This window comes from Ambystoma mexicanum, chromosome 10 (assembly GCF_040938575.1).
Source record: "Ambystoma mexicanum isolate Mex_15411 chromosome 10, UKY_AmexF1_1, whole genome shotgun sequence".
In the NCBI taxonomy this organism is placed as follows: Eukaryota; Metazoa; Chordata; class Amphibia; order Caudata; family Ambystomatidae; genus Ambystoma; species Ambystoma mexicanum.
Window position 1 is genome coordinate 1,061,572,249 of NC_090932.1, and position 144,179 is coordinate 1,061,716,427.

A 144,179-nucleotide genomic window follows, 5' to 3' on the forward strand; every position below is an offset into this window, starting at 1 on the left:
GGGGGTGGTGGGAGACATGGGTGGGGGCCTGGTGGAGGCTGCCCCTGGTGACTGGGGGGGTGGGGGTGGTGGGAGACATGGGTGGGGGCCTGGTGGTTGGTGCCCCTGGTGGCTGGGGGTGCAGGGGGACATGCGTTGGTGGGCAGTAGTGCAAGTTGACATGTGGGTTGGCTGGGGGGCATGACCATGGTGGATGGGGTGCCTGCAGGACATGTGCAGGGTGGGCCCCTGTGGTGTGAGCCACCTGCAGGTGCCGTGGAGGGTGTAGAGGGAACACCTGGGAGGGCCCACACGTGCAATTCACGTGTGGTGCTCCCCGCGCACCCCTGAAATACACGTACCCTGATGGAATCGCGTGTGGAACTTCCCGCGCACCCCTGGAATACACGTACCCTGCTGATTTCGCGTGTGTAACTTCTCCCGCACCCCGAAATACACGTACCCTGCTGATATCGCGTGTGGAACTTCACGCGCACCCCTGAAATAAACATACCCTGCAGAAATCGCGTGTGTGACTTCCCCTGCACCCTGAAATACACGTACCCTGCTGATATCGCGTGTGGAACTTCACGCGCAACCCGAAATACACGTACCCTGATGGAATCGCGTGTGGAACTTCACGCGCACCCCGAAATACACGTACCCTGATGGAATCGCGTGTGGAACTTCCCGCGCACCCCTGAGATATGCGTACCCTGCTCACATGGGCCCAATATCGTGTGGAAATTCCCGCGCACCCCTGAAATACACGTACCCTGCTGGAATCGCGTGTGTAACTTCCCCTGCACCCTGAAATACACGTACCCTGCTGATATCGCTTGTGGAACTTCACGCGCACCCCGAAATACACGTACCCTGATGGAATCGCGTGTGGAACTTCCCGCGCACCCCTGAGATACGCGTACCCTGCTCGCACGGGCCCAATCGCATGTGGAAATTCCCGCGCACCCCTGAAATACACGTACCATGATGAAATCGCGTGTGTAACTCCACCTGCACCCTGAAATACACGTACCCTGATGGAATCGCGTGTGGTACTTCCCGCGCACCCCTGGTATACACGTACCCTGCTGATATCGCGTGTGGAACTTCACGCGCACCCCGAAATACACGTACCCTGATGGAATCGCGTGTGAAACTTCACGCACACCCCGAAATACACGTACCCTGAAGGAATCGCGTGTGGAACTTCCCGCGCACCCCTGAGATACGTGTACCCTGCTTGCACGGGCCCAATTGCGTGTGGAAATTCCCGCGCACCCCTGAAATACACGTACCCTGCTGGAATCGCGTGTGTAACTTCCCCTGCACCCTGTAATACACGTACCCTGCTGATATCGCGTGTGGAACTTCACGCGCACCCCGAAATACACGTACCCTGATGGAATCGCATGTGGAACTTCACGCGCACCCCGAAATACATGTACCCTGATGGAATCGCGTGTGGAACTTACCGCGCACCCCTGAGATACGCGTACCCTGCTCGCACGGGCCCAATCGCGTGTGGAAATTCCCGCGCACCCCTGAAATACACGTACCATGATGAAATCACGTGTGGAACTTCCCGCGCACCCCTGAAATACGCGCACCCCTGCTCACACGGGGCCAATCGCGTGAGGTACTTCCCGCGCACCCCAGTGATACACGTAGCCCGCTTGCTGTGCTGGTACAGGGTTAGCGCAGCCCTTTACCCTGGATTGGGTATATTGATGGCTTTTTCCTGCGCGAGAGGCGTTCTTGGGGCGTAACTGGCGCTGCTGCAGGGTCGCTGCGCCACTGTGCGCCACGGCTGGTTTTGGTGGCTGGAATCCATGAATACGCTGTGCGCGGAAATGGATTCTTGCGCACGCGGCTGGCGCAGGGATTCGCACGCGCACACTGTGCACCAGCCGCGTTCGCCACTTGTGCGCTGAATTCTATGAATTACCCCCACAGTGTCTCTCAGGACTGGAAGAACTAGAAGACGCTGGGAGAGAAGCATTTTCAAGAGATAACCTTTACATTTCTAGTTCATGATTCAACTCCATTTCTCTGAGCTTAAGTTCTTGGTGTTTTTGTTCAGTTTGAGCATTTAAACATTTGAATTCCAATCCAAGCCTAATCTTTTCTAGAGCAATGCATTCAGGATTGAGTGTAGGACCTGGTGGGGTCCCAATGGACACAGGTTGAGGTTGTTGAGCAGGTAAAGGAGCAGTGAGGCCTATATTATGAGACACATCTACTTCCTCTAAGTCATCAATAATAGACACATTATCATTGTCATTATTTTCCACATTTGCTGAGGGATCAGGTATTTCAGACCCACTCTCCAGACTTTGTTTCTCTAACAAACTTTCAATCAATTCTGACTTTTTGCCTTTAACAGAGAGATTCCTTTCTCTACACAGATTTTCAGATAATCCACAGTGTAACTAAGGAGGGTCTCCTGACTGTAGCTTTCCATGTCAGACATAATTAATATTGCTTTTTAGTGATGTTTAGCCTTGTGGTTAGTTGATCCAAGGTAATAGCAGCACTCTAAGTGTAATTACTGTACTTGATCCTCACCGCTGTACACCAGTGTTAGGCAGAATTATATGCAGTACCCTTTGGGGACATCACACACAATTAAGACTACAAGTGGCAGTACAAATTCACCTTTGGTACAAGCCTGTACTACACAGTAAAGTGGTAGTGATGGCCGAGCAGCCAGACTTATCTCAAGAGCAAGTGAGCAGTATCAATAGTTACACAAAGGAAAACAATTATATGGTTCAAACACTGACTCAAGATTTCTGAGTAAACAAATCTTCATTTATTTACACATCAGTTGTAAAAGATTTCACCGAAAGTAAAGCAGTTGAAAAATCACACTCTTAATACACCACACCACTCCCAATAGATTCTGGACAAGTTAGGCTCAAAATTAAGTGTGAGCAAAATAGCACTCCAGTAATTTAAAATGGAGAGAATGACAAAGTTAGAAAGAAATTGAGTAACACCAACAATTAAGTAAGCAGGGCAATCTAGAAAAAGGAACCACAGTGAGGAAATCAGATTCAGAAAGGCTTAGGGCCGAAGTCAATAGGACAAACGTCTTTTGCTCAAGATCACACAGTTCAGGGTAGTTCACGGTTAAATCTTTGCTAAGAGTTCTAGACGAAGTTGGTCGGCAGAAAAGTTCATTTAAAGAAAGGAGAAGGACGAGCCCTCAGTTGGCAAAAGGTTTCACCCACCTTCACCACAGCTGAACGAAAAGAACAACCGAATTTACACAGTACCTTTAAATGGAGAAGAATCTGTAGCTGAGGCGGACGTTCCTGGCAGGTCCTGCAGGCTCACGGCTCCTAAAGCGACTGTCGGACTGACATGAAGTAGGAAGACTGGAGGGTACTGCACTGCCCAGGGAAGAAACCAGAAGCAGAGCAAAGCAACAAAATAAAAGGTGTGCTCCTTAAAACCCAAGCAGGCTCCAACCTTCCTGGCTATCCGGTTCACTGTAGCTCTGTACAGCAAATTCGGGCAGAGGAGGATGTCCTGTTTTGCAGTTTGGGCGAACTGGTTGGTCCCACCAGCTCAGGGGAAGAAGATTCTTGGTAGATCTTTTGTGTCATTGGAGTCTGAAGATTCGGACCTGCAGCAGGGCTTCACCGGGCAGTTCAATCGCTGTAGGGGTCCTCTTCTGTCAGCTCCTCGTCGGTTCTTTCGTTCCAGTGGCAACTCTGCCTTTCGCCCCAGAGACTTGCTTTTTATGCAGTTTTCTCTCATTCACACAGCCTGGTTGTCAATCACACAGCAGGGTGGCTGTCCCGCCGGGACAGTCACCAGAGACAATCATATCCGAGGGCGACATTGGTCTCCGAGGAGACCCTGCGTAGGGAATCCTAAACCCCTCCCTCACATCCTGCTCCCCCAGACATACAGGCGCCTAAGGAGGGCTTCTGTGTAGAAGCCCACGAAAGGACGGCGAACAAAGGAACCAAACCTGGTTTGGTGCGCAGAGTAAAACACGAGAAAGACATTTTCAAAAAGAAATGACGAATAAACCCAGCCGGAACCGTATAAAAAAGTATATGGTCCAGCGGGTTTAAGTTTGAGGCTACCAAGATAGCCTAAAACAATACCAAGGTTATTTAAGATAACCGCGGTAGGAACATTAGAGTAGTTACCACTGCCACCAGCCAAGTCTTGATGAAAAGTGAGCGAAACAATGCTCCAAGAGAAACAAACAAAAAGGGATAAGTATTAACCCTTTCCAGTACTATATGTAAGATATTTTGTACTGGGTCTGTGGATTTTTAAGAGACTAATAAAGTAAATGGCAACTTTACATGTTCTGGGAGAACCAGTCCCTGAGCCATTCCCAGAAAATGGAGTCTGCCCAGAAAATGGAGTCTGAGTTGGGAAGTCTAAAAGACAACCCTGTGTCATTGCACTGAAGGTTCTGTGTAACACACAGTAAAAAGATGATGCCTGTGGAGTAGGTGAGGCTCCACAGTCTATGTTAGACACGCACAGCAAAACACATGTAAGAGTGGGAAAAAAGGCTCACCCTCTTACCAAGTGAAAAAAATAAATCCTAGAAATCCAGCAAAGCTGCTGAGGGACTCAGTAGGTAAGGGAAATTAGCCATTCTAGAGAATTGTCCATAAAATAGACCCTATCCCGAGTTGGCTTCCTTTATCAATTTTATACAGGCCTTCATCAGGTCAAAAACATTGGTGGTTACACAATCGTTGGTCTTCTAACCCCAAGCTTCATTCATACCAATCTACAAAATGAAGGAACGCATACATTTAGGACCCATGATTATGTGTAAGCTCAATTCAACAAGTCTGTTCATTGGTGCTTTACTGATCTTATAAGTTAGAAAAACAGAAAAAAAGCATTTTCTCCCAGACTGTAACCTCCTGCGAATCTCGCTCCCTGTTGGTTTAATCGCATCACAGGGTGCTCATTGACTATGGGCCAATAGTTTCCCAAATACGGATACAATTTTGAATCCAACGAGATCAGGAATAGGGAAATGTACAGTACTTTACTTACTCCTATTCCTCAATGTAAAGGTGAATAGAATATTCCTTTTCCCGTCTCACTCATAACAAAGGGGCATTAATCCCCTGTGAGGTAGAACGCCAACGTGGTCTCATGTGTACCTCTCACCCTGTCAAATCCAAAATGTACATCTCTTACTATGGATTCTAGTATTACCACAGAAATCATGAGGCACTCTAATGCATTAATCGCGAGAAGAACCATACCAGGATATCCCTTAGTTATATATTGATACTCTCACGTTATGAACATACATGTGCCCATTATGGCACAGATTAAAATTATCATTGGCAAAGAGTTTGTATATGCTTTACCAGTCTCAGTTCACAGGTGAAGACCAGTGACAGAATTCTGTGTTCTGCTCTCAAACTTCAACACGGAGAGCTGTGTCTTGATTCTCGGAAGGTGCCGATATGTTCCTCATATGCAACTCTCCCTATTTTGTTAGATATAGCATATCTGAGTATTGTTTTCATAGTGTCACAGATTTTGCAATGTCATTTCTAATAGTTCTTGTGTTAGAACCCCTATGACTTGGGCGTTTCAATCTTACACTTGTGATTTTTTGCTCCCATGGGACCTAGCCCCCGGGAACCAAAGTGTCTATACAGGGCTCGCAGTTCACTAGATCTCCGAGTAAGATTTGGAACGCCCCTATAATCCATCTACTGTCATTAAATGGGCTGAACCACCCTCTGCCGTTATCAATACGGCTGCTGAGCTTCTCGCGTATGCTCTATAAATGTAGATTCCATACCTTTTGTGTTCACTTCTTTGGCATCAGTTTAAATAGTGCGTAATGGAAATGGATCTCCCGCATGAAGCACAACCCTCTCGTTTAGGTTGGAGTGCATGATTCGAATGCACCCGTGTTCATACTAATTAATTGGGTAATTCCACTCTGCAAGGTAGGTTACCTCTATCAACATAGATGAAGGACTAAATGCACCAGGTCCTCGATAGTGGCTATTGATTCCCACTCTTGAATTGTGGACTTTGTAGTTGAGTAAATCACATTGTTATCTGAGTGTGTATACTACACCTTACCGCATTATTAGGAGTGTAATTGTATTACTTGAAAGCATAATTAGTAGAAACATATATGTGCTATACATACATCTAAGTACAGTATTATGATGATTGTTCCCATGTGTCATGATTCCCTTCTTTCTGAGGTCTTTTAATGAACATGACATTAGTGTTTTCTTTTTTCCCATCAAAGTGCCTAGTGGTGTAATTACTATCAAATCTACTTTACATTTAAACACATTGTATTGAGAAACACTTATATCATGTGAACATTGCTACAGATTGACAATCTAGATCAACATCAGGACTAACAAAGAGCACTAGCGTAGTTAGCACATCTCGAGTATTCTAACAAATAAGCTTAATCCATTGATTTATGTTCATTCTCCAAATGTACTCAGTGCTCATATTTCACATAACAATTATTAGTTTAGGGTCTAATTTTCCTTTCCCGATTGTCTCACTGGGTATAGCAACATATATTCTGCATTATATTACTAGAGAGTGCATGCAGAGAAGCAAAACGTCGAGTTTTTTAGTTGTTTATTTGTTGAGCCAGAAGTAATCATGTCTCATATTTACAACTGGCGATGCTGTTGTAGAACTTCAAACGCTCAAACGCACCTTCGCTATATAACCTGTTGTGTTGGCCTGCACCGGTCTTGGCAGTGTCTAATATCATGCAATTCACAGGGACCTTTCATGTTCTTCACAGACATGAGTTTTATGCATTAGTCTTTCTTCACCACCCAGAGTGACTGAACTAGGGCTATACAGAGCATTATCTGTGTTATGACTGTATTTCTTTCTAAAAACAAGTTCCATTCTATACTCGTGTTCAAACCTTCTTTGACACTATCCAATTTTTTGATACATTTTTGTTCCAAATTCCTTAGAGCTAGATCTCTGTTGCCTCCTCTTATGGTAGATTGTACCCTTTAAATAACAGACCATTGAAATTCAGTGTGGACATTACTTTTTTTAACAAATTGTTCCACTAATGGCTTGTCTGCCACTTTGTTTTTCAAACATGACTGATATTTACATATGCATTGACGCACTTCTCGTCTTTCCTATATATAGGAAATTGCACAGGCACTTAATCCTGTTGATAGCCCAGGTGGTCTTGCAGTTGGTATGTTCTTTTATTGTCCACTGTATGTGTTTTAGGGCAATGATTTTCATACGGTCTGTCAAAGGGCAGAAAGAGCACTGTCCACATTTAAAGTGTACCACGAGAGTAGTCAGTCCCCATAAGGTTGTTTGTTTTTTCTTTTTTTCTGTTGGCTCTCAGAAAGTGTGTACAAGCATCTGTATTAGATGTTTTGTTTTTGTTAAAGCAAAATGTGTTTTTGGTGGATTAAAGTCTGGTCTATTACCTAAATACCAGTGTTTAAGGATAGTTTTCTTGATTGCATTGATCACAGGGTTATACGTTTTGTGACAAATGTTATTTGGTCTTCCGTATCTTTATTCCATTTTGTCAGGCAGACTTCTCGTGGGGTGTTTCTTGCCTACTTCTCCACATATTATTGACCTTCATTCTGACAGACCTGCCACATGGATTTTGGAACTCTTCTATGGTGGAACAATTCATTCTTATCCACAAAAACTGGCCATATGGTAAGTTTTTTTTTTTAATTCACCGTATGGTAACTGCCAAAGTAAAGTAGTGTGTTTTTATCTGTGGTTTACAAAAGAGTGTGGTTTCTAAGTTACTTTCTGCATTTTTTTTATTTTCAAGTCCAAAAAGGGAGGGACTTTTTCTCAGCTTTCATAGTGAATTTCAAAAAGGGACCTTGATTATTAAGCCAGATTTTAAAGCTATACAGTTCTGCTACGTAGCCTGTCCAAATAGTGAAAATGTCATTGTAAAGTAGTAGACTGTAGTCGGAATGCAGGGTTCACAAGGTATGATTTATTGCTGAGTTAAATTTTCACAAAGCCTCTCGTTATAAACAACAAAACATGCTTAAATGTGATTCAGCAGGCTTGCTCGGAAAAAAGGTGGATCAATTCAGAGTTCGCATGAATGTCCTCTTAAGCTTGGCTCCTCTTTGAAAGAAAATTAATCAGGTCACATAAATTCCTTTCCCCAGACACTAGCTTTCCATTCCTTCGCCAGCTGTCCCAATTGGGTTTTGAAAAAAAGGAAAACAAACAGAGAGGGTAAACCTACGGAAACACTGTCCTTTGAAAATGGTTTACAGCCAGACTTTCCTTGTCAGTGAATCCGCTTCAGTAGTGCCCCCGCGCTGCCGCTCTTTGAGCCTCTCCTGGCGGAGGCTTTGCCTCTTGATAAGGATCTCCGCGGTGCCGAACCTTCAGCCTCCTAGTTCGCCCAATGTACATCACCTGGGGATTCCTCCCACTCCTCTGTGGTCTCTGGCCAGGGCTGCTGCTGATGAGTTTCCCGGGGCTTCTTTTAACTCATACTTTGCTCCTCCCCTTCTCTCAGCTTCCACCCGCCTTTCCTGCCCACTTCCCACACCTGCAGCCAGGTTGCCTTCACTCCTCCACCCTGCTCCATGCACTGTTTGTCCCACACCTGCAGCCAGCTTGCCTTCATATCTCCCACCTGCTCCATGCACTGTTTGTCCATCCCAACCTGTACTGTTATGTGGGTATCTGTCACTGTACCGCATGACAGGGCTGCATCTATATCGCTTCCCTTTGTTCATTTGATATTTTCCCCCACCTGGTCTCCATTTCCTGTGGTGGTTTATGGGACATGTAGTTTTGTTCTGTCCTGCTGATGTAACATTTTGGGTGCTGGGTCTGAAAGTTAGAATGGGGCTGTCTTTTATCTCTATTGCCTCAGCGATGCCAATTTTTGATCCATTGCTTAAATGGATTACTTTCATTGAAAATGAACAGATTTTCGAAGTTGTCCATGCATAGGTTGGCAGTGTCAGGTGTGAATGTTGCCCCCATGCTAGTTCCATGAATTTGTTTGAAGAGTTGGTTTTCAAAAATAAAGAAGTTCTTTCTTAATGCCAAATGTATGCATTTGAGTATGAATGCAGTAGGCACTCTGCCTTCAGGGTCATGTCTTTTGTCCAAGAAGTATTTTATTACCTCAATGCTCACTGCTTGCGGTATAGTTGTATTAAGAGCTTCTACATCGAAACTGTCATCTTCTCTGGTCTCCAAATTCATCAACAGACTGATCATCTCTGTGGTATCACGTATGTATGACTTCATTTTGTTTACAAAAGGATGTAAGAAGAAGTCTGCATACTGAGAGAGAGGTTCAAGTACCGATTCTATGGCCAAGACGATTGGTCTTCCTGGGGGTTTCATGCCGTTCTTATGTAACTTAGGTAAGATGTAAAATGCTGCTAACCTCGGGTATGGTTTATTCAAGAACATTCTGTTATCTTCATCTATCCAGCCTTCTCTGGCTGTATGGGCTGTGAGGATCTTTATTTCCTCTTGGAGTCTGATAGTTGGATCTACCTCCAGTGGTCTATAATGGTTCAGATTACCCAGTAGTTTCAGAGATTCTGTGCAGTATCCATTGATGTCCCACAGGACTATACCACAACCCTTTTCTGCTGGTTTAATCAAAAAATTGTGGTGGGAATCTAGATATTGAATCGCTGTTCTTTCATCCTTGCTCAGGTTATCCCTGGTATAATTAGATGTTTTTAGAATGTTTTTTACTTATTTTTTTTCTTTTTTTTATTGTTTTAGCTGAAACAAGTCAACTTTACAATTTTGTGTACAATACTTATATAATATACAATAAGAAAGAAAAGAAAAGAAAAGAAAAGAGAACTCATAAACGTAAAACAATTGCAAAAATAAAACTGACCAAATTAATCACCATCAGAATAAAATTATTACATATGAATATACTTATTCACAGTACCCATTAAATTGAAAAGGGAGTAAAAAAAAGGAGGGAATATAAATATGTATACAGCAAGAGAAGCTTCATTACAATTCATCCATCTTACTGTTTAACTCTGGGATACTTTTCAGAAAACGGATAGTGCCAATTGTCAGAGATAAGAATAGACCCAACATAATCATTAGCCACAAGGTATCCATATTTACATCACTGTCTTCTTTTAACTGAGGTTTTAGGTGAAGTAATCTTCCATTACAAACAACATTACATTCTACCAATATATGTTTTAGAGTTTCGACTTGTCTAACATTTTTACATAATTGGCAAAATTGTTCTTCCAATGGAATAATTTTATGCTTTTCTCGTACCTCTTGTGTTGGCCAAAGGTTCAATCTTATTCTTAAAAAGTCAAATCTATGTTGCATAGAGGGAGATTTAATCATGTAAGTTTCTGCAAAACTGTATTTTTATGTATAAAAACGTTGCCATCAAAGTCTTGATGCCTAAGACAAGTGGATCTATTTATTGACCAATCCCAGTGGAATAACTTTGGGGTCGATTCATGGAATTAATGTGCGCCGAGCGCGAGAAAAACATTGGATGTGCGCTAAAAATGTGCGCCGCGCACGCCGGCGCACAGGTCATCCAGCAGCATGCGCCACGGCCACTGCGAAATCGCACATAGCGCGGCGCACATCACAAAAGTAGGCGGAGCAGGGGGCGTAACACTCGGAATGGGGAACAACGCGTGAAAATATGGGCGTCACGGGGGAAGTACAGGAGGCAAGTGCACGGAAACGCCCACACGCTCGCCTACAACCCGTATTCATGGAATCGAATAGGGCAAACCAGCGCACGGTCAAAGACGCGCACAGGGCCAAACAAGTACGCCACAAGAAAGCAGGCGGTAGCGCCCCTGCGACTGAAAAAAATGTGCGCCAAAATGTACGCTAACAAAAAGCACCCATATACAGCCAGGATGAATGGGCCATGCAGTGGCCCTCTAGGACAAATGAGGTGCAAAGGGGCACTGACAAACACGGACAACCGCTGTGTGAAAAATAGCGTGTGCGCGTGTTCCTGGGTGCGCGGGAAGTTCCACACGCGATTAGCCTGGGTACGTGTACTTCGGGGTCCGCGGGAAGTTCCACACGCGATTAGCCTGGGTACGTGTACTACGGGGTGCACGGGAAGTTCCACACGCGATTGGCCTGGGTAGGTGGGGGTGCGTGTGAAGTTCCACACGCGATTGGCCTGGGTACGTGTACTACGGGGTGCGTGGGAAGTTCCACACGCGATTGGCCTGGGTACGTGTACTTCGGGGTGCGCGGGAAGTTCCATATGCGATTGGCCTTGGTACATGTATTCCGAGGTGCGTGGAAGATTCACACGCGATTTCTGCAGGGTACGTGTATTTCGGTGGTGCCGGAGAATGCTACACGTGATTTGGCCATGTGGGTCCTCCCAGGTGTTCCCTCTACACCCTCCACGGCCTCTGCAGGCAGCCCACACCACAGGGGACTACCCTGCACCCCTGCTCATGTCCCACAGGCAACCCATCCACCATGGCCATGCCCACCAGCCAACCCACATGTCACCTTGCACTACTGATCACCAACACATGTCTCCCACCACCCCCACCCCCCAGCCACCAGGGGCAGCCTCCACCAGGCCCCCACTCATGTCTCCCTGCACCCCCACCCCCCAGCAGTGCATGGGCAGCCTCCACCAGGCCCCCACTCATGTCTCCCATCACCCCCACCCCCCAGCCACCAGGGGCAGCCTCCACCAGTCCCCCACTCATGTCCCCTATTACCCCCACCCCCCAGCAGTGCAGGGGCAGCCTCCACCAGGCCCCCACTCATGTCCAACTCATGTCTCCCACCACCCCCACCCCCCAGCCACAAGGGGCAGCCTCCACCAGGTCCCCACTCATGTCTCCCTGCACCCCCACCCCCCAGCAGTGCAGGGGCAGCCTCCACCAGGCCCCCACTCATGTCTAACTCATGTCTCCCACCACCTCCACCCCCCAGCCACCAGGGGCAGCCTCCACCAGGCCCCCACTCATGTCTCCCTGCACCCCCACCCCCCAGCAGTGCAGGGGCAGCCTCCACCAGGCCCCCACTCATGTCTCCCACCACCCCTACCCCCCAGCCACCAGGGGCAGCCTCCACCAGGCCCCCACTCATGTCTCCCACCACCCCCACCCCCCAGCCACCAGGGGCAGCCTCCACCAGGCCCCCACTCATGTCTCCCACCACCCTCACCCCCAACCACCAGGGGCAGCCTCCACCAGGCCCCCACAAATGTCTCCCACCACCCCCACCCCCCAGCAACCAGGGGCAGCCTCCACCAGGCCCCCACCCATGTCTCCCACCACCCCCACCCCCCAGCCACCAGGGGCAGCCTCCACCAGGCCCCCACTCATGTCTCCCACCACCCCCACCCCCCAGCAGTGCAGGGGCAGCCTCCACCAGGCCCCCACTCATGTCTCCCATCACCCCCACCCCCCAGCCACCAGGGGCAGCCTCCACCAGGCCCCCACTCATGTCTCCCTGCACCCCCACCCCCAGCAGTGCAGTGGCAGCCTCCACCAGGCCCCCACTCATGTCTACCACCACCCCCACCCCCCAGCCACCAGGGGCAGCCTCCACCAGGCCCCCACCCATGTCTCCCACCACCCCCACCCCCCAGCCACCAGGGGCAGCCTCCACCAGGCCCCCACTCATGTCTCCCACCACCCCCATCCCCCAGCAGTGCAGGGGCAGCCTCCACCAGGCCCCCACTCATGTCCCCTATTACCCCCACCCCCCAGAAGTGCAGGGGCAGCCTCCACCAGCCCCCACTCATGTCCCCATGCACCCCCACCCCCAAGCAGTGCAGGGGCAGCCTCCACCAGGCCCCCACTCATGTCTCCCATCACCCCCACCCCCCAGCCACCAGGGACAGCCTCCACCAGGCCCCCACTTACGTCCCCTATTACCCCAACCCCCAGCAGTGCAGGGGCAGCCTCCACCAGGCCCCCACTTATGTCTCCCACCACCCCCACCCCCCAGCAGTGCAGGTGCAGCCTCCACCAGGCCCCCACTCATGTCTCCCATCACCCCCACCCCCAGCCACCAGGGGCAGCCTCCACCAGGCCCCCACTCATGTCTCCCTGCACCCCCACCCCCCAGCAGTGCAGGGGCAGCCTCCACCAGGCCCCCACTCATGTCTACCACCACCCCCACCCCCCAGCCACCAGGGGCAGCCTCCACCAGGCCCCCACTCATGTCTCCCACCACCCCCACCCCCCAGCAGTGCAGGGGCAGCCTCCACCAGGCCCCCATCCATGTCTACCAACACCCCCACCCCCCAGCAGTGCAGGGGCAGCCTCCACCAGGTCCCCACCCATGTCTACCACCACCCCCCAGCAGTGCAGGGGCAGCCTCCACCAGGCCCCCACTCATGTCTCCCATCACCCCCAGCCACCAGGGGCAGCCTCCACCAGGCCCCCACTCATGTCCCCTATTACCCACACCCCCCAGCAGTGCAGGTGCAGCCTCCACCAGGTCCTCACTCATGTCCAACTCATGTCTCCCACCCCCTCACCCCCCAGCCACGAGGGGCAGCCTCCACCAGGCCCCCACTCATGTCTCCCACCACCCCCACCCCCCAGCAGTGCAGGGGCAGCCTCCACCAGGCCCCCACCCATGTCTACCACCACCCCACCCCCCGGCAGTGCAGGGGCAGCCTCCACCAGGCCCCCACCCATGTCCCCAACACCCCCACCCCCCAGCAGTGCAGGGGCAGCCTCCACCAGGCCCCCACCCATGTCTACCACCACCCCACCCCCCAGCAGTGCAGGGGCAGCCTCCACCAGCCCCCACTCATGTCACCATGCAATCCCACCCCCCAGCAGTGCAGGGGCAGCCTCCACCAGGCCCCCACTCATGTCTCCCATCACCCCCACCCCCCAGCCACCAGGGGCAGCCTCCACCAAGCCCCAACTCATGTCCCCTATTACCCCAACCCCCAGCAGTGCAGGGGCAGCCTCCACCAGGCCCCCACTCATGTCTACCACCACCCCCACCCCCCAGCCACCAGGGGCAGCCTCCACCAGGCCCCCACTCATGTCTCCCACCACCCCCACCCCCCAGCAGTGCAGGGGCAGCCTCCACCAGGCCCCCACTCATGTCTCCCACCACCCCCACCCCCCAGCAGTGCAGGGGCAGCCTCCACCAGGCCCCCACTCATGTCTCCCACCACCCCCACCCCCAGCCACCAGGGGGACCCTCCACCAGGCCCCCACTCATGTCTCCTATTACCCCCACCCCCCAGCAGTGCAGGGGCAGCCTCCACCAGGCCCCCACACATGTCCAACTCATGTCTCCCACCACCCCCATGCCCCAGCCACCAGGGGCAGCCTCCACCAGGCCCCCACTCATGTCCCCTATTACCCCCACCCCCCAGCAGTGCAGGGGCAGCCTCCACCGAGCCCCCACTCATGTCCAACTCATGTCTACCACCACCCCCACCCCCCGGCCACCAGGGGCAGCCTCCACCAGGCCCGCACTCATGTCTCCCTGCACCCCCACCCCCCAACAGTGCAGGGGCAGCCTCCACCAGGCCCCCACTCATGTCTACCACCACCCCCACCCCCCAGCAGTGCAGGGGCAGCCTCCACAAGGCCCCCACTCATGTCTTCCACCACCCCCACCCCCCAGCCACCAGGGGGAGCCTCCAACATCTATGACCACACGTCAGGGTAAGAAAAGAATGACTGACCATTGGAACTGTCTACGGACAGGGAAACTTTTGGCACCCCTAGTACCCCATTTTTTGTTAGATGTCCGTGACTCTGACGAATTCAATTGGACAGTAATTGAGAAGATACAGTTGCTTAGGCGAGGTGGCAACTTCAACAACATCATACCGCGAAGAGAACAAAACTGGATCTACAGATTGGACACCTGTAATCAGGGCTTAATGAGCCGGTCAACTGGCACGACTTAGCAGTGTTGCCACGTTGAATATCTTCGATCCCAGCCATTTCTTGATAGATACATCTATCATTATAATACTGTTCAGCTATGGACTGAATGACTTTGCTTTTACCGTTCTTTGCATTTACTTGAAAACACATTGGCTTTGTAAATCTAATGCCACTTTACACCCTCGACCTAAAACACAAACATCAGTGGGGCCTAATGAGCAGCCTGCCTGCTGCCTTTTTGTGAGCCATTCTATGAGTAAGTTGCAATCAACTCACTTGGCAGCGCCACAGCCCTATGCAAGGTGCCGAGATACACGGCTCTGACACACCGGCTGTAGCCGATGATTGAAGAATGGGACAAACATGAGGTTCTCGCCCCGTAATGTTTAAAAAAGCCCCTGATGACGTATGCGGACCCAACATGGACTCGCTGCATGGTACACAGCCGTCTCTTGCAAGTAACACACGTAGACTCCAGTGAGGCAACACGGCTATCCACAGAGGTAAGCAGGCGGGGAGGGGAGGTGTTAGCAAATGCTGGCCCAATTGCAACAGCAGCCCCCATTGCAAATCTATTATGAGATCAACAATACAGCCAGATACAAGGCATAAATGTCAGTGATTTCTTCTGCCATTTCAGACTAATACACGTGATGCACAAATCTTAGGTGCAGCCTCAACCAGCATTTATCACCAGCCTTCAGGCAGCAACCAGTGTCTGGCTAGGTAGGTTCATTCACCAAAAACCCAATGGTGAACAAGTACACCAATGTTGAACTCAGTAACTGGTAGCTGGACGACTCACCCCCTCCCTCTCACAACCTTATTTTTTCCCCCTCACAACAAAACCCCCTCCCTATATCCTGCTCTGAAGTATGGCTCTCTGTATTGCTGAAGGCACCATATGATCCTGTTGTAAAGACACATGCATATATTTGCATATCACACAAGCACTTCAAATACCATGACGAAAATGCTTAAGGTATTAGAGTACAGTATTTGGGAGTAACCCATTGCTTTCCCATTCTGTCTCTTTTTAGGAGACGGAGGTGACCGCTGTATCTGCACATGCAGATATTTCTTGGAGTAACACCATATATCCAGAAGTATTCGTTCCTGACAAAGATGACAGTATTCTCAAGTTGTTATTGAAACCGGTCGACCATATAGATCGTGAGCTTGTCTCACGATCATTACGATGCCCACAGAATAGGTCAGGGACATGTTATTAATCAGATATACTCACTGGTTGTGAGAATTCCTTTAAGGTTATCCCTACACAGAGGGATATTTTAATACCAAAAAGTACCATTTGATATTCTCTGAAGCCTCCAGGCTAGATGGCGAATAAAATCAAAAATCCCCTGTCAGTGGTGTTCCCACAGACAAATTAGAGACATGTTCTAATCACAAGTCTAGTCTCAACTTTTCTTTGGCACACTTTTGGGGTTTTACTTGAAAGCACGATTTAATGAATGTGTTAAGAGGCACTGAGGGACAGCTTCTCTCCTGCTATCCCTATTAGATAGGCGGCGCACCACCAGCCGTCTAGGGAGAGAACGCCCAACAGGGTCAGGGTGTTCTTCTTTCAGGGACAGCTTGAATGTTGATTTGGTTTGCCTGCGTGTACAGGATTGCTATGTTGATGTAAAATAATTGCTCCCATAACAATGTTGTTGTTATACAAACAGTCGTTAATAACGGCAGGAGAGAAAATTAGGCTCTTTGATCATTGAATCATTTTCCCTAGTGTTTTTCCAATGACTAAATTACCACCTATGAGAGTCCTTACTGACTTGGCAGAGGGATATATAAGGTATTGAGGAAGTCCTGCTTTAGGAATATTAGTATATGCAACCCTAGGCATACTTACTGTGGAGTCCTTATAAAGAAGATGGAGGATTAATGAACAGAATTTCCAGTAATTATCTGTGTGGTAATGGCTCAATAGCACCTTGGTTGCCAAATGACTCCACAAGACAATTTAGTCTGCTTTGTGTCAACAGCTGTAAAGGGTTATTCAGTTTCTGTTTTTTTATGGCCAAAACGTTTACAACTAAAGGAAACGATTTCATTAGTTATATTTGAGAAATTTTAATATTGGACATTGCTATTTTATACTTATCTGCCTGATATGGGGTAATTAAAAACAGTTTTTTGGTGCAGTACATGTGTTTGTAAAAGAGCCTTGATCTTGAGACATAATCACTCAAGCAGGGTGTAGTGATCTTTAGCTGACGTATTACATATTGAAATGTGAAATTTATATTAAGGATCTGTTCACACAATCATATGATTTTATGTTGGATCACTAAGTAATGACACGCCAAACACATGCTCCCATCTATACAATGCCACCCCCACAATTCAGGGCAAAGAACAGACACTGAGGTAGTCAAAAATTGAAATGTATTTAAAAGATAAAGAATTTTCATACGCCTGGGTCTCCAGATTTGACATGGAAATCACTACAATATAGTATGTATTCAAAATAAATACTGAAACAAAATGATATTATATTTTCCTATATGAATCTCACTACTATAAGTCCACAAAGGCATCCACTTTCATTCAGGCAGTCTTCCTCTAAATATTATGATAATCTAAAAGACACTCGACATTCTAATATTTCTGCTTAATATTGGCATTTTTATAGACATCTCTAATTTCACAATAGAACCATTTCACATAATGGGCGAATGGTTAAAACATTTGATTTTCTCCAGCATCAAGACCAGAATGGAACAGGATAAAATTAAAGAAAATATTGCAATCAGAATACTTTTACATTACACCATCCCCCATGCAGGTTTGAGATAGTGAATGTATTAACTATGTAAAGCGCCACTTCACATATAGACAATGAGCGGCTTGCATGGGACTATTTGTTAAACCAAGTACATGCAAAAGGTTACTTGTTTGCATTGGCTCATGCAAGTTTGAGTTCACAGGTTATGTTCTCAGGAATCTATATGCTGTGTTCTGAACACACATGCATACTTGAGTCTCTGAATATGTGGGTACATTCTCTATAAGCATGTGTTTGCAGCTTTCATTAAACCTGGACTGCTTTTTTTTATTTATCGGTGGGTGAGTGGATTTCCTTGAATATGAATGTATTCTATTCAATCTTGATGCATGCACAGTTTTAAAAGAGCCTGAATTAAAAGCTGTCAGTCGGCCTCATTATGAGTGTGCCAGTATGGAAACAACGGTGCCGGTAAACCTACCGGCACCGTTGTTTCTGGTCTGGCACACTACGGTTCTGTGTGCGGGTGCCATCATGCCCAGCGAGTCAGACCTGGTGGATGGACCGGCAGCTGCCCACAGAGTTTCACACAAGCACAGACACCGTTATTAACAGTGCTGGTGCTTCCATGTTCCCCATTCCCATTGAGTCCTCTAGGACTCATTACTGATGCCTGACTTCCCGGCCGCTGGACTCGGAAAGGCCTGGCGGCACCGGGTAATCAGGTGCCGGTAATTCATTAAGGGTTCGGCGGCACCTGCCGGTTTTGACCGGCACGGTTACCGCCAGACCCGTAATGAGGCCCATTTCTTGGCTAGAGATGTACCATTCTACAGTGACTGATACTTAGTGGATCTTGCCTCCTAAATCACACCTGGCTGCTCATGCATTGAAACACAAGGCCGTGCAGTGAATTTGCACTTTGAATAGTACTTAATAGGATGAGGCAAAATAATTATTTTAGCATGCATTTTGTTGCACAAACATCCAGTCTCTAAATATGGTATATAATATAGTAAGTTCTTGCACACAAATTGTATGAGATTCAGATTAAACTTTCTACCGACAATTGAAATTGTAACTATACATAAATTACTGACAATGGAACTGTCTTATTGCCACTACAGTGAGGATATAAATGAGGAAAAGACACAGAAACAGTTAGTTATGCACTGCCCTGTTTGAATTAATGTAGGGTTTTTCAATAGATTTTATTTTATTGATGTAGACAATTTACGGCAATGGGTACTAAGTGGAAACTTTATGTCTCCGATTGTAGCGGTAATTAGATTTTTTGACACAATTGAATTTTGTAAATGTGTATTTATTGAGGATCATTTTAACATGAATTATTGTTATTTTATTGCTAGAATGTTTTAATGTGTATTTGTTTTGTAATGGCTTATGTTTATTAACCAAATACAAATAAGAAAAATAAAAACAAATAACTATGGTGTACACTGGCAGCATTATCTGCAGAAAATCTATTAAACAATAGTGATTCATCACTGAACTAGGATCTAACTGTTGCAGAACCTGCTTCAACCAGTGACTACATTCACAAATAATACTTAACTTTAAAAAGGTTATTCCAACTACAAGACATTGGGATATTAACACCTGTGTCCCTGTTTTCAAATTGCACAACCCTGCATTCCCTGTCCTATCTATCTTCCCAGATTAGACTTTGATCAAATTTGACAATGTTGGTATTAGTAGGGGTTTCTATCAATTTACCTTTTATGATGTAACTTCTGATTTTGAAAGTACCAACAAGGACCCCAATCAGCCAAACACCATTCTATCAGCAAAGCTTTGGTTCATTTGGCTAATTAGGAAATCAATCTCCATGGACTGGTCACTGTCTCCTCCCTGGACTGTCCTCCTTCTAGCAACGGACTGGCCTGCCCTGTAGCTAGAGTTAGTCCTTCTGCTATCCAATCTTCAGTTTGTTGCCCTTCTTAAACTTCATCACCCAAATCCATAATCCTCTCTTTTGGTGTGTTTGCCTTTCTTATAGCTCTTTTCTCCCCATCCCTGCCATGTCATAAAGGTGTGTTTTCAGATCCAGGAAAAGTGGAAGGTAAAACTGTTTTTTTTCTGTAAACATAGCAATTTTGTTTTAATATACATTTTGACCCATTAGTGCATCTTGATAAAACCTATATTTTAAAAATCTGCAAGCCGGGGCAAATATTTAGAGACAATAATGAATATTATGCAATGCAATTTTACAATTTTACAGGGCCTTTTTTCCATTTTTGGGCAATTGAAAATGTGTTTACCCCATTGTTTTTTATTTTTTACATAATCGGAAAGGTACTTCCTCAAGTTACAACACATTACAATGTCATGTCAGTTGGAAGTTGCAAGGAAATGCACCCACACATTTGTGATCAGACATTTTAATGTTAGGTTTCCTCATGCACATAATTAGATGTTCTATTGTGCAATTACAGCTGTGCTCCAACAGAGGGCAGTGGCAGTACCAGAGTACTTATTCCTTCTACATGTTATCACTATCTCAAGCAAAATTTGGAGGCTCTGCATATTTTCCATAATCTTTCACATTGATGTATTCAAATCTGATGTCTGTGTGTTGGACATCTGAATGTCAATTACCTTTCCCCTGACCTTTGAAGCTTCATGAGCCTATATGAACTGATTTATGTGACAGATTTTCTTTGAATCTGAAGCATTGTGCCAATTAGTGCATGCCTGGAGTTCATTTTATAGGGCTATCCAGACTTCAATTCCATAGATCACCAGGCCCGGTGGGACAAACACATCTGTATCTCATCCTTGTCAACAGGGAGGTAATCCCAAGGACGAGATACCTCATCCTTTGCACTTAAGGGATTCATGGATTTGTTTAAATGATCTTTGGAGCCAGCACAAACTTCTTTCAAAACCCTTTTGTGTATGCTCGAGAAGCACAGGCTCAGAGAGTTTAATTTCTCAATGTTTGCAATTCTGACCTTCCTATTCTATATTCATGGCACAGCAAAGCTAAACTCAACAGCATGTTCAGTCCTATTCTAAAGTTTTAACACAATATAGTTTGAATGGATTACTAACATGGCACAATAAAGGAGCACACTGCATATTAATAAATCACATTGAGGCTGGGAATACAACTTTGTTGTAAGGAAATCATCTTTACACATGATATCCATAGTATAAGGACATGTGTAGAAATGTAGTTCTTGAAGACTTTTATTCCATGGCTTGCTGTATTTTCTGACAAATAAACACTTCAGTTCTGGGCATATCTTTCAAATGTAGCATGGTTCATTCTTTCAAATAAAGCAAGTCCAAAAGACGCTTTCCATCATATTTACAAGATTTTGGCATGCTATGCAGTTTCGCAGGCATCCTTTTAAACTGTTACTGAAAGCAGAGTATGTGCATATTGTTTCTCTTGCTATGCCTGAAAGACATTTCCTATGGTATTTTTTTTGGGGGGGGCCTCTGCTTGATAATTCTGCATATCTAAAGATCTGGCTTAACCACGCTTCATTGCCAAAAAGCCATCAGCATTAATATGTGCTAATATGATGTACTGAGATCCTGATTAATACAATTCCCAGCATTTCCTTCAGCTCAACCGAGCCAGTCTTTAGTTAATGTTGAAAAAGAAAGTACAATTTAGATTTACACACTTAGTTCAGTCTTGAATTTGTTGTGCAAATATTTACAGGTCACTGATGCTTTTTTGTTAAACTATAATTGAGAAAAGTGAATTTTGTTATAACAGTTCTTGGACATTCTGCCATATTCTGATGTGAGTGGATTAGTTTAAATTGATTTTTTGAATTGGTGGAGTGTTATATTTTGTATAAGGCCTGTTCTGTGCCCTGGACCCCCACTCCGACACCCACACCATGGGAAGAGGACAGGAGCCCTCTCCCCCTCCTAGAAGCTGCAATCAAGCTTCAGTACTTCGCCGCAGCATCAGATCCACAGTGGCCTGCCTGACCTTGTCTTACTACCGTGCCTGAACCCTGCATGCCGGGTGCATTGCAGCGCCACAATGAGGCTGAGCCTGGCTAACCTGCATTATTTGAATCTCTACATCCGCTGGCGGCCAACATGAAGGCCATGCAGAGGCCTGTTCTGCGCCTGTTACGCGCATGGCGCGCGGCATGTCCTAATCTGCAATGTCTCATTCTCCGCCCACACATCTGTACCCATCTGTACCCAGGAAGAGCCTAAGTCGCATCTGAGACAACACGTGAAGCGGCAGCAGCACCGCATCATCCATCACCCTATTGGCCTTCAAGGTAAGCCTAAGGGCATACTCACAAATATCATCCCGCCAACAACCTTCTCGTCCGCTTTCATTTACTGCTTACAAGTATTGCAGAGTGCCCAACACTGCTGAGTTGTGAGCTCTGCGCTATACGTGCTCGCCCATGAGGTACATCTTTCCAAAATGGCTGACCTCGCGTGGGTGTGCGCCGCCCCCTTTAAGTAGGCACTGAAACATAGCAGCTAGCCGTGCTGCATGTTATTCCAGCCCATTTAGCCCTCAGTGCCTCATCGAGCCTCGCTGTTGCACTCTCTCGCCAGCCTGTAGGATTATCTGCCCAGCCTCGACCCCTGGCTTTCCAAAAACACTCCTACCACATCAGGTACGATAATATTGGCTAACCAACCAACTCTGCACCCTTCTGCCAACTGCCTAGGGCCATTCACCCTGAACCTACATTGCCACCCAGTTGACTCATACTAATTCTGCCCTGAGCTGCATATGTGCACTAGCCCATTTGGCCTGATGTGCCCACTGTGTACTATGGATTTATGGGCCCTGCCACTTGATAGCTGCATTTAGCCCATATGTGCCCTACCATTTGATAGCTGCATTTAGCCCATATGTGCCTTGCCATTTGGCAGCTGCATTTAACTCACATGTTGCAGCTGGTCAATCTGTTGCCTTTGTTAAATGATACGTTCTAAGACGGCCCCTTGCTCCTGTTAACTATGTGTAGTGATTCTGCCGGCTAATCTTTTAATTATATGCTTAGATTCTGCTCGCTGATCTTGCCGACTGTTGTGATTGATAATTAGCCTATCGTGCTGCTGAATCAGCCCTCTGCATATTGCGTATGTACCCTTGACTTAGCCCGACTCACTCATCGCTCCGGCCTAATTCAGCCTGCCACAAACCTAGTAATACTCATGATATACTCTAGGCTTAGCATGTATACCACACTCCACTACTATAGTATGTTATGTACACTGCTCATTTCCACCCTGGCTTCCTTGAGCCCCTCAACCAAGACAACCCCTTCAGCCTCAACAACACTACCATGACCAACAGCCTCGAGCCCAACAGTCCTATGCACTACACCACTTCCTCCCTCACGCATTCGCCTAATTGCCATTCTAGATTCCTCAGACTTAGATCTCGCACCCCTACCGTGCTCATCAACTCTTGCCCAATGCACGTATCTTGGAGGAACCTCAGACTAGGATCTTGCTCCAATGGCAAACGATACCTTGTTCATTCAAATGCACACAACACCACTCGCAGTACCAGGCCACACCTTAACCCTAAAACCAAACGTCATCTCAGCAAACCGCAGAAGTCCACGCCTAAAACCAAAAAACACTCCCAATTTAACAAAAATAACGATACCACACATTATAAATATGCCCTGCTTAATGTCCACTCTCTCACTGCTCACACCACTGAAGTTAACAACCTCATCCTAAGCCAGGATCTGGATATATTGGCCATTACTGAAACCTGGCTTCATGAGGCTTCTGGCCCAACTATAGCATTAGCCTTACCTCCCGGATACACCATACTCAGACAGGATAGACTCGCCAAAGTAGGAGGCGGGGTCGCCTTGATTTTCAAAGAGGCACTTGCCTTTATGATCATACTCCACAATTGGGAGGGTAATGCTGACATACTATCAGCTAAACTATGCCTTTCACCTAAAAGTACCATAAATATGCATGTTATCTATAGACCACCTTGCCCTATGGCCGATTTCCAAGGACACATCATGCACCTACACAGTGAAAATATTAAGAAATCCACAAAAACCTTACTCATAGGAGACCTCAACCTAGGATATAGTGACCCTCTTAATAAATCTGCCACCTCTGTGGCCAAAGCCTTGATAGATTTAGGCTTCTCCCAGAAAATCACTGCCCCCACCCACATCAAAGGCCGGACCCTTGACTGGGTAGTTGACCACACCTGTGGCTCTACTATTATTTCCAACAAGCCCTTCCCTGGACAGACCACACCTGTATAGAATTTACCTTAACCACAGATCCAAACACCAAAATCATCACTCCTGCCTCTGCCACTCTAGCTAGAAGTACTAAAAAGTTCACTGCAGACAACCTCCGCCCCCATCTCAACATCCCCTGCCTTGCACCTCCCTTCTCGCAAGATCCAAATGTCTTAGCTGATATATTGAAGGACACTATCACCCAAGCAGTCAATTTGGTCACCCCTCTAGTAGAGAAGAAGGAAAAAAATCTCTACACTCAAACTCCTGGTTCACGGAAGAGCTTAAACACCTACGTAACGTCAAACGCCAGGCCTTAAAAAACTGGCAGGCAAACTCCTGTGTAAGAAAGCTTCAAAAATAATGCTAAGAAGTACAAAGAAGCCATCTTTATAGCCAAATTAGAAGTCTACAATAGCCAAATAGCCCAAGCCAACTCCCAATCTAAAGAACTCTTCACTATCTTTAAGGAACTCATAGACCCTTCGATCTCTACGGACACAATTATTAAGGATGAAGCATGGTGCAACAGTATACAAACTGCTGTGCTAAAAAAAAATTGAAACGCTACAGAAAAAAATTCTATCACATTACCAGACCCTTCTCAATCAGAATAAAGGCCAGCCAGTTCTGTCCCCACACAGCAGCAAAAATACCAGTTTTCCCAAATTCGCATTTAAAGACATCATGGAAACAGAAGTCATTGACATTCTTAAACATCTCAAACCATCGCAATGTAAGGGCGATGTATGCCCCCCCAATATTATCAAGGATTGTGCCGAGCCACTGGCCCCTCTCCTTACCACTTTCATTAATGCCTCATTTAAATCAGGCATCATCCCTAACAGCCTTAAGGAGGCATGGGTGCGCCCCCTCTTAAAAAAACCTACACTTGACCCCTCCCAACCTAACAATTACCGGCCTACAACAACCGTTCCATTTCTACTCAAACTACTAGACAAAACTCTCACATCACATCTCACCCATGATGCTCACTTCTTCGAGCATGCTGCTACCTGGATAACTCCTTCCTAGAGGGGAGAGCGATGAAAGTCTTTTCCAACATTGCTCATGCTATGCCCACCATCATCCATTGTGGCGTACCGCAGGGATCATGTACTGCCCCTATGCTGTACAATCTCTTCACTAAGCCTCTCTTTGACAGACTGGATGCACTTCGGATTGCATACACTAACTATGCTGATGACACCCAAGTGCTCCTTCCCCTAACTGGTTTATACACCCAAGATGCCAACACCCTTCAACAAATCTACACCTCCATGTAAGCATGGATGGCCACCAATGGCCTCTGCCTCAATAGTGATAAGACCGAGATCCTCATCCTTGGCAAAAAATCCACCCTAGCCAACCTAGACTGTCTCTACACTAATTTCACCATCGACAACTGTACCATTCCAGCTGTTAAGCAGAAACCTGTGCAGTTCCCTCTGGGACCACTGCAAAAGATTTAGGCTTACAGGTGTTTGGCAGTAAACCCACTTGGTAGCAGTCTGTACCACACAGGTTCACCTTGTAGCTGTGGCTGAGCAGTCAGACTTCCCTCAAGAAGAGTTAGGCAGTATGTGGAGTATACCAGATAGGGCAATTTACACAGTAGAACAAGCAGACACAGAACAGAGCTTGGGTGTAAAGATATATAGTTATTTATTTTAAGGACACATATATGAAAACACACTGGCACTAATACCGCAAACAACTTCAATTACAATTACTATAAGTATATCAATCCCCTAACAATTTCGACAAGTCTAGGTTCAACGGCACCACTTATTTGCAGACAGAGGTGAATGCTTTAACCTAGATGGCACTCTAATATTTGTTAGAAAGGGAGAGAAAAGGCAGGGTATGAAACCAACTCGGTACCAACACTTTTACAAAGCAAATGCAAGGCCCGCAAGGCAGGGTCTACTGTGGATCACAAAGTTCAGAGGCCAGGCCCACTCGGAGAGAGGCAAGGCGATATGTCCCAACAAGTATCACAGTGGAAACGCACTTCGAGTCTTTGTAGCAAATTGTCACAGGAAGGTTGGACCAGTTTAATTTATTTATTTATTTATTTATTAATGTGATATAGTTTAGTACATACGTACAAACTTTACACATATTCCACATAAAAAAGCGTAAAACAGTAAAAGAAATAAATAGGTGATAATTAGGTATTCATCCTCATAGAATCCTATAATCATATGATATTTCAAAATGTACATGATTTACAGCTATATAGCCTCCCATAAATACCTAAATAAAATACATAAACATCTTTGTTTAACTATGTTTCTTGAACAGGTGTAGATAAGAGAAGGGATAGACAAGCATGCATGTGCATTTCCCATTACATAATTAATACTCCATGGCTCCCTCTGTGGGTTTGTAGTGCACAAGCAAAAGCGTCCCGCCATACCTGGTATAGTGCCATATGTAGTTTTGGGTTAAGGGTATTGATACATTGTATCCAGAATTCTGCTTGCTCTATGAATTCAGGGTTATGCACAAATCTACCAAGGTGTTTGATATAGCTAGCTCTCATCCCAGTACACGAAGTTAGAACATGTTGAGCAGTTTCAAGTTCATTGGGCAGATCACAGATTCTACAATACCTCTCTGTTTTTGCTAGACCCATCTCCTGACCCCTGGCCGCCAATATTGGGAGATGGTTAATACGAAGGAGTAGAAGAAAGCGCCTCAATTGATCCGACGGACAGAGGTTTAAATACGGCTGCGCCTTCATAAAAATGTAGAGAACGTGTGAGACAAAGCTGTAACTTTTCAGTCCTTCAAGGTGAATATAATTACACTGCCAGTCCCATAGCTTGAGACGGTACGCAAAATTGTTGAACAAGCAATTGTTTTCTCGACCCCACTCCGGCTGCCAGCAGGTTTCCTCACTTAATTTTTCCATCTGGGTTTCAAAGTTTTTCAATTTGCCTGCCTCCATCTCCCTGCTGATACTAATTAGAAGGCCATTTCCAGGGTCGTTCTTAAGACGGATATATAATTCCATTCGTTTTTTCAAAACCATGGCTCTGAGGGAACCAATTCCTAGTTCCAATCTAATCAGGGCCATGGGTATACATTGGGGGAGGCCGAGGATTTTCCTCCAGAAATTACCCTCAACCAGCTGTAGCCATCCCAAGTTCATATTGTAGAGGGGATCAAGCCCATAGGTGACCATCGGGGCCAGACATTGGATATACAGCTGTCGTGCCGCCCATATAGAGAAACCACTCCGTTCTCGCGTGAATTTGTATATGAGTGCTGTAAGTTGAGTTGCTTTTGTTCTGCGTAATTGAATACAAGTAAGATAATTTCCCTTGTGATCAAATTCAACACCTAGATATTTATAGCTGGGGGTATAGTTAATTTCAGTCACTCCTATCATCATACGGGGTCTGGCTACATTTCCAGCTGAGAACAATAATAGATTTGTTTTGCTGATGTTGATCTCAAGTTCGTTGGCCTCCGCATAATCCCATAGCTGTTTAGCAGATCTTAGGATCCCATTAAAGGTATGGTCGAGGATCACTAAATCATCTGCATATGCAAGCATGGGACAATGACTAGGGCCAATCTTTGGTGGGCAGTTGTTGATTCCCTGTAAGCATTCTGGCGCATCAGATACGAATAAGTTGTACAGAGTGGGGGCTGTGACACAACCCTGCTTCACTCCTCTGGTCTGGGGGACGGGTTTAGTCACTGCCCCAGCGTTATCTAATCGAACCTGTACCGTATTATTTGTGTGTAGGAGTTCTAAATAATAAAGTAAGGTTTCAGGGCATCCCAATCTACTGAGTTTCTTCCATAGGAGAGAACGATTCACCGAATCAAAAGCAGCCCTAAAATCTATAAAAAGTGCATACAATGGTGGATTAGAATGTGTTAAGGCCTTAATTCTCAATGTATTCATTATGAATAGATTATGTGTGGTCGAGTATCCAGCCCTAAAGCCACATTGAAATTTATCCAAAATGCCCGCACTCTCAACCCATTTTAGGAGTTCACTAAGTATAAGAGCAGCAAATATCTTGCCAGTGCAATCCAACATGGACAATAGCCTATAGTTTTCAGGTTCGGTTCTATTGCCTTTTTTAAATACAGGTATGAGGATTGCTGTCTGCCAAGATGGAGGTATTTGGCCCTCACGTAGGATCTTCCCAAAAAGTATTTTAAGTAGGCAGGCCCAGAAAAGGGGATTTCGCTTCAGCACCGCATTGGAGAGTCCATTAGGCCCCGGGGCACGGGACGAATTTAACTCCTCAATTCGGCTTTGAAGCTCTTTAATAGTTATCACAAAAGGGTGAGCTTTAGGTTTCATATGCACCGGGTTGTTAGTAATATTACTAATCCCACCATTACGCTTTTCCAGATAAGCGATCCATTCAGTGTTACCTATAGGGTTGACCATATAAGTGGATTTCTGTCCTCTGACTTCACCTAGCATAGACCAGATCTTCCGAGTGTTTCTACTACACAGTGTGCTGACCATGTGCTGCCAATTTGCCAATTTTCTAGACCTTTTGTGTGTTTTTAGCCACCACCGATAATCATTTTTCACTTTCCTCAGCTTAATGGCAGTTTCCATTCTAGTTAGAGGGCCATTTCTAATCCGTCGGATATCACTTCTAAGCTTTCGCTTTCTATCTCTAATGTCCCTATCATAAACAACCTCTTTCATGGAATTTCCCACCATCTTTCTCATTTTACAGGAGCCGTGTTTACCCGAGAAATCACTAATCCATTTCTCAATTTGCACTGGTGACATATGATAGAATTGCTTGATCAAATCAGGGCCCCATTCTTCCATAGCCATAGTGGCCTTTAATATATTTTTATCCGACCAGGAAATACGATTATGAGAGTGGTTGCTCAACAAGTGCCCCAGATTGACTTCCTCCCTTTTGTCGGCCGAAACTCCCATAGTTAGAATCAGGGGGTCATGGTCACTCCATTCACATTCTTTTACCACCATATCACAAACTATCAGGGCCACCTCCCAGCTAGTGAAGATGTTGTCAAGAGTACTTCCCGATCTACTGTTTCTCCAAGTATTCCTGCCCGGCCTGTCACTTTGTGTGCGCCCATTCATTATTTCGAGTTCCCAACAGCCAAAAAAACCAAGCCAACCCTCCCCCTCCTTATCCGTAGACGGGAGGTCCCATAAGCTATTCTTGGATAACAGAGGGTTATTACCAGTGCCTCCACCATTGTTGATATGACAATTTAAGTCCCCAGCAACAATAACAAGGAACTTCTCATTGTTTGATCTCCATTCAGCAAAAAGTTCATGCATGGTTTCTTGGATAAGTTCTCTTAGTCTTGCACCTGGGGGATTGTAAATATTGACTAATAGTATTCTTTCACTTAGTCCTTTTATATTGAGAGTCACTTCAACGGCACATATATAATCACAATTAACCGCTGGTATCTTTTTACTCAGGATCTTGTTAGTCACTCCAATAGATAGACCCCCGTAGGGGCGCCCCCGCTCTCCTTTTTTCGCCAGCGTGTGATATGTCATATACCCGTCGATATCCATGGGAGATGTCCACCAAGTTTCTTGCAATAATATAATAGGGTAGTTGTTGATGAATGCCAGAGAGCCCTTATCCGAGAGAAGATGCTGATGTCCATGGGTGTTCCAGCTCAATGGTAAGCAATCTCATGGTTGCCGAAGCACCATCGGTAACGAGTCTGCTATCCATTTCAGAGTACTCTGAATATCAGTTAATTGGACCTTCTCCTTAGGTGGTTGCGGGGGTCTGCCCATCTTATTCTCAGATGTCCCATAATCCTTGCTGGGCAAGCATGGATCTTCCTTATCTTTATTCGCATCAACTTCCACACCAATCTGCATTAGAGATTTCTTATGTGTTCGAATCAGCTGTGCCGATGCTAGCACACTACAATGAAGAGCAGAAACATTTGGATTGCGCACCTCCAGTGGTTCGACAAACAGGAAGTCTTCCGAGCGTATAACACGCAACTGTGGTATCATGTGTAGTTTAGCTAGTACTTCCGTCCTTGTCAGCCATACGTCTCTTTTTTTCTGGTGCAGATTTTTGATTATGCAGATTTTACTTGCACCGGTGTCTTCCACTTCCTCCGATTCCTCTCCCCCCACGGATGCACGGACCTCTTCACCATCCGTTTTTTCAATTCGACCTGGTGTCGAGCATTTAGTCGATTCACCGATGATACTGATCGATAATTCAGAGTCCACGACTTCATGGGCCATGCTTTTAGCTTCATGCAATGGGTCTGGAATTATCCAGCCTGATAGAGATCCCATCCCCTTTCTTGCACGTTTCTTTGCCTTCCGACCCCTTCTCTTGCTTTTTTTTGATCGAGCAGCCGTGGGAATGGTAGCCGGTAGGGGGGAGGCGATTTCTACCACTGCGTTCTTTGCAGCATCTCGTTTCTGTTGTCTGCGTTGCTTTTTGGTTAAAGGTACTGCCGTATTAACCTCCTCGGTCTCCTCCGGGTTTGTTATGTCCGGCTGATCCGTAAATATTGGAGCTTCATCCATTGCAGGGGGTATTAATGATGTTGGATCCATGCTCCCAGTCAGATTCGTTGTCCTCAATTGCATGATGGTGTTAGTGTGAATCCTCCCACACAACTGTAATAAAATTTTCAGCGCAAATTGGAGAGATGCCATGGAAGCCTGCAACTCTGCTATGGCTAAGCCATTGGAGTCTTTCGGCATCCCATTGCACAGCTCGCCCGTGTGGTCCAATTCTTCAGGATACATGAAGAGACTGGGGGATGCAGACAGTCGTCCCATCGTTGGTTGTACTGATGGGATGGGTGTGGAATGAATGGAAAGTATACCTGATAGATCAGAGATTGAGTTGCCTGTGCAGTTATCCGTGCATTTAGGACTGGGGATCTCTATGTCCTTTTGTTGCTCCTTATGCGCCGGATTCAGGATCTGCGCTTCCACCACAATTGTAGGTCTTTCAACTGAGGTTACTGGTCTGCCTGAAGTTGCCATTGATTTTTGGATAGATAAGCAAAGCTCCAGTAATGAATTATTGTCGATGTCTAGATAATTGGTAGAGTCTAAAACGTCACTGCCATTATGAGTGGGCGAAAGAGTCTCCTTTTCTGGTGCGGCAATATCCGCCCCCGTATTAACTTTGGGCTTACCCTTCCCAAACATGGCAGGAATAGTACCTTTTTCAGGTATAACACTGTCCCCATTTACTGTTGCCTTATTTGCGATCTTAGGGGGTAGTTTCTCCACTTTTTCATTATTGCCTTTCCGTAGGTTGTACCTAGTGTTCCCTGCTTTTGTTTTAGTCATTCTCTTTACGGAGCACACCACCGCACGTCTGACTGGGGGGTATGCCGTAAATTGCGATAGAACTGAGATCGTGCTATGCAGGTTATATATCGGTCACCGATATGTGTCGTAGCCCACTGTGACAGATTGAGCGATGATAGGGATCAAAGAGGTAGAATCGCCCTCCACAGGCTCCCGGCCCAACTGCCGTCTGTGTGGGTGTATCAGGTTCCTTACCGCTCTTCCGGTGCCCCTTATGTAGATCCTGGAGGGGTTTAGGGTTCTCGTCCCCCGCCGTCCACCGCTGTCCACAAGTGACCACAAAGGACCACTTGTCCTCCCACTTGTCCGCGCGCGCTCCGCGCTGGAAATTATGTTAAGTAGAGTTGGTAGCTGCTCACTGCTGCAAAGCTCCGCCTCCAAGTAGTGTTCAGGGAAAAAATACTCAGCGCACCACAAAGGACCACTTGTCCTCCCACTTGTCCGCGCGCGCTCCGCGCTGGAAATGATGTTAAGTAGAGTTGGTAGCTGCTCACTGCTGCAAAGCTCCGCCTCCAAGTAGTGTTCAGGGAAAAAATACTCAGCGCACCACAAAGGACCACTTGTCCTCCCACTTCTCCACCAGTTTAGAACAAAAAGTTAAGAAGGTCTGGAGGCGACCCAATGGAAAGGTAAGGATTTAAGACACCTCACACTAACCGTCACAAGGGAAGCCAGGCGGACACGGTACCTTGTAAGTGAAGAGACAGCTCCGGCGGGGGCAGTTGTTCCTGGTGGTGGATGCAAGTCGGGCTTTGCCAAGAGATGAGATGATCTCGTCGTCGAAGGAAAGTTGAAGATCGTTGCACCACCAGGGAAGAGACCAGACGCAGAGTGCTCCGTCACAAGGCACCACCTTTTGGTCGCGGTATGGGCTAGTGGCTATCCGGTTGCCGGGGTGCTCAGCACGGGCAATTCGACCACTACGCCCTATGAGCGAAGAAAAAGCAAAGGGACTGGTTGTTCCCACCAGTCAGGGGGAGAAGACTCTCCAACAGGGAGATCTCCTCTGTCGTTGGGAAGTGGTGAGTCGGTTCAGCAGGGCTCCACCAGAGGTGTCGTCGTTGCAGGTCGGCTCAGCTTTACCCTCGTCGGATTCTTAGGTCCTGTGGCGACTTCTGAAGATCCAGTCCCAAAAGCCCTGCTTTTATGCAGCAAACCCCCATTCATTCAGCCTAGCTGTCAATCAAAACACGCTAAGTGGTGAGGGGGTGGCTCACCACTTGGGCCAATCACACCAGAGTGCGACTTGAGTTGGCAAGGCAACTCAGTCCAGGGTGCCTAAACCCCCTCCCACACCCCCTGTGGTACCCAGACAGAATGGCACCACTCTGGAGGGCTTCTGCGTAGAAGCCCGCCAAAAGTGGAACAAAAGGCTCAACCTTTGGTTCGGAGTTACAGAGGTGAACACAGACGCCATTTTAAAAACCGAGTTCTGGCAGAAAGTACCGACCGGTAGATTTATTTAAGACAAATAAACCGGCGGTATGTTAGAGACTAACGGGAAAAAGTATTAGCCTCCAACAATGGGAAGAATCCCATAGAGTTATATTCGGGGTCGAATATAACAAGTAGTTTTCACTGCAACCAGCCAAAACTCGACGAGGGGGGACGGGACAGTGCCCCCTCTAAATAACAGACCCAGGGGTAATCAAATTACCCCTACTAGTACGTCCACAATTGGATGGTTTGTACTAGTTCTGTCAGTAAATTTAGGTCTAGTAAAGCCAATGGTGACTTTACATGCCCGGGGAGACAGTAGTCAGTTCCAGGGTATGGAGTCTATGGTGGGGATCCTCTAGGACGCCCCAGTGTTACGGCACGGAGGGTTCGGTGTAACACACATAGTAAAACACATGAGACCCTATGGAGTTAAAGACCCCATAGCCCATAGAACACAATGACATTCCCAGGAATCAACCACATTCATGTCCAAGAGTGGGAGAAAAGAGTCTCACTCTTGGCAGGATGGACAAAAACAAACTCCAGAAATCCAGCAAATCTGCTGGGGGACTCACTAGGTTAGGACATTCAGCTTAAACAGAGAATTCTCCCTAACACTTGCCCCCCCCAGACTAAGGGACAGGAGGATTTAATCCACTCCTGGATGAATCTCATACCACTAGTCGATGACATACATCCTAGAGAGACCATCAGCATTTTGGTGGTGACACCCTGACCTGTTCTCAATGGTGAAATCAAACCCTTGCAGGCAGATTGACCATCTCAGTAGTTTTGGGTTTTCCCCTTTCATTTGCATTAACCATCTCAAGGGTTGGTGGTCAGTCTGAATGACAAAAGTAGAACCATACAAGTATGGCCTAAACTTCTTCAGAGCCCACACGATAGCAAAGCACTCTCTTTCAATTGTTGCCCACCTTGATTCAGGATCCTTCAGCTTGCGGCTGATGAAGCAAACGGGGTGCTCCCTACCTTTCCCATCCAGTTGACTGAGTACGGCACCTATTCCTACATTAGAAGCAACTGTCTGCACAATGAAAGTTTGGTGGTAATCAGGAGCTCTGAGTACTGGGGCTTGGCAAAGAGCCTTTTTCAGGTTTTCAAAAGCCTGATTGCACTCCTCGTTCCATCTAACCTTTTTTGGAAATTTTGGAGAGGAGATGACATTCAGAGGAGAAGCAATGGTCCCATAGTTCTCAATGAAATTCCTGTAATACCCAGTGAGACCTAAGAAGGCTCTCACCTGGGTCTGAGTAGTAGGTGTTGTCCAATTTTGCACAGCTTCAATCTTACTGAGCAAAGGCCTTATTTCTCCACCTCCTACCTCATGTCCAAGATAGACTACCTTACTCTGTCCAATTTGGCATTTACTCGCCTTTATGGTCAGATTGGCTCGTCCAAGAGCCTACAAAACATCTCTTAGGTGGGTTACATGTTCTTCCCAGGAATTGCTGAACACTGCTATGTCATCCAAGTATGCCATGCAGAAGTCCTCCATCCCATTCAGAATCTGGTTTACCATCCGTTGAAATGTAGCAGGTGCATTTTTCAATCCGAAAGGCATCACCTTAAACTGGTATAAGCCAACGGGGGTGGAAAATGCAGTTTTCTCCTTGGCATGGTCTGTCAGGGCTATTTGCCAATAGTCTGACGTCAAGTCAAATGTGCTGAGGAACTTGGCTGAACCAAGTTTATCCACCAACTCATCTGTTCTTGGCAAAGGGTGGGCATCAGTCTTGGTGACTGCATTAAGAGCTCTATAATCCACGCAGAATCTAAGTTCTTTAGATCCTGCCTTTGGTACTAACACAACTGGGCTAGACCATGGACTAGTAGAGGGCTCTATTACCCTGAGATTACAAAGGTGAACACAGGCGCCATTTTAAAAACCGAGTTCTGGCAGAAAGTACCGACCGGTAGATTTATTTAAGACAAATAAACCGGCGGTATGTTAGAGACTAACGGGAAAAAGTATTAGCCTCCAACAATGGGAAGAATCCCATAGAGTTATATTCGGGGTCGAATATAACAAGTAGTTTCCACTGCCACCAGCCAAAACTCGACGAGGGGGGACGGGACAGTGCCCCCTCGGATAACAGACCCAGGGGTAATCGAATTACCCCTACTAGTACGTCCACAATAGGGTGGTTTGTACTAGTTCTGTTAGTAAATTTAGGTCTAGTAAAGCCAATGGTGACTTTACATGCCCGTGGAGACAGTAGTCAGTCCCAGGGTATGGAGTCTATGGTGGGGATCCTCTAGGACGCCCCAGTGTTACGGCACAGAGGGTGCGGTGTAACACACATAGTAAAACACATGAGACCCTATGGAGTAAAAGACCCCATAGCCCATAGAACACATTGACATTCCCAGGAATCAACCACATTCGTGTCCAAGAGTGGGAGAAAAGAGTCTCACTCTTGGCAGGGTGGACAAAAACAAACTCCAGAAATCCAGCAAAGCTGCTGGGGGACTCACTAGGTTAGGAAATTCAGCCGAAACAGAGAATTCTCCCTAACACTCGCCCCCCCCCCCCAGACTAAGGGACAGGAGGATTTAATCCACTCCTGGATGAATCTCATACCTCTAGTCGATGACATACATCCTAGAGAGACCATCAGCATTTTGGTGGTGACACCCTGACCTGTGCTCAATCGTGAAATCAAACCCTTGCAGGCAGATTGACCATCTCAGTAGTTTTGGGTTTTCACCTTTCATTTGCATTAACCATCTCAAGGGTTGGTGGTCAGTCTGAATGCCAAAAGTAGAACCATACAAGTATGGCCTAAACTTCTTCAGAGCCCACACGATAGCAAAGCACTCTCTTTCACTTGTTGCCCACCTTGTTTCAGGATCCTTCAGCTTGCGGCTGCTGAAGCAAACGGGGTGCTCCCTACCTTTCCCATCCAGTTGACTGAGTATGGCACCTATTCCTACATTAGAAGCATCTGTCTGCACAATGAAAGTTTGGTGGTAATCAGGAGCTCTGAGTACTGTGGTTTGGCAAAGAGCCTTTTTCAGGTTTTCAAAAGCCTGATTGCACTCCTCGTTCCATCTAACCTTTTTTGGAAATTTTGGAGAGGAGATGACATTCAGAGGAGAAGCAATGATCCCATAGTTCTCAATGAAATTCCTGTAATACCCAGTGAGACCTAAGAAGGCTCTCATCTGGGTCTGAGTAGAGGGTGTTGTCCAATTTTGCACAGCTTGAATCTTACTGAGCAAAGGCCTTATTTCTCCACCTCCTACCTCATGTCCAAGATAGACTACCTTACTCTGTCCAATTTGGCATTTACTCGCCTTTATGGTCAGATTGGCTCGTCCAAGAGCCTGCAAAACATCTCTTAGGTGGGTTACATGTTCTTCCCAGGAATTGCTGAACACTGCTATGTCATCCAAGTATTGTAACGCTCACCTGATTCCGTAGAGGCGCCGGTCTTGACTGGGCGTATACCGTATCTTCAAAGGTGATGTGTAACACACGGCTGGCTCTTTGGGCTGGACCTCTGTGCACTGTATGTCTGACTCGAAGGGTAAGATGTCTGCAGATAGAAAATATGGGATTAAGGAACTGGGTTATTGAATGTCTCTCTCTTCTTCCCTTTCTCTTCTCCTGTAGAACCCCAAAGGTTAACGCTCTCACCTTAGGTAAGTGAACGCTGTGCTCTCCATCTGCCTCGGGGCAGGGTGCTGTAACCAGTTTCTTCACTGGATAAGGGGAGCAGGCCTCTTGACTTCAGAGGACTGCTGTCCGTCGTTTACTGCACGAACGGTAAGTTTCGAGTAATTCTAATGTCTTTAAAGTCTTTAGTAATGATGTCTCTTGTTTTGCAGGGTTCCGGCGATGGCGGATGACGGGCTGAAGTGAGTTGAAGATGGAGCCCGTGTGATGAATAGAAGCGCCTGGAAGCACGTAAGTAAGCGCTTGTTGCCTGCTTCACGATGCGCTTTAACTGTCTTTTTATTTTGCAGGTACAAGTTCGGAGCGGCTGCAGGGTGCCGGAATACCCACTGGGTTAGATGTGGAAAGGAGTAATGGCACGTGAGTATTAAAGTTCCCCAATGTCTTTAAACGCACCTTGTTTTGTCTTTCAGATGCGGGATGCAGCGCCGAAGGCCTCCGGAGCGTGCGAAGAGTTGGTAAGCTTTTGTCTTTCAGATGCCGGAATGCAGTGTGAAGACCTCCGGAGCGCACGAAGAGTAGGTAAGCCTTTGTCTTTCAGATGCCGGAATGCAGCGCGAGGCGTTGGTGACAGCCGATGGACCAGGTAAGTGAAGAGCTGTCACTGAAGACCGTAATGCTAACCTGTTCTTTCTTGTCTTTATAGGTGTTGCTGAAGACTGGATTCAGGATGGTAAGCCTTTTTCCTTAGGCCCAGGATCAGATGCAGAAGACACGATGAGCGTTCTGCTGCAGAGGATGCAGAATAACGCAAAGCAAGATTCATCCATCGGGTGTGGTTTAAATAGCCTCCTGTAGTGCTTAGGTGTCTCCTTCCACAGCCACGCCTAGGTAAGAAAAGAGTTCCTGCTTTCCAGAAGAGTTCCAGTGTTCTGAATCTAGGGAGTGGCTCCTGCCCCACCCAACAGGAAAAGTAGTTCCAAACAGAAGAGGATCAGAGGCTCAACTGGCAGGCAAGTAAGCAGCATGGTCTGCTGCAGGTAAGTCCACCCAAGCATTATGAGCCCGGCGCTTCCAGCGCTGGGACTGGGCATATTTATGAGCCTGGTGCCACTGCGCCAGGACTGGGTCCAAAAGGTCCCAATTGGGACTGGTTGGCACTCGGAACCTGGGTTATGGATCTGCTTCCAAGGGAGTTGGGAAAACCCTGACCTTTTGGAAGCAGAGATCATGACAAGTATGCCATGCAGAAGTCCTCCATCCCATTCAGAACCTGGTTTACCATCCGTTGAAATGCAGCAGGTGCATTTTTCAATCTGAAAGGCATCACCTTAAACTGGTATATGCCAACGGGGTGGAAAATGCAGTTTTCTCCTTGGCATGGTCTGTCAGGGCTATTTGCCAATAGCCTGACGTCAAGTCAAATGTGCTGAGGAACTTGGCTGAACCAAGTTTATCCACCAACTCATCTGTTCTTGGCAAATTGTGGGCATCAGTCTTCGTGACTGCATTAAGAGCTCTATAATCCACGCAGAATCTAAGTTCTTTAGATCCTGCCTTTGGTACTAACACAACTGGGCTAGACCATGGACTACTAGAGGGCTCTATTACCCCGAGATCAAGTATCTTGCTGACCTCACCATTGATGTGGGTTCGTACATTTTCTGACATTCTGTATCCTCTGCTTTTGACTGGCAGACAGTCACCAGTGAGTATGTCATGCTGGCCCCAAGAGGTCAAGCCTAGTGAAAGTGAGAACAGAGAGGCAAACTGATTCAACATAGATTTGCACTCTTCCTGTTGCTCAGGTGTCAGATTTGAAGAGAGATTCACTCCTTTAATTTTTTCGTCTAAAGGTAAGCCTCAGGTCTCGAGACATATGCTTTGAGTAGGTTGGTGTGGAAGACTGTCGGAGCCTCCTTGGGATTGCCCAAGTCCACCAGATAGTTGACCTATCCGAGTTTACCCACAACTCTGAAGGGTCCCATCCATTTGTCTTGCAAGGCCCTCTGCCTTGTTGGGATCATAACGAGAACGAGCTGGTCTTGAGCGAACTCAACCATGTTAGCCTTTTGATCATGCCAGTGCTTGACCAATGCTTGTCCAGCTTTCAAGTTATTACGTGCTTCCATCATCATGTGCGACATTCTCCTCCGGAGACCTATCACGTAGTCAGTCACTCTGACTGGCTTGGGGGAAGGAGCACTCTCAACCCCTCCTTAATCAGGGCCAATGGACCTCTGACGGGATGACCATTGAGAAGCTCAAAGGGAGAATAACCTACTCCCTCCTGAGGGACTTCTCTTTAAGCAAAGAGAAGGCATGGCAGTAGAAGGTCCCACCTTCATTTAAGGGGTTCTTCTAAAGCACCTATCATGCTCTTCATGGTTCGGTTGAACCTTTCTACCAACCCATTGGTTTGTGGGTGATAAGCTGTTGAGAACTTGTAAGTAACTCCACAGGTTTTCCACATGGCTTTCATGTAGTGGGACATAAAGTTTGACCCCCTGTCAGAGATTACTTCCTTAGGAAACCCGACCCTGGTAAAAATACCAAGGAGGGCCTTAGCCACAGCCGAGCTGTAACAGTCCTCATAGGAATTGCCTCAGGATACCTAGTAGCATGGTCTACTACAACAAGTATAAACCTGTTGCCTGAGGAGGTTGGAGGATCAAAGGGACCAACAATGTCAATCCCTACTCTCTCAAATGGGACTCCCACAACTGGGAGAGGCACTAAAGGTGCCACATTCTTGGAGCCAACCTTACCAGAGGTCAGGCAGGTGTGGCAGCTCCTGCAGTGTTTTTCTACTTCAGCCCCCATCTTCGGGCCAATAAAAGTAGAGAGAGAGCCTTTCCTTAGTCTTCTTGAAACTCAAGTGACCAGCCAAAGGAATCTCGTGGGCTAACTGCAAGAACTGTTGTCTGTTCTCTTGTTGTACTACAAGTCGTTTGTAGTCTCCAGGTGCAGACTCGGTCGGTTCACTGTAGAAGAGGCCACCTTCCCAGTGCAACCTGTATTTCCCAGGCTCTTGCCCTTCAGCGTGGGCTTCTGCCCGGTGGCAAAGACCTTCCAGAGTTGGACATTCCCTCTGTCCCTTACTGAAGTCTGCCCTGTTGAGTACACCTTCTGCCAGTAAAGACTGCAGCTCAGGATGGTCAACAGGATCCAGATCTCCAAGTAGTTCCTGGCCTTCTATTAGCTCTTCCTCGGAGTTAATTCTACCACACAGGGTTGTACCACCCTCTCAGCCTCAGCTGGAGGGGGAGTTACGGGTGTAACTTTGGACAACCGCGGGGAAGTCCTTGTTGGCTGCTCTGAAATGCTGGCTGCTGGTTTTGGGATAGAAGTCTTAGGTTTCCCTTTCGCTTATGATTTCTTTGAGACAGCAGCTGACAATTCCAGTGGAGTAGGAGTGATATCTTTCTTCATCATCTCCTGGGGAGTACCTCTCATGGTTCTCTCCCTTGCAAGTCTGGTTAGCTCCTGTAACCATTTACTAAGAGGTCTGGGGGTATGAGACACAACTCTGAGAGTTTTTAAATCGTTACCCAACAGAACTCGTCCTGGGACCTCACTCTGTATGCTGACAGGTATCTTTACAGTCATGTCGTTACACTGGATGAGAACTGGTAATTGGGGAAGCATCTGCACAGGCCCTCCAGCTAACTTGGTGAGGCGTTTGGGTGCCTTAGCAACATCCGTAGCCTGAAAAAAAGATTTATCCACCACAGTTATGCTGGCCCCAGGGTCCCTAATGGCAGGAGTCTCCTGACCATTCACCTGGACACTGTCCTTATAATACTCTTTAGTATTATCTGGGATAGAATTATAGACATCTAAATTCTGTTGTTCCCACAACCCCAGAGACACTAAAGAAACACTGGCTGAGACTCCAGTGGGTTCATCAGCCAGTAGTAGAAAGTTTCCACTTGCCATTTGGACTTCCTCCTCTGGAGCGAAGGCTAAGGAGACAAGCTGGACCCCTGAAGGTTTACCCTTGCATCTGGTATCTCCTTTGACATGGTCAGTCGAGCCACAAACAAAGCATTTACCGAATGCTTTCTGGAATGGTGGCTTGTTCTGGCCTCCCTCCGGTTTGGCACCAGAAGGTACACTATTCTGCTGTGGTTTTCCTTGTGGCTTACCCTTATGGTTTTGTTTGGGGCCCTCTTTGGAATTTGAGTTATTAGAATTCTCTTTTGAGTCTTTTTTAGGCTGTCTTCCCTCATCCTTCTTCTGAGTTGCCCCAGAATCCTTATGAGTAGCCCTGTTGGCAACCCACAAGTCAGCAGCCTTAGCTAGATTCCTGGAATCCAATTCCTTCGAGTCAGCCAAGTGCTGTCTGAGCTCAGGAGAACAGGCATTCACTTTGTAACCCTTAATCCAACCCTCTACATTTTTCAACCCTTCACTCACCCAGGTAGCCCAAGGGGTACCATCATGCTTTTTGAGGGTTCTAAACCTCTTAAGATACTGGGAAGGGGTCTTCCCGAATCTACCTATCAAAGCTAGTTTCACACTTTCATAATCCTTCTTATCCACCTCCCCCAACTCCATTACCACATCAGTTGCAACAGGGGGAAGCCTAGAGAACAACCAGGCAAGTAACTCATTCCCTGTGATGTCCTGGAGCCCATGATTATATTCAAACATTTTCAATCAATCCAACACATCCAATCTCGGTTCATACATACCCACTAATTCCTTAGGCATCCATGGTCTTTTGGGACTGGAACTTCTAGAAGAACCAGAGGAGAGAGAAGCATTTTCCACAGACAACTTTTTCATCTCTAACTCATGATTAAGTTCTATTTCTCTGAGTCTTAACTCAGCTTGCTTCTGCTCAGCTTGGGCATTCATTCGTCTGAACTCTAGCTCTTGGTTTCTTTCATATTGGGCTAAAAAACACTTGTACTCTTATTCGAGCTTCATTTTTTCAAGTTCAAAATAAGTAGGGTTACATGTGGGACCTGGTATGGGCCCCGTAGGTACAGTAGGTAAGGCAGACAGAGGCTCAGAGTGGCTAACTCCATTAGGTTCACTTTCCTCTTCTGACTCATTATCAAGACTTTGATTCAGATCAATACCATCACTGTTGTCTACATTCGCTGGAAAAGTTGGTTCCTCTGAACCAGTACCCAGACTTTGGTTTTCCAGCAATCTCGCTATCAGTTCTACTTTCTTGCCTCTTACAGAAAGATTCCTTTATCTACAGAGAGCTCTCAAACTCTCAGTATTTTCACCTGACAAGGACTCTTGACTGTAAACTTCCATAGTAGACATGTTTTTTGAAAGTTGCTTTTTAGTGCTAAGCTTTGTGGTTAGTTATCCTAAAGTGTTGAAAAGCACTCTAAACTGTATACTCGATACAAATCCCACCCCTGCCACCAGTGTTAAGCAGAAACCTGTGCAGTTCCCTCTGGGACCACTGCAAAAGATTTATGCTTACAGGTGTTTGGCAGTAACCCCACTTGGTAGCAGTCTGTACCACTCAGGTTCACCTGGTAGCTGTGGCTGAGCAGTCAGACTTCCCTCAAGAAGAGTTATGCAGTATGTGGAGTATACAAGATAGGGCAATTTACACAGTAGAATAAGCAGACACGGAACAGAGGTTGGGTGTAAAGATATATAGTTATTTATTTTAAGGACACATCTATGAAAACACACTGGCGCTAATACGGCAAAAAACTTCAATTAGAATTACTATAAGTATATTAATCCCCTAACAATTTTGACAAGTCTAGGTTCAACGGCACCACTTATTTGCAGACAGAGGTCAATGCTTTAACCTAGATGGCACTCTAATATTTGTTAGAACGGGAGAGAAAAGGCAGGGTATGAAACCAACTCGGTACCAACACTTTTACAAAGCAAATGCAAGGCCCGCAAGGCTGGGTCTACTGTGGATCATAAAGTTCAGAGGCCAGGCCCACTCGGAGAGAGGCAAGGCGATATGTCCCAACAAGTATCACAGTGGAAACGCACTTCGAGTCTTTGTAGCAAATTGTCACAAGAAGGTTGGACCAGTTTAGAACAAAAAGTTAAGAAGGTCTTGAGGCGACCCAATGGAAAGGTAAGGATTTAAGACACCTCACACTAACCGTCACAAGGGAAGCCAGGCTGACACGGTACCTTGTAAGTGAAGAGACAGCTCCGGCGGGGGCAGTTGTTCCTGGTGGTGGATGCAAGTCAGGGCTTTGCCAAGAGATGAGATGATCTCGTCATCAAAGGAAAGTTGAAGATCGTTGCACCACCATCGTTGTGCTCCGTCACAAGGCACCACCTTTTGCTCGCGGTATGGGCTAGTGGCTATCCGGTTGCCGGGGTGCTCAGCACAGGCAATTCAACCACTACGCCCTGGGAGCAAAGAAAAAGCAAAGGGACTGGTTGTTCCCACCAGTCAGGGGGAGAAGACTCTCCAACAGGGAGATCTCCTCTGTCATTGGGAAGTGGTGAGTCGGTTCAGCAGGGCTCCACCGGAGATGTCGTCATTGCAGGTCAGCTCAGCTTTACCCTCATCGGATTCTTAGGTCCTGTGGCGACTTCTGAAGATCCAGTCCCAAAAGCCCTGCTTGTATGCAGCAAATCCCCATTCATTCAGCCTAGCTGTCAATCAAAACACGCTAAGTGGTGAGCGGGGTGGCTCACCACTTGGGCCAATCACATCAGAGTGCGACTTGAGTTGGCAAGGCAACTCAGTCCAGGGTGCCTAAACCCCCTCCCACACCCCCTGTGGTTCCCAGACAGAATGACACCACTCTGGAGGGCTTCTGCGTAGAAGCCCGCCAAAAGTGGAACAAAGGGCTCAACCTTTGGTTCGGAGTTACAGAGGTGAACACAGACGCCATTTTAAAAACCGAGTTCTGGCAGAAAGTACCGACCGGTAGATTTATTTAAGACAAATAAACCAGCGGTATGTTAGAGACTAACGGGAAAAAGTATTAGTCTCCAACAATGGGAAGAATCCCATAGAGTTATATTCGGGGTCGAATATAACAAGTAGTTTCCACTGCCACCAGCCAAAACTCGACGAGGGGGGACGGGACAGTGCCCCCTCAAATAACAGACCCAGGGGTAATCGAATTACCCCTACTAGTACGTCCACAATAGGATGGTTTGTACTAGTTCTGTTAGTAAATTTAGGTCTAGTAAAGCCAATGGTGACTTTACATGCCCGGGGAGACAGTAGTCAGTCCCAGGGTATGGAGTCTATGGTGGGGATCCTCTAGGACGCCCCAGTGTTACGGCATGGAGGGTGCGGTGTAACACACATAGTAAAACACATGAGACCCTATGGAGTAAAAGACCCCATAGCCCATAGAACACATTGACATTCCCAGGAATCAACCACATTCATGTCCAAGAGTGGGAGAAAAGAGTCTCACTCTTGGCAGGATGGACAAAAACAAACTCCAGAAATCCAGCAAAGCTGCTGGGGGACTCACTAGGTTAGGAAATTCAGCCTAAACAGAGAATTCTCCCTAACACCAGTGCTAACATCTGTTAAGACATTAGGGTGCATCTACTTGCCATGCTGTCCATGAACAAGCAAGTCAGCGCTATAGTTTCTGCCTCCGCCTTCAGCACCAAACTCAACGCCATCAAACCCTTCCTAAACGAGGTCAACTGTCTCTCTATAGCAGGAGCTAATATAGGAGCCAAGCCTGACTACTGCAATGCTCTACTCACTGGCTCATCCACAAAAAACATAAACAGGCTCCAAACCACTCAAAATAACGCACTAAGAGCAACCCTAAGCATACCAAAAAGAGATCACATCTTGCAAGCAAGAAAAGCTGCACACTGGCTCCCAGTCAAAGACTGCATCACATTCAAAATTCTCACCACTGCACACAAATGCATCAACCTCACTGCACCATCCTACCTCTCAGACACACTATCTAGACCCACCTCAACCAGGCCCACTAGAACCTACTACACGAACCAACATACCATCCCACGCATCCACAGAGCCAAAGCTGGAGGAATAGGCTTCCCATATCTAGCCCCCAAGTCATGGAATGTGCTCCCTTCTGAACTTAGGGCAGAAACGTCCCTCTTTGCTTTTGCAAAAAGCTCAAAACTGCTCTCTTTAACTAAATCTATCCACTAGCTTCGCTATGAACTGTCTGTTCCTCCATGAGTACTCTTTGCTGCTTGTGACCAATGTAACTCAGTTTTGTTTTTGCTGTTCTTTGTAACTAAGTTGTGACCTCTTTTTACTGCTACCTATGTAACTAGTAACTAAGTTGTTCACCTCCATATGTAACCAGCGCCACGATGCTCCAGAGCTGTTGCGCCCTTTACAAATCTGAATAAATAAATGAATAAATAAGATCACACATCACATAACATCTCATTGTACATTCCTTATGCTTATTAGTTTCCCCATGTATTGTTTTAGGAATTATGCCAGCAATGTCATCCTCTCTAAGAGCCCGTTCCTTAAAAAAGATAATCCCTAACCACCTAGCTGAATGCCTCTATTGTATAGGTTTATGTCAATGTACTTCAAATGCAGTGTCTGTTCACCATGGTTTGCAAGGCAGTAGTTACAGTCCCATCACGACATATGTTCTGAGAACCAAAAGCAAACTGCAAATTGTGTATTTTGTGATTATATATTAGGGGAAAATCGAAAACCTAAGTGACCACAATTCACGTAGCTAGTGTATTTTAACCATACAGTTTATTTCACACTTAAGACTAGGGTTGGGCAACCTCCACCCAGCCTTTTCATGGTTCCATCAGAATATGCACTCGACAGTTCAAGTTCCTGTGAGATCCCACATGAGACGTCTGAAGACACAAATGGTGCCCAAACGTGCATTATAATCAAGGCGGATGTGGTTCCAAGTCGAGTTACAAAATCACAGGGCAATATTTTATGTGCCCCGGGATAATTGGAAGACCTACATGACCTATCAGAGACAGAGAGCTCACACAATCATTTTTGAAGTAGCAAAAACAGAGACATCTTTATTGTTTCACAAGAGAATCTACATAATTACAAGTTCACTGCACCAGAACAATTCTGCAACAATCTGCTCCACCCACCAGACCTCCACCCTTGGCGGTCACAATCCTATAACCAAAACTACAAACTACAAACTACCAAATAGCCTTTGAGAACAGAAACTCACTTGGTGGTCCCTTAGAGGAGATCTCCTTCTTCATTTCTCCAGGTAATTCAGAAAAATTCACACGTTTGTTGGCAACAAAGATGTCTCCTCAAAGCTGATTGCATGACCTGGATCCTTCTGAACGGTACCCATCTGAACGACAACCAGGATCACCATTTTTCACCTAATATTTGGCTATAACATTCTATTTATATCTGTTCCATTCTTCAGTCTGCATCGTTGATGCCACGTGACACGTCTTATGCCTTACACAGAAATGCATCCTCACCAGATCCCATGATTCACTCAAATCTAATCCACTCTTCTTAGCTGGAAAGCAAAGGGCATTTACAGAGTGTAATTTAAACACTTACGCATGCATGAAATACACGAATGACAAAGAAAAGATCAACTGAGAAATATTATAGAAAACCTTGAAAGAAAATCGACATGCACAGACCAAATCAAGTTCACGAACTCTTAGTGGGATTTACAAAGCTGTAGGAGCTTGGTTTTAGAAATTGTTTGTTTTTCTGGAGGAGTTTGGTGATTAATCTTGATGGTGGATTACATTTACATTTAAATTATGTTTTACCCTTCATTGTTCTCTGTGTATTTTTTAGGTCCCCTTTGTTGGCTTTTTTACCCTTATATTCCTTCACACAAAGTAGTTGTCTCTTCTTTTCTGATGTTACTTTTCTCCTTAGTCTCACACTAACAATAAAAAAGAGACCATACCCACTTTTTATCCCTAAGCCTTTTGGGCTGTGTGTGTCTTATTACCCCCTCACCATGGCTTCAAAACAAACAAAACACACAATAAAACCACATTTCTTTTCATTTTCACTTGTTTGAGTAAATTATAACATCTTCCCATTTGTGTATAGAACACCAGAAAATTGTTTATGTTTGAGTCAAATTCCAATGCCTTTCTGAAAACCCTCTGTGAATATTTAGATTTTCCATAATCAGTCACTTGTATTTGTTGGAATATAAATGTTTATCCTTCATAAGGATAAGGGAATTTAAATGATGAATCTGGACAGTGATTTGGTGGAAGGAGAGTTGGTAGAGAAAGAGGTGGTAATTGCAGGTGAAGCTTTTGTACAAGAATGTGTTCATTTTTAGTTTTGCATCCTGCCAATGCCAGGCAAACATAGCCAGAGGAGGCGTTGCCAGAAGTAGGTGAGTCTTTCGGGGGACGGCTAAGTCAGAAACACATGTTATAATATTGCAGAGTGGCCTGATCACAGTCTGATTCTGCTGCAAGGGTATGTTCTGATCTAATGAATGAATGCTGTAATGTGATCAGTGTTCTGTGATGAACCAGAAGAAGGAGTCAGACAACTTAGTGACATGTTCAAAAAGGGTTTTATTTAAATTAACAGAAAATTCCTAACTTGCCCTATAGCAATGGGGGAAGTTCCCTACCTAACAAAAATGGAATTAAGGATCTGTGTCAACAACAACCAGAAAGTCCTCTATCCAAAACCTAAGTACCTATCTGGCCTACCACTTTAGAAAAATACCTGACTGAAAAGAAAAGTGGAGGCTTGTATAAGAGTCTTGGTATGGACGTCTGCCTGGCCCACTTGTATTTCACTTGTTCTTACTCTCACAGTTCTTGCAGATTGCCTTCACAGCAACTCGATTATTAAAAGCTTTTGGAAAACGAACAAATGTTTTTGGTCTGGATTTTCCTCTCCCTTTGATAAGGAAACAGTTTCTGATTTTTAAATGTTCCAATCTCTCCAGAATGACTTGAACATACACCTCTTTCTTTTCCAGCTTCGTAGCATTGGGACAGCTCTACGGTCGGTGAGTTCTGTGGTAAAAAGTATTATCTTTCAATATACACATTTTCTTAGGGTTCTTGCCCAGTGGAATAACACTGCTCCCCATGATTTACTCTGTCTTAACACATGAATTTTGACTCTGCTTTCCTTGAGACTCATTGTGGTTTACTTCCACCTAGATATATATCTTCAGTATCTTTTTACACTCTTATTTAGTGAGCACTGTGTCGTGTGCACATTTCATTCTCTTATCTTGACATACTTTCCTGGCTATGCCAGCCTCAGTTTACATTGATCCTATCCCTTTTGTCTATGGCTCAGAACAGCTGAGTGTCAGTTACGTTCACTTGACTGCTATTAGTATTGGCAGCTATTTCAGCCTTTCAGCACAATGTTCATATTGTTCTCTGACTAAATGTGGCTGTGGGCCTGTTACATTTGCTCTGGCTTTCGTACCTGCATATGTTTCTGTGTTCCTGGAAACCTGCAAGCCAAACTCTCTCTGAAGCATTTCTCTCCTGCTGGTGCCTTTCACGGCAGGGAAGATTCGAGTTGATGGAAGCTTGGGATATAAGCTCTTCTTTTGCCTCAGACTCGGCGTTGGTTGCTGGGTGCCAAGCCCACCACTGCTCTTCAGTGGTCATGCCACCCAGGAAGATGGTTGTCTTTCCATCCTCTGTCTTGCCTTCACCTGAGCCTTTTTCTCAGACAATGCACCCTCTGTCTAGCCTGCAGCAAGTGGGTTGTTCATTTTCCTGATCACTGCTGGCTCCCTGGCTCAATGTAGCTCCAACCCTCCAGAATGTAGGTGCTCCAGGGGCTTCACTCTGAGTGCCACTTGCTCTCCTCCCTTCGTGGGAGTTTGCTCACCATTCACAAAATTCTTGCTTCTCATACACGTCATCGGAATGAATGAAGTGATTTCCATGACTATGGCCCTCAGGCGAGGTTCAACATTACCTGAAGCCAACAGGGTCACAGAAGGATTCTTGGGTTGGGTTCCATGTCATTTAATCACAGGATTAACCCTCGCTGGATTTTTCTCTGCAGAAGTTTTATCGAGAAAACTCAATTTTTTAATTGTTTAATTTATTGGGGGGTTCTCCCCCAAGTCCACCATCCCTTTTATTTATTTTTTATTCCCGAACACCTACACCCCATATATAGATACATTTGTAGCACTCCCCCCCCAAAATTTGATGAGTTTCTTTTTCAATAAAATGTCCATGGAGAAAAACCCAGTGAGGGTTAATCCCATTATGAAAGGACGTCATACCCTTGTGATCTATATTTGCAACAGTTTTTGTGGCATCCATATATGCAGAGAAAATATAGTTCCGATTTCGAGTACCATGCTGGAATGGAATTCCTTGTTCCCATGAAGGGAATCACTTCCAGTAAGGTCACACTTGCCCAGAACCCTAGGGAGGGTCTTGCATAGCCGGCTCAACTTCCTAGCCTCAAAAGTGGTGGCTTCCGTTACAAGTCATGTGGAGTGTTCACCATTCTGTTCTGAATATATTTATTGTATGCAATAACCACATGTGTAGTGGATATTATTAATACTGATTTGCACTATGGTTGAGAGGATCTCTCAGTGTGTTGGGAACTAGCTCAAGAGACCTATGACCATATGCTAATTCACAGTACCAAAGTCCAACAAGGCTAGCTCATCTTGTCCTGTGAGATTGATACACTTGAAGGCATACATGGTTGGTCATAGTAATACCTACTCTGATACAAAACAATGGACATGCACCAGATAGAGATAGTTACGAGATCTAACATAATGCTGGTATGGTGCAGGTCTATATCTGTGTTCTTACAAATGAGCATTATAAAAACTGGCAGCCAATGAAGAACATGAAGTGTTAGGTGGGAGAGGTGATTATGTTGTTAAATTGAACACTCTGGAACCAATGTTTTGAGGTTCATTTCCTTGCTGATTCAATGATCCTGGAAACATCATTTCATCTCACTGTTTAGTACTGTGCTGCCTTCTGTGAAAAGGTGTGCCTAGTCATATTTTGGTGTGTTGTCTAGACCTGTACCTTTGCTTTCTTTTAATGTAGGTTATTTGAGTTGAAGGGGTTGCATACTGATGAGAGCTCACCAAATGTCACTGTACTTGGTTTGCTTGTTTCCAGGGCTGCTTATTTGACCCACAAATAGTTTGTATTTTGTATAATTTCAATGTTCTTCTGCACATCATGAATATCAAGCCTCAAGTCTGTGTGGTAGGTGTATTTAAGGCTTTAAATTACAATCTAAAACCTTGACAAGGTTTGTTTAGGAACACATCAATTAATATTCTGATACTTTTTTCCTTGATGATATAGAAAATGAATTTAGATCAATCTTATTTTGTACAACATGTTTATGTAAAGATATCTCTCCAAGATGATGGAATCTTCTTTGTGGTTCCAATGGAGGTGAACAAAACATGTAGTGCCCTTGTCCATGGATCCACTGCAGCTTTTATAAGAGAGAACTACATCTGCCGTCTGGGCCTACTGCCCCTGGGGCCTGAATAGCTTTAATAATACTGACAAGTTCTATTGGGTTAAGGTGGTAGGACCAGATGGAAATGAGGAGTGGCATAGTCATTTCCATCTCTGTGGACGCCAGGGATTTTTGATATGATCCTTCCAAACCAGTTCAGGTACTTCATTTATGAAGATGTCCTTGTTCTTCAGAGTCCCATCCCCAATAATCTGCCAGAACTTAATGAAATTGTTAGTTTCAGGTGCAACCATCATTATCACTCTTGCAATAACTTCATGAATATTTAAATAAGGGATGAAAGGCATGCTAAGGCTGTTATGTCATCACGCTATTACACGCATGTGCTTGTGCGTGATGGTGTCATGAGCTCACTTATTGTTGTGATAGTGAAATGTCAAAAACCAAGATGGTGGCAACATGTGGAGGTCAGATGGCCACAAATGTAGTGTTATACTTTACTCTCACTTTGGTAAACAACAAATCATCTGATTCCAATAATGTATTGCATAACGTTTGTACTGCAAGATAAAGTAATGTACATCAGTGCATAACACACATTTAGACCAAATTTTAGTATACTTTCAGAGCTCTTAAGAAAGAAAGAAAGAAAGAAAGAAAGAAAGAAAGAAAGAAAGAAAGAAAGAAAGAAAGAAAGAAAGAAAGAAAGAAAGAAAGAAAGAAAGAAAGAAATGTCTTTGAACTCTGGTCCCGAACAAGACACATAAACGTGTATATAGAAGTGTGTGGCTTTTTGAACATGTGCTCTCAGGTTCTAATAGCACACACATCACAAATATTTATAATCTCATTACACTTTTACATATAAATGATCATTGACCAAGAACTCCTTGGATAAATCAGGCAGTTTTGTGGGCTCACCAAAAGTCCAGGTTAGCCTTTTGAAACGTGTGTTATTTGTTCTTGTTGCCCTTCTTTATATGTACATATAGACATGATTTGTGAATAGAATTCAGTCTGAATCATGAAGGAACTGTCTCAAGAAAACCAGTTTGATGCATATGTTGAATTTACAACAATGTAAATCCACATAAAAATGATTCTGTTGACTTAATTGATAAATGAAACCTACCAATAGATGCTAGTCTTTATTTTTTGTAATTCTATAGGAATAATGTGATCCAAGATATCGGGTGCTGTGGCAGAAGAATAACGTTGTTGTATAAAAAGAGTGTGAAAGACATTATCACCTAAAACCCATGATAAATTGTTGAAAATAATATGACTAAACTGTAATGTGAATTTCAAATTCTGCTGTTAGGTATGGTTGAATATCATATGTATAAAATCAAGTTATACAAACAGTTATTGTGTTTCCTGTGCAAGTGTTTTTATGAATTAATTTTCAATGTGATATGGATGAGATATTTGTTGAAGTTTATGCTGTTTTTATTAAATCATCATTTTTGTTATAAGAACATACAATAAATAGATAAGATGATCTATTTATTTTCAATTTTAGTGTTAAATCTGCTGTACTTCATTATATTGTGTTTCTGTGCTTACAAAATGTTAAGTGGCAAAATAGCCCTTTAATTAAAAAAAAAGTTGGGATAAAACCTTTCCTTTATTAAAGAGAATTCTGTGACCATACACACTAACAAGTGGTATATCCCTGACATACCATAAAGATAGTGGTCTTCCACCAACATGGTAGGGGCCATGGATTGTAAACACTTGGCCGTTATGCCACAAAGGGCAAGAGAGTAAGGGCCTCATTACACGGATGGCGGTGGACCAAGGTGCTATTAGCACCTTGGTCCATTTCGGTAAAATACCGGCACCGCCTTGGTGGAAAGGGGAATTACCGCCCTATTCCAAGGTTGATGGGGCGGTAATTCCCCCTTCCCCCATTGCCCTTCCCCATTCCCATTTTTTCCCCATAGGGCTCTATGGGAATGGGGAAGGCGCTAATTACGGTGCCGCAAATTGCGGTACCGTAGTTAGCTCCCTGGTCCCTTTGCGGGTTGGTTTTTAACGCCTGCAAAAAGCAGGCGTTAAATTCCCCAACCCGCAAAGGGACCTCGTAGTAAGGCGGTAAGGATTTACCGGTACCGGTAAAATGCCGGTACTGGTAAACCCTTACCGCCTACCGTGTAATGAGGCCCTAAGTGTTTAGGAACGGGTGCATGCACATCTCCATTAAAGGGCTGGGATGTCGACCTCCTCTTTTCAAACTTGTGTGCCTGATTCCCTGGCTCCACCCTTGACTCTGTGTCACTAAGCAAGTTACTCAGAGCAATTTACCGACCCTCATAGAGGGTTTACTCCTTCACCAGACCTGGGTAAGAACATGACACTACACCACCTCTACAATTAATCCAACTACACCACCAACTCTGCATGTGATTCACCCTTCACCGTGGGTGCACATCCAGCCAACAAAATACAGAGATGATGGGACTCACCTTGCTGTTAAGACTGCAACACAAAGGGGGCACATTGAGCAGAACCCCCACTCTGTTTGTGTGACTGGCTGCCCAGCTCTTAACAGAACACATACCTATGGACATTGCTGGCTATTGGACTGGATATTTCCAGATCCGAAAACTGACATAAAATGTCTCCTCATATCTCGGAAATCCATTTGCACCCCTGATTTATTTCTCTGCATTTGGATTTCTTTTAAAGGTGACACACTATGCTACCGAAGCTGGGATTTGTAAGAGATGCAAGTGGTGCAAATTTCAACTATGCCATGAATTTCATTAACACCTGAGAATCCTATAGAAGGGTTATTTCTGTGGTTAACATATTGCACGCAGCCTGTGTGCGGCTGAGACTGATGTGAGACAGTGTTGTGAATTCATACAAACCTAGGAAAGAGTGGTTCAGTTTTAGCATTACATAGCATGGGGTAGCTTTAAGTGGTTGAATAGGATAGTATAGCATTAATTACCTCAGCATTGCAATGTAGGGATTGCAGTATAGGGACTAATAATCTAATCCCACTAATCCCAAACATACTAATCAATCATTAAACCTTAACCCCTAAACCATAAACATAAATAGTGATTAGAATTGGACAGCTTAGACCATGCCAAATGGTGCAACCCAATGGTGCAAGCCCAGGGTGCAAACATAGGGTGCAAATAGGGGCTGTACGTGGGGCTGCAAACAAAGACTATGAGGTGCTGTTTAGAAATAAAATGCAAGAATTAAAACTTCTTTTGCATTGAGGATGAGGAATTTGAAGAATCACTCTTTCACTAACAGTGTTATGTGTTTGAGTTGCTAGCAGAGGAAGGAAAATGGACGAATAAAATGTTTCAATAGCGACTCCAGGCCCATTGAGCCACAATGTATAAAGGTAACAAGGCTGGAGCATGTGTTAACTGCTGGAAAATTACATCGAGTTCACTCTGGGTACAAATTTGATTGATGTATGGTGTCACTGACTGGGGCTGGGAGATCATGTACCTTCTGTATGAAGATTTAGCTTGAATGGGTTTGCAGAGAGACGAGGATTTATAAAGGTGGAGAGTGAGAAAGGAGGGGCTTTTGTTGCCGAGAGAGAGTGGAAGAGGGGGTAATTGTAAAAAAAAGAAAAAGAAGAACTTTGAGCCTAGCTGAGATGGTGTGTGCTGGAAGCTGCAGTGCCGATAGCTGAGCCAGAGAGTGGAGGGGTGAGAGAGAGGCTGCTCCAGTGAGGCGGACACAGATAGAGAGACTGCTGAAGTGGGCACAGCTACTCTCATACAAGCTGATTTTCTTAAGTGGATGAGGTGACCATGACTTATCGGTAATGATAATATTGAACTAAATGAAGGACTCTGGGCCTGGCTTGGGGAGGAGTAGAAGTTGGATAAATAAGCAGACGATTTAAACATAGTTAGCTATTTTGAATGTGTTTCCTTCCATGTGCAAAGGGCAAATTTCATATGCAAACTGAAAGCTTGCAACCCTGCCACAATAGATGATACTTTTTAAGACTAGAGATAGTGGTGTATTTCCTGTCAAATGTTAACGTGTAAGTAACATTTGCAGACAGAGAAATAACTTTATCGAGGGTTGAGTAGTGGCTATGAAGTATACTTGCATCCCTGTTGTAGTCTGAAAAATAGAGAATGTGCTCACTCCAATGACAAATGTGAGATTACAATTTGTGGTTTTCATTTTTATATCATTGCAAATGTCATGCTCAGTTTGGTACATTACATTTGTTATTTTCATTGCTGAGCTGAGAGTCTCAACTGCATATAAAGTACATGAAAGAATTAGCTCAGTGCTGGTCTAGTTCGTTTGTGCTCTGTTTATTTGTTTCTGAATAGACAGATACAAAGCTGGAGAGCATTTAATGCTGTATGTGGTAAAAGCAGTATGCACCACAACACAAAGCCTGGTGCTGTCCTTTAGTCAGTGCCACAAATAAAAGATACATTTTTGCAGTAAGCCAATCACCACAGTAGAACAAAAAATACATGAGACTGTGCATGAGACTGTAGTCCTCCACGATATAAAATATATGCCAAATTTGAACAGGATCAGGGGTGAGACATTGGTCCACTAGACCACTTCAATCGCTGACCAAGAGCTTTGTGAAATCATGTGCCAAGATTGTACTTGCCAGGAAACAATTAAGTGCAGCTTTTTCATTTTAAAAGGTGCATCACCTTTCATACTTTCTTTGCAACATTATAAGAAATGTTCCTCCATTGAATTATCTTCTGTAAGGCTGATGTTTAGGTAGGGCAGGAGGTAAGGGGTGAAAACAATCCCCTCCCGCTTTGCCTACCCTCCCCCCAAACCCATTCCCTCAATGCTGCTTCAAGTGGTGGGATCCCAGGGTAAAACAAAAATCCCATTTCTAATACTGCCTACAGCCAAGATTTGGCATTGATGCCAGTGGACCCATAAATCAAGCATAAATGGTCCCATGCAACAATCCCAACTCAAATACTTAACACTCTGATCCCACTCAGTGTCTAATTAAATGCTATATTTGGATTAGTTGCATTCACCTCTCCACATTCAACTTGCAACCAGGTGCATACATCTGTCTGACAGGTCCTCTTTGGACAGCACAGGATAAATGGTGTTTTCAGCTTGTAGGTTCACAACCACATTTTAGCTAGAGAACCCTCTTTTTTTTATTTCCAGGAGCCTATGTCATGAGGGGCTATGCTAGATGTATACATGAATGGGACACATGCTACCCCTCCCTTCTACACATGCAGACTTGTGTGATGCACTCCACTATGACAGATCACTAAATTGGTCGGTATGTTTTCATATAGCAGATCATCACTTCTTGTTAATGAACAAAAACAAAAAAAAATATTTGTCATCATATACTGTTAAAAATGACCTGTTCTCAGGCTCTAAATTGTAACACAAACACATGTGTAATATACAATACATTTTTTGAGCACCTGTCAGCACCATATTTACATTCATATAGTGCTATTATAGGGTACTCTTGAACATGCAGTGAAAGGAGGTTAGTATACAGTGACTCAGTGTGTTGCTATTATTTCAATACACATTTCAAGTCGACATTGTTGGTGTTACCAGCATGAGTGAAGTCTATACAGAAGTTGCATTAGCTCCTCTCATGCTTTCCTCAGGACTGGTGAATAGGGGACTTTGGTATTTTCTTCATATCCAAGAACCCACTAAGTTTGGTTCTATAAAAATAATTAAAAAAATGGCATTGAGGCTGGGCGTATCTGCTAGTATTTGCTAATAAACTGTGGTAAGTGGGTGCTGGACATATCTGCACTTGTACTATCGGTGTATTGGGCTGAATTCCTTTTCTACGTGTCTTGCGTACACCAAAGATGTCTCATTGACTATCTCTTGTCTTCTAGAATGATTCTTCTATCTTGATGCCGGCGCTTTCTCACGTCATCAAAAAGATTCTGGAATGTGAACAGCATGGGCTAATTACCATTTATCTACTTGTGTTGACATATCTTTTACATAAATACGCTATGCGCTTGCTTTTCTTCACTATCTCACATTTTGGTCATGAATAGTGTGTCAGTAATTATTAATTTTACAAGATGTATGCATTGTCGACCACACAATTTGTCTATGAAACCATCGTTTTAGCCACGGATGCTATGAACTTTATTTAGCACCCTGGCGAGTGTTGATCATTCGAGTGACCCGAATGATATCTGGCATCTTCAGATTGAGTTTTCAGATTACCTCTAAAAGAAATCAGATTTTGGTGTTAATACGGGAGTCCTTGAGACAGTGTTCTCTGATTTTATCATTTGATATCATTTTGCTTCCTTACGTGCTAGTTGTCTTTATTTAGTCAGTAGTGGTGTCTGTTTCGTCATTGTGTGTTTTGTATTTTGTTCACATATATCTTGTTTGCAAAATATAGATACAATTGTGGGGAGCTGAAATTCTGGACACAGAACTACGATTGGACTAGGAAAGAGATTTATTGTAGAGCACCCTCTTGTTCTATTCACTGTCATATATAGGTGGCTCACCACCGTTAGCTAAGGAAAGTAGGTGGTCATGGCAGGGAAAGTTAGTTTTCTCTGTCTCATTTTGAAAACGGTACCGGGTGGTATGCCCCTAGCACCATGTACACGTGAGGACTGTGAGAATTGTATCTGTTAAGTGCCCTGTCTATTCTTCTCTGAGATAGTCTAGCAGGATCAGTCTACCTTGCTATGCAGCCCCCTTGTGTGTTTTGGTTTTCTCATAAACCACCACAGGAGTGTCCCCAGGTCTCAATTGCTGGATGTTTCATTGGGACATGGCGAAGTTTTCAGTCCTTGTGTCAGATGTAGTGTCCGCCTGATGACAGTGAGTGGCTAGCTGGCTACCTGTGCTGGTTGAGGGAAGGGCTGCAATGGTGTTGCCAGCAGTTCGCCTGTGTCCTCTAGGGCTCCAATGTGGTCTCAAACACCTAGGCCAGCATCACAGTGATTGTTACTATCACCATCGCCATTGTCTCCATCATTACCAGTGTTGCCATGGTTCCCTTTGAATGAGCGCTCACAGTGAATAGGCACTAAATGAGACTGTTTGCACATACCATTTATGTACATTACAGAGGTCTGCATCACAGTGCCTGGCAAGGGTATTGTTTTTGAGCAGCAGCAACATCCAGGAATGGAGATGGATGTGTGAGGGCTGGGCAATGGGTGAAGGCATAGATGTCGAGAACACATTTCTGTTGAGCATGCCTCACATGTCAACACTAGAAGGGCAGAAGCCGCAGATATGTGCAATTCTGAGTAGATAAAAGGAGGGGTTGTTCACATGACAGGCTCAATACATTTGGGGTGTTTAGGGACTTGTTTGCCATTCCTATGTCTACCATTGCTCCGACACATACATCTATTTTTTATTATTTTTCTTTTATTGTTTAAAGCAAGGACCTAGCTCGAGAGCATTACAATGAGGTACAGGGTGTCTATAGCCAGCATATGGCTGGCATCTTTTAACATGATTGCAGTCTGTGAGTTACGATTGATTTGTGCATTGGTGTGTACATCCTTTGGGATTTATCCTCAGTCAGGTGTTGTTGAAAAAGCCCTGTTTTTAGAGATTTGCAAAGTGGGAGAATTGTGGGGGCATATTGAGCTGATGCCGAGATTGGGCTCCAAGGGGTGTTTGTGTTACCAGAGAGGGATTGTTTGCAGGCCCTCTCTTTTCAGGCGAGTTGTCATTCGAGACAATTGGTCAATTTGCTGCGCTAGAAACGTGTGCCACCAGATATGTGGAGCTTATCCACCTGGATCGCTGGTGTGTTACATGTGACTGCTTAACAGATGATACATGCAGTCTGGAGAGGAAGGCCATGTAGCTTACGCAGCATGGGGGTGATTCAGTCAAATTTCTGAGCAGCTGTAATGTCGATTGATACAGCATGCTTGACAGCTTTAAGGGGAGCCATGTGAGTGGTTGTGATCCCCATCAGGAGAGCATTTTCCAAATGGATGTGCAAGACCACAAAGTCCATATGTCCTGCGGCAGGATGAAGTGTTTGATTTTGCGAAGCGTGGAGATTTGGATCCATGTCATTTGGGCCGTCATGGTTATGTTTTTTCTGAAAGGACAGGTTGCTATCAATGGAGATATATAATAATTTTGCTGATTCTGAGATTTGCAAATCAAATCATTCTAGGTTCATATCATTGAGCCACTGTTGGACATTTTTTTGTTTAGTAGGAGAACCGATTTGGATGAATTTGGTCTTGGATGGGCTAAGTTTGAGGTATGCAGTCGACATTCAGGACTGGATGATGACTAGTTAATTATGGAGGTAGCTGATGTGCTGTGGGATTTTTACTCTTATGTACAAATTAGTGTTGCCTGTCCATCGATGGGTGGCTATATTGGGATCTTTTTGGAGTGTCCTCAGAGGCACCATGTACAGGTTAAGAAGGATTGGTGAGAGGACTGAGAGTCTGTTAGAATGCATCATGTTCATTTTCACAGCCTGGTTTAATCCTGGGAGGTAGGAGGTAAACACATTTAGGACAGTATCAGAGAATACCATCCTGTTGGTGAAGAGGTAGAGGAGGATGTGGTGGTCAATGCTGTCAAAAGCTGCAGAGAGGTTAAATAGGACGGGGAGGCATGACTCACCCGTATCCATGAATTGGAGGGCATCATCTGCCACCTGGATGGTGACTGTCTTGATGATACAATTGGGGCAGAACCTTGACTGATTTACAGGGTTATGTGACAAAAGTCTTGAGGTGTCCAGGACTGATCCATCTGTGAGGCAGGTAGTAATGAGGCTGAGAAGTGCGTTGAGTGTTGGAAGCATCAGTTGTTTAATGATTGAGTCTGGGATGATATCATCAGAGCAGCACATCAACTTGGACAAAACTATTGTTTTTTAGAGGTCCGTGGGAGTGAGGGTTGACCATTTGTACCAGTGGAGCACTGTGCATACTTCAGTGCAGGGGGCGCTAATGCTGTGTGAGGTTAATTTGTTGGATTTTGTCTATTTCTTCAATAAAAAAGTTGTTGCTTGTGTGCCATTTTTCCAAAGTTGCTAGCACCTCGGTTTCGGGTGAGGATTTGGTACAATGCTCTACTAATTCAAAGAGGGCTTTGGTCCTGTCAGAGGCTACTGTGATGGTGTTGTAGTAGTAAGCAGCTTTGGCCTTGTTAATTAGAATCCTATGGGCTTCAGAGAGATTTGAGGGTGGTGAGATCTCCAGGATTAGGGGTTTTGCACAAGCAATTCTCTGGGGCTTTGATTGAGAGTTTGCAGGAAGAGAACTTTGGGGTGTAACTGGGGGAGATGGTTTGGTCTTAGCAGGGCAGGTTTTAGGGGGCATGAGCGTCAACCAGTTTCATAGCAGAACTATTGAAAAATCATAGGGGACAGAGATCTTCCCTGTGGTGGGTAAGTCTGTGAGGTTTGCTTCTAGTTTATTGACTGGAAGGGTATGGAATGAGCTGTGCTGATTGGGGTGGGGGGGAGTTTTGACTGACCTTTGTGGGATGTGATCGAGTGAGTGATTAATGGGTGAATGCACCCATGCTAGAATTCCCAACAATATAGACAGCTTACAACTCCCAAAACCCACAAAACCACCTGCAAGAACCCGAATAACATAAGGCAGCCTCCCCACCACGTCCCAAACACCCTCAACTTCAACCCACTGAAGAAAATAGCCTAATCACCAATACATCCCTGGAGACCCACCATCTAACCAACCTGGCTATTGGCACACCTATTCCTGCCCTCAACCTGACCCACCTCACGCACACAACAATGATCCACCCAAACCTGACCACACTCTTCATGCAGCCCTCATCAATGCTAGGTACCTACCAGTGCACGCTACTGACATAAATGACTTCATTTCCAACCTGGAGCTTGACCTCTTAGCCATTACAGAAACCTCGCTCCATGAAGCCTCAGGTCCTACACTATCCCTTGCACTACCTGAAGGCTACACAATCATTAAATGCAACAGAACAAATGCATGTGGGGCAGAGTTCCTCTTATCCATCGAGAAAGCCTCCTTATCAGACCCACCAACATGGCATCTAAAGAAAACTATGAATGTCTCACTGGAAAACTGGTCAGAGAACTATCAGAAGCCATTACCTTACATGCCATCTATTGTCAACCTACTACAATGCTCAACTTCGAAGATGAACTTAGTCAGATTCTAGGTGAGAATCTCAAACCCACCTCAAGTGTCATACTCCTAGGTGACCCAAATCTATGCCTCCATGATGATTCTGATAAGACTTCCTCAAGTATCGGCAACGCCCTAACCAACCTAGGATTCTAACATCGGGTATCTGCCCCTAACCACTCCAAAGGCAGAACTCTGGATTGGGTAGCTGATCTCAACAACCAGATAACCATCACCTCCACCAAACCCATCCCCTGGTCGGATCACCACCTCATCACTGTTAGTCTCCCCACGACTAAACCCCTTCTTTACTCTGCCCTCCCCTACACCCTACCTCCACCCGCAGCACCAAGAAGACCACTAGGGACTCTCTGTCTCCCTTCCTAGTAACACTTTCTAGGGAAATCATCGCCACAGTCGACCCTCAAAGACTAGCAGATCTATACTCTAGTACCCTCACTAAAGCGCAAACCCAAAAACCATTGCAATTCCTGGTTTATCAAGACACTTATAGCACTGCAATCCAATAAGAGGCAAGCAGAAGCTCTGTGGAGGAAAAACCCTTCAGTTGCCTCAAACCTATAACATACATAACTAAAGCTGAAACATACAATGCCAGGAAAACTAGAGCAAACTCTAACTCGCAGGAGTCATTCAAAATTCTAAGAATGCTCGAATCTCCCATGACACCGCCCTCCACTATTCTCAAAGACAAATCCTGGTGTATCAACATCCAAGACACCACGAGTAACTAAATCAGCATCCTACAGAAAACATTACCTCAAAATGTAGTGAAACTAACCAGAGTCTCCCACCAGCCCAAGCCTAATTATTTAGCTCCAGGCCCTTCCACTTCAGAAACATTTCAGAAGCAAAGACTGTACCCCTAACCGTTTCTATTTCATCACAAAATTCATTAATGCCTCGTTTAACACCCAAAGTGTACCTAAAAACCTCAAAGAAGCCTGGGTCCTTCCCCATAATAAAAAAGCCTTTGGTAGACGCTGCATTGCCCAACAACTACCACCCAATCACCACCGTACCTTTCTTACTCAAAATATTGGATAGAGCTGCTTACAATCAGACACAAGCCAGTTTGTGTTGTATGCCTAATAGGGATGAAATCTCTTTGAAAAAATAAATAAAGTGAGTTCCATTATCAGATTTGAGGACCTCAAATACCCCAAGCGAGGAAATACGTTGCGTACCAGAAATGTGGCTGCTGATTTCGGATCAGGTTGTGCTAAAGGACCAGCCTCAATCCAACATTTGCAGGCTACCCTCGGCCTTCTCCTCCTCCTCCTCTCCTTCCCTCATCTCTGACAGTCTGTCTGCCATCCATGAATGGTGTGCCGCCAACGACCTCTGCCTTAATGCCAGTAAGACTGAGATTCTACTCATCAGCACACCCACTCCCTCCTTCCCAGCAGCTCTCTGGCCGGCCTCTCTTGACCCTCCTCCCACTCCCACCTGCAAGGCTAAAAACCTCAGGATAATCTTCGACTCTGCACTCTCCTTCTCCCCTCACATCTCTGACGTCTCTAAGAAGTCACACTACCAGCTCCACCTCCTTAGAGGTATTCTTCCTTTCCTCTCCTTCCCCCAGAAGCTCACTGTCTCCAGAGCCCTGGTCCTCTCTAAGCTGGACTACTGTAACAGCCTCTATCTAAATATTCCTGCCTCCACTCTCCGCCCTCTGCAACTTATCCAGAACAGGACTGCAAGACTTGTTCTTGGCCTCAAGCTCAGGGATCGTATCTCTCCAGGACTGAAATATCTGCACTGGCTCCCAGTGGCTGGCTCCCAGTGGTTCAAAACCCTCTGCATTGTACACAAGGCCTTCTGCTGTCTGGGGCTGCAATACCTTCAACTCTCTCTTCCTAAATATCTTCCTTCTCGTGCTCTTCGCTCATCTGCCTCCAACTCCCTCAGGGTCAGTCGCTTCTCCAAGTAACAAATTGGTGGTAGATCACTCTCTTCGTCAGGGGCCTCTCTCTGGAACAGCCTTCCTGCCTCCCTGAAACTCGAGGAGAACCATCTCCGGTTCCGGAAACACCTCAAAACCTTCCTTTTTGCTTCTGCTTTCTCTCCCCCCCCTGACTGAAATTGCATCAGTTACCTGGCCACCCTTTTCTGATCTCTGGCTCTGGTCCCATCAATTGCCCACCTGCACTGCCTCCCAGGCAAACCCTGCACTTGGGGACCATTTTTCTGTATCCCTTCAGTCCCTCTACCAGCACTTATGTCTGTACTTCCTTGCACTTGCCACTAACTGGCTGTTTATTTTTCTTTTTTTAATCTTATCTATTCCACTTTCCCATGTACTGCACTTTCCCCTCTCCCTTCCCCTTGTGCACTTTTCCTTTCTCCCCTTCCCATGCACTTGCGCAATCTGAATGACACCTGGCCTAGTAGGATCATTGTCTGTCCTCCCTTGTACCCCCCCTTTGCCTCGTTGCACCTTGAAACACTTGTGTATAGGCGCGTTATAAATGCAATATCATATCATATCATCATATCATATCATAACGGTAAAATGGACATATCCAACAATAATGTAACAGTAACTGGTAAGTTAGGTAAGTACTCACTGACTGTTGACACAGTCCATATCAAACTTTGACAGTCTAGCCCACTTCGCCTGTTGGTGTTAACTCTGCAGCTTCAGGACACTCCGGCTCTCAAAGGCTGCAATATGAGACAATCATCTGTGATGGGAAGTTTATTTTTTCTCAGTCCTTGAAGGAAGAAGAAGGCTCGTTCTGGTGCAGCTTATCTCAGGACATGAGAGGCAAGAACTGCAGGCGCTTTCAGTGATGGTCACCACAGCGAGATGATGCAGGGACCGCAAATGCTTGTGTCATGGTGCACCCTCGTAAATCGCGATCTGGAGGAGCTAGTATAATACATTTTGTCGGGAGAGGGCCCAGGACCACAAGCTAGTGATTCCCCAAGTCTTGAGTCTAAACTCGGGATGGCAGCATTCCTGTGTGATACCCTGTGTTCAAGCTGGTCAGTTCACTGGATGGTTCAGGAACACTTCCATAGAGGCTCTTTGTGAGGGAAAGTAGGAGAAGGCAAGAGTAGTTGTTCATACTACTCCAAAGGGACGATGCTCTCTGGCAGGCGTTCTTGGTGCGATGAAGAAACAGGGGTCAGATGGAACACCACGGGGTCAGGGTGCCAAACCTTCCAAGCATGTCACTGCTGGTTCCTCAGGTCTGTTTCTTCTTAAGGATACTTGGCCCCTTATGTGGTTCATGGAGAACCTCACTAGATCGACAAGGAATGGATGCAGAGCCCCTTCTCTTATCCAAGATTCGGTTTGCGCTGAAATCTCAGATTGCAAATGAAAGATCTGCTCTCTTGCATGCACGCCAGTCATGGGCCAATAGTGGCCACAGTGGTTCCAGTAATTTGTGGCTACCACACATACTGGCACCAGTAGTGTGGATTGGGACCAGACACGTGACATGCAGGGACCGCAAATGCTTGTGTCATGGTGCACCCTCGTAAATCGCGATCTGGAGGAGCTAGTATAATACATTTTGTCGGGAGAGGGCCCAGGATCACAAGCTAGTGATTCCCCAAGTCTTAAGTCTAAACTCGGGATGGCAGCATTCCTGTGTGATACCCTGTGTTCAAGCAGGTCAGTTCACTGGATGGTTCAGGAACACTTCCATAGAGGCTCTTTGTGAGGGAAAGTAGGCGAAGGCAAGAGTAGTTGTTCATACTACTCCAAAGGGACGATGCTCTCTGGCAGGCCTTCTTGGGGCGATGAAGAAACAGGGGTCAGATGGAACACCACGGGGTCAGGGTGCCAAACCTTCCAAGCATGTCACTGCTGGTTCCTCGGGTCTGTTTCTTCTTAAGGATACTTGGCCCCTTATGTGGTTCATGGTGAACCTCACTAGATCGACAAGGAATGGATGCGGAGCCCCTTCTCTTATCCAAGATTCGGTTTGCGCTGAAATCTCAGACTGCAAATGAAAGATCTGCTCTCTTGCATGCACGCCAGTCATGGGCCAATAGTGGCCACAGTGGTTCCAGTCATTTGTGGCTACCACACATACTGGCACCAGTAGTGTGGATTGGGACCAGGCACGTGACATGCAGGAGGCACGAAAAACGGTGGTTTTTGCAGGAGGCTGCATGTCTAAATAAGGAATACCCAGGTCTTTCGAGCTGGGGGAAGGAAAGTTCCAAAATGGCCAAGAGGACAGAACAAAAGACTTTGTGACACTATCTTGGGCCAAACGCAGTAAACACGGTATGGTCCATAAAAATGAAGTAAAAATACTTTAAAAGTAAACTGCTGCCGCCAGTTCATACTAGGCACACTTGAACAAACACCACAAAAATCCTTAGAGGGTGGCTAGGGCCTCAAAACAAAAGGACCCCTATGCACGGTAATGTAAGGTACTTGGCACATAGATTAAAAAGTTACAAAGAAATAGCAAGAAAGTTGAAGACTAAGGGAAACATAGTTTCCCAGTACTGACAGCCTGAAGGACATGCCAATGTCCCTATAACAAATGAGCAAAATCCCAGAGGAGTGCAGCTGCAGGGTGTGCTCCTCTGGAAAAAGTCAAGTTAGGTAAACAAAAGCAAAACGTTTGGGGCGTTCACACATGAAGGGAAAATTACACTTCAGGGAAACCTTTCCTAACACCTCTGCTCGTTCTATCCCAAGTCACAGAAAGTTCCAGACAGGTTACCCCTCTTATCTCCTTCAACCACAGGTGCCCAGTTATGGCATGACTTGGGCACGGCTCTTGAGTCTGAATTTCAGGGATTTCTTTGTTTTCTGTAATACGTGTGCTTGTAATTCAAATGGAATGAACGCTCTTGGATGAGGGCAGTAGTGTTCTAAATCTTCTCCTTGTCCATTGGCATCACAAAACTATATGCCCTATTCTCATGAATGTTTCCTTAAAAGGGTGCATACCTTGCTGCTCTCCCCACATTAAACATTCCATTCACACCACATCCAGGCCCTGCAACTGGGTACAATATGCATCTATCTGTGCACCGCAGGTCTCCTGAGAAATGGGAAAGGGCATTTGTTTTTGGAACTGAGCTAACCAGCTCCACAACAGGGCCTGATTTCTATTCTGCTAATAGTGTACTAGGCCTTAACATCAATATGGCAACATTTATGCTACGTTAAGACACTGACCTTGTTTCTACCACAATACCTTTTTTACTCTATCTTCCAACTCTTTCAGCTCTTTCCATGAACCTCACTACAAACTATAACTTTGGATATGACAACTAAACACTCTGGCCCTCATTAGGACCCTGGCGCTAAAAAGTAAAAGGCTGCGGCGCCATTAAACACTTAGCGCCTTACTACGAGGTCCCTTTGCGGACCAGCCGTTAAAGTAGGGACCCGCAAAGGGACCTTGGTGCTAAGCACGGTACCGCAATTTGCAGTACCGTACTTAGCGCCTTCCCCAGTCCCATTGAGCCCTATGGGGCAAAAATGGGAATGGGGAAGGGCCAATGTTCAATGGGGAATTACCGCCCCGCCAACCTTGGAATGGGGTGGTAATTCCCCATTGAACATTGGCGGACTCGTTATGATACCGGCACCAACCATGGTGCTAATAGCGCCATGGTTTAGCACCAGTATCGTAAGGAGGGCCTCTGCCTATAATACTGCCCTATCTATAACCTCTGCAACCGCAACATTAATACGCTTGTTGCTCTTTGTGTTAATTTTAATACTAAAGTCAAAGGGCCTCATTACACGTTGTGTGGTAAAAATCGCAAATTACCAGCATGGCGTTATTAACGTGTCCACCCTTGCAAGAGGGCGCTAATAGCGTACCATTACGAGTACGCGGACATGAGCATAGCGCCATGCCGGTAATGACCCCACCGCTATGCCACTAAAGACCCCAAAAAGACCCTTACCGGCACCGATGAAAGCGCAGATAGCACTTCCGACCTCCAGCAACATGCAAACAGCGGTCACCGCAATTAGCGGTCACCGTTAAAAAGCGGAACCGGAAATAGCGTCATCGCACAGGAACGGGAAAGAGCACGGCGGCCATCTTTAAAAACACAATCCATTGCCATCCTTTGCCCCCTGGACCTGTTTTGAGTAGTTTGCAATTGGAAATCCACAGGGACACCCTCGCCATGCCTAAGGCCGTTAAAAAAAACCACCGACCGGCAGCGTAAGGAAAAGTTCACCACGGAGGAGCTAATAATGCTCACACAGACCCTTGCTGCTAATGCCGCCATGGTATTTGCGAGCGACATGCGTCAGGAGACCCTTACCCGAAAGAAGGCAATTTGGGCAGAGGTTGCCTTGAAAATGAGTGCAGTGGGCACCACCACCCGCAATGTCCGTGAGTGCACAAAGCGGTGGGATGATCTCCTCCTCTGGGTCAGAAGCATCCTGTCTGCGAACCACAACATAGCCACAGCAGGTTGATCTGATTTGCTGATTAAATTAAAGGAGTGGGAAGAGACCTGCGCCAACCTGATTGGAGTGGAATCAATAGAGGGAGTCGGGACAATGGAGCATGGCGTGGCAATCACTTCAGATGGAGATGAGTGTACACATGAAAGTATGCACTGTGAATCTTCAGGTCCCCCCAAATGTGAGCCAAGAATCACCTCATGGATGCCCAAACATCCACAGATGCATACAACCCTGGCCATGTCAGTGTCAAACCGAAACACACACACATGCACACATCACCAGAGACAAGTGCCACACACAACCATGCATCGATGAGCCACTGAACAGACACATCACCTGCATCCTTACCAATGAAGTCCAAATGCCCACAACTGCATTATTGACGTATACTGCATTAAGTACATAGAACCATAACCAATGCCATCCCCTTCTTTGTCCCCGACAGGCTCACATACAGACATTGAGGATACTGGCACTGCAACTCAGGCACCCCCTGCGAGTAAAAAATCAAGGCCACAGGACACAGAGGACACCCCCATGACATCAAGGGGCAAAGGGAGAAGAGTCCCCATACAGAGTGGCAAACATCGGTGGAGCACCACTGCCAAGATGCAACTGTCCACACCAGCAACAACTGCCCCACCTCCTGAGGTGAACCCACCACCACATATCCCAGCCACGGAGGGCCCACTCTCAGCTGCAACTAGTTCCACAGGAGAGGCGGCAGCCACAGCGCCACTCTCAGATGTGGAGGATACAACAGATTTCCACATGGAGATGCACACCCCAACCCCCCCTGGAACACCCGAGGCATCACCACAGCAGACACCTGGGTCCAGTGTCCCTGGCGAGGACAACATGGGAGGTTTCAGTACCCCACCGGTGGCTTCACCAGTTGTCCTGGTTGCATCGGAAGGCGCAGCAGCCACACCGCCAGAACGCAACAGTGCCCTTGACCTGGCCAGCATCAGCCAGCGCCAAGAGGACATAACAGTGCTGGTTGGGCAGCATGTGGAGGAGGCTGCCTGTCTCAGGGCGGAGAATACAGAGACAGCCAGGCACTCCAGGGAGGCAATGGAGGCCTGCACCAACAGGCTGTGTGGGGAGATTGTCCATTTTAGGGAGGCCCTCACGCGGATAGCGGATGCAATGGACTGCCAGTTCCCACCACCACCACCACCAGGACAGTCAGCCATTTCATCATCCGCCAGTTCGAGGCAGACAAGCCCCCTATGCCGCTCCACAGGCACCACCAGGCGCACGTCTAGCCAACCTCCTAATGCCAGTGGTGGCAATGGCGAATAGGGACTGCATGGTCAAGCTTCCACGTGCATAGCTGGACAACAACATTGTGCCAGACACATAAGGGAATGTTGTGTGGGTTGGGGGGAAGGGTGTTTTTGGACTGTTGTGGGGCGTGGGGGGGAAGGGTGTTGGGATGTTTGGGGACATGCACTTTTACATCTTTACATTTCTTAATACACTGGTGTTTGATCTATACACAGGCTTGGACTTCTTCATTGTGTATGTGTACTTTATTGGCGACAGGGTCCATTGTGCGCTTCCAAACAGACACCAGTGCATTACTACCCATATCCATTCCTACAAAAAGAAAACATGTAACTCAGAATATTTGGTTGATCAGATGCTGTCTCACAGCACGTCCCTCCTGGCCATCCCATCTTGCATGACCTGCATCCCCGTCAACTCCGTCCTCATCACCATCATCATCCTCATCAGGTGCTTCTATTTCTATGTCAGGGGGCAGTGGCACATTCCGTCTGATACACATATTGTGCAGCATGACACATGCCATGGTGATCTTGGCCACCTTCTCATGGCCATACAGGAGAGCGCCACCTGACCTGCTAATGCACCTAAACCGTGTCTTCAAAAGGCCAAAAGTCTGCTCGATCACGACGAGGGTACGGGTATGTGCACGATTGTAGTCCTCTTCGTGCCTGTTCTGTGGGTTCCGTACAGGGGTAAGGAGCCACCTCTTCAGGGGATAGCCGGTATCACCTGTATGGGGGGACGAATGTGGTCTGGTTACTGTTCACCTCAGGAGCGGCCTGTTCATATCACACAAATTGTCTTTGCATTGTGATTGAAGTCCACAATTAACAGCATGCATGCAGATGATCTGTGTGACTGCAATGTGCAAAGTTGAGCTCGACCCTGCAAGTGAACATGACCCATTAATGCCTCCAACAGTAATTGACATGTCCTAGGTGAGGCCAGGTCTTACGTGTCCCTGGGTCCAGGCAGAATTGGTACCACACTGCTAGTGTACTGCCATTCAAACATTTATGTTGCCATGCTGAGAGGTATCACTTCAGTGGTGCTATAGGTGCGTGGTACAATCCTATGTGTAGGTGTGATCCCTTTGCATGCATTCAAGGGCACATTGCATTATTGTGGTTGTGCTGCGCTGATTCTGTATGACTATCTTGACAGCATGTAGGAGATTTGTGTATTTTGTGGTGTTGAATGTTGTGCAATGTGGATGTGGATGGATGTTTAATGTTTCTAGACCTAGATTGTTCTCTATGTTGTGTAGCTTATACTTGCATGTCGGTTCATCTCAAGTACATTTCAGCCATCCCAGATGGACATTGGCGTACATCTGTATGTGCATTTGTCCTACGGACGACAAGCTACACCCAGTTGGAGTATGTATCCCCCCCCAATCACACCCAGTTGGAGTATGTATCTCCCCCCCCAATCACACCCAGTTGGAGTATGTATCTCCCCCTCCAATCACACTGCGATGTGCTTGCACTGCTACTCACCAAGTAGCCCCGAACGTTGTCCGGCTTGTCGCTCCATGTAGCGTGGGATGGTTGAGTTCCGCAGGACCATGGAATCATGGGTTGATCCGGGGAAACGGGCACAACAATGTGTGATTATCTTGTTGGCGTCACATACCATTTGGACATTGATGGAGTGGAATTGCTTCCTGTTTCGGTAGACAACTTCATTGTGATGTGGGACCACCAATTCCACATGGGTACAGTCGATGGTCCCAATGCAACTTGGGATGCCTGCCAGTGAATAGAAGCCAACTTTGGTGTTTGCAATCTCCTGGGCAGTCGGTGGCATGAATATGTGTTCAGGTGCATGCCTCAGGAGGGCATTGAGTACCTGGTTCAGCGTGCGTGTGAATACTGGTTGTGAGATGCCATGCATGTGCCCAACTGTATGCTGGTAGGTGCCTGTGGCCAGGAAGTGGATCACAGTCACCACCTTTAGTAGAGGGGGGATGGCAGTTCTGATGTCTATGAGGCTCACAATGTCATCATGTATCATGTCCATGATGCTGGTGATGGTATCCCGGTCCAGACGGTACAGGGTGTGTATCTGCTCAGGGGTTAGGTTAAATGGACAGGCTCTGATCCTGGGGATTGGTGGCTGCCTCTGTGGTATGACTAGGTGCTGCGGTGGTGCTTTCTGTGCCTGTCTTGCCCTCCTCCTCCTCCTGCGTCTCCACTGTGCTGCCTGTTGTTGTTGCAGCTGCACTGCAATCATGTCCTCCAGCCCATGTAATGCTGCTAGTATTGGGACCATCTTGGTGTGGGAAAGGGTGTGTGAAGGGGTGTGGTGTGCTTTTGTGCTGCCGCAGTCTCCATTGCCTCCACGTGTGCTGATTGTGTCCACCTGTGGCAGGTGGGAACACTGCTCAGTTCTCTTAAGGGTGGTTTGCAATGCCGGTATTAGCGCCATGGCGGTAAGGGATTTTGAGGGCTTTACCATGCCGCTATTGGCATGTCTGCTTGGCTTGTGATGGTGTGCTATTAGCGGCATGGCGTTATTTACAGGATGGAGGGTCGCGCGCACACGGACTGGCTGCTATTAATGGCACCGTACTTAGCGGTGCCGCTAATAGCGGTGAGCCGGGTCGTAATTGGCATGGGGATTTAACATTACCGGTATTCCATTACCAGTAATGTTAAATCCCTACTGCCTACCGTGTAATGAGGCCCAAAGTGTGTGAAGTCAAACAGAGAGACGTCTGAACTAATCATTAGAATGAAAAAAGAATGTCTTCCTGCTCTTTTAAAGCGTGTAAGACAGTATTCAGAGGGGAATGAGACAAGTATAGAGTGCCACAGGACAAGAGCCTGAACTGAGAAACACCGGCCACAAAAGTATCTTCACTTAGACCGGGGAACTAGGTTTTTGCATTGTTTGCTTGACTTAAGGATACAAGTGGAGGGGTTCTTTGTTAATCTGTTAGCTAGATAGCTAGGTGGTGGTTAGTCATGCATTTATATACCAATGTCAGAATTTTGTGAGAAATGAGTTGACTAATAGGGAGCCAGTGAAGTTCTCGTCTAGACTGTGTAACATGATCATGCAGGCCCAGATTGCAAATTGTTCTGACCGCGTTATTCTGGAAAGCTTGAAGGCAGTGGAGATTTTCTTTAGATGTGCCAGCAAGATGTCCATTACAATAGTCAAGGCAAGAGTTCACAAGTGCAATTGCTACTGAAGCAAGATGTTCTGAGTACAGATAAGGCTTAACCTGTCTTAAAAGTTTATTTGTATGAGAACATGAAGATTTTGTTTGAGGAACATATTTGTTCATAGTCAGACAAGAGTCCAATGTCACACCCAAGGTTTTCACATGAGGACTAACTGCAATAAGACATTTGGATATGCAGAAATGAGAATACTGTGTTTCAGAATTCTTTGCTGTGAGCCTATAATCATGAGTTCTGTCTTCTCATTGTTCAATGCCAATGGGTTATGAGACATCAAATGATGGATCAAATCGTGAACACTGTTAACTCGGAGAACTTCATTATCATAGTTTCTGTCAGTTCCAGGATAAGCTGTGTGTCGTTTGCATGCTTTCTGTAGATGACCCTAACGTTTTCAAGCATGTCAAATAGAGGATGCATGTAGATCTTATAAAGAATAGGCAAAAGATAAGCGCTTTGTGGTACACCACATGATAAAGACTCTGGGGAGGTCTTGAAGTTGTGGTGTGATGTTCTAGGGCCGAGGAAAGAGGCAAGCTATGTTTTGCTATATGTGAGTATCTAATATGTGTCAAATCTAACTAAAGATATACATGCACCTTTTTCTGCAGACATCTCAGTCTGATCCCACATTTGTATGTGCTAATCGTTTTTTTCTCAGCCTGAATCTTTTTTCCTGGCTGAACGTGTATCCCAACCGGGGAATATACCCAACTGCATAGAAACATTGTGAGAATGCTATCCTGCAGATCATAGAGAGTAAGTGGTATAGAGAGGAATCAAGCTAGTGATACTGATACAAAGCACTGGATGTCTGGCTCTGAACCCCTTGACAATAATGTTGATGAGTAGGGGGCCACTGTCGAAAGCAGAAGATAGAAGCACGGCAGAACACAGCTAAACACATGAGTCAGAGTGAAACCACAAGTTATGGAAACCCTGCAGAACTGCACTCAAGACTCAAGAACAAGAGATTTTAAACATTATAAGAGCAGTAGAGGACGGACAGAGGAGAGCATTGGCCTAAGGAGGGAAAGACACCTGCAGAAATCAAACAACAAGGAGAGGAAGAACGAGCGGAGGAACAGAAACCAACCTAAAGTCACAAACTTGAGGTGTAATTGTGGAACCAGAAGTTCAAAGCTTCTAGAACTATTACACAATAAAATATGGTTCTGCATACTGGAAACTGATATTCAAGGTTTCTGGAACCAATATGAACATGTATTTACCAATGAGTGTGGAATGCTGGAGCTTGATGTTCAAGAATTAAGGAGCCAATGCCTAAATAAATTGCAACAGGAAGTGCTTAATGCTGGATCCTAATGCTCAAGGTTCCCAGATCCAAAGGGGCGTGGTTTGAGGCAATTAACCCACAAGTGACATTAAGCAACAGCATACAAAAAGAAACATTACACAGCAAACCCTGAAGACCATGGTCCTAAAAGATATTGAAGTAGTTCATGCAAAGATAAATAATGCACACTGGGATTTGAGGTCAAAGCTCCCAAAAATAAATTGAGAACAGTGAAACTTGACCAAGCTCCGAAAAAACACACTGAGCAACTCAACACCAAGAGAAATTGTACTTTGGGGGATTAATTCCACAGTCCCAAAGGACGTGATTGAGAAATGCTGTGACTGCTCAAAGACAAAGATTAAAGTTCCAGACCAAAGGTTTTGAGACTGTGGCAAGGTTACACACCTTGTGTTTATTTGTTTTTTCTGTTTCTTTTGTTTCTGTTAATATTTGTATTCATTTCCGTTTATTGTGCTTGCCAAAGCTCCCAAAAATAAATTGAGAACAGTGAAACTTGACCAAGCTCCGAAAAAACACACTGAGCAACTCAACACCAAGAGAAATTGTACTTTGGGGGATTAATTCCACAGTCCCAAAGGACGTGATTGAGAAATGCTGTGACTGCTCAAAGACAAAGATTAAAGTTCCAGACCAAAGGTTTTGAGACTGTGGTAAGGTTACACACCTTGTGTTTATTTGTTTTTTCTGTTTCTTTTGTTTCTGTTAATATTTGTATTCATTTCCGTTTATTGTGCTTGCATGTGGAAAGCACGGGTGGTTGACTGGACACCCTTTAAATAATGCAATACACACAGATTTTGATTTCTGTTCCTTCACTTACATTATGTTTTTGGGAATGTATTATTTTGTTCTTTGTGCCACCAGTGTGGTGCCAAACATGCCTGGACTTTAGGAGGCCTGGTGTCTCAGACTGGCGTGCTCTCCAACACTCTCTTTTTGTTTGCAGACCCCCACATGAATGACTGATAATCAGGAGTTTTTTTTTTCAATTTCCACCCAGAGGCAGCACTCAGATTGGTAATTTACACGGCTCATTATGTGTACAGCCCTTTGGAGCAGCAGTGGCTGTGATATGGCTGCACACCATTCTTGTGGGTGTTAAGTCTGTTTAATTTTGTTTCTTTTAATATTTGTATTAGTTTCCTTTCATTGTGCTTGCATGTGGAAAGCATGGGTGGTTGACTGGACACTGTTTTTATATTAAAATCCACACACATTTTGATTTGTTTTTCCTCTTCTTAAATGTAATTATTTTGGAATCTATGACTTTGTTCTTTGAAGCTACCATTGCAGTGCGAAGCATGCCTAGGCATGAGGGGCACAGTGTCTTGGACCGGTGTGCTCTCCAATGCTGTCTTTTTGTTTTCAGACCCTTACACGATTGACTGATAATCAAGAGTCTTTTCTCCATTTCCACCCTGAAACAGTGCTAGGATTGGTCTCTTCCATATTAACACAGTGGGTGAAATGGTTAAAGGGTGTCTGACAGAAGGGCAGCAACCAAGCTCATGCCGAAGTCTCGCCAAAGTCCCCCCGTCTGTGCTCGTCTGTGGATTAACAGAACTCTGGGATGATGTAGTAATTAACACCAATCTGTCTCTTTCTAGCCTCGTGGAATTTGCCCCTTCCAATAACAAATTCCCTAAGGGATGGGCACCTGATAGTCATATACATTTTAGTTAAAGCCAAGTATCTGCTTTGTAGTCCTCTTTTTATGCGTATTTGTTGAATGCTCGCTCATTGGTGGCACAACAACTTGAGATTCACATTCCTCCAGTCCATGCCTGACCTGGTATGTGTCACAGAAACCTGAGTTACAGAGGCTTCTGTCCCTGATATGGTACAATTCCTTCCAGATGAATACTCCACTTTGCATGTGAATCATACGGCACCCCACCATGTCCATGGTGTCACCCTAATGTGAGGAAGCCATGCTGGTGAGAGTTGCAGTCTCCTTGTCTTGTACTTTTCATGTTCTAATAGGATACCGGCCACCCTCATTAAGTTTATCTAAGTTTGAGAAAGTTTTCTTCCCAGCCATATCAGTAATATCTGTAGCACATAACAATCTCTGTGTGCTGATTGTAAGGAGGTAACTTCTACATTAGCTTGTTTGGAAAGTATATCATTTCCTCAGCAGATGCTGAAACTGACACATGCAAAGGGACATATTCTTGCCCTCATTTTCGCACCATATGAGCTGGTCCATTCCAACTCAAGCTAATTTCTACATTGGAATGATTATCATTTGGTTCCTTTTCATCTTTTGCCAGCCGGTTTCTGGTAAATATATAGCTCAAAGTATGGCAAAGAAGCTGGAGTCAGTTTAGATCCTCAGTGTTTCTGAAACCGGTCACATCTAGTTATCAGTTGCAAAAGATTGGCTTACTACCATTATCATTACCACTGATGCAATTGGTCACTGCGTGTACAATTGCAGCAAATCAATTGGGATTGTTAAAGTTAAAACTTGTAAGGAAAAGTTCATGGCAGTGCACCACATGCAGAGCAAGAATTGTGGAAACGAGGGGAGAGTTCTTTATCCCCCTCTGATGAATTGTGGTGACAGGACAGCATTGGAAAGCTGGTGATGCCTGTAGCATTGTAAAGAGTAGTGCTGGAACAGCTGCACTACCCTGCGCATGTAACTAGTGAAAGCCTTGCAGCAGCTACTGCGTTGGACTGGTTTGTACCGAACCTGTTAGAACATGTTGTATTTGTATGTGTAAATTGTATTGTATGTCAAATGTTTACTGCTGGCCATACACTGTGAACAATCGGAGGAGTGATTCCTCAACCAAATGGTCCTTTAGAGCATTTATATATTGACTATGTTGATATGCTGCAAGTATGTAGTGGATATAGGTATATGTTAGTGGTAGTATGTCCCTTTCCTAGGTGGATCAAAGCAGGGCTTTGTACACACCATGATACCACTTGTGCAGAGTGTGTGCAGAGTGTGCAAGTTTTTAGTCTGAGAAGTCTTTCCCAGATGGGGAGTATGTGAGGTTCTGAGATCCGACATGGGCCCCATTTTGTTAATGAAGTATTTGAATAGATTAGCCTATTGCTTAATATAAAACATATGTTTTCTTCTGCTTATCACCCGCAAGTGAAGGGTATATATGAGAGACTCAATGGTCTCCTTAAAGAGAGAATTGCAAAAATAAAGTTGACATTGAAGAAGGCATGGCTGTAATGCCTTCCCCTTGCATTATATGCATTAAGGAATCAGCCTGGGTCGGACCACCACCTCTCACCTCATGAGCTAGTGACAGGGAGGTGAATGAGAATGCCTTTGTCTCCTCCAGCAAGGAGCAGAAGTGATGCCCAGAAGACTGCAGAAATGTTAGGACATGAGTTAAGTGCTTTTTTTTTATATTTGATCGCTAGTATCTCTGTCATTTCAGATAAACTCAAACAAGGGAGGGGGTCAGTCTCAGGACATTGATGAAGATCATTCAGCAACCAGACTTCAAGAACTGCTTCCTGTACCTAGATTATGTGTGGGAGATTCAGTTCTAGTGCGTAACTTCACAAGGAAGTGGCACGAGCCCCGTTTTAGCGGTCCCTATTTTGTTGAGAACATTACTCCCTCAGCAGTAAAAGTCCAAGAGAGACACGCATGGATCTTCTTAAGTGATGTAAAGCCTTACGCTGATGAGACCAAAACACACCAAACTGTTGATTTGGAAGCAGGACAAGAACCAGAAGTTCAGCACATGCAGACTCGATTGATGACGAGGAAGAAAGACACCTTGCAGACTCGATTGATGACGAGGAAGAAAGACACCACACGTGCAGACTCGATTGATGACAAGGAAGAAAGACACCAAGGTTGCCGATTAAATTAATGCAAGTGTGCATTTGGACTGTGACTGACCCCAGACACTCTTCATAGATACTATAGCAGGAGAGCAAAAGATAAGTTATGAGTCACAGGAATCTTTTGAATTGGACCTTAGAAAGTATTGAAGTATTACAGATATGCCAAACCTAGAGTTTGAATTTGACAACTGGAAATGTGAGCAGCTTCCAGATTTATTCCTCACTGAGTTCCTCTTTTATTAATCAAATGGTCCTATCTCATGTTGATGCCCATAGGATCCTTCTTGCTGTTTTTGTTTACATATTTCAAGCTTATCCTTCTCTTGTTGGGCGTAGTACTAATATACACGTTTTTCTTCAAGATCCTAAAAATGGCCCTGCAATTAGGAGGTTACTTGTGGGGTTAGTTAAACAGATCCTGCAATTACCTGACCATTTAATGGAGTTGCCTGATTAAAAATATGTTTCCCTTCCTTAGAGCAGTTCACAGGCACAATGAGGACTTTCTAGAATCAGACAGTTTCAGATGGTGAAAAAACTTCAATTTCCTGTGAAGAATCTTAAATGGTGGGGACAAATGTACTGGTGCATAATGTATGCATGCCAACATGTATCATTGCTTTTCATACATTGTTAATTCATACTGTCTATTTCACAGACGCAAGCAAGGTAGAAGTCTCTTTGATTCTTTCCACTCCAGTGACTTATGCAGATTTATCCAATATCAAAAGGCCAAGACCATTTGTGATTATCCCTACACCAGGAACACATGTAAGGTCACCCATTTCTCTGAGCAGTGTTCCTATGATTCCCCCTGTAGGAAGGACCCTTATTGATGTACTTCATGAGCATTATGCGCGCACCCTTCTTGCAAGAGGGAGACACACGAGAAGCAAAAGGGAAGATGATTAAAAGTTCAATAATTATCCAGACGTTACAGCACATTTGGGGAATAACATGTGGTATCAGCACATGAAAAAGGTAGGAGAAAGAACCTTTAAGGTGAGTTTCTATGTTTGTGCTCTCATAACTTATGCCATGGGCAATTCTAAGATATTCATAGCTATAGAAGTAGCAGCCCAGAAAGTTCACTGCCTGATGCACCTTGCACTTTGCCATATGAGAGGTCAGTTCCAGGGTCAAACAGCCTCCTTGGTATGGTGTGACAGATTGAACAGCTCCAGATGAAGATGATTATGTGCAAGATTTAAAGACAAGAGCAAGAGCACACACCAGAGAGCATGTGATAAGATATGAACAGCCTCGAAGCAATGGAGCAGAAATCAGATGGGAAATATACAAAAAGCTAATTTGTCAAGGAAATGATTCTGAGGAAATACGAAGATGCAATGAGAGAGGCCAGCTGCAAATCAAGGGAATGGTACTTTGTACAGATGAATGGGAGGAAGTCCTGATTGTGTGTAAGGCGCCAGCACCTACAGGATACTATGAGCCAGTTATAAATACTGCAGAAAATGAATGCAAACAGCATTGGCCAAAGATTGCAAAGTTGCTAACATGGGTTGATGATAAAGGAGGCCCGTTGCAGATAGTCCCTCTAGATAGTGCAGAACTATGTTTCAGAAACAAAGGCACAAGAAAGGTTGCAATGGATAAGCAGTGCGGTCGAATGTTCGATGCACCAGGAATGAAGGATGGAACAGTAGTGATAATGGACCACTACTGGGCCTATGGATCCAGAGTGCATATTTGAAGTTGGCCAAGGACTGGGGAGGGCTGTGTTCAATAGTAATTGTCCATGTTCCAGCATTGGTGATTCCAAAGAGTGAATTGAACATTGGGGAGTTTTCCATAAGCAGATGCTCACCTGAGAAAGAGAAGATCAGTTGAAGCCTTTGATTCTAGTTCTTATGAACACAGGTTGTTCAGTCAGACTTCGGCAGTATTTGTAAAATTCCTCATGCCAGAGATCCAGACAATGGCCAATGCCAAATGGTTACAGATTACCAGATGGGAGCTCCTGCAGATGATCAGTACTACCAGAAAGGGATTCAGAAAGGGATTCAACGGTATCAAAAAAGAATTGAGAGCCATAAAACTGATGACCGTGCAGAATAGATATGTATTGGACATGATTACAGCCATGGATGTAGGTGTTTGTGCCAAAAAAGGGGAATCATGTTGCACATTCATACCTTCTCACGATGAGGAGAATTGGATCTTGACAGAGGCCGTAACGATGTTGAAAAACTTGCACATCAAGATGCAAGACAAAAGACATTGCAGATGACAGCTGGTTTGCATCGATCTTCTAATGGCTTCCACACTGGATGGCGAATATCTTCAAGTTCCTCGGAGCATTGTTGTTGATGATCATGTTTGGGTTCTGTGTGATCAGAATAATAATCACACAGTGTAAGAAGACAGCAAGGAAAGGAGTAGGAATGAAGATCATGATGGATGTCGAAGTGCTGACAGATGAAGAAATCAGAAAGTATATAGAAACAAGTATTTTGGCACCTGAGGGAACAAAGTTCCTGTATCCAAGGAACCACAAGAAGTATGTGGGAAGATGGATCTACTGCAGCCCAAATGGCCAATGTAGTCACATGACCTTGAGTGTTGATGAACATGTAAAATTCAGCAGAATTTCTGAAAGGAGTAATGAGGATATGGTCTCCAAAGAAACACTTTTTTCAGACAAGGATGTTTAGATGTGAAAACTGAATCAACCAGAGTGGGGATTGTATAGGAGAAACCAAATGCCTCTACTGGAAGTCCCACCCCCATTATTCCTATATGTTGGAAACCGGAAATTGCGACATGCACAACACCAATAATGGTCCCCATACCGCAAAGAATACTTGAGACAAGTTATCCATTGAGAAAATCCTACATGATGTACCGTTGAGAAATGACAGCCTCTTGAAGGAGGTTCCGGAAGAAGTGTGAAAATGAATGAAAGAGAAGACTGGTGTCGTCACGTGAAGCAGAAATGACGCACCCATAAGAGATGCCAATGAAGAGAGTACATAGACCTTATACAATCTGATGACAAAGTAAATAGTCAAACAACATTTCATGTGCGGGAATGAAGATTGCACATGCAAAGAGCACTGAAGAAAATGCAAATTGTTTTATAATTGTGCAGATGCTGAAACACAAGTAGACTAAGTAATCATAAGGCTGGCTGTACATAGTGAATAGACTATAGGCGGTGCCACCAATGTATATTTATGTGTATAGAATCTGGATGTTCCACGTCATGTTTTAGCAAACTAGGACCCCCATGAACAGGGCTGAAAGTGTGGTGCAGTAGAAGAAAATAACTGACAATGAGGGAATATTTGAGAAAGGATGTCTGACCCAATGTCAATGGTTTTGGTAGCCAAGAAACTGGTTATCTATTCCAGAAGATACAATGAACGTGAGAAGCAAAGTGAGCTCCTGTTGAGGTGTAATAAAACAACTCTAGAAGTCCCAGGTTGTATTCATTTAATATTGTTAAATATGAAAAAAAGAGCTCAAACATGGTTTCCTGTCGCATGGTCAAGATGAAAATAGACTTTGGGCAAGCTACACTGAGACTTGAAGGTCATACCATGCTCACACTCCCTTCTATACTCAGGCGCAGTGATACAATACAAGGCCGACTTCAAAAACAATTCGAATGGCAAAGAGCAAGAGTGCTGATGGATGATGGGCTAATTGGGTGGGGAGGTATGGTGAACTCCAACCCTCAAGCACCTCGGGTACCAGCTTGCATACTACTGGGAAGTGGAATATTCCAGAAGGGTATAAGCGGGCCAACCAATGATAGAGGGCCAAATAGCAAAGAGCCCTATAGTTTGAAATCCAATGAAATGTTGTGTATTTTATGACGGTGAAGATGACTTGCACTAGGCGTGGGCATAGCTGTCCACCTTACCTTAGAGATCCAATCACAATCCTGTCCCCCATAGAATGTATACCTAGATGTTCCCCGTAAGCCTATCACGACCACAAATAGGTTTTCTTATTTTTACTATATAAATGTAATTTTTTATGAAATGCTTTAAGAGTTCTCGAGAGAGACGTGAGCAAACATCTGTTGATGTCTGTTGTACTCCCTGTCTGAAGACAATTGCAATTAAAACAGTTATATTTTTGCCAACTTCCTGAGTTGGTTTTATTATTGGTGTAAGATTAAAATCTGAATCCCCATCCATCCCATATAGCGCTACTGCGCTTAAAGGGCCTACGATTTCAGTATGGCTTAATTAGTTTTTTATTTTATTATGTGTTTAATAAGTGTGAGGAAAATTGTTATAATTTAAATCTTGTGACAGAGTCGTAGCTGTTACAGATGGGAGTCAAAAGTACAATAAATGATTTTTTTTTAAAACAGCGTGGCTTTCGGCCACTCATGGCTTCCGAGTCCGTATTGGTTTCAGTGCGGGATGATCTATTTAAGATTCGGGATGAGGGTGTCATGGCTGGTTATATTTTGGTAGACCTGTCTAAAAGCAGGCCAGGATTAAGAAGGATGAGTTGATCTACAGTGGCCCTGTCTAAACACCTGCAGACACTTCGGGAAGAGACATGAACTGGGGCCCTCCAAACTGCCACCTCTCCGCTTCTGGAGTAATATTGAGCACCCACCACAGGTTGAAAGGTGTCCCAATCCACTCTTGACAAGATCAGTATAATGGCCTTGTCACGCACCTCCACCCTATTCTCCCACATTGTCTGCAAACATCATCATATCTGTTGGAGACAATGACTAAATAACGGAGAATCTGTACACAGTAGAACTTCCTCTAGGAATGCAAGCATCACTATCATAGGTACTGTCAGTACTTTTTGTAAGACGTGGGCAATAATGTCAGCCTGACGATAAAGATCCATGTCTCCTTGGAAACAGATATTTTGAGCCATGGACTTTAGGCAAAGATCTTGGAGCACAACCATCTCCGCTCGGATAGCAGTTCTCTTACTCCTTGAATCAATTAGGGGTTTGACTGGGTGACCCTAGACTATTGCAAGAAACTGAAACTTCTACTCTGCTTCTTCTGTAGTGTGCAGTATCCACGGTTGTGGATTTGGTTCAGCCTCCTCCTTTGGAAATAAATCAGCAAGGTATTTGGGATCTGGTGGCTCTTCCAAATGACCTGCACAGTCTGCTTAGTCCACAACAGATGCTGCCACTGAGTTCACAAATCCAATCATCATTGGCTCTTCCTTGTTTTTTTCAGTGAAGAATTGAGCTAGTTGCCTGGGCTTCCCGCATGCATAATATTTAAATATCTCTGGATAAGGAGAAGGGGTGGACCTATGCTAATCCATTGGAATAGAGCGCCTTGTTTTAGATGTGTTAGTTGAGTTAGTGGAGCCTGGTCACCTCACTGTGTGGCTTTCTTCACGTCCTTTAGACCATGGTTTGGTCTTGTTGGGTTTATTACTCCCATCAATAGATTCACAAAAATACATGGCTCTTTGGTGCATGTTGGCTGTCTAGATTGCCTCCACACGGGTTGGTTTGTGCAGCTGTCAAACCATTTTCTAGAGATAAAGGGGTAGCAAGTCAATAAACTCCTCCTTTATCAGCATTCCTTCACCTCTTCAAAGGTTTTGTTAGTCAACCATTTGTTTAACATATCTCTTTCTAGATAAAACATATGTCATGGTGTTCCTCCTTGTCTAAAATGTAGATGTCTCACTGTACATAGTAGTGTAAGAAGTTTAGAACCTGCGGTTCCAATATGCTTAGATTACATTCGTCATATGGTGTTCTCCCTTCTGGGTTGATGGTTTAAAAGGCTTGTTGAGCATCCACTTTTCAAAGGCAGCTGCTTCCTTTCTGTTGCACAATTTCTGTAATATAGCTGGTGGCACTGCAGGATGTTGTATTAATTCTGCAATAGTCTCCTGTCAGATGGTAAATGTTTCCTGGTGCCACTGGCTGATGGACAGTTGGCCTTCAACCAAGACCCTTAATGGGTCATTCATGGGTTGCGGGCTGCTTCTGCTGTCCTGGGACTGGACTCTTCATTGGATGGGGTAAGGTCAGATTCCTCTTCTTCCTCATCCATTCAGACAGGCTTCCTCCACTGCAGGAGCACAGGGCTTTTTGAATGACCTAACAGTTCCCTGCCTCTGGTGTGGGGTAGCTTCCATTGGATGGTTCTCTTGCATGCCTCCTGGATCTGTTCCAGTACATATTTTGGTGGGCTTCTACCAGTATGGTTAATTGTTATGGATAACTCTTGTGGTCTTACTTGTTGTCCACTGCTGCTGGCTATGTAGAGTCCTCTTATTTATTTGTTCCGCAGATATAGCCTGAGGAACTCCAATTCTTCTCTTTTTTTCCAAATTGCCAGTCTAGCAAATCAGATCTTCCCATCACCCAGTAGCCTCCAGTCTCTGAACTCTAATCTGTGTTCCTTCCTCTGTACGTGCCCTCTATGTTAGGAATCCCATGAAGACACCAACTGTAATGGATGACCTTGTTAACACACCAAATCCCAAATCTAGTTCATGAGTTTTTATAAAGTTCAGTAAAAGGGCTCTAATGCCCATTTCTTTCTATCTCTTCTCGGAAAAGCAAGAGCCACCCAAACGCAGGCATACCCACTTCCAGAATTAGTTTATAATGTGTATTTACTACGATTTTCTAGTTATGTTTGGTTGGTGTTGAGTCCTCAATGCAATCACTGTATCTAGTATTCCTCCGTCTGGGACTTCCTACGTTGAACCTACACTACTATTGAGTTAGTTCTAAGGGGTTGTAAGGTGTGTGCCTTCCATTCACTAAAGTTCCACTCTAGCTCCTTCCTCTTCTGTCCCTCAAAAATCTCTCTCTCTCTCTCTCTCTCTCTCTCTCTCTCTCTCTCTCTCTCTCTCTCCTCCTCCTCTCCACTCTCTCTACTCCTTCCTCTTCTTTGCCCTGCTATTCTCACCTCTCCACTCCAATAATACTCTCACCTCTCCACTCCACTCCTTCTCCCCATCTCTGCCCCACTACTGTGTTGCTCACTCATGCACATACTACTACTCTCCTCTCTCTGCTTTATTACTACTCTCCACTATCAACTCCACTACTACTTTCGCCACCTCCTTACTCAGTCATCATCCTTTTACTCTCTGTCTCCTTCAACGTGCACTCTTTCGCTATCACACTTCATCACACACTTAACACACATACTCAGAGAAAAATACCACAAATCTCACCAACCAATACCTCCACTTTACTGCAGATCACCACTACTCTTCAGTTGATTATCCTTCCTCCTTTTGGCCTTTTGTACTGCACCTTCTCCTCCTCTGACCACACCCAAACAGCCCACACTGTCATGTTTCCTGTACCCATTCTTATATTCCTCCTCATCACCCCATCACTCTTCTTCCCTGACCAATCCCTCCTTGTCTTCCCTGCCAGAGAGGTGAATGACAGAATACATAAAAAGGTGGCTAAGTCCCATACCTTTTCCAGAGTGTCTGCCATACTGAGATAATGGTGGCCCACGTAGGAAGGTTTTCTAGTTCATGTTAGGGATCCATGTTGTGGTACATCCATGGTAAGAATGGGAATGTCTCTGGTTTGTCAAGAAGCAGTGCCAAGTCAAGTTGTAAAAGTCTATCTTGGGGAGCTCCATCGCAGCTGCTGTTGGGCAGCTGCTGTAGCACATGGGGCTGGTTTTAGGGAGAGATTTGTAGAATTTTGTGCAGCTGCATGGGCTGTCTGCTCTTTGCTGACTGGCTATCCCTATTCCCACTAACTATAGTCTCTTGCGGGCTGTTGCCAGATTGCCCACACCATTGTTGTATGTTGCTGTTGCCTGAAAGAAAAAAAAAAGGAAACTGGTCAGAATTCTCTTCAAGAGGTATAATGTGATCCACAGTGGTACTGTCTAAGCACATGCAATCACTCAAGGAGGGGACAGGAACAGTGGTCCTCCCAAATGCTACCTTCCCATTCTTGGGTAGCAATGGCTCTGGCTTTCAACTTGGTAGGCCTCCCACCCCAGGCTGAAAGGGGTCTCCATCCCTTCTTGTCAAGGTCAGCCTGCTGAACTTTTCACATAGGAACAATGTTGAGGATCATATATTGTGAATATTCTAATAGATTTTGATTATAAATGTAATACATAAGCCTGTGAATCTAACCAACTGCTTGAACTGACCGGAGCAGAGGTTACTGGAAAGCCAAATTTGACAAATTACTGATTGCACCAGTTTTATCTTTCCTTCCCATGCTAAGAGGGGTCTCCATCCATTTTTGACAAGGTCAGCTTAGTGTTGAGAATCCTATGTTATTTATATTCTAAATAAATGTAATTATAAATATATTACATATGCCTGCAAATCTAAATGAGCAGCTTGAGCTGGCTGGAGCAAAGATTACCTGAAATCCGCATTGAATACATTTCTGTATTTTTTTTATCTTCTCACATGTAAGGTAGATTGCAATGTTCTGATTCTATTATTGGTGGCTCCTATATTAAGAATATAAACACATTCAACGTTATGGAAATCCTTTTCACTGATTGCAATTCATCCGTTGGTTTTCTTTTTTTTTTTTTCATTCCTTCACTTTCGCAAAGGATTCTATTTGACAAGTACACCATTATATAATGAACTGAGGTTTATTATTTCTGCTGCAAACCATACATTGAATAGGCAATATGATACTTTATATTAGTATGAGAATCCCAAACGATTGGGGTAAATGCAGATTTGTCTGTGATCCTTGAAAAGCCCAAGGTGGTGAAACATGTGCTTTTTTGGTTAGACACACGTATTACAAATTACACCAAGGATAGCACAATTTATTGGTTGTACATTCGATTTACAAATTACAAAGACATTTTTTTGTCCATCACAAACAAAAGCAAACAAAAAATAATAATACGGTTGTCTTGATCTATATGAAAGATGTTTATTTATGACAAAGAAACTCCCTAAAATGTATTTTGTAAGTTTTCTATCAAAATTAATGAACTTTATAACAACACACTTCAGAATTTGTCATGATTCTCACGACAGCGGTTTATAGTGAAAAAACCGAATTCCAAAATATCGAAAACAAAAATATCGAATCCAAAATGTCGAAAAAAAAAATCTCGAATTTTTTTTTTAATACGTTTTTATTTAGAAATGGGGGGGTTCCCCCCCAATCCCCCTTTTTTCTTTTTTTTTTTTTATTTTACCCTTTTTTTATACTTACCTGAACCCACAAATACATATAAATAAATAAATAAATAATTCGAGATTTTTTTTTTTCGAGATTTTGGATTCGGGATTTTTGTGATTCGATATTTTGTTTTCGGTTTTTTGACCGACCACCCACGACAGCATACCCAGTATCTTTCAGTTGCTATTATAATGTTCTGTTATGGTGCTGAATGCCACTAACCGGTTTGACACATATAGTTTCATTCTTATTATATATATACGGATTGGAGCAAGTAAATTATTGGCTGAACCCATGTTTTTGTAACAGTAAATTGCTATTAAATTAACAATGTTTAAAAAATGTTATACTTTTTAATTTCGAGCCCCTCACTCCTCCATATTCACCCAAAATCAAAGAGCATTGTACTGTCTACCCTGCTAAAACAGTGAGCAAAGAAAATGGCGTCCAGATCAAGCAGCTCCAATGCACATTCTTCCCACCCACCATGCCACACGTTGTCCCAAGCAGCCACTGACCTTGACCCTCTTCCTATGTCTCCTCTGTTGTGTAATCCACTGTGCACCAACAAGCAAATCATACATTTAAAAAAAACAATACAGCGTTTATGAAATAGTTGTGTGGCTCTGGTCACCTACACCAACATCCTTTATACCTGACTAAAAAGGTTAAACAAATTAAAATGTGCTTCCCAATAATTAAATAAGTAGTTCACATTTATGTGATATGTATTTTCATATGGCATTATTATATCACACTGCAGACCAAATGATGCATCAAACTTCAAGTTATGAGAATGTAATCCCCAATATCACCACACTAAGAAACCCACACCCAAGCTAGTAAGTAGAAGACGGAATGCACTAGAGCGACATACATGATACCCTAGCAGTATTCCTGGAGATATATTGGCCTCCAACGATTAACCCAACACACACAACAAAATCATCTGAGACATAGGTATGGTGAGTCACCTGCGTCAATCCAGACATCCTGGTAAGGTCTGAACTGTACCACGTCACACTCAGACACAGCTATGAGTTTGGGCATAAGTCACAACTAGATAGATCCATGGGGACCAGTCTGCATCAGGCACAGACTGGGATGTAGGGGCTGGCCTGTTTAAGAACAAAGATAGAACTGTGAAGACTAACTAACGCAACATATGGACAGATAGATGAGAGACAGCCCTGTCTTGCTGAAAATAGATTAACATAAGGAAGAAATGTTGTCTAAATCTTGAAAGACACACAATATGAGTGCATGTTTCTCCATGACAACAATGTCAATAACCAAACCTACTAAAACCTCACCCCTCTTCACACACCTCTCAAACCCTAAACAAACACAACCATACCTTTTAAACCGGAGCAGCCGCACACACTTCACCACATTGCAACAACAAACACACCACTCAGAGCCTTACACAACAGCACACAACGGACCCCGACTGGATACCACACCAAAAAGTTCAGCGAACATTGTTAACCGAACTGAAGCTGCCAACAGCACATCTCAGCTCCCTTGCTCTTTCTCCAAACTTTATCCTACTAACGTTCCCTAACGTAGACCCCTTTCTTTCAGATCTGCCAGAGTGCCAGGGCACCACTACGGTGGTGATAATGCGTGGTGTAAATATACATTAACATTAACAATATCCTTTAACATCATGCTAATTCCGAGGCTAACTGCAAGATAAAACAAGCATTGGCAATGGCAACAGTTTGGGCTTTTAAGTAGTCATGGGAAAGGCACTTGTTAGGCACTGCCATAGTGATATTAGCTGGCCATTGATGATAGCAGGTGAGACAATGGTGTGAGTTTGTAGGCATCTAATTGTAGTGCCTGCCAAACGCCTAATGCTTATATACAAGCCACATATGTTGGCTTTGCTAGTGCTTGTTTTTAGAAGAATTTCAGTGAAGGACATGCATGGTGCTTATAAATGGAAGGGCTGAAGGCAGACTTGGTTAAGACATATTTATTTCACCAGTAGAATGTTTACAGATCCAATGAAGTCAGTAACTCTGAGAAGACTGCTTTGAAAAAAACAATGGCAGGCTCTTCCAGAGCAACGTTTGATGGTAAGGCTTGAATAAAGTGAGCTCAGAGAGTTCCCATGAGGCAGTGTTTTTGGCAGGAAGGGGCAGATGTGGGAATGGCCAAAGGGATTAGCATGGCCATGGTCAGGCAATGGGTGGGCCAACAACACCTACAAGGTTTCGGTTCCACCTCATATGATACTTCCCCCGAACTGTAATCTAATGAAATAGTTTTGGCTTGTATTGTATTGTATTCATCATTTATATAGCTCATTTTCCCCATTTGTATGGCCTCAATGCACTTTGTGGTTAGAACGCCCTCAGTGACAGCAGTTCATGTGCAGGAGGATCTAAGAGTTTCAATTAAAGATGATTGGGTGCATTGTTGTTGGATTAGGACTTAGGTGGGCTGGCAAGGCTTCAGTAAGCAGGCCAGAGTTCAGTCATGTGGGTGGGTGCTGTTGGTGTTTTAGGATAGGGTCCTTGTGCTGAAGATGTGATGTGTGCTCAGTTAAACCAAATTTTATTTTGTTGGTTGTCGCTGTATACTAATGGAAGAGGTGTTGAGGTACGTCAGGGGTTTCAGTATGGACGGATATGTGTGCTGCTAGGCCAGAATAGCATAGCATAGTTTATTTGGAACAATAACGTCCCTTTAACAATGTTTTTTTTTACTGAATTCCATAGGTTTTTAGTAGCGCAACTTAACCATAACGTCCTTTAAAAGCATTTTTTTACTGAATTTCATAGGTTTTTAATAGCGCAACTTAACCATAACCTCTCTTTATCAAAGTTATTTTTACTGAATATACATATACATAGTCTGAATTTGATAGATGTTTACTAGGATTACCTTACGTTATATACATGTAACATAGAATATACTGAATACCCTGCTAGTGATTTTGATGTCCGACTGTGCGCATGTCCATAGACGGACGCGGACAACATCATCACTACCCAAAAACTCAGGGGGTATCTTAGATTGTTCTATCATGCTATATAAACACTGAACAAGTTCAAAAACCAACACATGAACACATTATGTGTAATAATAAATAAGAAGTGGAACCTAAATATGTAACACATCAACCGTCCATTTAAATAGCATATGTACTAAAATGGAATATTCCAAAACAAAAAAGATATGCCTGCAACATAATTACCTCACAGAAACTGCACAGCAAGAAGCAAAAGCAGACCTACACAACAGTAACAACAAAACTTATCAGAAACTAGTAAGTAAACTTCATTTTTCTGATATATTTCTAAACTTTCTGTATTAGGTACACTAAAAGTAATACATTTTTTTTTACACAGAAATGTCCAGTACTTTGGAATGGCTTGAAGAAAATATCCCACGTGATGAAATGAGTGAAGACAGTGATATTAATGGTAGACACTTCTCTATATAAGCCAATTAATAGTCATTACTTTATGCGTACTTAACATTTTTTTTTTTTAACAGACCATACAAACATTGAAAATAATATAGCAAAAGAGACATTAGAAAATGCTCTGCAGCGCATGGAACATAAAATGGATATGCTAATGGAAAATTTCAATCATTTAAAACATTTTGTGGAGGACCACATAAAAGAAAAAGTTAAACATCATTGTCCCACATGTACCTGTTCCCCCTCTCCATGTCCCAGTCAACTATCCCCAAACCCTCGCCACCAAGAAAAACGTTATGATGAGACTTCCATCCCTTCTTCCCCTCCCATCCATCCTCTCCATACCCCTAGTTCCTCTGTATTTGTGTCAGTATCTGCTTCCCCCTCTCTTTCATAAATTTTATATTTGTATATAATAAAAAAAGTATGTATGTTTTATTTAAGTCCTCTGTTTCTTTTTTTTTTAAAAGGCATTTAATGTGTCCGCGGACAGCACGGGTGTACGGAATGTCCGCAATTAACCAAAATGGAGGTGTCCTGAGAACACTACACCTGTCCGCAATGTCCGCAATCAAAATGGAACTGTTCTTAGAACACACTCAATGTCTATAATGTGTGCAATCAAAATGGAATTGTTCTTAGAACACACTTGATGTCCGGAATTTCCACAATCAACCAAAATGGAGGTGTCCTAAGAACACTATACCTGTCCGTAATGTCCGCAATCAAAATGGAACTGTTGTTAGAACACACTAGATGTCTGGAATGTCTGCAATTAACCAAAATGGAGGTGTCCTACGAACACTATACCTTTCCGTAATGTCCGCAATCAAAATGGAACTGTTCTTAGAACACACTTGGGGGCTGATTCATGGAATTTGTGCACTGTAAAACAGGGAATTGTGCGCCATTCTGCCCGCAGATCCCCATTTGTTAAACAGGGATTTGTGGGCAGAATGGCACACAAATCCCTGTTTTTCGGTGCACAAATTTCATGAATCAGCCCCTTGATGTCAGGAATGTCCACAATTAACCAAAATGGAGGTGCGATAAGAACACTATACCTGTTCATACTATTCGTAATTAAAATGGGACTGTACACACTGTCCGTAGAACATCTACGCACATGTGCACCACACCCATAGGTCCTACGAACATCGCGCCTGTCCGTAACTGTCCATCGCATATGTGTCGCACTTTTAATTAGTTTGAGGACCCGAACACTGTCCGTAGAACACCAGCGGGCATGCACACAACCGTCCCTGCACATTTGGTGTCCTGCGGACAGCCGTCCCATTCGTGAACGTGTCCTTGATGTCATTATGTGACCGCACCAATGCTCAGAGTGTGTCCTGATTTGCGGACACTGTCTGGGTCCCAAACATTTTAAAAGTATTTGTTTGGACAATCCAAAGTATTTTACAGTAAAAGTTCACCATTGGCCATGTCCCAGACAATGTCCCTGGTGATCTACATACTTTTTGGAACTTTTAGTGTCTTTTTTTGGTGTTCGATCTGTCCGTGGACAGCCCGGGTGTTCGTGGAACGCGCACCAGCACCTCTATAAAAGGCCACACCCTAGAATTGCTCCTCATTGTGCTTCTGGCTACCTGGCAGAGCATTGCTTCAGACCTGCATTGACTATCTGCATTGCTGATGATTTCTGCCTGCTGTCTTCCAGATGGCGACCATGGCTGCTTCCGCTGCATCAGCACCACCACCCCCTCCACCACCACCACCTCCCCAAGGGCCTGCAGAGGGGAACAGGTGTGAGGATGTAGAGGAGATGGATGAAGAGGATGAAGAGGATGAGGTAGTGGAAGTCCCTACTACCTGCACTCTCCGTGTGTTTTGGGTGTGGAGGTCATTTACCACTATTGATGGACTGCCAAAAGCAGGTACGAATAAGGTCACGTGCAATCAGTGCAAAATGGTGCTGAGTCATATGAGGCATGGTTCGCACAGGTTTGGTATGACATCAATGAAGTGACACCTAAGGTCGCTCCACGGTGGGGCTATTCGCAAGATTGTACCTTGTGATAAACGTAGTAGGTTGAGTTCCTCTACAACATCTTCTGTTTCCTCTCCTGTCACCACAAGAGACACTCCTGTGGGACATTGCATCCCTCCAGCTGCCTCACAGGCCATTCATGATGCTGTTGACCCTTACCTTTTGAGGGTCACAAGATTGTGTATGTACTGCGACGCAGTACTCTGCAGGGGGGAGAATCTTCGGACTGCTTTCGAGACTGCTGTCAAGGAGCACGAGAAGGTCTGCCCACTACCTGAATAAGGCCCACCTAAATCTTCCTCTCTCCACCTGCCCTTTTTTATCCCTGTGGTTGGTGTTCCTCCTTACACTCCTATCCCATCCTTTCCTTGTGTGTCGTGTTTAAAAAAAAACTAAAAAATATAAAACAACAAAAACTGAAAAAACTGAAAAAACTGAAAAACAAGGCTCTTTTCAGAGCCGCCTTTCACAGTTTAAAAACAGAATTGACAAATAAATAGCGCAGGGCTCTGTGCATTTTTTAGGAGTCCGCGGACAGTCCGCAGACATTTATTTTTGGGGAGTCCTACCCTATCACAACCATTGCACTTTTCTAGGGGAGGAAGTGGTGGCTCTGAAAAGAGCCTTTTGGTGGTGTTTGTTTGTATTTCTAAAACTTCAAATGATTAACACCTACTGCAAAATGTATTAATGTAATTACAAAAAATGTTGCAATGCATTTTGTATATTTCGCAGAAAAATCTGATTGCCAAAATAAGTAAGATGTACTCCATCCTTGCGTAAAATATATGTGCTACGAAACATAATATTTTCATTGTGAAAAGAGGACATACCAGCATCTCTTAAAAAGACACAAACAGCCTTATTGACATTGCACCTATCTTTCTCCATTTGTGGACCAAATCAAGAAGAACACATCCACATTTGTCTTTGCGCAATCCGAGAAAAAATTACTTGGGAATTTGGAAACATGTCCATGACCTTCCCAAGTCCTTCTTTCATTGCAAATTTCAAAAAAATTCCAGAAACATGTCCTAAAGTGTTCCCTCCACAATGAATTATAATTATGCCTGGATGACGCTGTGTCTGCAAAGTAGCAGAGAGAGGTACCAAGTCCAGCCACTTCATTCCACACACTCCATGCCAGTGCACTTCCACATGAGGGAATCCAATATGTGCAGCTACTCCACAGCGTTCTGCATGCACCTCCAGCCAATGTATCCACAAGTCTCCCAAAATCCAGATAATCTGTTTTCTGAAATACACAGCCATAGCAATCTGTTCTTCTCTCAGGAAAAATACTATCTGACAAACTCTCTCCTTACACAACACACCCAGTAAACTTTATTGACCAATCCCTTGCTCTACTCTTTCTCATTTGCATGCCTCTCCACACCAAAATCCCTGTATGTAATATGCGGTCTCAGCGGAAAACCACCATATACGCGGACATATCAAAAATCTGAGCGTGATTAATTTAAATTTAAATAATTTACCACATTTCCCCTTTGAGGTTGGCTCTGAAAAGAGCCTTTTTTGATTGTTTTGCAGATGCTTGACCGACGCCTGTTGTTTTGTATTTCTTTTGTTTTTTTTCTTACTTTACTCCTAAAATCTTCACATAAGCTTCTCTAAAGCAACCCTTATGTTCCAAAACAGCATGGCATTTCCCATAAAAGATAAAGAAATGCAATCTTCTTTAAAATAAACAGCATTACTGGAATCAATATTCTCATTATTACAGAAGAACATTCCAGCAATAAACATAAAAAGCAAACATGTTGATTGCACACCTAGCTATATTTTGCTGAGGACAAAAAACACAACTATTGTCCCATATTGCCCTAGGCACTAAACCTGAAAAAATAACTTTGGCATTTGGAAGGACATTCATTACTGCTTGAACCAAGTGTTCCAAATCGGCCAACAAAGTTGGGGCACTGACATAGCCCAAATGCAAAGCACCACAGTGCAAAACTACCACATGGGAACTGTTCATCCTACCCATATCTTCACACACTTGTACAATTCCCTGTACATTGCAATCAGGCACAGTGCTCCAGACCACCTCCACTCCTTTAACATCAACATTGTTTGCCACATTCCTGCATCTAGCACACTGCTGTAAACAATGCACAAACATATCTCCAACCACCAACACCCTGACTTACTCCACCTCTGCCATCTCCACTACACACAGCCTCTTTCAACACAAATCCACAACCTCAACACCTGATTGGCTAATCCCTACAGTCTCCTTTCCATGCTGGATTGGCTGGAAAACCCTGGATGTGGCACGCTCTAGCTGCGGAAAGCCAAGGTGTCCCCAGAGCGTGTAACTCTTAGACAGCCTTTCTACCATTTCCACTTCACTCTCTGTGCCATTCCCTCATTGGATACAGCTAAGCAGTTACACAACCATCCACCAATCACATCCAAGACCTTGAGATCTAACTCCATCATCATAGTTCAGCACTTCAAATGTACGGTTGATCACTCTGAGTACAAGTCTCATTTCATTGGAAAGCACCTACTACAAAAACTACTGTACAAGTCTCCAAGATTTCTACTTGCAGCTGCATGCATATACACATGCATGACTACAAACTACAGGTATGCTTATTTTCTGCACAGTAGATGTACAACTCTTATAAATACATATAAACAGAGTAACTGCCACTTAACCTGTATAACCTATGAAATGAACGTATTGCTATAATCAACTGTCACTTCCAAAACTGTCCAAACCTGTCTGCTATCTAAATTCTTTTTTTACACACACAGTTATCTAAAAAAGTGTAATTTAATATTAAAAGGTGGGAGAAATAACAGTATTATTGTAGAAAAACACTTAGGGCCTCATTACACGGACGGCGGTAAGGGTTAATGTTCACCGTTAATGGTAACGTGACCGTTAACCCTTACTGCCGTACTACGAGGTCCCTTTGCGGGTTGGGGAATTTACTGCCTGCTTTTTGCAGGCACTAAAACCCAACCAGCAAAGGGACCTTGGTGCTAATTACGGCACCGCAAATTTGCGGTACCGTAATTAGCACCTTCCCCATTCCCATTATGCCCTATGGGGCAAAAATGGGAATGGGGAAGGGCAATGGTGGAAGGGGGAATTACAGCCCCACCAACCTTGGAGTAGGGCGGTAATTCCCCTTTCCGCCAAGGCGGTGCCGGTAATTTACCGGCATGGACCAAGGTGCTAATAGCACCTTGGTCCACCGCCTACCGTGTAATGAGGCCCTTAGTAGTGTATTATAAAATTACATACAGCCAGGATAGGTTCATGCATCTTTATACACTCACACAGATAGATACTATCATTAAAAAGCTCCCAGCTCAAATAATACCGCTGCCTCTACATCACATCCTTCCTTCTGCTTCATTACCCACACCTTCACAAATGCATACATTCCATGCTTTTCTATACAGTTTCTGCCACTTACCCTATAAAATAGGAAAATAAGTATATGATTATTTCTTCTATTGCCTAACATCCAATAACACAGCCTTAATAATGCAAGTGAGTTGCATACGCTTAGTATTATACTCATTTGCAAAGCATGTTGAACTAACAGATTGTAAATTGAATATAAAGGCTGCACATATTCAAAGGAAACTGCATGCACACACTATGTTCAGTTATCAAACAACAATACTACTACAGAAACATAAACATCAACATCTAAATTAACAACAGTGCTTAAAAACACACAAAATTACTAACTTCTTTATTTTACAATTGCAGTGAAGGCCAATCTCCTGAAAAGCAGCAGCATCTGAAGTACAAACAACAACTCAGAAGAAACCTGCTTATTCCAAAGAAAAAAAGTACAATAGTACCATAATGTTCTAACTGTTACTCAAAACATACTGTGGGGCTGATTCATGGAATTTATGCACCGAAAAACGGCGATTAGTGCACCATTCTGCCCACAAATCCCCATTTGTTAAACAGGGATTTGCAGGCAGAATGGCACACAAATCCCCATTTTTCAGCGCACAAATACCATAAATCAGCCCCTAGAATGTTAGTATTGCAGAACTGTTTTAATTCTATACCATTAGATTTAGTATTAGTGCATCTCCTCATCACTAGCTTACTTTGTATTGTCATCTGAACCCCAGTATAGTAACACACAAATACAAGAATAGCCTTCCCATTTAGTTGTAGCAGCCCATTGCACAATCACACACATACATCCTTACCATCATACTCAGACACTCATGCACACAGCACACATACATTGCAAAACAGCCCAACCCATACCTTTTTTTTTCTCCAACAGACCCCAAAGAATGCCTACCAAAAAGCAAGTCCATAGAAAGCAACACAGAAGTAGAGCAAATCAAAATAAAAGTGTCCAAAATAAGCATCCATCTCTAGCAGAATTTGTACAAAAAAGTTCAAACAAAAGATCTAATAGAGTTATTAAGCGAAAGAAAATAAGTTTCCAGTACAAAAACTGTGCCTCCTCTTTCAAAATGTAAAACGAAACAGAAAGTGATTAACAAGAATTCAGCTACCAATACTGCTAACATTGATCTATAAATCTTGATGTAGTGGCAAGTAACCATACCAAAAAATGTATTTTACAAAAAACATTCCGCCACTGAGTCCTTCAGAATCTTATAAAAACAGGAGAGAAATCATGCACAACCCTTAAAACCTACCATAGAAAATTAATCTTAGAAGCTCTCATAGACAGTGCAATCCGTCTCAAAAGGAAGTTATTTATTTTAGTGTTAAAAAGAATGAAACCACTACCAAAAATAACTACTAAACTACAAAAATGACTTCTCAATAAACAGAATGTCAACAAAATAACTTCTTAAATATCTGTGGAGGTGAATGGAGTCACACCATGAGCACAGAAACATATTTCGATGAGGAAGCATACAAACAAAAGCAAACAAACACAATTGCCATACATAGCAGTGGACGAGGGTATGAAAAATGTAATAATACCATTATGGTACAAGAAATGCTGCTTACAAAAATATCCCCTCAAAACTCAGTATCATCTCTCCATCCGACTGAACCAAAACGTCCAGTGTACAAACGGCTGTGCACGCCAATGTGTAACATTGACAAAAAATCTTTCAAATCTTTACGCCAGTTAGTCAATCAGTATGTGAAAGGCAAAGACAAATTCAAAATGAAACTACTACAAAATATGGATACCTGCCCAGTGTGCAACTACACAGGACTACAAGGACATTCATTAGCCTGCATTTCAGGACCTATTTGCAAAAGCACCTTCCATTTTAGTCAAATATCAAAATGATATCAAAACATTATTCAACTATAAGAAATCTAGTCCATAAACTGTACTGTGCTAAAAATCTAGCTTTAGCAGTAGGCAATTTAAATAAAAATCTTCTACATTTTACAGCCAAAGACATACTTGAAGAAATAGAGCATATCCAGAGAAAATATTTTGGAAGTGAAAGCCACTTATAAAATGCAATAGCGTTACAAAAGACGAGGGACAATTGTACAAATGGCAACCTTCTACTACACACATACAAAGAAGAAATACTAAAATTTAAAAGTACATGTGCTGAAGTACCAACACATGTGTGTGTGTGTGTTGCCGCAGAACGTTGTCAAAAAGTAGCACAAAAACTGTAGACATAACATACAAAATAGAAGACAATGAAGATTCCAAATGGTTTGAATAAGCTCTCTACCTTATAGCAGAAAACAAATATAGAATAAATGACCCCTTAATACTATGCAGTTACTGCACTGCAAAACTTGACAACAACCAAACTCCTTCACGTGCTATCATAAATAACTTGGAATTATTCCCACTACCAAAACCCCTGCAGCAACTCAACGTATATGAGAGCATCATAATTCAAACAGTGCCCATTCCAAGCAATAATACACTTTCAACCAAAAACAGCAAAATTACCTCCCTCTAAATTAGTGAAAGGCATTTGTGGCAAATTAGTTTATTTCCCATTAGATCTGAAAGAAAATGTACACACTCTGGTAGTACAACTTCGAATAGGTCAATCTTTAAGGGGTCGATTCATGGAGCAAACGTGTGCCGAAAATCCCAGCGCAAGCAGGCGCAAGGTGGCGCAAGCGTGAGAAACCCAGCGCACGCGCACGCGTGCGATTCAAGGAAGACGTTGCGCATGTTTCCCGGTGTCCGTACGCCAAATCCTGCCATGGCGCACGCGGGCACACACGACGTGCGCTACGCGCACAGCAAAAGCGCACATAGCGCGGCGCACGCAACCAAAGTGGGCGGAACAGTGGGCGTAACATGCGGAATGGGGAATAACGCGTGAAAAAGAAGGCGTAACTGGGGAAGTACTGCAGCGAACTACACGGAACGCCCACACGCATGCGAACAACCCGTATTCATGGATTCGAATACGGGAAACCCGCGCACGGCAAAAGACGCACACAGGCGTCAACGCGTCCGCCACACGAAGGCAGGAGGAAGCATCCCCGCGCACAGTATAAAAGTGCGAGCAAACAACAAACACGTATATACAGCTACGATGAATGCCCCATTTGTTGCAGCACTGATTGTGGGACACCGCAGGAGGAGGAGAATAGCCAGGGCATGCATTTTCGCACCACGGACAAGCCTTTTTGGGATGCCTGACAACCAGGTCTACGGCAGGTATAGGATTCAACCCCATATCATCCTAGACCTGGTCAGGGAGTGGGAAGATGACCTTACATCCCCCACCCTTTGCTCCCAAGCATTGAGCCCCTTGGAGAAGGTGCTCAATGTCCTGCATTTCTTGGCCACTGGGTCATTTCAGCGGACTACTGCCATAGTGGGGGGGGGGGTCTCACAGGCCACGCAGTCACGCTGCCTACACCAGGTACTGGCAATCATGACAGCGCGCCCCTCAGTCCGCGGGCACATATACATGCCCAGAACACCTGCAGAAAGGCAGGCCATTGTCCTGGATTTCTTCAGGGTGGCACACTTCCCCAAAGTGCTCGGTGCCATAGATTGCACCCATGTGGCCCTACGTCCACCAAGGGCCACTGAGCACATCTACCGAAACCGCAAGCACTGGCATTCCATCAATGTACAGGTGGTATGCGATGCAAAGGGAATCATCACCTCTGTCTATGCAAACTACCCTGGCTCCACCCATGACAGTTTCATATACAGAATGTCTGCCCTGAGCCGGGCCCTGGAAGCTGGGCAGCATGGCGACACCTGGCTCCTAGGTGAGTACAAATGTCCTTGCACATGCATGCATGTCACACACACACACACAAATACACAAACACCAATAATCACAACCATTTACACCTCCCCAGGGGACAGGGCCTACCCTCTGAGCAACTACATGATGACATGATGACGCCAATCCGGAACCCCACCACACCACCCCAGGTAAGATACAACGCCACCCATATTGCAACAGGGGCCATAGTGGAGCGCACATTCGGAGTGCTCAAGTCACGTTTCCGCTCCCTTGACCGCTCTGGCGGGCAGCTACTCTATGCACCCCCAGTAGTGTGCAGGATCATTGTGGCAGCATATGTCCTGCACAATGTTGCAACACGGCAGGGCGTACCGGTGGACATGTTGGTGCCCCCACATCCCCAACCACAGGCACAGGCGCTGCCCATGGGAGGGGACAGGGCACGTGGCAAGGAAGCCCAGACCCAGCTTGTGGCCACATTTGTCATGTAAACTCCCACCTCTGCGGAGTGCACACAGGCCTGGCACATACCAGGTGACAATCGATGATGACAAAGAGACAGTCAACTGTCACAACCCTACCCCCCTGAGATTGCCACATTGTCTGCATCCCTAGCTACTTAAACAAAAGCTACCCTGTGTGACCAAAAGGCACACATATGACATGACATGATATGGCATTTGTAACCTGCCTATACACAAGTGTTTCAAGGTGCGACGAGGCAGGGAGGGGGGAACAAGGGAAGACAGACAACGATACTACTAGGCCAGGTGTCATTTAGATTGCGCAAGTGCAGGGGTAGGGGGAAGGGAAAAGTGCAAGGGGAAGGGGAGGGGGGAGTGCAGTACAGGGTAAGTAGAATATAAACAAATAAATAGGCCAGCTGGTGGCAACTGCAAAGGTAAGTGCAAACAAGTGCTGAGAAGAGGGGGCTGTAGGGACAGAGAGACAGTCCCGCAGTGCAGGGGTTGCCAGGGAGGCAGTGCAAGTGGAGAGTGGCTGGGCCAGGGACCGAGGTCGGTGAGAGTGGCCCAGTTGCAGATCCAGTGCAGTTCCAGTGAAGAATTTAGCAGGGGAGAGGGAGAGAGAAAGCAGAAGCAAAGAGGAAGGTCTTGAGGTGCTTCCGGAACCGGAGATGGTTCTCCTCAAGTTCCAGTGAAGCAGGAAGGCTGTTCCAGAGGGAGGCCCGTGCCGTGGAGAGAGATCTACCCCCAGCTAGTTGCTTTGAGAAGCGGATGACCCTGACATGCAAGGTGTGAATCACACACACCTGCGAAACAGGCCATGACCATCACTGTTATGTCACTCAAACCCTCCCAAACCACAACATGACATGGCAAGCAATAGCCATACACCAACACAGTACCAATAAGGTACACATTGCCATGTCAAAAATGTACAGTGGCATCAGACAATGATGCCTGACATGAAATCAGATGAAATGACTGACCAACAACCTCCCACCCAAAGTAGGTCATTCCCAAATGTATTACAAAAGTTGTAGACGTAACATAACAATGAATGCCTGTCTACATGCACATTTTGCATTGCAAAATCAACACTGCAGCTTCTGTGTGCTGTGTCCAACTCCTGCAACACACTGCTCAACGCACAGCACAGTGAACAGCTATTGTGTGTGATGCACACCCTGAGCATCACATCTAAGCGACAAACCACATCAAAAAGCAAATTAGGCATGTACAGGATCCATAATTGGTCACAGAACATGTGCTGCAGGGACACAGTGGGCACCAGAAGGCAAACAGAGTGTACATGTGGATATCCAAGGGTGGTTGTACCTGTAGTGCATCATAGTGCAAGTGTGTGGGTCAGTAAGGACATGCACTCAACATATGCATGTGCAATCAAGTGACCCTCAGTGTCCTCTACACATCACATGTGAACATTCACCATGTGTACACCCCAGCATGTCAAACCACAACTATCCCCTCACACCTGAAAGGTAAACACAACACATGAACAGGCATTGATCAGCAGAACACAACATGTACATAGGATACCACAATTACAATGTCAGGGTTCCCATCACACTGCAGGGCAAGGCAACTATCAACAACTAAACACTGCCCCCTTCCCCACAAATGACCATGACCCACTGAACAACTGCACCTGGGTCATGGAGCCTTCAACCCTCAATTTCACCTGGCCACAGGATCACCCTTCTCCTTCGTCACCATCTCCCACCTTGTGTGTAAAAAGGTGCCTGCACCCTCAGAGTCCACCCTCATTTGCAAAATCACAAAATCCAAGCCAGAAAAACGAACCAGAACACCCTCCAGTAGATGACTTGACGTAGCAGTGCCTCACAAAGGCCAAGTACTACCACAATGATGCAACAACCAAGGTAGCACAGTAAAACAATGTCACAACAGGATGTGAACCATGTGTGGTACATAACATAGAATGATGCACCATGAACGGATGTGTACTGTCACAGGTCCCGTGTACAGGCGCAGGAGTGGCACGAAACAACCACCCCCACCGTGGCCCAGGTGCCTGCAAGGTCAAACTCACACAGGCCTCTGAGACCCTGGTGGGGAAGGAGGGTCAGGGATATGCAGTTGGGACAGGTGTTGGCACACTGGATAACTGGAATGAGTGGCAGGAGAGGGGAGGAGGAATGACACATGAAAGTAGGGAATGCACGAAAATGTACGACCTGCATGAACACATACACAATCCGAACAAACTTGGACATCATTGTCATGGCCTTCTGAGGTCCAGGCTTAGGAGTGGCACGAACCAACCACCACCTCTACTTTTTTGGCGCCTGCAAGTTTGGGGCTTACACAGGCATCCGCAACCCCAGCGGGGAAAGAGGGTTAGGGAACGTTGCTTGGATAGGTACGGGAAGCAGGAACACTGGGTAGAGGGTACAGGGTTTAAAATTGGATAGGACTCCGGGTGATTAGGGGAAAACAAACATACCAAATTGAATTACACATTCATCCATGCATTAGTGCACCCCCCAGCAAGCCTATGCAGAGCAGTTTGAAAGAAAAACAACAAGATACTTAGCTCTGGTTTTGAGTGCTGGCCTCCTGCCTGCGCACTCTCAGGTCTGCTTACAGGAGCACTTCAATGCTGCAAAGAGAGCCACAGTTAATAATCTGTCCGTGCCCGTAACACAAAAACACACCACCAAATATGCCCCATAGCAACAAACTACTCTACAAACAGCCAATCTGGTGTAGATGCTTCGTACCCATATGTAACATTACCCCTGTGATGGGTCATACACAGTCAATGCAGTAAGTCAGCCGCCGGTGGGTGCGTGTCAAATGGAACACCAATGTGTCACAATTCACACAACATGCAATGTTCCCTTGGTAAGCAGACAGACCCATATAGCAAGGCATGACTTCAGAACAAGTCGTGTTCCACCATGACCAAAACAAAGTAGGCAGTGCATGTTTCAAAATGTACATGGAAATGAAATGCACTGCACCCGAGTATGTCCCTTGCTGTATGTCCCTGTGAGCTGTCCCTTTCCATGTCTCGGAAGGCTACATGGTTGATACAAGTGCCTCGATGGACCTTGGTGTACCGGAGGGTATGTGCCACTGCCCCTGCAGGTGCCCCAGACAACCTTACAATCAACAGCCATCAGTCCACCAACACATCTGAGCTGTAGTGTGTGCTTCAACACCAATATTCGTCCAAGCTCACCCTCAGTGCTGTTACTAAGGGCCTCATTACACAGTAGGCGGTAGGGATTTACCGGTACCGGTAAAATACCGGTACCGGTAAATCCCTGCCACCTTACTACGAGGTCCCTTAGCGGGTTGGTACTTTAACGCCTGCTTTTTGCAGGCGTTAAATACCAACCCGCTAAGGGACCTCGGAGCTAATTACGGCACCGCTAAATTGCGGTGCCGTAATTAGCGCCTTCCCCATTCCCATTGAGCCCTATGGGGCAGAAATGGGAATGGGGAAGGGCAATGGCGGAAGGGGGATTTACCGCCCCTCCAACCTTGGGATGGGGCGGTAAATCCCCTTTCCGCCAAGGCGGTGCCGGTATTTTACCGGCATGAGCCATGGCGCTAATAGCGCCATGGCTCACCGCCTACCGTGTAATGAGGCCCTAAGTCTGCATGTGCAACTCGCATGGTGCAAGCTTTGCTGTGCTGTGGCCCCCCTGTGCTGCTCACCTTGCCTGGAGTTCCTTGGAACACGTCAGCAGTTCTAGGATGTAGGTCTGCAATCCCTGTGCCTCTGCTTGTGCACACATGTGCATGTGGGCACCAACAAACGTGTCCAGAATTCAGACGTCCAATGGGCCATGTCTGCTGGCAAAGGTGGTCTGTAGGCTCATCCCCCTGCAGAAAGGGCATGAAACACATGATTAATGCTGTAAAGTTATCTGTGTGTCTCTTCAGGCATCTCATTACTGGACCATGTCAGAGACTTACATCAGAAATCACACCATCAGTCCGTCTTTCACATCCAAAGTGTGGAACACACTATCTACGGCATGAATTGCAACAAGCACGTGTACAGTAAAGATCAGAAACATACTACACAATGCATAGCAATGAAGAACTGCAGTAAAACCGTGCACGCAACCCTGCAGCCTACGTGCGTGGAATCAACCTCCCGCAGTACGCGGTGGCACCCAGTAACACGAATAACGCGTACACGTAGGACACGCAGGTTACTATGACATCGAAAATGGGTGCGATACACAGGGGCACCCGCAGTGGGAAAAATAGCGTGTGCGACTCACCGTCTGACTAGCGAGATGCAGAAAAACACGCGTAGCCAATACCCCGCCAAAAGAAGAGATACGTCCTTGATAGCTGTGAAGTTGTGATGGCGCGCGAAACAACAGGAAGCAGCAACACACGTCGGTTTCCACGAAAGGTACGTACAGCAAACTGCTGCCCCCGCTCACCTTTAACCTGTGCTGAGGGAAACGCCCGCGCGCATCACATCACTTACGCGCATGGGCCCTTTCCTCGGATTACACGCATTCCCACCCAGACGTGCAGTTTTTCACGTGCGCTGAAACGCCCATGCACGCCTGCGCGCGTCACATCACAGAGGCGCTTGCGCTTGAAGGGCCTTCTGTCCAATGAAATCGCATATGCAGTGGAAGGTGTGGGTGAGCCCCCACAGGGGCTTGCAACGGCGGAAGATGGTGTGGAGCCATCCAGGTTGGTGGTTTCCACAGAGGAGGAGGAGACCGCTACTGAGCCGCACATGGGGCCTGGTGGGGGCATCCCTGCTGGTGCAAGTGGTGCAGTCCAGGGGCAGGGGCAGGAGGCAGCACAGGTCGCCGTGGAGGTGCCTGTGCATGTCACTGTCCCTGACACTGTGACTGCACCACCATGCACCAGCAGGGATGCCCCATCCCAGGCCCGACCGCAGGTAGGGGGGATGTCCATGTCATCTGACTCCCCTCCACCTGCGGATGAGGGTACCCCTGGCCGTATGGAGAAGGTCCTGATTGGTGTTGCGTTGCGCACGGGTGTCATTCGTGATGAGGTGCGTGCTTCCCGGGGGGAGCACGCACGTCATCACGAAGAGCACCATGCCAACGTGGCCCAGTTGGGAGCGGCCGTGGTCAGGGGTCTCGTACATGTGTCGGGCACTTTGGCTATCCTCTCCTCTGTGGAGGCTATGCGCCAGTCGTTCTCCATGCCTTCCGGCCCAGATGCCACCAGGGCCCCCTGTGGACCTGCCCCGACCAATGCAGCCATCTCGGTGGGGATCCCATCCCTGCCACAGTCGGGAGTCGGAGGTCCAGCAGGGGTGGACACACCAGCAACTGGACCCCAGCAGATGGAGGATGTGACGGCATCATCGGGCAGGACACGTGCACGACGGTGTCGGTGGATTCCATCAGCCTGGATGCCATTGTGCTGGCACAGGCAGTTGCGTCGGAAGCAGCGGCAGGCTCGACATGGGAGGCATCATGGCTCGGGGCCATCAACATCAGGGGTGCAGGCATCGGCCGGAGGGCAGGAGAACCCTGGAATGGGAGTGGCTTCCGTGTGGGAGCGGTTGGGCCAGCAGATAGGTGCGGAGCGGCAGCAGGCAGAGGAGGAACGGCTCACAATGGTCAGGGCAGAGAACTCCATGCGGAGGGCGCTGAGGCGGGCTGAGTGCCTCAAGGGTCTTCGCAGGGAGTTGGAGCTGGACACTGCTTTATCCCTGCGAGACCTCGGGCCAGGGAACATGCCCGCCTCCAATCCATTGAATAGGAGTTCGATGATGCCCTGGCCCATGACAACATCCAGTGAGCCATTGGACTAGCCCGCTGCCCTTGTAAATAGTTATGTAGTTAGTGTTAGGTTTCTTTGCTTTTTTCTTGATTTTGGACCTTTTGGACAATGGCCAACATTTATGTATATAGTTTTTTTATTACGTAGTATTTTTAGATAGGTTTCATTTCTTCAGTTGGGATCATAGTTGACTGTTGGATTATGTTTTTTTTTTTTTTTGATTTACCCATGGAGCAATGGTTTTTGTTTTTGTTTTTCCCTTGGATCTACTTTTTTGAACTGTGACTTTGGACACCTTTCTTTTGGATTATGATTTGTGTTTTTTTATTATTTTACGGACATGCTGCTTTTCTGTTTTTAATTCCCATTGTCGTTTGTTTATTTTTAATCCCATTTATGTTGCTTTTATTACATTTTTTTCATCAAACTTCAATGTGTAGTATCATATCATTGGTTTCATGCATGTCCTGATATGGGTTTTGACATTCACTTACACCCATTGTGTGTATGTGAGTGGCATGTGTTCATTTACATGCTTGCCATTGGGGTTGTATCATGTAATTGGCAATTCTGAGTGGGTGGATGCAATACTTGGGTGGGAGTTTGGCATGTGGAGGATGCCCATAAGGGCCAGGGATCTAGATTGTGATGGCGTGTTGGCTGGGGGACATGTGTCAGGGCCTTCTGGCAGGTTCCTCGCAATGCTGGGGGGTGGGGGAGCAGGGGGACATGAGTGAGACATGAGTGGGGGCCTGCTGGCAGGTGCCTCGCAATGCTGGGGGGTGGGGGTGCAGGGGGACATGAGTGGGACATGAGTGGGGGACTGCTGGCAGGTGCCCCACAGTGCTGGGGGGTGGGGGTGCAGGGGGACATGAGTTGGACATGAGTGGGGGCCTGCTGGCAGGTGCCCCACAGTGCTGGGGGGTGGGGGTGCAGGGGGACATGTGTGGGGGCCTGGTGGAGGGTGCCCTGCACTCCTGGGGGGTGGGGGTGCTGGGAGACATGTGTGGGGGCCTGGTGGAGGGTGCCCCTGACTGGTGGGGGGTGGGGGTGCTGGGAGACAGGAGTGGGGCCTGGTGGAGGGTGCCCCACAGTGCTGGGGGGTGGGGGTGCAGAGGGACATGTGTGGGGGCCTGGTGGAGGGTGCCCTGCACTGCTGGGGGGTGGGGGTGCTGGGAGACATGTGTGGGGGCCTGGTGGAGGGTGCCCCTGACTGGTGGGGGTGCTGGGAGACATGGGTGGGGGCCTGGTGGTGGGTGCCCTGCACTGCTGGGGGGTGGGGGTGCTGGGAGACATGTGTGGGGGCCTGGTGGAGGGTGCCCTGCACTGCTGGGGGCTGGGGGTGCTGGGAGACATGTGTGGGGCCTGGTGGAGGGTGCCCTGCACTGCTGGGGGGTGGAGGTGCAGGGGGTCATGTGTGGGACATGAGGGGGGCCTGCTGGCAGGTGCCCCACAGTGCTGGGGGGTGGGGGTGCAGAGGGACATGAGTTGGACATGAGTGGGGGCCTGGTGGAGGGTGCCCTGCACTGCTGGGTGGTGGGGGTGCTGGGAGACATGCATTGTTGATCAGTAGTGCAAGGTGACATGTGGCTTGGCTGAGGGGCATGCCCATGGTGGATGGGCTGCCTGCGGGACATGAGCAGGGGTGCAGGGTAGTCCCCCGTGGTGTGGGCTGCCTGCAGGGGCCGTGGAGGTTGTAGAGCGAACACCTGGGAGGACCCACATGGCCAATTCACGTGTAGTACTCCCCGGAACCCCTGAAATACACGTACCCTGATGAAATTGCGTGTGAAACTTCCCCAGCACCCCGAAATACACGTACCCAGGACATTCGCGTGTGAGACTTCCCGCGCACCCCGAAATACACGTACCCAGGAAATTTGCATGTGGAACTTCCCGCGCACCCCTGAAATACACGTACCCTGATGAATTTGCTTGTGAAACTTCCCGCACACCGCAGGAATACACGTACCCAGTACATTCGCGTGTGAAACTTCCCGCGCACCCCTGAAATACACGTATCCTGCTGAATTTGCGTGTGAAACTTCCTGCGCACCCCGAAATACATGTACACAGGACATTCGCGTGTGGAACTTCCCGCGCACCCCTGAAATACACGTACCCCGATGGAATAACGTGTGGAAATTCCCGCGCACCGCTGAAATACACATACCCTGCTGAATTCATGTGTGAAACTTCCCACGCACCCTGAAATACAGGTACACAGGACATTCGCGTGTGGAACTTCCCGCGCACCCCTGAAATACACGTACCCAGCTGAAATTGCGTGTGAAACTTCCCGTGCACCCCAGTAATACACGTACCCTGCTCACACAGGACCAATCGCGTGTGGAACTTCCCGTGCACCCCAGTAATACACGTACCCCGCTCGCACAGGGCCAATCGCGTGTGGAACTTCCCGCGCACCCCAGTGATACACATACCCCGCTCGCACAGGGCCAATCGCGTGTGAAACTTCCTGCGCACCCCTGAAATACACGTACCCTGATGGAATCGCGTGTGGAACTTCCCGCGCACCCCTGAAAAACATGTACCCTGCTGAATTTGTGTGCGAAACTTCCCGCCACAAAAAAAACACGTACACAGGACATTCGCGTGTGGAACTTCCCACGCACCCCTGAAATACACGTACCCTGATGGAATCGCGTGTGAAACTTCCTGCGCACCCCTGAAATACACGTACCCTGCTGAATTTGCGTGTGAAACTTCCCGCGCACCCCTGAAATACACGTACCCTGCTGAATTTGCGTGTGAAACTTCCCACGCACCCCAGTAATACACGTAACCCGTTCGCACAGGGCCAATTGCGTGTGAAACTTCCCGCGCACCCCAGTAATACACGTACCCAGCTGAAATCATGTGAGAAAACTTCCCGTGCACCCCAGTGATACACGTATCCCGCTTGCCGTGCTGGTACAGGGTTAGCCCAGCCCTTTGCGCTGGATTGGGGATTTTGATGGCTTTTCCCTGCGCAAGGGGCGTTCTTGGGGGCGTAACTGGTGCTGCTGCAGGGTCGCTGCACCACTGTGCGCCACGGCTGGTTTTGGTGGCTGGATATGCTGTGCGTGGAAATGTCTTTTAGCGCACGTGGCTGGCGCAGAGATTCACACGCGCACACTGTGCGCCAGCCGCGTGCGCCTCTTGTGCACTGAATTCTATGAATTACCCCCTAATTGTCTTAGTAAATGGTGTACCTACAAAAGACAAAAAAAATGGCAACACCTCGCAGACTTACATAAAGTTAGACAAGCCTTGCAATATCTAAAAGACAATAATGAGTACTACAAAGAAATTAATATTGAAGAAAACCTGAGGGAAACCACTGAAATAATTCAAGAGTCACCAGAAACTGGTCAATTTGAACTTCTAGATCCTGCTACAGTATCCAATATTTTAGACCATTATGCAATTCATCCATTACACTCTAAAGACACCATAGATGATGCACTAGAAACGTACCAAATGTGTCAAAACAAAGGATCACCAATCAGCATATGGGAAAAAAGTATAGAAGCACATGCTTTTCCTCTACTCTTTCCTACTGGGAAAGGAGGAAGGTACGATGATAGACCCACTCAGCAAACAGCATCAGAATACCGCTTGTTAAAAATGTATTCTGAAGATCCCAGATTTAGACAAAATGTGAAATACATATTCTACTTACACTTTGAAAGTGAACTAGCAACTCTATGCTACGGAGTTGCACACACATTGAAATCAGGTACCCATTTTCAAAATATGTGAGCTACGCAATTACTACAAAAAGTGCAAGAAAAAGATGGCGTTCTACAATCAAGCATTACAAATCTGTTAGCAAACATGTGTGGTACAAAAGAATACTGGTTCCGACGTCAAAGAGATGTACGTTGTATGATAAGAAACCTTGGCCCACCCACCTGGTTTGTTACATTAAATTGTTGAGAATATGCATGGGAAGATGTACATGATTTCCTACGCATATCAAACAAAAACAAAACAAACATAGATATACTAACACCTGGAGAGCTCTGCTCTCTAGATCCTGTTAATGTTTCAAGATATTTCCATCATCGCTTGATTGCCATGCTACACTTTATTTGTAACAAAACTGTTCCTCCCCTCGGAGAAGTGCAACACTTCTTTTGGAGAAAAGAATACCAAACCAGAGGAGCAACACATATCCACATGCTTTTATGGATTAAAGATGATCCTAAATTTGTTCAAGACAGTGATGCCACTGTTTTACAGTTTATCAAAACATATGTCACTTGTGAAATTCCTTCAAAAACAACAAATAGTGATCTTCATGCACACATTTTACAATTTCAAAGACACAAATGTGGGAAATATTGCCGTTGCAAATACAAAAACAAAGGGAAATACTACACCAAATGCCGCTTTGGTTTCCCTAGAACAGTTACAGCAACAGGTCAAATAAACAACTTCATGTCTTCAGATAGACATAGTGTTAAAGGTAAATCACCTAAGAACACATATTACATAAAAAGAACATAAGGAGGAAAATATGTCAATAATTACAATGCAATCATTGCCCTCTTATGGAAAGCAAACATAAATGTGCAGTACATTGCAGACAATTCCACTGCAGTTGCATGATATCTTACAGTCCACTTAACCAAAGCAGAAAAAAACAGAGCTTCAAGACCTCTGGGATGACCTATCATCGGACAAAACACTGTCTCAGAAATGTTACAGTTTAGGCATAAAAATGCTCTCTCATAGAGGATGTGGCTGCTATGAAGCTGCAGACCGTTTAACCGGTACTGCTTTGTATGGAAAATCTGAAAATATAGTATGGCTAAATCTTGGTCCTGCTAAATCTAGAAAAATAGTTCTCAAATCATACGAGAACATAGAAACAATAGCCACAAATGATCCCAACAGCCAAGACATTTGGAAAAACAATTTACTGGAAACATACTACCCAAACAGGAATTCTGCTTTGGAAACCATGTGTCTATACCACAAAGCCCAAATCTTCACATACAAAAATAATATTAAACCAGATGAAAACAAAGGTAGATACAGAGTGACAAATTGCGAAGGCAGTTTAGTGAAACTTACCAAACAAAGCTTAATTAATCATATCAAATTGTCATTAAAAACTCTTCAACATAAAGAACTATATTACATTTCCCTGCTACAACTTTTTAAACCATGGAGAAAAGAAGAAGAGTTACTAGGTATATATGACTCCTATGTAGATGCTTTCAAAGCAAATGAAAGCACTATAACAGATGTAAACTTTATACAGTACAAAACTATGTTGCACAATGATCAGCAACATGAAGAAGAACTCCAGGCCCAACTAGATAAGGACACACCTGACAGTAGTCAACCTTCTGTAACAGGAAGCCAAGAACCACTGGGACAGCCAGTAATAGCAAATGAGGCAGAATTAGCTATGACAGAATTAGAACACACCATGTCTCACTATGAAGACGATGCAGAAGACTTAACTGCAGTGAAATCAAAACTGAACAATGAGCAGCGTAGCATTTTCCAAGAAGGTACAAAAGAAATTGAACATGGTGTACAACATGAAAATAAAAAGTGTACCTGCAAAAATTACAAACCTATACTGCTATATGTCCGGGGTCAAGCTGGTTCAGGAAAAACATTCTTAATCAAAATCATCAGCAAGTTCCTTCAACAATTGAAAAACAACAAACTGTCAGCTGTTGAAACTGTCCCCACAGGTTTAGCTGCCTACAACATTTGGCAATGCCACTTTACACCGATTACTACTCCTTCCAGTAGAACACCAAAATAAATTAGATTATTACAAACTTTCTACAGAAGCTGCAATGGAACTACGCAGAGTTTTTAAGCAAATAAAAATGATACTAATAGATGAAGTGAGCATGGTCTCCAACCTAATGTTGGCTTTGATTCACCTCAGATTAATAGAAGTACTCAAAACAGACTACGGAGAGCTCTTTGGAGGAAAACACATTATTGTTTTCAGAGATCTTCTTCAATTGACACCAGTGAAAGGTGAACCTATTTTTAAAACCTTAGGGCACAAACTCTGCCGTAAAACTGTTGGCAGCAAAGGAAATGTCAACCTTTGGCAACATTTCCAATACAGAGAATTAACAGGAAACATGTGCCAGTCTGCAGACCTCACATACGCCAACATTTTAAAAAGTAGTAGAGTTGGTGTACTATCTCAAGAAGCACAATCAATATTAAAAACCCGGCACATCCATGCACTCTATGGCCATAACTCATGTGCTACTGATGTCAATGAAAAATTAGCACACAAAAATGTAAATTGTATGTCCTTGATGCCAGCTCTTGCAAGCTGTTCAAAATTCAATGAAACAATGTTGAAAAAAGAAATGCAAACAATAATTGAAATTTGCTCCACAGACAAACTGGACGCACATGGTTTGAATCTACCCATGTGTCAACAAGCCACAACAAGACTAAATACCTTACAAAACTCCAACACAGCTGGTTTGGAAAAAAATATTAAAATTATCTTTAAATGGTAGAGTAATACTTAAACGTAACATTGACGTGGAGCATGGACTAGTTAATGGAGCACTTGGTAAAGTTGTTGGCTTTCAAACATACCCACGTGATAACAACATTCTGTTTGTCAATATTCTCTTGACAAACTATCAGAAGTTAAAAGGATAGGACACTCAACAGCCCAATTCCTTCTTTTCAAAGAACAATTTTCTCTAACTCTAGCTTACGCAGTCACCATTCACAAATCACAAGGTTTTACCATCGATAAAGCATTAATAGATATTGGGAACACAGTCTTTAAAGAAGGAATGAGCTACATACCACTACTGCGTTTACGTACACTTGACAGTCTATTTCTAATCAACTTTGGTGCAAGTAAAGTAAATGCTGATATTCCTTGCATTCTAGAATACAATAGACTACGCTCACTGTACACCCCCATCTAAAAACCTATCCGTTCCACAAAAAGCGAAACGCTGTAAAAGAAAACTACTTCAAACAGAAACGCAACAGGATCTCACTGCAAATCCTCCAAAGAGAGTAAAAGAAGCTAATATTTCATCAATTGCTACAACCAAAGAAGAATCTACTACTCAATGTAACTCAGGTACTTCTTCAAAGAAGCAACACACAGGCCGAAGAAATGACTTGGACACAGAACTATCAGGTCCATTCAAATTTTCAAACATAACTGGTGTAAATTGCTAAGCAAATGTAGCAATAAATATTCTATTCCAAATGCCACCAATTATTAACAACATTTACTTACACAATACAGACCAATTGTGTTTGCAAATGTCGTCCTTCATTGAAATGCAACCAACAATCCTGACAACACCTACAGTGTTCATGGAATAAGACAAGAATTGGACTACTGTGCTGGAATGTTCAAATTCACCATAAACTCCCAGGAAGATCCACAAGAATTTCTAATGTACTTACTACAAGTACTGGAAAACAAAAACATACCTATAAATGAAATCTTTCAGATTTCATACATGTGGAAACATACATGCACTCTCCGCAACCATGTGGCACAGGAACAAATCGCTAATGAACGCTTCCTGTATGTATCAATACCTAATTGTGAATTCATTCAATTTCAGCAACTTGTACAAAATGCAAACCATGGCAGAATATGTACTACCTGCAATTCAGATAATTCCTCCACCTTACAAATACAAACACATAGTAAATATGTAATACTATTGCTTTTACGTTACAATGCAGATGGTACCAAAAAAACAACTGCAAGCTGACTGGATTCACACATGGTCAAGTATCACTTGGTAAGAAATCCTTCACAACAATAGGTATAATCTACCACGCAGGAGCCACAACCAATGCAGGTCATTACACTGCATATATAAAAAAAGAATTGTGGATGGTTCTAATGTAATGATAGTACCATTACTCTAAAGCAGAGATTACCAGCAAATCTTATAAACGCTTATTTAATATTCTTTAAACCAAAATTTAATAACTAATCTGTGCATAAACATTAACAAAACTTCAATTAGAAAACTATGAACAGTTAGAATGCACCAACAGGTATCTAACTGCCCCAAGTTTCTGCAACAACCAAACAGATAAATCAATACTACTAAAATTTAAGAAGAAATAAACAGTTAGAATATGCCAACAGGTATCTAACTGCCCCGAAAATCGGCAACAAACCAACAGATAGATCAATAACTTGAAAGTATAAATAAAAACTATAACCAGTTAGAATACGCCAACAGGTAACTAACTGCCCCAAAAAATCTGCAACACGCCAAAAGATAGAATACTAGCATAACATGATTAGTAAACAATTAGAATACACCAACAAGTATCAAGCAGCCCCAAAAATCAAGGCAACAGATAGAACATTAGCCAGAACCAACAAATAAACACTGAAAACAAAGAAAGAAATATATTGTACCATAACAAAAAATGTTTTTTTTAATCCGGCATGGATTTTTTTTTTCACAGACCCAATGATTTAATAAACAAACACATAAACTGAGCAAATTGCACAGTACCATGGTTTCTAAACTACTACATATGAGGGTTGAAATAATGCAGAAATGTCTATTTTGCAATGCAATAACTCATTATGAACTACCTACACAAACATGATCTTTTCTTTTATCACAGAAATTGAATAAGAATATCTGCTCCAATTACCCAAGTCATGAAGAAAATATATCCAATCACAAAACAAAATCAAACAGTAAGTATATAATAATTCAACTCACAAATACTGCTCCGTAACACAACCATTGAAGCAAACATCTAACCATACACCACAATCCAAAATGTTTACTTCCATGGATATGTTATACTGCTGTAAGTGGTTTCAATCCAGCACTCCAACTAAGTCAATGCCTAGTGTGAGATGCCCAGTTGGAACCCTTAATTATATATTTTTATGTCAAAAGTTCTTTTATTTCTGAACGATGTACCCTTTTATCACGCCCCTCTCTTCAAATCCCCCCCAGTCTCACTGAACCAAGAAGTAGGTTGTTTTGCAAAGTCAAAAGATGTATTTGATGGATTTCAACAATATCTATATATCAAACTTTTATGAATTATGAACAATATCTAAATTTCACACTATTAATATTTACATTGATCATTGTTGGGTAATATCACAGTCAACAATCTCTTCAATCAATAGGAGTAAGGATGAAAAGAATAAGTAGCATAGAATAAACTTTGTGTGGGTTCAATGAAATGCAATGTATGAGATTAATGCAGCACAAAAATAATACTTTGGTGTGTTCAATCAAATGCAATGTAATCACTCTTTCCCCCTGATACTACTCAATCCCCCCTAATATGCACTATGAAGTGATGGAATAAGGGCACACAGGTTTCAGGAATATACAATCAACAATGCAGTTTCAATCCCAATTCCGCCAGCAAGCTTAGAGAACAGGAATGATTTTAAAACAGGTCAAATGCTTTTGAATGTGATTTTGTAATGAATAGGAATAATGCTAAAAATTACTTTAATTCGCTAAATGGGATTCAGAGCTAGAGGGAGGTGATTCGGATAGGTTCAAGTAAAGACTAGCAATGATGATTGGGTAACTGAGAGATAGGAAACTGAATTCAGAAGTTGAATGCAAGAAATAGCTATTTTATATGGAATCAAATTGAGCCAAATGCAGAATCGCAGCAAACTTTTCAGTGCATGAGAAATGTGGTTGTGGCAAAACTATAAGGAGTTCGAACTAGATTTGTTTGAAAGCTGAGGATGTTAGCTTCAACATGACACTTAAATTTCGTTCCTAGCATGTACAGTTCAAAGGTTACAGAGGTTTTAGTAAAGGTCGATTTTTCAGAAAAGAGTCAAGATTTCAAATGAGAGATGCGATGTTGAAGATTACAAACAAGGATTTCTTAACATTAAGGCAGGCTATGAAGATGCGAGATACCAACGGTACAGCCACCAGTCCAGATGCACCTCTGTCTGATCGTTGTCCGCTGCAACACTTGCCTTTGTTCAGAAAATATATATTAGCGCAAAGATGATTATCACTACAATTATCACAGGATTATATGGATGAGAGAAGGATTCAGGACAGACAAAAGAGATTCTACAATACAATCTGGATATGTTATAATGGGTTGGATAGGATACCTTAAGGATGAGAGAATGGCTATGGACAATTCTATGCTAAATACTCACAACTATGGTTTCAGAATATGTATAGGCCCGTCAGGATCTGGTCAAAGGTTTTGGACTGGAATTCAGCTCGCCCACCAGACAGGACTCAGGCACCCGTTTCTGCATGCAGAACGGCACTGGGTCTCCTCACGGCTTCTTGGACTGGATCTGATGGGTTGGTTCTGGTTACAGCTCTGCTCTACTGGTTTGGATCTCTGGGTTCTAGCAAGGTTCTTGACAAGAAGCAGAAAAACCCCCTTGGAAGTCTGGGGTTAAAATCAGGTTGCAAGATTTTAAAGGCCAGCTGAGAAAGGGTTCAGCTTGTTGGACTGGGCCTTCTGCTTTCAGAGTTCTGGAGTCTGTAGTCTGGATCTGGATTCTTCCTTCAGAGCGCTTTGCCAGTAGATCAGTTGGTGGGTGAATGTGTGTGTGTCTCTAGGTCCTCAACAGTCCCTATTTGTCTATTTTCCAAAGGGGTGGGAAGGTTGATTATCCTAAGCCCACCCTCTAGGAAACTGATTGGTCAAAGTATGCCCTCTCTCCTGATTTGAGAAAGAAACAGTGTGTCATGATGTTTCATGTTTATTGTCCAGGGAGAAAACCCTCCCCTTTGTTTCTGTACAGAACATCTATTTTTCATAAAAAGCATATTTATAATATCACTAACTTACTAATACTACATATTTACATGCCAAATTAAATAAAGCACGTATCTGTTCAAGTCCCATCTTAAGAGTTTTGGTTCACAAATGACAGTTTTTTGCGCTTTTAGTCGTTTACCCAGTGTCAGATCTGTACAAATGTTTCCACATACATGCGCATAACATCTGGGAATATTCCTGTAAATGTTCATATTCCTAACATTATCACAATTGCTACAATCTTAACATTTTCGTGGTTCAGTCTCTGAACATTGCACTCATTCCAGAGTAGTTTATACTTGTGAGCAACATTTTCATTTTAACAATCTATAAATTCCTGATTTTTACAAGTTTAGCACTTAGACTATAAGTCTTTTTCTCAAACATATATTCTCTTCAGTTCCAGATCCACATTTCAGTCTGGCTCCGCCTCCAAGGCTTGGCTGAGCCAGAGATGCAACCTGAGCTTGTTCCTGCCAGCAGCTGGTTTCTATTGACGCCCAAATTAACATTTTCTTTCAGTCAAGGGAGTCCTTTGTTCTTGTCAGAGCAACAGGCCAAAGTCCCCCTCCCACTTCCTTTCACACCTCCCTGCCAGTTTCTCAACAGAGAGCAGGGGGGGGAAGATTCCTTTGTTTGGGGGGCAACTGTGGAATGTCTTTGAAGCTCAGTGTGGCTGGCTTTACTCACTTTTAAACAATGTTTAAAAATAGTCTTTAACTAAAATACAATTTACATTTTTACAAATATATCCACAAATATCTTCATTGCAGCCTTTTTAAAATATAGTTTTGAATTGTATCCACCGCTATTGCTTTTGATAGGAGTTTTTTTCCATACTTTTAATGTAGAAGTTTAAAATGACAGGTTAAGTAAAAGCCAGCTTCTGACACAGGCGAGCGGCAGTACTACGCCCATTTTTGACATATTTTTCCCATGCAAGCATCTTTAAATGTGGATTTTCTTCTGATAAAATATGTTTCTGCTGACATTGTGCTTAGGTGAATTCTTTGATAAAGTGATATTTAATACCCAACAAGAATGTTGGATCTCCTGTGATGTTTGGGAACCATGATTTTTGCACTTTCCACAGCCAAGGAAAAACAGATTTTTTAAAACAGTTTGTGTTTCCCTTGCAAGGCAGCATTGCTTTTTCAAGTAGTTTCATGTTACTCTGTGGGTAGCCCAATGATAGGTTTTGGCAGTGGTCTTCTGTGTTACCACTGACATAGGAAAAAGTGGATTGGCGGCCTATTTTTCCGGTTGTCCTGCGCACTTTCAGAGATTTTTAGCGCAAAGATCTTTTTGGAGGCCATTCTGTTGTTTCTGATGCAAGCAGCGCACATTAATGTTTACTCCATGATTTAGCCAAAACTTCACATACAAACTGTACAAATCAAACAGTTCACAAAGTTTAGATTTGTGGGTATTTGATGGATGTTTGATTCTATGGGTGTGTTATGCTGTGGTGGTTGTGGCCAGGGCCTAGAGTCTTGGGTGCATGGCCTACTGCCTACGGCCTTTGGCCATGCACCCAAGACTCTAGGCCCTGCCCACAACCACCGCAGCATAACACACCCATAGACTCAAACATTTTAACTGTGCTACATGGGCTACTTATACAGGATATGAATTACAATCAACACTATACTAACAACCCAAAACCAATATCATACTAAAGTAAAATAGCCAGAAGTGCATTTGTTATGTCCATGGACAGCCGCTGTGACCACAGACACGACAAACACATCAGGAGCACCTGCCACCTAAACAAATACAGCATTTGACCCACCTCTTACTCCCCCACCCTCCCCAAGCACTCATACACACCAACACACTCCCCAAAGTTGTATTTTTCCCCGTTCGTCGCTGCGCTGTCCGCGGATGGCAGACGCATCAAAACAATAAGACGCACCTCACGCTTCAACTCAGCCAATCAGCAAACACGTTGTGTGTCTGGAAATATGACGCAAGCTGATTAGCCAATCGGTGTCCTGTCCACAGAGCGAACAGGGAAATGTGTCCGCAGAGCGGACATAGATATCACTAATTTTTTTAGACCTACTTTTGATCATTTTTTTAAAAACTACTGAACACATTTACACCAAATTTTCAAAAGCACGCTTTCGGGACCAATCCACTTCTCCTGCTGCAAATTTGGTGCAAATCCGTCCAGCGGTTTGAGCAGTAGGCGTGCGTAAAGTTTTTCCCCTTTCACTGTATGGGAAAAAAAGAAATTTTGGGACCCCCCTTTATAGTTTTGCCCCCCCCCCCTGCACCAAACCTCACTAAGTATTTGCCCAGGGAAAGTGAAGTTATAAGCCTCCCAAAAAGTGCTCTTCCTATGGGATTAGCTACTTAACCATAACTAGACAGTGTAATGAGTGTGTGTCTTCCTGCGCAGATGCATATGCATATGCATATTGCTGTCTTTGTTTTTGCTTGATACAGTAGTTTGTGTCCTTTTGTTAAATCAAGCCTCCACAGACTTGAGTAATAAATCAGCGGGGTTGCGTCTTCGCAGTAGGGTCTGAAGGGCTCAGGCTTGGACTGAATTACCTCCCTTTTCTCCTATTATCACCTCAAATCATGTAATGGCTTAGCTTGGTATCATTTATCATTTTTGTTGTTGCTTCAGTTTAGTGGCCTTTGTGTAAGCTGCATCATAGATCTTGTTGCCCCTTGCATACAGATGAAAAAAAAACAGTCTGACACAACCGTGGGATGTTTATTGTAATGGAATCGGAGGAATGCAGCAAAGGGGTTAATTGCTGCAGATTATAAGGGGGCAGCTAGCCAGTGGGGAGCTGGAATACTAAACGTCCACTGAAAATCTATTAATCTCTTTTTGACAACATGGCACTAATGTAAAGGAAACCACAGTAAGAAAGGCAACAAAGTGATAAAATCATCGCTGGATTTTGCAAGAGGCCCGAAGGAGGTGTTGGCCTTAGGATGCCAGAAAATGGTGCTTATAACATGCACACTGTAATGTTGCTGTGTTATAAGACTGCCAACATGGGGCAGCTGATCCGGCCTGCCTGAGGCTTGGGGCCCATTTAAATTGATGTAGTTAAAAGGCTCTGCCTCCGTCCCTACCTGCAGGAGAGATATATGTTTTTTATAAGGAGGTTTAAAAAATTAAAGTGATTTTTTCTTTTATTGACTTTTACTGGCATAGATTGTGTTTGCAGCTTCAAGAGAGATTTACAGTCACCACACTAGAATATATTGTGTCTGCATCATCATGACAGTATAGACTCCAAACTACACAGAACAATGCACTTAGGGCAGCCCCAATATACCAAAAAGAGACCACATCATGCAAGCTAGAAAAACGGCACTTTGGCTACCAGTCAAAGACTGCATCACATTTAAAATCTTACAACCACACACAAATGTATCAATCTCTCAGCCCCCTTATACCTGTCTGACACTCTTAAAAGAGAAAACATTCAACCAGACCTACCAGACAGTGCGACACAAACCAACTTAGGGTCCCACACATCCAAAGAGATAGAGCAGGAGGAATAAGCTTCCCCTATATTGCCCCTAAGCTATGGAATGCACTACCGATTGCACTCAGAGCAGAAACTTCTCTCTTTGCCTTCTGCAAAAAACTAAAAACTACCCTCATTAACTAACACAACACTGCATTTCTTCTCTCCGTTTTCTCTTTCCTTCTCTATCGCATCTTCATGCGCAGTATGCCTGCTTGTAACTAAGCAATGACTTTCTCTGTATGTAAATAAGTCATTTTCAACTTCTGTAACAAGCGCCACGATGCCCACGGGCTGACAGTGCGCTCAATGAATGTGAATAAATGTTTTTAAAAAATTAATTGACATTCCCCTTACTGGCATAGATTGTGACTCCAGCTTCATAATCTTTATTTACAGTAACCAGTAACCACTATTGGCATGGATAGATTGTGGCCATGCTTTATAAAGGTGACTTACAGGTGTAATTATAGCCTGTGTTATGGACAATGGCATTGTGGACATGTAAAATAATCCTATCTACTTTTCACGGTTTACCCTAGAGAGCCTATTGTTAAGCTTATTTTCCCATTTTTCTCAAATATCTTGCTGTAAAATGGACCACTTCAATACATCATTTTAAACATTTTCTTGGGTCAGAACCTCACTCACATCTCATACATTCCTAGGGCTCCCTCACTACACTCGGTCGCTAACACTAATTAGTTGGTGATGTTAATTCTGTTCTGATGAATATTATTCACCTGTCACCAATTACCTTGAATTGTTTACAATGCCAGCACACCCTCAGAATGTACCCAGCCTCTTGGCACTAAAAAGCAACGTTTACCAGTAACATGTGTATAATAACTTGACTACTTCATGCACAGTGGCGGTTGGTACTTTTGGGCACCAGGGGACATACGCTTCTACCCACTTTTTCTTACTCTCGGTTGAATAATGTAGGGTTTGATTACAAAATGGATCTCTTTCGTCTAGTGCAATGCTAAGCTCCTCCCATTGGGAGCATGGTCATCTGAGCATGCCTGGTGGCCCCGCGAGTCTGAAGGGCAGCCTGTGGTTTTTTGAGGTTTGGGGGCTCCATCAGCATGGCTCAATAGGGGAACCCACATTTTGTGTTACGCCAATGGTTATTGAGACATGCACCGTCCACTGCTGCCATTTGTCATGGTTTCCAGGCTCTCTGCCTGATCTGAAAAGGAATGGTGTTGGGATTGTTAGTAGGGTTGAGAGGGAAACGTGCAAGAGTGCGTGTATGTGCTGTTGGTAGTTTTAGTTCGGAAATAAACTGATACTGTGTGCTGGTATTATTTTGGTAGATTGGCATTTGTGTATTGGTTTGTGGGTGGTCGTATGCAGGTGTTTTAGATGTGTGTTGGTGTTGTGGAGGGTTGGTAGAGTGTCTGCAGTTTGGGTGTTTTGTGACAGAGGTTTGTGTCATGTTAGTTGAGTGTGAAAACAGAGTTATCCACCCATTCCTCCCCACTCTGAATGCTGCCCAAAGCATATTTCACAATAGTCACTGCGGACCCAGCTATGATCCCAGAGGCCTAATTCTTGAATATTTGTAAGCACACAATGAGCATTTTGGGTGCCTCAATGTAAATGAAATTCCACCATTTCATAATTCCTTCCACTATCGCGGAAGCACATATGACTGGATGTTCACCAGCACTGAAGCCAACAACTTTGCCAAGTAATGTTAAACAGCAGTGGCTCGAACTATCCATTTTGTTTTCTCAGAGTGTCTATTTACAATGTACCCAGTTGCATTACCACTAAGCAATTGTGCACACCTTCGTTTTCAGGAAACAATGGTAGCTTGCCTGTGTTTGGCCATGATATATTTGGAAAGATGAACCTTCATAAGTGAACTTTAGATCCCGTGCTCCTGCTATCCTTTATATTCAATAAAGTCTTCATCTTTATCCAAAACCAACAATTCATGAGGCAATGGTGAATCTTTCGAAATCCATTCTCTAACATTGTCTGTTGGTTCACTACGATTGAACACAACAGCACCACCATTTTAGGGGCCAATTGTTTGTTAAATTGGCCCCATTTTAAAACGTGTACTGATGGCCCGAATGTGCTTTAAAAAGACACACATGATACAGAATGTTGCCATTTGTTCAAGAGGATGTTGATTGGTGGAAACCGATGGATACAGGATACGCAGCAGACCAATTAAGCTTTTAATACATGTATACACTCAGCAAGGCAATGCGGCATACTGTTTGGTATAAGCAATTGAGGCAGAGAATACATACCCATTGAAAAGGAGCCCCAAACGTATGGTTGCCTATTGAGTCATTTGCAGTCGTTAATGTATTGTCACTTTCCAAATATCCTCCATTTCAATCCATTTCACGATATAGTATCCCTTGAATATGTATTGCTTAAATCCTGCATGCCTGACTGGTTTCAGTCCATAAGGACCAATAGAGTACCCATGCCTTAGTTAAACCATCAGTTGGCATCATCTGCATAGTAAACTTCATACTTCCCGATGGGAAAATGAAGCGTCCATTTCCTTGAGTAATGCTTCACTTGTTTTAAGCATAAATTAGAAAGATTTAGTATACAAATGTTCTCTGTCTGTCAATACTAATTGGAGCTTTAAGGGAGGGAATTTATTACATTCAGATAGCCCACCTTGGCGCGGAACTTAATATGCAGATGTGCGCGCCCTTGCATTGAGCGGATGGTCGGTTGTCATGGAAGTGCCTCAGCTGTCCCATGAACTTAGTCTAGTCGTGCATTCTCCTCCAGCCTTCCTGTTTAACTGGCATAATAGGATTCATTGTTGAAGCATTGCCCCACGTGCATTGCATTTCCCCTGCATCTGTTGGGAGGAATAGGGAAAAAGAGCTGCGTCTATTCATTAAGGAGTAATCTTACTGCAATGATAATTACATCAGGACACGCTGTGCTTGCCTGCAGACAAAATGCCGAAGATAATTTCAGACACAATCGAGTGGAAATGAAAAAAGGGAAAATCGTACATTCAATTGGGACTTGCGTATTCCACCTCAGAAGACACGTTTCAAAGAAGAAATATGTTTTTTTTTTTTTTGGCAACAGAGCGGGGAGATGTGACTTAATTAAATAAAAAGGAAACGGCAATAATCATACGGTGAAGTGGTACGGCTCAGTGGGTTAAGCGTCTGTGCCGACTTCTGTGAAAAACATTTTGGGCGACTTTTCAGGCATGATTCCAAGGTCCTTTATCATCACTAGGCTGGCTATATGAGAGCAGTTTGTTGGTTTACAAATAACAGCTGCATTTTGTTGGACTTTGAAGATACACGCCTGAGCACCTCTTCAAGGGTGCCATAGAATGAAATGTAGGAGAGAGATGTTGTATCATGTCAGCCATGCCTCAACGTGTGATCAAATTCTTGGATCATCTGGGGGCTTGCCTGCATCTTAAGAATATCACACAACCAAGCTCTGGTTCATTCCTGAATCAATGCACACACAGAAACTATGCTATTTAAATAGATCCACGGGTATTGTTCCAACTGTGCGAGCAAAAACTGCATCTAAGCTCCCAGGCTAAATATGTCAGATAATAACAGGTGTATTTCTTCCTGCCATGAAGCTCAGGAGTCAGAGTATAGCACCTCATTTTAATGTTATGATGAGTAAAACGAAATCAACCAATCTAACGAGCAGTAAGCAGCATAGATTACTCGAAGTGTCAAAGGGTTAGAGACTGAGAAGGTGGTTTGGCCAATCAAAGCAATAGACTTCGGTAGCAAGGAGAACTCTACTTTTCCAATTAAAATATTAAAATCTATCTTTGATAGAGAATAATGGCAATGCTATGTGGTGAGTAATAGAACTCGAGAATGGAAAGTGATGGGGAAGGAGTTTGCAAATATGAATGTTAGGACATTTAAATTACTCTGAGTTTGGGGCATCCTAATACTAAAGACCAAAGATTCATGAAGATGATGGAGTTTGCAAATCCCTACGACTAGAAGTGGAAAGTCTTTGAGATGGGAAACGATCATGAATTAATTGAGGCTGGAATTTGTGGAATCATGCACTGGTCAGATGCATATGCAGCCATCAGATAGCACAGCGAGCATGCAGAGCCTTCTGACGCAGGTTCAAATCCCGGCAGCGCCAAACTCAGCCTTTCATCCTTCCAAGGTCGATAAATCAGAACCACACACAGTGGGTAATAATAAGCAGCGCTCAGATGCCTGAAGGTTGTAGCACTATATAAATGCAAAATAATGCTAATAAAAATGAATAATAATAAGTGGGAGACTGGCGATTTCTTGAGACAGAGAGCATTTATTGGCTATATTTTGATATCACACATAGAAAGTGTCGGGGCTAGAGATTAAGGACAGTTATGATTCTACATAATAGTGCTAAAAATTAGGTAATCATGGATATGTGTTTGAAGACACTTGTATATAGGCGCGTTACAAATGCAAAATCATATCATATCATATCATAACCATGTGTCCTGAGATCTGGAAGTATGGAGGAGGGTCTACAATACAAACAAATGAAGAGCCAGAGACCGTAGGACAGACACGGTTTTTGCATCAGTTTTGAAAGCTATAATGATAGATATTGAGATGTCAGTGGAAATTTAAAAAATGAAAAATAAAGATGATTTTTGAAAAAATACCTGCCAGACTATTTGACAATATGTACCTAGCCCTGTGATACGTTATCTCCTATAATGTTGCATTCTATCAGGGTTGTATCGCAGCACATTACATAAATGAGCATTTTAGTAATTCAAGCACAACGTCTGTTGGCCTTTTTTTATTGGATGTGTTTGTCTACTTCAAAATAATGGATCACAAAATCCTACTAACTAAATGTAAGGCTGGTTTGGTACAAAGTGTATGAATTTGCCAAGTCAAAAGTATCCATTGTGTGCATATGGATAACTTCTCGACTACCAATTTAGTAAACTATGCTGTTCAACATGTTCTGCTCTCACACCTCTGCTCTTCAATGTGTGTGACCAATGGACGGGGTCAATCGCCGTCATACATGATGCTGCTATGATTATGCTGATTATACTATGGTATCTGTCCTGCAAGCATAGAACATACCTCTGGGAAAATCATGTACCTAAGCCTGGATTATACACATGGATTTCCTGCAATTTCCAAGTCAAATTTCCACATAAGCCACAAACAGTTCTTAAACGAGATGCAGGGCCGTCAGTGAATATCAAGTCAACGGATCAAGCACGTAAGTTAGAGACTCTATTGGCTACTGGCGACGTAAATAATTACATTTAAAAGTGTATGTTTCTCTCGCAGGGCCTACTAGAACCGGGGACCATCATGTCTTCAGACACAGAGCACAAAACACAGACCATTGTGCATATTGGTGTACGTCTTCACCCTCAGAATTGTGAACACCAAACACAAGAAAATGAAGGAGTGACATACTTTATCAGTTTGGCATACTGCCAGATATAACACCTATATCCAGTTATCCTGCCTGCTCAAAATGTGCTTTTAGACAAGCCTGTGAATAGTTTGCCAAGGCCTGCCTGGATGTAGATTTTTCCAGAATGAATCTCAGACAAACTGATTCTCTTAACCCTTGAACAGGATAATGGGCCTCATTACGAGGTGGGCGGTAAGGGATTACCGGCACCAGTAAGGGCACCGGTGCCGGTAATCCCTTACTGCCCTACTATGAGTTCCCTTTGCGGATCCTCCCTTAACGCCTGGTTTTTCCAGGCGTTAAGGACGGGACCCACAAATGGACTCTGGAGCTAATAACGGTACCACAATTTGCGGTACCGTTAGTAGCGCCTTCCCCATTCCCATTGAGCCGTCTGGGGGCTCAAATGCGAATGGGGAATGGCCCTGGTGAATGGGGAATTACCGGTCCCGCCAACCTTGGAATGGACCGATAATTGCTCCATTCACCAGGGAGGAGTTGGAACGAGTTTGGAGGTAGCCATGAAGCTAATAGCTCCATGGCTACCTCCAACCTCGTAACGAGGCCCAATGCCTTCTCTGCATGTGCATACTGTTGCCCTTGCCTCACCCTTTCGTTTTAGCTTGCAATCCGATGCATCAAAAACACAAAAAGGCATACAGAGCAAAGTCTCCTGGACTCCATGTGTTCTCCTCATTCCTGGACTTGGGGCATTTCATTCTATTCAATTGAAAGACTTGCCCACAACTTGGGGGGCCACTGTGGCACTGGCAAAGAAACATGAAAACATGAATAGCCTTTCCCAAGTGGTACCCTAGGGTTTTAGCATCTGGTTGGCTCCCTTTCCTTGTTATGCTGTGTAGAGGCAAAAGACATGCCCCTTCATAATCTGCACCCTCTTACCCTCTTACCCTCATCCTCATTTGCGTTACCTAGGATTTTGCAACATTCCGAAGCAATAGGTTGGGGCTGGTGGCGTGCATATATTCCATAAGGACGCTTCAGACTTCAACAAATAAAGTGTGTGTCACTTTAAATGTGCATTTGCTGGCCAGAGACAGTCACCTCTAAAAGGTGTTCAGTTATCACCGATACATTTCACCCTGCTTTCTCTTACAGATTAATGACGTTCAAAGTGCAGTTATGCAACCTCAATGTTAAAATTAAGGACATCACCTGATACAATGTACTTTAAGGAAAGATAATGTAATAATGCTAATGATGTGTTATTTATATAGCGCCTTTATCCCATGCGCTTTACAGAGCACATATCTGCATACAATAACACTCAACCGAAGTTGGTACTCATTGGTACTCACGTGCCCCATTATGATGTATGCAGCACGCAACTCCCTCAACGGAATCTGCTTGCACCTGCTGCACCGAACGCGTGCCTGCCATTCCTTGCAATGTGTTGTTTGCATGATTAAATGGGCGGTTCGTGAACACAAAATTGCACCAAATGAAACTGCTCCTGCCCCAAAACACATATTTATAATGTGTCCACTGCTCTTTACCACATCAAAATCTCAAACGACATCAAATAAAGCCAGATCGTGTTTCTTTTCTTTTTTTACTGTATGCTGTAACCTTAACAATTAAGAATATTTTGAATCATCACTTAATGCATACAATGTTATGTAATTTAAAACATACAATAATCCATGAATCAAAAAGACATATTTCCTTTACTTTTCATCCAATTTCAATTTATAAAACGTAAAAGTGCTAACACAAGGGAAACCGACCCACCGCCTCGACACCCTCCAGAAAGTTCCGAGTCGCGAACCACACATGTACCTATATACATCTAAATGAAGAGCTTTGATTTCAGGCAGAGCGCGACACTGGATAACGATTGGCTGCAGCGACTCTGATTCCTTCTATTCCCCAAACACCTACAGCCAGCCTCCGAAGGTAACATGTTCTTATCGCAACAGCGTGTCCTTAGTAGGTCATACATCCCACCTTAACCGGGAAAAGTTAGTTCTAATCTTCCTAGCCGTTTGCGTTCCTGCCGCAGTTGCTTCATAGAGACCGATGCATGGAAAGGAAGTTTTCACAGCAGTCGCTTTTCAGCAAAGCCGCCTTTACCTTCAGGGCCATCTTTTGTTTTTAACATTCGCAGGCATGTTTGTTTCCTGCTGCAGGAAAAGCCGCCACCAAACATCATTTGTAATTGGCACCCGCACATACCCCCGAACCCCTAGCACCCCCCCTCCCCCCGCGCGCTAGGGCCATTTAAACATCGCATTAATCTCGGACCTCTGTTTCAAACCATGTGACGTGTGCCACCAACAACCGTAATACTGTAAAAATAAAATAAAAAAAAATAAAAAATAGCGCGTGCCAATCATCTTTTATCACTGAAATACGTGCCCTTATTACCGCACTCATTGGTACGGAGTTCATCGACCTCGGAAGCGTGGCAAGCTGCCAGTCTTCCAGACTTCGTCTTGATTGTTCAAACGATATATGTTCAGTTGCTACTACCTTCCAATGATCTATCCTATTAAAAAATAAATGAAATAAAAACGAGAATATAGTATTGCTCGAACTTGGAGGAGGGATGTGCAGCACCACACACTACCTTGTTTGGTCAGTGTCCCCGGAAATGCACATAGTGAACATTAAGACATTTGGAAAAAAGATACAAACGGTGTGGATGGTTACAGGTGAATTATCCGTGTGAGCGGAAAAGGCTAGGTCTGGCGAAATAACCGTGCTTATTGTGGTACAATTCCGGAGGTTCCCATTATCACGACCTAGAATTGGGAACGTACAGGTCTGGATGACGAAGCTTGACAGAACATAGCCTCATGTTCTGCATGTTCACTGTGTTCGCATCCATTAGTCACGAAACGTGAATAATTCTCTCTGGTCAGGCAAGAAATTCTCCGGCTCTGACCTCTGTGGAATAATGACAGGAACAGTGAGGGTTTGGTCTGGGCTAAGGAATGGAACACAGCACACATTACACATAGGGTAAAAAGAGAGAAGGAGTGGCTGGGGGAAGTGATCATTTGCTGCCCGATTGTAATAATAATAATAATAATAATAATAATAATAATAATAATAATAATAATAATAATAATAATAACAACAATTGGTGAATGGAAAGGGAAACGTATGTCAGCTTTTAAATAGGCAACTTTGTTGAGAAGTAGGGGTTGTGGATTTTAAGGAATCTTACTCAGAATCCTGCAGTGTGCTGACATGGGTACAACACTAAGCAGCATTCCCTTCGGTCAGAGTTTACATATTCAGATCCTGGAACACCTTTCACCTTATACTCAGATATAAACATGGACAGTAAACAAATATCAGACAAACACGAAAACTACAAATACACATTTGCATTGATCTAGACGAGGGATTTATAACTACAGAAGGCAGCCATAAGGTATGAATGCTTTCTTCACCTATGGTGGAAGTGGGGTCATGTCAGGTGATGGAGTTCTAAGTGCGTGACAGGTCGGGGGGCCCTGATTGCAGACTGACCAATAACGACAAATGACAACCCCACACAATGAAACACAGATATTCACAGGTCATTGATTCACATAAGGTTACTCTGAATAGTCAAAGTTCACCTTTTGAAGGACAAATCAGTCAATACCAACTTCTGCAGTGAAAACTATGTCCCCCCTCACCAGCATGTGACTAGTCCCTACAAGAACACACGGATTTCTTTTCATCTTCAGCACAGAAGTGCAAGAAAGTAAAACAAAAGTTATATCATGGCCCAGCAGAGCATCTGGGCCTGTTATGGGGCCGTGTTGTGGATGGCTTTAGGTCCCTAACATTTGACCGTTGGCGAATCACAAACCTTTTCAGAGACTTCACCTGAAAATGTTGAAGTATTATATTTTTGAACGAGTTCACCCAAGACTGCTAGCCATATTCAAGAACTAAGCGGAAGGGGTGCTGGTTGCTCTGCCTCATGTTTAGCCGACTGAAAGGCTGCATTTCTTTTCATTTGCCTTATTTCTACCTTCTAAGAAATCTGAAAATATTGCGAGAGCTCAGCTCTGTGTCCCACTTTATTTTCTTTTGTTCCTGATGAATAAGGAACAGATAATAATTATGTCCTTCACCACTGAGTAAATTGAAGCAGAGATAGCTATGCTCAGCTGCATAAATTAATCATTATTGGCGGCCGTCTAACAGACACATATCATTCAAAAGTAAGGAACAGCGTGTGTCGATTGTAAGAATATTTAACATTAGAAAAGCATCTACGCGTAGGCATTTCATTGGTAAAATGGGCCTCTGTCATAAAGCGTATCCTCCTGTGATTTGTATGACAACATAACATGTATGATCTGTCTGACAACAACATAACATGATTGAATCCTTAGCGATTGGCTCTGAATTTCATCCCACCACTGTGCGAAGGATACCCTCACCTTCTATAGGGTTTTTTGGGGCCATGTGTGCATGCAAGTGTCCCCTCCTAAAATCGAATTATGTAAGGTTTCCTAGAAACTCTGCAAGAACTGATTTTTTTTTCCCAGTCACAAATCAAAGCTTGAAATACTACCCAGGCAATGATGGACATTCCCTTGGAAGTAACTTGATCCCCTTCATCCCTGAAACACTCAGAGTAATAAACATGTATTAATTTAAAGGACACAATTGCAGTCCACAATTATAGTACCATTGTTCTCCCACAGGCATATCAACCATCTTAACAATAGCCACACCCTGCGCTTAGTCCACAAAAATGCCCTTGATGAACTCACCCCTGCACTGAACTCTGCAAACTCCCCCCTACATCACATAACCTTCTCCCTTTGCACCCACACTCACAAACGTGCACTTTACCCTCTGGAAATTACTCACACCTTCAACACCAACATCCATTGCCTCCTTCCTCTCAGTTGAAAACGTTTTTCTGCACTTTTCCGCTAAAATGAGTGACACTCGCACAGTCCTCCTCTTCCTCTGCCTCCTTCCTTCTATCAATCGCCTCCACCCTGTACCCTTTCTATCTTGGATACCTCTCCCCTACCTCTCTTACTGAATTAGCGTGCATCATTAGCAGCACCAACTCATCTTGTGTTCCTGTCAATCTTTTGCTCCTTCAATGGTCAAAGACTGAATCTCAATCACATGCCCTTATCTGCCCTTATCTATCTCGACCCTTTAACCTCTCTATTGCTGCTGAATCCACCCCTGCCTCTTTATGATTTCAATTGTCCTACCACTTTTGAAGAAACCCTCTGCTCACCCAAACTTCCCAGCAAACTATCACCATATTTCCAACCTTGGCCATTATTCAAAGGTCATTGAACAGATGGTATTTCACCAGATCACTAAGTAACTTGACAACAACAGCCTTGAAGATCCACTTCACTCTGTCTTCCTTACTATACACTCCACCAAATCTACACTCAACCATATATCCAAAATTCTCTCTGATGCTCACTACTCCAGAAGACTCTTATATACAAATCCTTTGGGGCCTCTCTGCCACTTTCAACACTGTTAACCACTCCTCTCAATCTCTGGGACCCTGTGTTTTACACCTCTGCTCTCACCTTGATTGCCTCCTACCTAGAAAGTCACTCCTTTCACATTTCCTAGAATTCACAAACCTCTGAGCTCACCCGTCCTTCTGTCAATGTCCATCAAGGATTAGTCTTTGGACCTCTCCTCTGCACTCACTATAACTCTGGCTTATGAAGACTTATCTTTTCCTTTAGCTTTCATTGTGCTATTTTTTGCTGATGCCACTCACACGTCTTCCCTTTCCCATCTTCACCTGAGCCTTCTTGGAATAGATCCACTACTACCTCTCTAAAAATCTGTCACTGCCTCATTCTGAATGCTTCAATAATGGAACTCATCTTTCGCCCAGCTTCCAGCGTCATCCTTACCCTACCCTCTCCTATCTCCTTCCCAAGTAAACGTCTTGCTTCGTCACCAAAAAGATTGAAACTTTGGGTCCTTGATGATAGCACCCTCCAACTGTGACAGTTTCTTACTCACCACTGTAAATAAATGACAATCTCTGCCTTAGTGCTCAGCAAAACGTCCTACTGCTCAGGTCTATTACTTGGCCTTCCTCTCTACTCCTTACTCTCTCAAGACAAATTCCTCGCTTTGCTACACTCACTCTGTACAACTCCCTAGATCCTCCCCAAATTCTATCTAGCTAAAACATGCTAGTTGTCTCTCCATGAGCAATCAATCCCTTTGAAAATTTGTTTTCCTAGTCTAGCTGTCAATGGCCTGGCTCCTCAGTACCTGTCTGATTGTATCTCTGTCGACTGACTTCCTTGTTCCCTTTGCTCATCCTTTATTCAACCTCATTTTACCGTGCCCCCTTCTGCATCATCTACCATCCACCCTTGCTCTCTACACGCCCCCTTCATTGTAACCCTCTGCTCATCAGAATCAAAGCAACCCTTACAGAGGATATCGTCAAAGCTAAGCGTAAATGTCACTGACATTCTAAACAGGGATCTTCCCCTGCCCTCCCCCCATACTCCCTATTTGGCCTCATCATTTCCTCCAGTCCTGCTTAATAATGTAATTGTGTGTAGTTCTATAGCCCTCTTTAGTTTGAAACACTTGCCCATCCTCCCTCAGGATAATGTTATCTTTGTAAGTCACCTGTTTCTTATATTCCTACTGTTTGTTTGTTTTTTGGTTTGCCCCCCGATATATATCCTACTTTGTTCACATCCTCCTGAACTGGCTCACCACTTGTTCTCATCTTTTGCTGTGGTACAGTGACCCTTCCGGGGAATGCCTGTGCCTTCTATTAATATTTTATTTTATGTCATTCCTGCACACAACTGACAGCCCTGTCCTTCAAATAAAAACAAATTATTAAGGTTTACAAGGAGTAGTATAGATGCAGGATGAAGATCAGTAGCCACAAGAAAAGGGTGCATAGATCAAGGATTGAAACATAACTCAAATAACGGTCCACAAAGTGTATACAGGTTTTCAAGCACGATAAAGGGGACAGATGCCACACAATGCAGATTGCCCACATACCATAGCACACAGAGAGAAAACGGATTAGAATTGTTTAGCACTCTGCAGCTATCCGAACGGTACTAAGTTAAAATAGCGATAATTTGTTTTCGTCCCCATTCATGATTGATTTAGAAAGACTACTTAAAACCTTCACCCACCCACAAGCACATAACCAGACCATCACACAACCCCCTTTCACTTACCTTATCCTTGATAATTGACTGTTGCGCTCTGCGATGCACACACATGCATGCAGTGTCTGCAAGGCTGACCCTGGGCTCTGCTGTGCTTTGAATGAGTGCGTGCAGGGCCTGTCACCGGTGACAGGCAGGGGAGCCGGCAGAAGGAAGTCAGATGGCTCAGTTAAGATGTGTGTTTGTGCGTGTGAGTGTGTGTGTCTGTATGCAGGAGAATGGGGAAAGATTGTGGTGGGGAAGGGAAGGGGCAGGGAGCGGGTACATTAGATTGTGTTATATTGCCTTTGAGTGTGTACGTGGTGAGTGTGAATGCTATGGGTGGTGAACAAAAGTGGTGGGGAGATAATGGGAGGTGCAGCAACAATATTCCACATGAATACATACCGCCCGTGCATAGAAAAGAGACACAACATGCACACCTTTATATCAGGCATTTTTACATGCACAATACACACACACAACTATACTTATGGAAGCAAATCTAAAAAAAAACTAGTCAAGACAAAAGAATAATATTCTTCTTATTATAAAAATACAAATTCACATCAGTTGTCGATTCAAAAAAAGCAAAACCATTGTTGTAAAACAGTTTACAACCCTATTCACTTATTTTCAAGATAAGATTTAAGTCTAAACTGTTAAACACGTTGGTTTTCATCTTGGGTATAGATACAGGCATGTTTGGTTTGCTAGATTACAATGATTCTGAAGACTTCTGTTCTGGGTAGAAGATTTTGGGGGTCATTGCGACCCAGGCGCAAAGGGATACCGGGCACCGGTAATGACACCGGTGCCAGTAATCCCTTTGCACCCTATTCCGAGGTCCTTTTGCGGGTCCTTCCTTAACGCCTGGTTTTAGCAGGCGTTATGGACGGGACCCGCAAAGGGATACCGGGGACAATAACGTTAATGTAATTTATGGTACCGTAATTGCCCCTTTCCCCTTTCCCATTGAGCCCTATGGGGGCTCGAATGGGAATGGGGAATGTCTTGTCAAATGGGGACTTACCGGTCCCGCAATGGTCAGAATAGACCGGTAAGTCCCCATACCACCAAGTCGGTGGCGGTGCCGGTATTGGTGCTGGTCATGGCGCTAATAGCGCCATAACTAGCACCAACCTCGGAATGAGGGCCTTTCAGTTGAATAGCAAAATAACGATGTATGCAAAGGTTACACAAGCTTTAAAAAATATAAAATAATTGAAATATAAGAGGGATCAACAACTTCATATTAATTGGCAATAGAAGTCCACTTAAGGTAATAATATTGTACTTTTGGCCTATATTATTTAGAAAAAATATGTTAGTTATTCATATTTTGGGGAAAGTAGATGAGAAACTCACCTCCTTTCAGTTTCACTTTGAGCTTTAGAACATTTGATTCAGGACATTTATTTTATGTAAAGTTTGGTTTTCGCAGGTCAGTTTGTTTATTAATTACTGAAAATCTGTGAGACATGTTGCACACCATGTTCACAAACGAGGTTATAATTTGGTTTTGCCAAATCCCAGGGATATTTGTCAAACAAATTTGCCATTATTGTTTACTCACTTCTGATTCGTCTTTCAAAGTCCCAGCAAAGGTGGGGTATCAACAACGCAAGACAACTCCACCAGGTAAGCAATTCCTTTCTGTGTCTCCACCTCGTCCCAAATCACCTTCCAGGCAACCTGGCTCTATCCTGGGAAAGAATTCGACATTCTGCTCCTTCTGGAAAAAGGCCTTCATAAGGAGAACTTCAATTAACTACTTCCAGGTGGAACCACATTCTCCCCTCTTCCTATGTGTTTATCTGTAAACACCCATCTATACTCACTCTGCAGTTGATTGACTGTTGTTTTCCCTGTTCACCATGCTATTGAGGACTTCTTTTAACAGTTTGCATATGCTGACGGTTTGGGCCTTGCTTTGCCCTTTGAACCACAGCTTCTAAAGGCAGCAGGGAAGTTCAAGCACTGTGTGTGCATGGAAAGTGCGCTAAGTGCATCACAGTCACGCCATTAGATGGCCTGGCGGTAATGGCGGAATGTGCTGCCAGTCCAGATGTGGTTTCTCATCTCCTTTAGACTGTGATGGTAATAATAATAATGAGATAGATGATGTTGTTTTAATTAAAGTGGCGGAGAAGGTTGATGCTCCGCAATGCACTTTTCAACTGAGACTACCTATAAATTACCAGCAAACGATCTTGGACATCAGCGTTGAGAATAAGGAGAATCGCACAACAAACATTGCACCTTTTTCCCTAGTAGGAAGGGAGAATCTAATCTGGTCGAGTACATTTTATTCTGATCACTTAGCTGATTTTTTATCCTCATTAGACTGTTTGGGATCCAAAATAATTGAGAAAAGACTGGACGTCATACAACCTCTCATACTGGCATCTGCGTGCGATAGTACCTTGGATGTAGAGACGTCTGAGGGGAATGCGGAGGCAAATATGGCACCAAAGAATGTTGGAACTAGTGAACAAGGGCACACAAGCATTACGGAAGCGTTTTCTGGCTCCGTTAATGATGACACACCAACGTAAACTATTGTCTTGGATGCAATTGACATATATGATGATGACACTAGGCGGAATGAGCTCTCCTCCACACCTATGCTGGTTGAAGAAAATCAGGTGATATCACTACTTGGGGGAGGCGAGGAAGAGGACATTTGAAATGTGTTATTGGGAAGTGCAGCTAATAGTTTATCCACTGGCATGTTAAATATATTGGAAACGTTTCTCATTGTTTTGGCCAAAAATGTGAAACACTTGAACAGAAAATGGATTTGAAAACCATATTACTGAGGAGGTTGACACTTAAGGAATCAACAATGATGAATTCCTCAATTAGTATCACTTCTGAGATGGAAAGTGATATGTGTGCCTTTGTTGGACAGTCTGGTGACTCTGAAACTCATGATGAACGACAATAGCATAAGCATGTGGAAGGGATTGTTGGTGAAAAGGCTGAGAAGGAGGCATAACAAGGTTATTGGCCAAGCTATTATGTATGGGGATAGTAAGAAAGGCAAAGCAATGGAATTAACCGCCTCTGAGGGCAAGGTATTGCGGTCAATTGAAAATTACTTATGTGGTTTTGATTAGAGAGGTAACAGGGAAGTGGTGCACTCTGCTTTCTCTGATATGATGTTAAATAAGCAAAAGAAAAAGAAGAGTAAAAAGGGTAGAAGTGTAATAAATGACTCGCCTACCATCGAAGCATGTCCGCCCCAAACTAAGACTAGAGGTGATGGAAACATTTGGTCATTCATGACACAGCATCATTGTGAAACCTTAATGCCTAATTCTGAAATAATGGTGAGATACATGTCATTTTGGAATTCTATGGGCAACCTACATTTAATAGAACATGCAGGGCTTCTGGTCTCAATTGATTTACTCTTGATTGTTGCACTACAAGAAACCTGGCATACCTCACCTTTGGCCATAGATGGCAGGAACACCATTAACAAGTTGACGGAGCAGGGGAGAGAGGCAGACCCAGAGTGCAATGATTATAAGTGTGCCTTCCTATGTGACATTTGAGGAAATAGATTGCCTCAGTAATAATATCCTTTTGGGAAAAGTGATGTTTCAGAATAGAGGGTTTGGCAACAGTTTTGGTCCAATTTTGCGTGTTATTAATATGTATGACCCTCCTAATGATAATGATAAGTTATTTATATAGCGCCTTTATCTAAAGCACTTTACAGAGCACATATTTACATACAATATCACCCAGCCGAAATTGGTACTCCTTTATCGACCTCGGAAGGATGAAATCTGAGTTGGCCTGGATGGGACTCAAACTTGCGACCTGCAGATCACGCTCAGGTCGCAGCAGCCAGCGCTCAACCCGCTGAGCTATCTTATTGGCTGTGATGATTCTGATCATAACGAAAACTTGATTAAAGTTGAGTCACCGCTGGTAGAACATGGAGGGCATACCCACCATCCTATGTGGAGATCTACACGTTAGAATTACTAATGATATCTTCGGAGAAGAGGCTCATATGGTATGTCACTCTACTTATAACCAACATTGCACATACAAAAAGGGTCTTAGATGGGCGACTTTTATGTACTCTTTTGATATCATCATGGTCAATGGTAATCACCCCTCTGCTGACCCTCCTCAATATGCAAGGGTATATACCAATAGTGCTAGTATCATTGATTACATCTTTGTGATGACTGGTGTTGGTTCCATGCTCACTGATATGAGTGTTTAACGAAGGCATGAGAGTGATCATTTCCCATTGATTGCAATCTTAGACTGTCATGGTATTACGAAGAGACAGGAGGAGACAGATACGTTGAACACTAATCCCCAGTCTAATCACATCATTTGGCACCCAATAATATAGTGGTTGCTAATGCACAGGGCTCGGTCAGTCTCTTAGCCTTTATATCGGAATGTCAACATATGGACTGAGACAACCATGATGTAGAGGAAATAACATTCTGAATCAATAAATATGAAAACTATATACACAAAGTGAAATGTTGCATTTCAAAGAATAAAAGCAAAAAAGGTAGGATGGAAGTTGGATTAAGAAAAGCACAACATGTGCATTGCTTTGATAAAATGCTTAGCAATAGGAAAAGGATATCACGAGCAGAAATAAGTAAGGTAGCTTCTGACAATCTTACTACTTCAAAGCATGCTGAAGCAGTGAAGGTACTCTGTGACAATTATCGCAAGTGGTTGAGAAGACATAAGAATAGTATTGAGCAGACAAAATGGGAGGCCTTGGTGGTTAGTACGCAGTCTAATGATCCAACGTCCTTTTGGATCATTATCAATTCTGCTTATCATAGAACAAGTAGAATCTTTGATGTTTCTGAGAAAGATTAAATATCATATATCAATGACTCATTAAGTAAGTCATTACCTACTTGTACTATTGATATTGATAGAAATGATAGATGGTTGGATTCAGTGGGATACTTGGATCGAGTCAAGATAATTGGTAACAATAAAACGGCCAGAGTATCTGTCCCTGATGGGCTTCGTAATATGTTGATTACAGCCAATTCTATCATCTGGGCTAAGGCTCTAGAGTGGTTGTTTCTTTGGATAAATCTCACAAACCGCCTACTAGCGACATATGTAGAGAGTACTGTTGTCCCAGTGTTCAAGACGGATAGTCCAGCAGTTCCTGGTAACTATGGCCTGCTGGTGATGCACAGCCCTCCCGCTAAGATCTTTGCACACAGTCTCTTGCAGGAACTGAATACCTGGATAAGCGATAATAACATCATTCATATTAATCAAACGTGTTTCAAGAAAGGTGCTACCACCATCAATAGTGCTCTGACCCTAGTTACTACTGTTTAGCAAGCTTGGCTGATATGCAAGCAAATGGTCTGTGTGGCATACATAGACGATAGCGCTGCATTTGATATGGTGGGAAGACATAGACTGTAGACCAAATTGAGTAATTGGAATATTCCTACGGGCCTACTAAAAATGATTATATCTTTACACCACAATAACAGGGTATGGTTTGGACCATCATGGTATGGACCCTCATGGTACTAATATTGGCTGGATTAATACTAACACCAGCCTAAAACAAGGTTGCACACTTGCTCTCACCTTATTTAATCTCTACTTGGCTGATTTGGGTCGTTGGGCTGGAAAACTCAATGGGCCCGATTCATGGAATATTTGCCCGGTTCTAAGTGAATTTGCACTGCTGAAAAGTAACTTTGCACTGCCGACACAAACCCTGATTCATTTAACTGTGCAAAGTGTATTTTTGCCATTTATCTTAATTCCCTTAAGATAAGCATTATGTAAAACAAAAATCATGATTTTCAGACCAAATTCGACAACAACTATGTGAAATACACCCAGGAACCTAACTTAGTGACCATTGGAGTGTATTACCTTGAGGGGACTGATACGGCTTGGTAGGAACTGTGACAAATCAACTTCCGGGGCACCAGTGGTCCAGGGATGAATATCGGTTTCTAAACAATCTATCAACCACACACCTCTAGTACACCAGAAGGGATCCAAACAGATTGAAATGCAAGTGAATTATAAGGCCTCCTTGTCTAATTTTGGTATTGAGGACAGAATGGCAGGCTTATCTCTGCAAGGTCGTGGATCGTTGGTTAGTTGCAGCACAGCAAAAATACAATTATTACCCAGTGATAAAAGGGACTGTCCACTCAAGGTTGTATGCAAATATCTACTTTTTACTTTATTACTACAAAAGACAGTTCTAGCACACTACAAAATACAACCCAGACTGTAAAGGAACACAGAGGACAGACAGTTTCCATAGGGAACGGGATGCACACTGACTACTCACAGGAGGGTAGTTGGTAAAGTAATCAGTCTTACAGTTGAAGGTTATTTGGTTACAGCACAAAGGGGGCAAAGGATTGTAACTGTCTCTAGGGGCCTTTGGAGAAGGACCAGGGGGCAGAAACACAATGTACAGCTGCGGGTAACAGGCAGCAGGCAGTTCATCAAGCAATGGTAGACGGACATCTGCAGGCTTTCCAGCACAACAGCTCAGGGCCATAAATCATAGTCTCTCAGCTGGTTGGTGGATCTGGAATTCTGGTCGAGGCAGCTCAGACTGATATTGTGACTGCAGCGTGACAACAGTCAGCGGTGCAGCAGGATGCGGTTGCGAGGAGTCGAATCTCTCGAAAAAATTCCATTAAAAGAAAAATGGATGCTAGATGCTGCTTGTGTGCACTCCTCTTAGCTTCTTTGCAGGGCTTGTGCCCATTCAAGGTGGCTGGTCCAGAGCTCAGGAGAGTGATTGCAGGCAACAGCCTTGTCCTTTGTCCAGAGACTCTCCGGCACTTCCCACCTAGCAAGTTTGCTGGCAGAAGCTAACAGGGCACTCTGTGTGCTGGCTGGGTACCGGTTCTGGAGCTGCTGGATGAGTCCTCTGAGTCCGGTATCTCCCTCTGTTCTCTGGGAGGGGAGGGATCTTGCTTCCCTCTTGGAACTCCTGGCCATCCTTCACTGGTGGAAGATGTAAGGTAGACTGTACCTTCAGCTTGTGTACAAATGAGTCTTTTTTCTTACTCCTTTCAAAGTTGTCACATGATCTGCTAAGGGAGGGATTCAGCCCTCTTTTAAAGCCAACTGTGTCCCAGTGATTGGTGCAGGCTAAACCCACCTTAATGAAGCAATCCTGGGTCCCGACCAACGATCTTCTGTTGTGCATGAGGTCAGGACCAGAGTGTTCTCCAACTGGACAAACAAGGGGTGACAACATATACCTAAGTCCCACCCATCTTCCTGTCTGTTTTAGATTAAAGTGTCTATTTTGTTAACTTATCCCTCTGTGACTCTTGATTAAAGCACAAGTGTCCCTTGAAGTATATGGCGAGAGCAGACTTCTTGTCTTCCCGAAATCATTTACTACTACCCTCTGAAAGGGGTCTGCTCTGCAGGGACACCTGCAATAACTGCTGGACCCAGACAAGCCATACACTGCCTTTCATACAGAGAGGTGGGAACTAGCTTCACGTTGACACATTGCATACCAAAGGAGCGTTAGTCCCGCCTTCCTGTTGTCTCTTCCGGCAACCAAGCCTCTGAGGCTTGACTCAAGTATCTTGTTAGTATGCACTGCCACAAGCCAGAGTAGACAAAATGAATGCAGATCCATGGAGCCTTTGATATTTAAATTATGCTGCCCATGGCTGGAGGAAGGTGTGCCTTTCTCACTTCTTGAGATGCTTTGAAGTGCCTGGGGCTGTCACATTCCAGCTGAATATGATAGGGGAAGACGGCGCCTGCAGGCTGTGACTTCCTGGAGTACACGTGACTATGCCGTTTGTGCGGGAAGCACATGAAATGTGCACTGAATGGCCTCACACATTTCTCGGAGGCTGATCTCTCATCATTTATTTTCATTATAAAAAAAAAAAAAGGTCAGTGCACTCTCCCTGTGCGGATGGTCGAATTCTTTGCATGTCACCCAGCCTCAAAATGTGAACCACCACCCTACTAGGGTCTGGCTCATCATCAAGGCGAAAGTAGCAACTGAGGCCATCTGCACGTCCATGCTGGGAGCCTGGCTTGTTCTATTTTTGTCAACCGCCAGCTAATGTAGGTGAAAGGTTTCTCTACCCCTTCGGTGTTCAGCGGTGCTAACAATGCTCCATTCCCAAAATCACAGGCTTATGTCTGGATAATGTATTCCTGGGCATAGTCTGGCACTTTCAGAAAACTGGTGCCCTTCACAAGCCATCCTTTAAATCTTGAAAGGAGATTTGACAGGCGGGTGTCCAAGTAACCCTCTTTGGCATCTTTTTGGATGTTAAATTATTCAGGGGAATGGCAATGGTCCCATACCCTCTGATGAACGACCAGTAGTACGGTGAGACCCAGGGAGGCTCTGACCTGTATCTGTGTGGTGGGAATGTCCCAATCCCTCACAACCTGTACCTTTGCTTCGAGAGGTTGTTTCTTACCTCCACCAACCAGTTGGCCTAGTTAAGTCACTGTACCCTGTGCCATCTGGCACTTCATAGCCTTGATAGTCAGGCCTGCATCTTGCAGCGCCTGAAGCACTTGTTTCAGGTGGGATACATGAACCACTCAGGTGTGGCTGAACACAGCAATGTCGTGTAAATAGGCGACACTGAAGTTTTCTAGCCCAGACAGAATCTGGTTAACATTCTCTGAAAAGTGGCAGGGGAATTCTTCAATCCAAACGGGCATGACAGTGAAATGATAATGTCCTTCCGGGGTTGACAATGCCGATCTCTCTTTTGATCCATCCATGAAGCCGACCTGCCAATACACTGCTGGAGGTCAAAGGTACTCATGTACTTGGCAGTGCCAAGCTTTTCACTGAGCTCATCTGACCGAGGAATGGGGTGAGCATCTGTCTTCATGGCAGAGTTGAGCCCCCTGTAGTCCACACAAAAGTGAACTTCAGTTTCCCCACCACTGGTCTTTGTAGGGACAAGTACCACTGGGCTAGCCCAGGGGCTGTGGGATGACTGTATCACTCCTAGGGACAACATCTTGGAAACTTCCTCCTTGATGGTGTCCCTGACCCTATTGGACTTCCAGTGAATCCTTCTCCTCACCGGCTAACTGTTTACAGTGTCCACATCATGGGGGCACCAATCTACAGGACCAGGAGTCAGAGAAAACAGACTTCTGTTGTTCTGACAGGTCCATTGCAAGGTTGACACCTTCAACTGACTCATCTGTGGCTTCATTGTGCAGGAGGTCTGGGAGCGGATAGGTCTCCTCCTCAGTCTCTCCATCAGTCACTAACGACATGACCAATTCATCCCAGCTTTAATGGGGTTTTAGCCAGTTGACGTGAAATACCCTGCACATCTGTTTAGGCTCTTTCACGTCAATTAGATCATTCACCTTACTGGCCTTTCCCAGCACACAGTAAGGCCCAGTGCACTTGTCCTGAAGGGCAGTGAGTTTGACAGGCTCCATAATCCACACCCACTGGCCTGGAGAATACACTGTTATTGTGGTATTCTTGTCATGCCAGTGCTTCATCATCTCCTGAATGCCCTTGAGATTCTTTGTTGACAGTTCCATGTACTTTGCCTTTATAGACTGAAGGCCGAATATATAGTCCACCACATGTCGTGACGGGAGGAGGGTTTGCTTTCCAATCACTCCTTCACTAGAATGAGGGGACCTCATTCAGGGTGTCCAAACAGAAGCTCAGTGGGGATAAACCCTTTTCCGTTTGGTGGTACCTCCCTGTAGGCAAACAGAAGGCATGGCAGGAGAATATCCCATGTTCTCCTCAGGTGCTCTTCCGATCCACCTATCATGCCTTTAGGGGTCTTGTTGAACCACTCAACAAGCCCATTGATTTGTGGATGTAAGGAGATAGAGAATAGGTAGGTGACTCCACACTCTTCCCACATTGCCTTAATATATGCTGATATGAAGTTTGATCCCCCGTCAGAAACACATTCTTGGGGAATCCAACACAGGAGAATATCCCAATCAGATCCTTCACAACCAATGGTGCTTTGATGCTCCTCAGAGAGACAGCCTCAGGGTATATTATGGCATGGTCCACCACCACCAAGATATATCTGTTCCCTGAGCTTGTTTGGGGATCCAATGGACCCACAATATCCATGCTTATTCTTTCGAAAGGCCGCCCAACCACAGGTAGTGGAGTTAAGGGGGCCTTTTTAGCACCACCTGCCTTAGAGAAGCTTGAAAATTCAGGCAGGACCAGACAAATTCCTTAACTGCTATGCCAAACTCTGGCCAGTAAAAGTGTGCAGACAACCAGTCTAAAGGAATTTGGTGAGCCAAATCCAAAAGGAACTTTCTGTTGCATTGGGGAACCACCAACCTTCTGGTGTCCTCACCCTCAAAATCCTTTTGCTCACTGTACAGTTTGAACAGTCCAGGGGCCTCACTGGTAGCCTGCTCATCCACCTGCTTCCACAGACCCACCAGAGTGGGACAGTCGTCCTGGGCTGTGTAGAAGTCAGTCTGATTTTGGGCCCCCAGCTGATGCAAATTCATCCATCTTGGGCAGACCCTTCAGATATGTGCCCACCTTGTCCTCCACCTCAGGTTCCTGCACTGTGCCAGGCAACTCTGAAGTTATGGAGTCCCCTGCTACCAAGGTAGGGTCCTCAGTGGCTACTAGCTACTCTCCTGCAGCAGTAGGTGACTCAGTAGTCTGTGGAACTGGACTAGGGGCTAACGGCCAAGCCGGTCCTTCTGACACATCCGGTGGAAGCACTCTGAGTCCTTAGGCTTTGAGAGCATTCAATCTGGTGATTTCTTTGTCCCTCGATCGTGTAGCCTCTGTGACTATTTTGGGATCAGGAAGATCATTTACCAACAGACATGGGACAGGGATAGAGGCTTTCACCACTACACGCGCTGGGTCATTTCACCTCGCCAGCTGAACTCTACTATCGCCAAGGAACACTTACCCTACCAATCAAAACCACTTGCGCACAAATCAGGCCCAGTAATTTACTGGCCTGGCTGTATCCATTGCCGGGTGACAGTGGTGATGCTAGCCACGGTGTGTTGAACTGCAGGAGTTTTGTGTCCATTTATGTACAGATGCTCTAGATAGCATTCAGTATTATTGGGAACTGGAGTCTCTTCTGGAGATCCGGTACCGTCCCCACTCAGTGTAACCAATCCAGATTTGGCCACTTCCTGGCCTAGTGGGAAATCACTGGCCTCCTCCATGAGTTCAACATTCACAATGGCTTGCTTAGTTAATCCCTTGAAAGCAGACTCCCCTTTCCTATGGCCCAGCTCCTTACACACAAAACAACCTTTGGGTGGTGAGAACGCAGGTATCCTACCGTTAGGGGTGCCTGAACCCTTTTTTTTAGTGTGCACGGCCGAACTAGAGTTTGGGGGTTTCACTACATACTTTTGGGGACCTGACTTTGAAGAGGACTGGATTGGACCATTGTCCTTCCCATCCTTGTTTACTTATTTGTCCGCTGATTTCTCTTCTGGTTTGGGTGTGCTCGCCTGAGCCTTTTCTGGTCTCAAGTACTCACAATGCTGTCAGCAGCCTTTGCAAGCTCCCTAGGTTCTGTGATAGTCTTGTCCACAAGATGCTGGTGTAGGTCAACCTCACCATTTTTCAACACATGCTCACACACAACCAAATTGTACATCCCTTTAAATGTGTCAACTTTGTTACCGATCACTCACCCGCTAAAATATTTCAACAATAAGTGTGTGAATACATTTCTTTCTGAGCTCTCTGAAGCTCTTTAGATATTGTTCTGGGGTTTTACAGAACTTCCTGATTAGGGCTGCCTTCATGCTCTCATAAACAGCTTTTCCCTCAGGAGTTAACTGAAGAATTGCATCAATCACAGGTGTTGGTAAGCAACTTATCAGGGCTACACCCCACAGGACCTCACCCACCTTCCATAGGTCTATCACTTCAAACCAGTAAAAATATCCTTTCCCACCTCATAAGCCTGTACTAAATCTTGGGGATGTGCCGTCATGGCCTATCCCGGGTACTCAGGTATGAGCCACTACTGCTGTTCTTACTAGAGGCTGACCTGTTGGCCTCCTTCTCCTTTTCAAGTGTCAGCTTGCACCGCTCTATGGTGGCCCTGTCCCACTCAATGGCAACCTTGTCTTGCTCTTTCTATTCCTCTAGCACTAGTCTCTTCTCCTCATACAGGAGCTTTCAAGCTACTACCTCATTAACAGCTGGAACAAGTACTGGTCCACTCAGAGACTGTGCTTAGGCATGGGACCTGCGGGATGCCACACTAGCCCCTTTCCTCACTGACACTCTTGATTGTTGAGAAACCATACTTGCCCATCGGCGGGATGATTGAGGAGAACACTGCTCATGCTCTTGTCCTCATCATTCACCCCCTCCAGAAGGTCTTGTCCCTTCAGGTACACGGGGCCTATACCATCCTCTGAGCTCTTCTCCCAAACCACCCTCATTTCTACCCAAGCTTGGAGGCTGGTCAGCAACTCAGGTTTATTAACGTTAGTGCTGTGGGGAAGTCACCTCTCTTGACATAAGACGCGCCAGACATCTGTAGTCATGCCTTTTATAGTGTCCATGTCAAGCTCCATGACTATTTAAAAACAAAATATCAGCGACTAAACATTGCCTGCAACAGTACTTTTATCATTGGGTGACTAAGCTCTGTGCAAGGCTCCAACTGATACAACCACGTGCCACCAATGTGACGAATCAACTTCCGGGGCACCAGTGGTCCAGGGATGAATATCGGTTTCTAAACCATCAATGAACCCCACATCTCTAGTTCACCAGAAGGGATCTGAAGAGATTGGAATACAAGTGAATTATAAAACCACATTTTGGTAACATGGACGGAATGGCAAGCTTACCTCTGCAAGGTCGTGGATCGTTGGTTAGTTGCAACACAGCAAAAATACAATTATTACCCAATGATAAAAGGGACTGTCCAGTCAAGGTTGTATACACATATCTACTTCATTAATACTAGAACAGACAGTTCTTGCTCACTACAAAATACAACCCACACTGTAACTGTAATACGTTTTTGGTGCTTGGCAGCGTGGCGGCAGTTCCAGGGCACTTCGCTGCCCTTGAAACAGAGTTAGCGGCAGGAGGCAGCTGTGGGTACCAGGTGGTAGGCAGTTGGGCAAGCGATGCTGGACAGACATCTGCAGGCTGTCCGATGCAGCGGCTGAGGGCCAAGAATCGTTGTCTCTGTACTGTTTGGCTGAACTGGAATGCCGGTCGAGGCGGCTCAGTCGGGTCTTGTGACTGCAGAGTAACAACTTTAAGTGGTGCAACTGGATGCGGTTCGAGTACTCGAC